General features: G+C 44.2%; 4 protein-coding genes across 5 annotated transcripts in view; 1 reads left to right on the top strand and 3 right to left on the bottom strand.

Moving 5' to 3' along the window:
• lekr1 (leucine, glutamate and lysine rich 1) overlaps positions 1–26947 on the bottom strand; it is a 51722-nt gene extending 24775 nt beyond the window's left edge. The window contains exons 1-6 of the mRNA XM_061218093.1: positions 26873–26947; positions 22926–23140; positions 13771–13890; positions 10334–10497; positions 5971–6156; positions 2301–2382 (exon numbers count right to left, since the gene is read on the bottom strand). Of these exons, the coding sequence (XP_061074077.1) occupies positions 2301–2382; positions 5971–6156; positions 10334–10497; positions 13771–13890; positions 22926–23140; positions 26873–26887 (782 nt within the window). The 5' untranslated portion in view covers positions 26888–26947. The remainder of the gene's footprint in view (positions 1–2300; positions 2383–5970; positions 6157–10333; positions 10498–13770; positions 13891–22925; positions 23141–26872) is intronic.
• A 13012-nt stretch (positions 26948–39959) lies between these two features.
• On the bottom strand, positions 39960–55927 carry tiparp (TCDD-inducible poly(ADP-ribose) polymerase). 2 transcript variants are annotated; one of them, XM_061218135.1, is made up of 7 exons: positions 55786–55927; positions 55424–55674; positions 53654–54604; positions 45653–45839; positions 44525–44712; positions 42143–42400; positions 39960–40849 (listed from the first exon to the last, which is right to left on the bottom strand). In XM_061218135.1, the coding sequence occupies exons 3-7, from the start codon at positions 54574–54576 to the stop codon at positions 40402–40404; spliced, it is 2004 nt and encodes a 667-aa protein (XP_061074119.1). In that variant the 5' UTR covers positions 54577–54604; positions 55424–55674; positions 55786–55927; the 3' UTR covers positions 39960–40401. The 2 variants fall into 2 exon arrangements, with proteins under 2 accessions (XP_061074119.1, XP_061074120.1); XM_061218136.1 differs by lacking the exon at positions 55786–55927 and having other exon boundaries at positions 55424–55737.
• Positions 55928–68140: 12213 nt separating this feature from the next.
• ssr3 (signal sequence receptor, gamma) lies at positions 68141–71096 on the top strand. Its single transcript, XM_061216845.1, has 5 exons — positions 68141–68386; positions 69128–69254; positions 69568–69666; positions 70454–70585; positions 70875–71096. The coding sequence occupies exons 1-5, from the start codon at positions 68254–68256 to the stop codon at positions 70939–70941; spliced, it is 558 nt and encodes a 185-aa protein (XP_061072829.1). The 5' UTR covers positions 68141–68253; the 3' UTR covers positions 70942–71096.
• A 292-nt stretch (positions 71097–71388) lies between these two features.
• kcnab1a (potassium voltage-gated channel subfamily A regulatory beta subunit 1a) lies at positions 71389–121162 on the bottom strand. The gene is made up of 14 exons (XM_061216844.1): positions 119797–121162; positions 98935–98978; positions 91786–91823; positions 89733–89812; positions 89262–89306; positions 87334–87378; positions 84345–84388; positions 82463–82549; positions 78781–78866; positions 76592–76712; positions 76334–76428; positions 75939–76059; positions 73465–73553; positions 71389–73374 (listed from the first exon to the last, which is right to left on the bottom strand). Exons 1-14 carry the CDS (start codon positions 120006–120008, stop codon positions 73285–73287), a joined length of 1197 nt encoding a protein of 398 aa, XP_061072828.1. The 5' UTR covers positions 120009–121162; the 3' UTR covers positions 71389–73284.
• Between the last annotated feature and the right edge of the window lie 21883 nt (positions 121163–143045).

Genomic DNA, 143045 nt, shown 5'->3' on the forward strand with positions numbered 1-143045 from the left:
ACAAACCATCCAATGGCAACGAGTCTGATGACCTCTGACCTTAAAACTATGTTTTTGTGGGGGGCTGTTCCCGGCTAAAAGGCTCTTAGTTCAGTGATGCGCCCGTCTCAAATGAAATCCTGCCCGAGTCAGTGTCCCAAATGGTGCCGCATAACTGAAGATAGTGTCACACAGGGAAGATAGTGACACACAGGGAAGATAGTGACACACAGGGTGGAACACAGCCGGTGAAAAAACAGCACAGCCGGTGAAAAAACAGCACACATCCTGATGATTGTTTTTCCTAATCTCTGACAATTTTCCAAATGCGATTTTTCTGCAAGGCTCACTTCTCAAATATGTCTGGGTTTCCACAGACACAAGCAGGCTACCCAGCCAATACAACACGGATGGGAGACTGATGCTACAGATACTCAATTTATTGAAGAGATGTACAGCTCTACAGACCTTTGTAATCCATCATCCCATGTATAACAGTTTTTGGTTCTTTGATTTTAGTTATCAGAACATCTGTGCTGTTTTATATGAGCTTATGACCCAGCTGTGAGAGCAGCACTGTGGCACAAATGCTAACACTGTAAATCCCATCATTGCTGAATAATAAAGCTTTGGCACAAAGGTTTTATTACCTGCTCCTTGCATTTATTACTTACGGTAAAAAGAAGTCCAATCCTTAACAAGGCCAATCAGCCTGGTACATAAACCTGACCTTTTATGAGGATTATGATTCTACACTGACAATAAAAAATAAACCCAATTTGTGAAGTGCCAGAATGTACCCAAGACACAGTGGAACAGTACTCTCAAACACACAGGCGTCGTTCTGAGGCCTTGGTCCTCAGTTCCAGGACACGCAGTTCACCCAGCTAGCCTCCTTAGCGTGTACAGACACAACGCATGCCCCCTGTCACCTCTCCCCGTCTTTATTTTTCTGGCATGCGGAGAGACGCATGTTTTATTGAGGGATTTTCTCATCTTTTTAACATGCAGGGAGCGTCAGAGTTTATTCAGGTCAGGGCTCTTCATGAACGTGCGTCAGGTGATAGAGGAGGGTATGAAGGCACGCAACTACAGGACGCCCACCGCATCACTCACATCAGAGAGACAGGCGGCCATTTTCTGACAGGTTGCCACGGCAGCCCTGTCACTTCACATATCCCAGCACTATGGCACAGCCAATCAGACTCTGACAGCTCAGAGCTCACCAATCACACATACATGAATTATATATAATTTATTATAATTATTATGTTTACACTTCTAAAAAAACTTGTCAGTTTTCCAAAGATTTTAAGTGGGAAGTAGTTAATAAAATCACTTTGGTGAATTACGAACTGAACATATTCTTTCTCTGTTTCTCTCCCCCACACACAGATTTATCTGTAATAATGAATATTTACACAGAGCAGTGTTTAAACTCTCACCATCTGAAAATTACCAGCAGTTTGTCTCAGTTTGGCAGTTTAACATTCAAAACTTCTGGCATATCTCCACCAAGTTATTTAAACTTCCAACAGCTTGTGTCTCAGTGATGTAACTAACAACTGCCATGAAAAATAAGAATAAATACGAATTTGGAGCGCTATACTGTTTCAGTCAAAGCGTTTGTGTAATTTAGCTTTAAAGACATATGAAGCCAGCTCCAACAGTCAATGTCTTCAAGTGTGTTTTATGTAATTTGTCAACTATGACAAGGTGGCATGAACTCCAATATTTCCTCATACTTATTCAGTAGCAAATCCAACGAGAGTGGAAAAGCTAGAAAAAACACATCTGCACACCATCTATTTTTGTTTTATTTACACAATGGTTATGCAATTATTAACAGTAATTGGATACATGCAAGAAGCATTATACCACTGAAGTTGGCTTGGATGAGAATAGGTATTGCTTTGGCCCGCTTGGGAGAGGCTGGGTTTCCCTGCCGTTCACATGGTGATGGCGTGTGTCCCTGTGACTCAGTTCGGTGACGCTGTACTTCCCTATAGCTCAAAGGTGAGGTTGGGTATCACTGTCTTACAAAACTCAAAGGATTCTGAAGATTCCATATTTGGAATTCCACAAGACCTGCGGAGCAGCAGCTTAAATGTCAGCATGAATTTGCTGGCTCTGTGACAAACGCCGAAACTCAGGCCAAATGGCCGACTGTCTCTCGCGTCTCAGACTGCATTCCACGCGGATGCGAGGTTCACATAAGAGCAAGCGTGTAAGCGAGAGCGCGTGCGAGTGTGTTTGTGTACGGACGTTTGGAGCGCTAGGCCCGCGTGTCGTGCCGCGTATGTGCGTTCGTGTGGACTCACAGGAGCAGGGTTTCCATATGTTCTTTCGCAGACTGGCTGTCCTGGAGATTGACATGCAAGGATTTCACCTTCTCTTTCAGCTCTGAAAAAAAGGGGAAAAAGAATGTCACTGCTTTTTAAATTTAAACTGTCGGAAAGGAGGCTGCGGGCAGAAGCGACAGAATCGCTGAAGTGCTAGTGTCCTGGTGATTTTAATTTGAGCCTTCCATTGTTAAAAAAAACAGCAGGGCTTCGGAACAATGAATCCACAGTGCTTCAAAACGCTGAAAATGTCTAAAACTCTGGACGGACATTAGGGAGTCTTTCCAACCTTTACTCTGCTACCGCTTCCCACACACAGATTCATCTGTAACACCTACAGTACCATCACCCTGAAAACCATCAGCGGGCTTGTCTCTTCTTTGATAGTTTTACATTCTAGACTCAGTCACAGAATAATATTGCACAGTGTCGCGTCATTTTTCACTTCAGCGCACTGACACCCGACACTGCGCATCATGGCTGAAACAGAACTGTCTGTCTGGCTAATGGCACAGGAACACAAAATGCTGAAACCTGAGTGAAAAGAGAAGGATGCAGTGAAGTGACGTGCTATTGAGAGAGATGTGCTATTGTTGCAGCCCGCCCCCTACCCAGTTAAAGCAGCAAAGAAAAAAAGGAAAAAAAACTTCAACAACCTTGAGGCAATGTGGCCTGTAGGACCATGTGTCTGCTGACTACTGCAAAAAAAACTGTGTGTAAAAACACCTTTCAAAAACTGGAACATTAAAAGGTTTTAAAAAAAAATTTGCATAAGTGGGAGATGTTCCTTTCCACTGAGTTGGGTGCAAAGTACTGTGGACGTTTTGTCGTCATAGCGACACATTTATTTGTGCAGCTGACATGTATGCGCTCGGCCTTCCCTACCGATATTCTCATCTGCTCAGCTGCATAATTACGCCTTTCACGTTCAAGCAATTTCATCTCCCACCTTATCTATCCGCTCAGCGTGCAACTAAAACACAGCAGAAAATAACACAGGGCCTGCTCCAGGTGCAGCCCATTGACTAACTCGGGGGCAAAACTTTGCGCGCAGAACACCAACAAGGAAAGACCGTGACTGTGCTTTTCAAATACTAGTAATATGCAAATATGAAAAAGAAATTTCCAGTGACGGACATAAACGGCACGGCTTTCTTAAGAAAGAAGAGATGGATGAGAAATTCAGTGGTTTCGTATGAGACTGAACTATGGAACGCAAAAGAATCCAAAGATGCAGAGATTACATGCTATGAGAGCACGCTCTTAATGAAGTGTACACACAATGAAAGCACGACCTGCGGTGAAGTGGACCTGCTTAGTGAACCTTGGCTGCTGCCATCCACGGGAATTGTTGAGAAATATAGAGCGAGACGCCCTGACCTTTTAGCTCTATTATGATCTGCAGGATAATGAGAAAAGAAGGAGATGTAGATAGGCAGAGAGTGAGAGAGGGAGAGGGAGAGAGATTTAATTGTTGTAGCTGGTCTTGGCTATCCAGGCATTAGTGGACAAATTATGTCCAAGAAGGCCTTTGCTGAAACCTGTTCTTCACAGAGGTTATCACAAGGCATGCTGGGAAGTGGTTACTCATGTTCCAATTGCTCATAATACCTCATCAACACTATGAATGCATACAGATTAAATCTTATGGGGAACTAACCCATTTAGTCAAATGACAAAATTGCGCCTGATTTAGTTTTCACGGTACTTCATGGCAGTTTCTTTTTCAGATGTTCCGTTGTGCTGAGATGGCACAGAGCAGCCGACAGCGTGTGGGAAAACACTAAACATGGAGAAAATCTCTCAGCCTGCGGGAGCTCCAGTACAGAACTTTATCTTCCTGCTTTCTTCGCTGTTTTTCGGCTTTTGTCCCCAAACACGCTGAATGCCCTCCCCCTGGGCGTTTGTTCTGAGCTGTGAGGTGCAGGCGAGCCGCAGTCAGCCAGCACCTGGCTCAGCGACACTCTGGTGGAAGCCCTCTTGGCAGAGGCACCGGTGTCAGGCTGACATTTCTGTCCTGAGGAAAGAGGCACACTTGAGTGTGTTTTTTTATGCGGCGATAGGCTGATAATTGCTTTCTGGTCGCCGTGACCGCCCGCGCCAGGCAACACGAAAAAAAAGAAGATACAGAACAGGAAGAAAAAAAAAAAATCAGAGCGGCAACACATGTACACCAGCATGGAAAATAACCCTACCATCTTGCACAACCTGGCTGTGGTGTGTTTATGCAATGCAAGCAAGCCTTAACTTGTGAAATGAATGTGCGCTCTCCATGAGCGGCAATGAAGCAGCGCTTTCCCTCGTTCTCCTCTCCCACCTTGTTCCTTCTCTTTGCTTCTTTATTTTCACAGAAAGAGACGGGTGGTACAGAGACAGCTTCCCAAACAAGGGCTCGGAGAAAACGTCCTGCTGGACGGGTCAGGGGAGAAATGTTTCATGCTGTCTGCCTCAGCAGGAAGTTAAATGAGAGGGCCTGAAGGTGGAGGAGGGGGTTCGATGGAAGGGGGGCGGGGGGCATGAGTCAGTGCCCAGCCCTGCTCTCAACGGCAGCCGATTGAGAGAAAGTGTCAGCATGCAGACCTCCTAAAGCCCGGCGCGGCTCATCGATCCACCAATAAGAGGACAAATCCCAGCCCAGGGCATTGTGGGACTTTTAACGTTATGTAAATGTCAATGCAAATGAGCTCAGTCGCTAACTTGCGCGCTAACTGGTACAAACTGAACATTTGACATGGTCCCTGTCAAACAAATAAATAAAAAAGTAAATCAAAGCGGTGACTCACACTGCAGTGTTCCACACACGCCAGCCCGCAGGCTCTAATGAACTGACCATCCCGTATTGATTAGTCCATTCAGGAGAGTGGTGGGGCTCTGGTGAATGGGCGAGGTTTTTCCCCACACAAAAGGCAGTCGTGCAGGGTAGACGGCTCTGATGTGTTCTCTTTGTGCTGGTCCAGGAAGCCTCAGTGGGACTCAAAGAGGGCCAGGGGGTCATCAGCTGTGGAGATGCTCCGTGTCCTCTCTGTCTTATTGGGTCAAGACGCCCCGACTTTGGATTGATTAGTCACCGAATGTAAGCTTTTAAGAATGTGATAATAGCGTGTGATAGATGAGGAAGGAGCCCATGAGTAAGTGCACCAGAAAAGATAAACTGCTGATAATCAAATCATATTAATGTGGGAGAGCCTCTGTTTCTCAGTTAGAGACATGCTAAACAACAGTCAAAGTGTGAACTCGGATTATGCCTGTATCAAACCGACAGATTAGCATAAGAAACAGAGAAGAAAGAGAACTATCCTGACCTTGTCTGTTCATTATACTCATCTAATTTGAGAATGATTTCAAAAGGCCAACTTCTGCTCGTCACAACCAAAGAATTTCAGTACAGGAACAGTGTTTAAAACCTTTTTTAACAGCAACTTCATCCCTTTGTTCCCCATTGTGAAATACCGCACCATAACAGAAAAACACATATCACAGGTTTGGACACTCTGTGCCTGCACATGCCTACGTCTGTTGGTAAATGAGCGTGGTTGTGTGTGTGTGGGTGTGTGTGGCTAAATGACTCCAATCATGACCAGTGTGCAGCATATTGAGATACTCTGAGTCCCTGTTAATGATCAAGATGAATCAGATGCTCTCGGCCTACCCAGCAGCTGTGTCTGGACCTCCCGGAGCTGGGTTTGCAGCTCTCCCTGGTTCTGGGCCTGCTTTTCCAGCTCCTGGGCCCGGACCTCAGAGGAGGCCAGCCGGTCGTTCAGCTCTCTCAGCTCCTCCCTCAGACACGTCACTTCTGCCTGAGCCCCGCCCGCTGCTCGCTGTAGCTCCGCCCTCTCTGTGCACCACACAGGATGACAGAAACACAACACAACTCCAAATAACTTGAATCACAGGTGCATGCCTATTGATTATGGGAAGGAGGGCATGGTACTAAAAGTATCTGCAGAGTACAGAGCACCTGGCTCACACCCTGAAACACTTCAGCACGGCTCTACAGGGAAGCATATCATGCGTGCTCACATTCATCTCACATGACTGAGTCTGACATTTAGTGTTCCGTCAATGCACATAACCACCAGGCTGAATCCATTTTACTTGGTCTTGGTCAGTTCAGGGAGCAGCAGGTTAAATGCATATAAAAAGGGGCCAGATTCTGGCCGGGATGAGGGTTCGAAAACCCAGTAGGATGGAGGCCCTAAAGAGAAGGGTCAGAGGGGAAGGGGCCCTGAATAAATGGCCCGCCCAGATTTTGCCCGATCAAAGCGTCTCCCTCGTTTACTCTGGGCTCTGAGGCCACCTGCCGCACCTCGCGCAAGGGATGCTGGGAACTCTCAACTGAATACATCACCATTGCTTCAAATGGCAAGTTAAACGAAAGCACATTTTTGAATTTATTTGGCACAGACTCTGAGAGCTGTGGCTTTTATGTTTTCCCCAGAAGAGGATAAACATTATTTCAAATTCCAAGCTCATATTTGACACCTTTAAGACATGAGCCGTTTTAATGATTCACCAGATACCATGTGCTGAAGTGCTGAAGTGCATCTCCACACATGAATCATTGGAATTGCCCTGTGTATTTGGGGGTTGGTGAGAGGCTTATACCTTTTATGTGCCATTGAATGTTCCGGAATCCAGCTACACCCATATTCCACATAACAGGAAATTCTAATCGAGTCCTTTCGCACCCAACAGTCCTTTTGCACCCGACAGTCCTTCCACACTGGACAGTGCTTTCACACCGGACAGTCCTTTCACACCGGACAGAGACAGGGAATGGGGACAGCAGGGCCTAGCGACATGGCTGCAGTAAATAAACAACACAGATAAAGAAAAGCAGAAAAACAGCCCTGCTCAGAGCTGTTTGAGAACATACTGCAGATTTACTCCCTTGCTCACAGGCCTGCCACGCTGTGTCACGAGGCATCACAAGAAAAACAAAAAGAGGGAGATGTGGGTAAGCCACCGCCGGAGTTCACCGCAGGGTCATGGCCTTTCAGATGCTCCGCGACAACATCAGGACGGTGTGCCTCAGGTTTATGCTTCGGGGAGAGGCGAGGTCCCACAAACTCATTTAACAACCCCCTCCACCGGTGGGATGTCCTCTCTGCCCAGGCTCCGCCCTCAATGGCAGCAAGCTCCACCCTCGAATGCCGAAGGAGAGCAAAGGGTGAGTTGCTATTAGGTGAGACGTGTCTCCTGTGTATAGAATATGTGAGGAGATGTGTCTACTGTGTAGAAAACCTGAGGGGAGATGTGTCTACTGTGTAGAAAACCTGTGGGGAGACGTGTCTACTGTGTATAAAACCTGAGGGGAGACATGTCTACTGTGTAGAAAACCTGAGGGGAGACATGTCTACTGTGTATAAAACCTGAGGGGAGACGTGTCTACTGTGTATAAAACCTGTGGGGAGACGTGTCTACTGTGTAGAAAACCTGTGGGGAGACATGTCTACTGTGTAGAAAACCTGAGGGGATTCTCCCAGGAGCTTCACCGCACCTCGCCCTGCCCCCCCCCCCCCCCCTCTCTCTCTCTCTGGTGTCGGGTTTCGCGCTCGCTGGCACCACGCCCCGAAAGAGAGGTCTAAACTTGTCTCTCAGCGGCTCTGATTAAGAAGTGAGCATAATTAATGTGGAGAGAGGTGCAGCTGCACTGAAACACTCCTTTCTCTCTCTCTCTCTCTCTCTCTCCTGACATCACACCTTCCCTCTCCCTGTTACTGCACTCTCTCTCTGCCCCTTTATCCATCCTTCTCGTGTCACCCTCCCTCTCTCTATCTTTGTTCTGTCTCCGTCTGTTCCTCCCTACCTCGCCACTGATTTGTTTTCGTCTCCCTCCGTCACCGTGAGCGCAGAAAGCCGACAGACAGGTATCAGCGTATAATAGGCGGCCCACGCCCGTCAGATGGGCCCGGGCTGAGCGAGGGAGTCACGCTGCGGTGACGTGGGAGAGAGCAGCTGTGTGCCGACCCGACGCCGGAACGCCGGGAAGAGCCCAGGCGGGAGGAGGAGATTTATCAGAGCCCACACGCTCTGCGGGGACTAAATAAATACCTGGATGCCATTCAGAAATGTCGAGCAACTGTGTACACACACACGCGAGCAAGCGAATACACGCACGGACGCATGCACCCACACACACGAATGCGAGCGAACACACACACGCAGTCACGCACCCACACACACACGCAGACGGCAGTTCACAGGCACCCTTGGCAGGGAAAGCACGCACGCCCAATGTGAGGTGAGCCCAAGGTTAACTTTGAAGCTTTCATCTGCGGCAATGGCAGCGTCAGCTTCTCAAACTAACGTGAATATAGCTGATTACCACATGCACAAGCACATGAACACACGAACACACACGCACACGCACTCACACTATCTATCTGACTCTCAGACAAAGACAGACATATCTACACACACTTGCCCTTACAGACACAAGTACACACACCCTTGCTCTGTCTCACACAGACTGAGCACCTATACAGTATTTATGCAAAACAACTGTGCTTACAGACATACACTGTTTCTCTAAAACATACACACACAATGACATAATTTCCCTCTCACGCTCTCTCTCTCTCACACACACACACGCACGCACGCTCAAAAGAACCCATCAAACACACATAATTCCGCCCCCTTATCCTCTCAGAAATGCATGTGCGCTGGCTGAGCGGAGGGCTGTTTGACCTGGCTCCCTCCCACTCACTTCATTTTCAATCCCATTAGGCAGTCATATCAGCCCATTATCTTCACATGGCAATTATCTGAGAACAGTGGGTCCTCAGCCCGACGGTACGGGAGCAGAGCAGACAGTGTTCCGGCTCTGCGGGGATCTTACGGTCATCTAAATAGTCCGGCTTCTTATTGACAGGTCCTGCATTAGTGTTTGGATTACATATCCAGGTTTCTGCGTAGGTACTCACAATGCAAAACAACACCACATTCAGGACCATTACCCCCTCTCCCCTCTCTCTATCTCTGCAATGAGGTCAGAGGTAACAGGAGTCCGTATTTACTGCATCCCGGCTGGAGAATTAGGACCCTGCTGGAGAATTAGGACCCTGCGACCTTCCGGTGCAGGGGAGATAGGGCAGCACCAGGGGGCCCATTATCTGTGAAATGGATATGGAGCCAGAGCAGACTCTCTGATATAATCGTTTGCGCTCACTGTGCGAGTCAGCTTCCCGCAGGACCCGCCACCTCCCGCCCCCGCTGCAACCCACCCCGAGCTACAGTGTGGCCCTATCACTGAGTCACGAGCCCGCCAGAGCCACTGAGGGAGAGGAGCACAAATAACATCTGACACAGAAGGAGTGACAGACAGAGAGAAACAGTGTGAGAGCGGAGAAAGAGAGAAATAATCAATGGGGAGGGAACGAGAGAACAAGAACCAGAGGACAAGCAGGAGACAGAGAGAGAGAGAAAAAAAGAGAGACAGAGAGAGTGAGAGAGAGAGAGAGAGAGAGAGAGAGAGAGAGAGAAAGAGAGAGAGAGGGAAAGAGAGAGAGAGTACAAAGCACTGCCCACACAACTGAGTGGGACAAAGGGTTGGATCAATAGACGGGGAGTGTGTACATTTCCTTGCATGTGTATGTGAGCATGAGCACACGTGCTTGTTCTTTGTTCTTGTTTCTGTGTATGCGTGTGTGAGCCTTTAGTGAGTCTGTGTGTGTGTGTGTGTGTGTGTGTGTGTGTGTGTGTGAGAGAGAGTGTGTGTGCCTTTAGTTTTTCTGTGTGAGTGTGTGTGCGTTTAGTTTTCTGTGTGAGTGTGTGTGTGTGCGTTTAGTTTTTCAGTGTGGGTCTGCGAGTGTGTGTGCCTTCAGTTTTTCTGTGCGAGTGTATGTGTGTCACCTGTAAACCCTCATACGTGTTTGTACGTGCACGTGTGTGCGCGAACCTGTACAACATGTCCCTGGGTGTCAGTATATATGTAACAGAATGTACTCGTGTGCGTGTGCATCTCTAACAGCTCACGCCCACGCGTCTGAGCACCTGTCAGTCTGTACCTGCGTCTGCATCCCGGCTCGTCTGCAGCAGCCGGACGCTCCACCCCTCCCAGTGCGAGAGAAGCTGTGTGTGGTTTCTCTGGACCTCCTGCAATTCCTGGAGACAGGTGTGAAGCAGCGACTGAGACTTCCTCAGGGCCTCTACCTGTAGCTGCCTCCTCCCCCTGCAAAACACACACGGGATTGGTAGCGACTGTGTGTGTGTGTCTTTATACGTACAGTCTTGGTACATCAAACAAGAATAATGAACCAACTGAACAGGTAAAGTAGTCTTCTCTATCACATTACCAGTATTCATTCTCCTTAACAGCTGAAATTGAAACCATCACGTTACTTTTTTTCAAATGCAGTTTGAATAATTCAAACCCACTCTGGCCCCTGATTTCTATCTGTCGATATGCAAAATGTCATGGTTATTTCATAGAAAATGTAGTCATAGCACACTGTCACTCATGGCACCACAAATTCAAAGTGGAACTGTGGCAGCCTATAAATACCCTCATACAAATCATGCCTGGAGCTTTAGAGAGACACTGATGAAATAAGAGCAGCAGGCGCTGAGAAACTCAATGTCCCATGCTGCTCCCATTAGGAGAGGAGCTGTGGCAGACCTGAGAACCACGTGTCAGAGTCGCTGCTGGGGCGGTCCCCCACTGATACCCTCCGGTTCTCTTCCCTCCCACTTCCTGCCCGCTTCCAGCCTGCATCAGGCCCCGCTTGTAGACCCCACTGTGTTTCCAGCCTGAATCAGGCCCCGCTTGTAGACCCCACTGTGTTTCCAGTCTGAATCAGGCCCCGCTTGTAGACCCCACTGTGTTTCCAGCCTGAATCAGGCCCAGCTTGTAGACCCCACTGTGTTTCCAGCCTGAATCAGGCCCAGCTTGTAGACCCCACTGTGTTTCCAGCCTGCATCAGGCCCCTCTTGTAGACCCCACTGTGTTTCCAGTCTGAATCAGGCCCCTCTTGTAGACCCCACTGTGTTTCCAGTCCGAATCAGGCCCCTCTTGTAGACCCCACTGTGTTTCCAGCCTGCATCAGGCCCAGCTTGTAGACCCCACTGTGTTTCCAGTCTGAATCAGGCCCCTCTTGTAGACCCCACTGTGTTTTCAGCCTGCATCAGGCCCAGCTTGTAGACCCCACTGTGTTTCCAGCTGACTAGAAGCCAACTCTTGGCAGTCTTTTTCTAGCCCAATTCTGAACCACATTTCTACTGCATTTCAGGGTACATTCCGGTGTTTTATTTTGGTCCTCATATCCATAAGAAGACATTTGAGCGGTTTACTGACATTAAGTACAAAAAACATTTCAACTTTATCCAATTTTACATAACCATTCTCCAGCACCTCTCATAAGCTTTACTAAGAATAGGCTATTTCAGAACTACTTACTGGTGACACACGACACAACAGCACTACCAAATATGCAGAGGAAATAGTGCCACCGTCACCATCGTAATCATCAGCGACGTCATCATTAATCACCGCCATAGTCATCTTCTTTGTTGTAATTTCACTTGGGGAAATTCAGATACTGTAGCACTAACCCACTCTGCAGTCACAGAGTGAGGTCACTACCTGAGCACTGGCATCAGGGAGAAAGGAAACGAAAGTCACCACCCCCGTGCTGAACGGTGATGGGTTCCAAAATAACGGGGTGGCGTGCAGCTGCTCCTCCAGCCTGCGGACAGCTCAGCCTGAGGCTGGGTCAGCCGGGGAGAGGAAAAGGACGCCCGTTTTAGCTCCTGACTTTCCAGGTGACCCACAGAAGTTAACAGGGAGCAGATGAACATCATGTATGAAAGTGTTGATGGGCAGAGGGCTGGGAGGTCGGATTTACAGTTGAAGGGGGAAAGAATATGCTTTTTGACTATGCTCAGTAACAACAAATAATGTATTTCGGACAGGTGTTCAGGGTTTTCTTTCATGATAGAGAGAAATATTTGTTCAGGAACTGTAGAGGTCTTCCGTGGTCAACCAGCCCGTTTGAAACCAGCCAGTTTGACACCGACTGGAAAAATAGTTTTGACCTCCTTAACAACAACAAAAAAATCTTGGTGCACTAGAATATTGTCTGAACCAGAAGCCCTAATGTGCTTCTTTTTTTTTTTTCAAATGTAGCCTAATGCCCTCAGCCAAGGTCATTGGCTGCCATTGTGTCCCCACAAGTCAGGGTGTACATGTAGACAGAGACTAAAGGAAGATATCTAGGTCGGGAAGGAGCGTGTTCGCATCAGGGGAGCTTTTCTTAATATTAAAACACATCAATCTCCCGATTGACACAGAAATGTGCAACCATGAAAAATCTGAAATCAGAGTTATGTGATTATGAAGACAATGATTCAGTGGTAAACAATGGTGTTGACTATCCCAGGTGATGCGGTGTGCAGAAACACATTTTTGGCGCGGGTGTGCAGTGATGAAGCGGGGATCGTTTTTCTAGCCAGGCGTCTCAGAGAGCTTGGAGGGCGTGGTGCCAGTACTGAAACTAACACAGGTCCTCCACCCAGAAGCAGCTCGGCCCACTCAAAACACACGTCTGAAGACAACCGGGAAGTGTGAAAAAAGAGTGAACAATCTGAAGAGTTCTGACGAAGTCCTCCTCACACCCTGTCCCAAGGCTAGGAGAAGATTTAACACACACACACACACGCACACACGCACGCACATGCATCCCTGCTTGCAAAGTGACACACAAACACAGGTACCCTGAGGCCTTCACAAAAGCACACACACACACACACACGCACACATGCAGACACATACACACAAACTGAGGCACACGCACATACGTACACACATACACACACACACATACAGACAAAGGCACATAAGACAGATACATTTAAATTTGTCAGCCTCTCCCGGATAGATTGATAGGAAGGAAGGGGGTAGACGAGCCCTTGAAACGGGCTTATATTGGTACACAGAAAGTGCTAGATAAAAGCTGTTCCTGATATCTATTGATTTCACAAAGCAGCAGCAACTCATTTGATTCTGAAGGGCAAGAAGAGAGGCCTTCAGATGCCCACATCTCACATGTAACGGCGAAAGGATTTGAGCCATCTTCACAGAGATCTCTCTTTGAACCGAAGTTCTGAAATTCTCCGGCTTCCTTTCCGTTTGATCCAAAGAAAAACGTCTGCAGGCTCTGCATCGCTGGGTCGCAACCACCCCTCTCTTTTATTTTCTTCTCTCTTTATTCCAAGCCCAGCACACAGTTGTTCCCCATCTGCTGTTTCCTTCCTGTCGTGCCGTCGGTCGTTGTTTTTTCTCGCGAGCGCGGCTACTGTGGATCCCACACGCCACCAGGACACAGCTTCGCAGGAAGGCATTAGGAGAGATGGCGGCCCTCCCCTCCTCTATTCTATTCTTCCTTCCTCGCCCTGCACTCCACTTCCACGTGTTGCTGTCGGCCGTATTGTTGTGCGGTTTCCGTACCTGAGCAGTTGGCAGCGGCCGCGAGCTTTTCCCAGCTCCTGCTGCGTGACGTCTCTCTCCGCACTCACGCTCTCCAGCCGGGCCCCGTTCTGTGCCAGCTGCAGGTCAAGGCACCTCGCCCTGCCGGAGCGGACAAAGGGAGAGAGAGAGAGAGAGCGCATCGGCGCAAAGGCAACAATAAAGAGGGAGATGAAAGAAGAGAACATTTAGACAAAGAACGGAGAAAGAAATAAAATGGTGAAGGAGCCAGAATGATACAGCAGTGAAAACTCAACACCTCATCACATTTTATAGTATATGTAAATACTGCAATGCTACTGCTAAAAATGGCAAACCATTACCTTACAATATCACACCGATCTGAACATGTACAAAGGTGATAAAGTGATTTGCACTTTAACACAAATGCTAGAAACAACTTGAAAAAGCCATAGATCAGGACTATTATGTACCTGACTGGTATCAATCGTACTTGTATTGTACTTTTTGTACTTTTACTGAAGTTTTATCAAAGAGAATTAGATACTGCCAAAGTAAGTAAGCTCCATAGGGAAAATAGAAACGTGTGACACCAGGAATAAGGATCTCCGATGAGAAGAGGCCCCCCCCTTTCCCCTCACGGGCTGGTACTGCAGACTGACCCCTCCCCTACAGAGAGGTAGATTATTCCCGCACGCTATCCGGCTGCAGTGCATCTATATTAATGGCAGATAACACACAATGCCACAGGAAAAGACTCCCAGCATTCACGAGAGCGCCGTGCCACTGCTCGTCTGCGTGGAGACAGACATTTCTCATCCACGTCAAAATTCAGGAAGCTAAACGCCACTGTGCTTCCACGTCAACAAAACAACAAAGGAAAGCCGCACAATCGTTGCGTAATTACAAATATAAATAAATGAACGTCTGCTCCAGTTGAGATCCCGATAAATCATTTATGTAACGTGTGTTGCATGTGTTCCTGCTCAGCAGACAGAGACATGGTCCTGGCTGGGGCAATGGCAGGTCACACTAATGTGACTCCGTTGTAAGAGTCCTCTACGATTCTCATCCAGATTTGGCCAAATGCCAAGTTTTTTTTCATGATTCATGATGAGATTGATTTCTTAGGACTTGGTGTACTGAACAAAGATATTACATTTCGTAAAAAGATAATGCAAAACCACACCAGTTTTGCATTGTGCCTGTCATCTGTCCCTGTGAATTGTGTCATGGGAGAAAAAGGAAGTCATTAAAAATGTGTCAATACTGCGCAATTAAAGACAATAGATAGATAGACGGATAAATACTGTTTCTCTATCTCATCCTGACTCAGAACACTGTGTTCCCCTAAAAACACACCCTGTTGGGAGTTATGAAAATCATCTCTGTTGCAGTGTCACGCCTCACGTACCATCAGACGCCAGCACATTTGCTTAGCTATTGCGGTTGTCGTCAATGATATGGGGAGTGCAATGCGGTGGCCAGTCGATGACGCAGGTTTTTACCCACTCAAGCTGCAGCTAGAAAAAAGTACACACACTAAGCCAGCTCGTGCCTGCACGCCGATATCCAGCGAGAAGAGCGTAATACCCCTCGTCATTTCACTTCAAGTCGGGTTGACAATGTCGGACGCCACAAGAGGATCATCAAGCCGGCATCGCAATGTGAGACACTAAGAGGGTTTCACCGTCTGCGTGGCTGTTAGACGACGCGAAAGAAGCTAAGAACGAATAAGAGCGGGCTGCACTGTGAGCTGCACTGCGCTACCCTGCCATCACAGCCAACCCACAGCCTCCAGAGCTGCTCCGCATTTCACCGCTGACGACACGGCTGACGACAGTTGCCAAGACCCACGGGGTACGCATAGGGTACGCATAGGGTAAAAACGGCACCCGGCTACGACGCAGCACCACGTCCAGGCCGTTAGTGTATGGAAATGGAGCGAGGAGTTTTCATTTTAGACTAAGACAGCACTGGTAGAATGCCTTCTGCTTCTCATGTCATTCAGATGCACCTGACACAAAATAGATACAAAGAAAGAGATACACAACCTCTATATATTCACAACATATATATTATATATACAGTATACACTCACTGAGCACTTTATTAGGTATTTATTAGATTAACTGGTCTTCTGCTGCTGTACCCTATGCACTTACACGTTTGCCACGTTGTGTATTCAGAGATGCTCTTATGCATACAACTGTTGTAATGTGTGGTTATTTGCATGAATGTCACATTCCTGTCAGTTTCGACCAGTCTGGCCCTTCTCCTCTGACCTCTCTCATTAAGGCGTTTCTGTCTGTAGACCTGCTGCTCACTGTATTTTTTTGTTTTTTTGCACCATTCTCTGCAAACTCAAGAGACTGTGGTGCATGTCCCAGGAGATCAGCAGCTTCTGAGATACTCAAACCACCCTGTCTGGCACCAACAATCATTCCACGGTCAAAGTCAATTAGATCACATTTCTTCCCTATTCTGATATTTGTTTGAAAAACAGCTGAACCTCTTGACCATGTCTGCATGCTTTTGTGCATATAGTTGCTGCAACATGATTGGCTGATTAAATATTTGTAGTAACAAGCTGGTGTACAGGTCTACCTAATAAAGTGCTCACTGAGTGTATATAAATAATATTCAATCTGAAATATTACATTACTTTTGGGAAACACCCCTCATCTAAAGGTGACATATTTATTTCTTAAATTATCCATAAATACAATATATCACTCAGCCAGTTTAGCACAATCAGGGTAGAACAGTACCATGCATCTACAAGGCAGCCTAAAAACTGAGGCTTACAAGCCCTGTTTGCCTAGCCTCCAGAGCCCGAGGAGAAAAAAGTATTTGACCTTTTATTTTTTATTTTTTAAACATATTATTTTCCAAAATATATCTATTATTTAATTTCATGTGAATGTCCCTCATGTGAAGAGAAATACTGTAGAGCTAAGGGAAGCCAAAATGTAATCTGCTTGGCAGTGTCTTAGGAGGCTAACCGGAATCCTCACTCCTTACAAAAAGTGTGTGCCTCTGCATTGTTCTGCTAGACCTGGCAGTTGGGATTATTTTTCAAACTGATAGGATCTTTTGGGCTTTATTGGTCACGGTGTTATACTGTTAAAGGGGCTTGCTGCATGCGACACCCTGACATAAAAGGGAAGGTTAATGTCAGATGTGCAGGTGATACGCTGTACCTGCTGGCACAGCCAGAGCCAGACAGTGTCTAGGGTGCGTCTGCCCGTGAGTCACGTCAGACGGCGGGCCCTCGGGCAGAACCCGACCACAGCGCAGACCGGAGAATTACTCACAGTGGTGCGACACCAAATTCTCGCCCTCGCCTGTTGTCTTTCTTATCTGATTAATCCTGTGCTGTCAGCAGAAAGCTGCATCGCAGGGCTCGAAGCAGAAGTGAGCAGCAATGGCAGGGGTGCTGTATCAGCGGGGGCACTTAGGAGAAATCACCCCTTTGGGCTAATGCTAATTCTAACGCTAATGCTAACATCTAGTTTTAAAAGTAAAATGCACATTTCTGTGAGGTGAATGGTGATTTATGTTTTGGAGGGGGTAACAGAAGCACAATGCTGTTAGTGCACTACTAGAGACTTCACTGCAATTGATACAATACACTCTGTCTCACTTCCTGACATTCCAGCATTTGAGGATTTCTGGTGACATTGGGTGGCAGGTAACTGGGTTTCTCAGTGCATAGTATAGTTTTATATCTTGCAGGTATACAGAGTCGTTATTTTTCTTCATATTTTTCAGTGAAGTGTTGCATTTTGTGATAGCAGGCTTTTAGCCTCCAGGTTATGACACAAGGTTGTGGCTGATTGACACAGTGTGATAAGAGAAGTTCCAGGCAGCAGGAGGAAGTGGGAGGTAGGAAGAAGTGCTGATCGTAAGGAAGGGCCCATATCAACAGACAATGACTTCACAGAATTACCTCAGGAGTAAAACCCACACTCCACCAGTGAAAAATTAGCTACAGCATCAAAGCCTACAAATATTATTGGACATGGAGAAAATAATTGAGAGAATTTGGTTTAAAAAGAAACATATGCTTACCCTTTGAGGACTTATATATCCATAGCAACCAATACATTGTGTGCGGTTTCGATTCACCTCTGTCAGTAAGAAGTAACAAATGACTCAGCAGCAATATTTCCAGATGACTATAACTGAGCCTCTTCGGGTTAAAGAGATGAATGTCTGAAATGAACGATGTAATATCTGTGACACTTGTTTTGATTGTGAATTATATGTGACTTATTTCTGAAATCCGTGATTTATTTATGCTATAATGGTGTCTCTCTGTGAATACTGTAGTTGCTGTAACTGATATGATCTACTCCAGTTTATAGTGTTTCTGGGGTCTAGCAGGCTGATACTGTACATGCAGATTAAGCGTTCACACAGTAAATTACCTATGGAAACTTAAATATTGATATGATTTTCTTTTTACTTCCCCAATCCATTGCCTATCATTGTGCCTGTAACATCATGCATACATCCATTATCAGACGTTTTTCAGTCATTTTGAGAAGTTCCCTAGCCACAACCTAATATTTTCATGAAGAAATACATTCTGTGCTATTTTCACTGTTCCTTTCCCAGTAGGGAACCATGAACAGAACGACAGGGGTAAAACCCAGCTTTGATAACGATGTGCGTGTGGCACGAATCATCCAAACTGGCCACTTCCACTTCCACATAGCGTGCATGCACCGTGTGCTGAAGGAGCATGTGTCTCACACGCAGACGGTCCCGCCCACTCACACGCCATCACGCACCGCCAATCAAACGAGAAGCGGAAAATCTTTTGCACAGTCATAAAAACATAAAAAGCCCTTCCAGTATATGTGCATGGACTAAGAACTCATGACAGCGCCTTTTTATGTTTCAAAGCTTCGGTGACTTGTTTTACATAAAAATTCTCCTAAATGTTTAAATGCTCACGCATACCCATACATACAAACACGCAACCGTGCACACACACTCGCGCGCGCACACACACACCAGCATGCACAGATACCCACATACACACAATGAGAAAAAAACATGCACATTCACACTCACCCACACGCATACTCACACACACGCACCCTCACACACACGCACCCTCACACACACACACACGCACCCTCACACACACACACGCACATGCACCCTCACACACACACACACACGCACCCTCACACACACACACACACACACCCTCACACACACACGCACATGCACCCTCACACACACACACACACGCACACGCACCCTCACACACACACACACACACACACACATCTGCAGGTGGTGCGGCTGGCACTGCGTACCTCAGTGCTGAGCAGCAGACTTTCCCAGCGTTGTGTGCTGATGGTGCGGATGTGAGAAACCGCCGAGGTACCTCAGTAACCATCAGCTTCCTGTTCCACCAGTTCACATACACGCACAAAACACACACACACTCACTCTCTCTTCTGTTTCTCTCACACTCTTTCAGTTTCTCAGTATCTTTCTGACTCAATTTCATCAAGCCCAAAAGTTCATCCGACGGTTGAAAAACAACTTGACTTGACTGGGGCCAAGACCTATTCTTTATTCACACGTTGATACTCGGAAACTCCTTCATGACGGTAACTGATAAGTTCACACTTGAAGCCCAGAGGGTCTGGAATTGGTTGATGCTGTTGTTATGTTTTTTTTTTTTATCCGACCTATTGTATACAGCCCACAATCCATCACTCGGTTGTACACAAACGTGGAAACTGCTGTCAAAATAAATTAATTTACAGGGATTCATCTGAAAGTGTAATTACCATCTTGTTTTTCAGTAGGATTATATACCCCATTTGGACGTTATTATTAGAAGCGGTAGGCGTGCTATAACAAGAGCTACAATTACAGCCATTTTTGAACATTAAATATCAAAGGCATTTGCACTGAGAGGTTTATATTTGATTGAGATTTTAAAGGTATAATTATCCAGAACATTTGCGTCACTACAGTAGAAATAGTGTGTACAGTATGTATAGTTTTACACTGACTCACAGTTCAGCTGTCAGTATAAAAGCTTGTATCCTCACACTACTCCTTCTTAGGGCAGGTAAACAGGTTGTTATATATATGTAAAAAGACCTAAAAAACTCACACAGTACTGACAGACACACACACAATTTATTTTCAGATACATTACAAAGATACACACACAGAGACACACACCCACACATGCACGCATGCAAGCGCACACACACACACAAGCACACACTCATGCACACACGCACGCACACATACATGCGCACACACACGCGCACACACTCACAAAGCCATGCTCATACATGGACGAATGCGCTGACTGACTCAGAAATACTCACACACACACACACACACACACAGCACACTCACACATTCAGACCAAGGGCTGTCAGACACACACTCACACACACTCACACACACACACACACTCACACACTCACACACAGCACACTCATGCATTCAGACAGAGGGCTGTCAGGCACACACACACACACACACACACACACTCTCACACACACACACAGCACGCTCACGCATTCAGACAGAGGGCTGTCAGACACACACTCACACACACTCACACACACACACACACACACTCACACACTCACACAGCACGCTCACGCATTCAGAGGGCTGTCAGACACACACACACACACACACACTCACACAATCACACTCACACACACACACACAGCACGCTCACGCATTCAGACAGAGGGCTGTCAGACACATGCGCTGCTCAGAAGGGAAGTACAGCAGTAAATCATTTCCACCCCGCTGTTCCTCCAGTCTCTGTCACGTTTCTGCACCGGCCGTGTGCGCTGTGCTCAGACACAGTGAAGGGGGAAGCTCTGTTCTACATGCGCCCCCAAAAAACAGCAGATACGCTCCGCAGCAGCCTTTGTAGAAGCCCCCCAGGTCCCTGCGCCGACTTCTGCAACCAGAGCGTCGGCCCAGCATGGCTCCCAGGGGTCAGCAAGGCGTGGCCCCAGCCCACCTCCCCAGCCGCCCCTCTCCCGTCCGCCACGCCTCTGCGTGGGTGCATGTCAGAGGGGAGGGAGCGACGGTGGGGAATTCTGGAAAGGAATCACGCAGCATGTACTGTCAGCTAGCACAGCACACAGCCCCGTTGTTTCCAACACTGCAGAGAGTGCAGCGGACAGCCTGTGCTAATTCACATTTTTATTGTTTTCATTTCTATTCACCGAGCCTCCGCAGAGCGCCGGGTGACGTCACGCACAAACGCATTCAGACCGAGACAGAAAAAGAGCCGTCTTTCGGCGAGACGAGCCGCACTTTAGCTGGGGAGACGCGTCGTGCGGAACAACAACCCTTCTCGCATTTACCACACTGCAATACGGAGCTGAGCACCTGCACATCAAAGTCATGGCCGCCATCACGGACATTCATTACTCCTCAATTCTGGATGCGGTCACTGTCTTTCCTAAGGGATACAATGCTGAGCTGACCCTTTGAATCTACATCTAGCGTTCTTTGCTCTCATGTAGTGCCTGTTTCAGCCAGTGGCGTTTAAAATGTCTCAAGTAGCAGCATCCGTATGGCAGCTATCTCAAACAGAGCAGAGAGCAAATGTGCAAATTCATGCAGAGCCACCGAGAAGCGACTGCATTATCCTCTCAGAATAGCAGAGAGAAAAGAATGCATTTGTGTCCATTAAATATCAGCATATCCATGGGCGAGACGCAGGCATTGACTGGCAATGCACTAAATGAACAATGAAAGATCAATATACAAACAGTTTCCAGAGATAGCATCAGAGTGGATATTGAGTGAAGCCACAAAAACTCATGAAGGATGTGGAAGAGATTCTCCTCTGAGTGCAATATTTATCCAGTTTCAAAAATGTCATCATACCTTTCTGCAAAAGAGAGTCCACCAAGCACATGCCTACTTGTGTGTGCTACTTCAGAACAGCTGCACTGTGGCACTTAAAGAGGAGGGGAGTGCCCACACTACCAGATGACTGTGAGGGTGAGGCAACTTGGACTCCAGAATGGGTGGAGTTATCATGTTCTTTCAGTGACTCACTTATTTCTCCCAATCAAAAGGTTTTAGAGCAGAGAGAACAATATTTAGTATGTGTAAATAAGTTGCTAACCAACAGCATACGCTACCTCATCGCAGTCTGGGGCTCATGAAGTATTCTTCCCCCAATGCTGTGGCTCACCACCGTTAATGTCAGTGATTCCAGAGAGCAGGATGATGGAACAATGAACTACTGAGTGACCCTGAGATGTGGGGGAAAAACTGCCTGTACAGCAGGGCTATCAATCTCAATGCCTTAAGGACCAACGTGTACGCCGGCGTCTGCTCCAACCAATAACCTTGACTTCAATCAACACTTATGTACTGCAGCTACTCAATACCAACGTTAGCGAACCTGTGTAGCAGCATGTTTCAAACCAACAGCGCCCTTATGGGTGATGTGCCTATTCCAGTGAGCTCATTTTTAGGCTGTGTTTACTTTACTATGATGCACGTACATTTCCCCAAGGATAAGTGTCAGGCCTATTTTTAGTTTTGTATATTTTTATATTGTGGAGTTGTTTTACAGTTTGATCCCTGTTGCTACTGTAATGTGTGTTAAATGCATTACGCTATGTTAGCCTCAGTCGCTCTTGAGTGTTAGGCAAATTAATGAATAAAAATAATAAAATATAGCTTTTTTTATAACTAAAAAGATTACTTACAAAAATAGTTTTCCATGAAAATGTGCAAATATTAAACAGTATGCAAAGTTTAATTAATTTATTCCGCACTTGCCCATATTTAAAATTCAACACTTCCTGGCACAAGACTGTATTTCCAATGGTCCAGATGTCCAAGCCTTTATTGTATTCATTGTATTCATAGCTGATAACCTAATAAACAAGCCAGTAAGTCGACTAACAAGACTAAAAACAAAGAATACAATTATCTGAAACATTCATCAAAATTCAATTTCATTGCTTGTTTCACCTAAAATCTATATTAAGTGAGCATTAAAGCTAGCAGTACATGAACGTTCCAGATTAAATTCAGTGAGAATCAGAATATTGATTTCTAAGTTAAAGCGGTGTAAAACTCTTCATAAGAAAATCAAGATGGCGGAAAAGAAGAGCTCTGATGTGGGGCCTCACCTCTGGGCCTGCTCCAGGTTTGAGGCCTGGAGCTCGGCCAGACGAGAGCCAGCCTCCTGCAGCTCCTCCCGGAGGGTCCTCTCCCGCTCCGCTGCCCCCCGGCAGGCCTCCAGCTCACGCTCGCCGGCCTGCAGCCTCTCCTGGAGCCTCTGGATCTCGTGTAGGATGAGGTAGCTGACCCCGCAGTACCGGCACACCGTCTCCGACCGCTCCATCTGCAAACCCGTGAGCCGTCAACAACAGCCAACTCAACGCCCGGTGCCATGACTATTATGGAAAGAGAGGAGGAGGTTTTAACAGCTGCTTCTTGTTTTGGAAAACTCTGGGGTAAAAGAGTTAGCTGAATTTAGAGAGGATAAGGCCCTCTGACCTGCCCCCACCCCCACAGCAGGGTATCTCCCACAACCCCCTCCTGTGTCAATGTCAATTGTGAGCTGCATCCTGTAAATCAAGTGTGCTTCTCAAACCATTCCTCTAGGACTACGCAATGTGTTTTCCTGCCCCAGAAACCCAAAATGTCTTCTGAACACATACAGAGCCTTTTTTATTTTTTTTAGCTCAAGTACAGCATTTTTTAGGGTTGTTGACTTAATAAACTGGCTAAAAACCAGTGCATTCAGGCCCCACTACCCTGCGGTGTCAGAGGGAGTGAGTCTTATGTGTTGTGAGGTAGTGGGACAGAAAATAGGGAATAGGATGAGTGTGACCTGCTCTTGCCCACAAGCTACTGAAAGACTGACAATGAATAGAGGGCGTAAATCTATCTCTCTCTCTGTCTCTCCCTCCCTCTCTCCTTCTCAATGGCTCTATCTTTTTATCCGTGTTTGTCAATGTGTCAGTCTGTATATGTCTGTGCATATGTGTGTGTGTGTGTGTGTGCGTGTATGTATCTTGTTTGTGAGTGTCTACATTGTGCGTGTGTGTGAGCCTGCGTGCGCGAGTGCTTGAGGATGTTTGTGTGTATGTGCGTGAGTCTGCGCATGCGCGTGTCTGTGTGTTTACGAGTGCGCTTGTGTGCGTGTCTGTCTCAGAGCAGGCATGCGCGACCCGAGGCACGCATGAGTGTGTGAAGGTATGCGTGAATGTGCCATAAATAAAGAAGCAGGGACACACGCCCGGGGTGACCTGAGGGCTCGACCGTGTCTCGACCGTGGCCTGACTGCACACCAACCCACCCGTCCCCTCCCAATCCCTGATCCCCAGCCTCCTGGAGCCATGCGTACGGTCGCACGGAAAGCCAAATCCCCCTGCCCCGTACGCACGCTCCGTTTCAGCCCCGCAGGGGGAGAGAGGTCTGTCACCAGTACGGGCAGCCTGCCTGTGACAGAGCCCGCCCCTAAGACCCTCGCCCTGAGCCCTGAGCCCTGACACAGCCGCTCAGCGCTCAAAACCCCAAAACCGTCACAGGGAACCGAGACTGGAGGAAAAGGAGAAACGTGAAGAACAGATCGCCTGTGCGTGACACCCTGCTATTTTGTCCTGCTCATTTCGTACCACCAGCAGTACACTCACGCCCTCCTGGCTAGTGGAGTAACCAAACCATGTTCAGGCACATTTAAAAGTAAACACTTCCATGGTCCTTGTGTACTAAACTGCAGTATTATATGAGTACCATGGCCTAACCTGACCCTTTCTCTGCTTTCTCACTGATTTTGCCACCTGAGTATAAGAGGTGAGGAAGACTACCATTTTTACAGTCACTATGAACAGCACCGTAAGATGCTCGAGACCATGGTTGCATGTTTCACAGCACAGCGGGTTCATTTAACCCCATCCAGCCCAAAGATTCGCACAGATTGAACACACGGCAGCCCAGCTGAAATAACATAAGGGCGACAGATTTGGGAGGGCTGGAGGAGGCACTGAGTGGCAGATCATGAAAGGTAATTCGTTTAAAGAAGCTCTGGCGGTGCCAGCGTCTCGTGCGATGGGGCACAGACACAGCTCTTCACAGACAACGCGCCATTGGCAGCTGCCTCCTCTGCCCATCGGTCTGTGGCAGAATTGGGTCACTGTCACAAACACGCACCCCCTTAAGTTAAACCCCCTGGTTAGAGAATCTGTGTAGGGGCTCAATAACATTAAAGCTTTTTAGCCGCCTGCAGGTTTACTGTGAGATCCATGAAATTGCCTTTGTGGTTTATTGAACTAATATTATTGCCTGGGATTTATAACGCAAAAATAATCCCCCGAAAAATGGTCTTCCGACTGTCTTCGGATTCCTCTCTCTTCCTCTCCCTCTGTCTATTGCAAAGCACATCAGACACAGCAGAACACGCAAACCCTTAAGAAGGGATTAAGAAGTTAAAGGACTTATTCCTCATTTGCCTCCTCCCCCACCTCCTAATTTACCCAAATTGTTTGTGTGAGAGCGCTTCGTGACTCCAGCCCTGTACTTTGACGGAGATAAAGACCTCCTGTGGTGCTCAGTCTGCCGTGAGATTCTGCACATCGGGACCCCACGGCACCGCGCACGGCACGAGAGCACTCGCTCTGGGCTGGGGGGGGACGGGGGCCGTGCGCTGGGATTTGGGAAGCGGGAAGGGGTGGGGCAGGGGAATGCGAGGCTAAGGACCGGGAGGGGAGGGGGGTAGACTGTAACGCCTGGCTGAGCCTTCCTCCTTCACACGGAAGAGGGGGAAGGTAGAGGCTGGGAAGAGTCACCTCTGACCGTGGAGTGTAATGGTGCGTCTCCTACCGTGGTCCGTAATTATGCACCCTCACCATTAACTCTGCTTGGAGTGACATACACCTGTCTGTTATCGCAGGAGCTGCTGACTGAACTCCAGAATGCTCCAATTAAACAGCTTAAACATGGAACCTACAGAGAGCATACAACTAGGGGAAGCTGCTTTGGTATGGAGGGCATTTGGAACTAAACTTATGGATGACCAGGGTGGGGGAGAGAGGGAACTCCATTGTCCTTCTCCTCTCTGTGGAGGTGCTTGCCATGCTCTTATGAAAAATGGAGGCCCTCCGCCGGCTGGTCACAAATGGCACGGAAAGGAGTGAGAGATGAGTCATTCAGAGTTCAGCTGGAGTTCAGAGAGAGAGAAAGAGGAGGAAGGGGAAAGGGAGCTTCTAATGGCCACTGATATTTGCATGACAGATACCACTATTCAGTCTAACTTAATACAACTGTTTTTACGTGAGGCTTACTTCTGGACTCTATTTCAACAGCTGAGGTTTTCATTCCTTCTGTGATAATTCAAGCAAAGTTATTTGCATCGAAGACAATCTATGACATCTAAGACAGTGGGACAAACCCATCCAGTATGCAAATCCCCAGCCATCAGGCTAACAGACAACTAGCGCTAAAAATATCCAGCTGTGTTCTATGGTGTTCTGTCCAGAGAACCAGCCGGCAGTCTACTGGCCTATGAATGGCTCCAGGACACAACCTATGAAGGCATAATTTATCATGGTTCAGTCATATTCAGTACTAAATATCAAACAAAATGTCACAATAAGTTTTAGATTGATATTATCCTGATTGTCTCATAGACTACCTTTTGAGACTGTGAAAGATGATGCATGGACACCTACAATATAGTCCATGAAAACAGGAACACAGCTAAATTACAGCTTATTTATTTGACAGGCTCATGTATTTTCAGCAAACAGTACTGATGCTTCTACCACAGGTGTTAATGGCATTCAGTACAGAACATCCAGTATTTTCAGGCTGATTGGTATCTGTGATTGTGGACTGTGGTGGGGGGAATGGGCCTGATGTTGCTTGTGATGGTATCTCTTTGTCCCTGTGTCCCTGTATTTCAGCAGTTGGAACTGTTGCCGATAATCCTCAACAAATACCCATACTCATGCTAAAACACTGTCATCAAGTACCCTGAACTGGACATTTGTGTTTGATAAAAAATAGTGGGTACCCTCTTCAGCACAATCTGATACAATACTGGGGAGCTTTTGGAAGAGATTCAATTTACCTGTTGGATTTCCATTGGTAGGGGGTAAACAGGTGTGTGTCTGTCAATTTCCTTGATGTCTGAAGCCTCTCTTGATCGTTCTCCTGGGGGGAAAATATGCACACTGTAGATAATCACTCAGAGAATAGAGAAGATATTGATCATGTCATTTTGACAGCTGAGCATGTATGGCAATATCCTGCAGGCAACATTTTTTTATTTTATTTTTTATTATTCAAACAAATTAGGGTGAATTAAAAACGAAGCTACAAAATTTGGAGCAAAAAACCTTTATGGGTTGACACTTAGGTCGACTGAGGGAAAAGCTTCCGTTACGCGTACTCGGCCCGCTGGAAATGGTGTGACCCTGCGTGCAACGCGACGTATGCCCTTCCAGATGCACTGGGTTAAATGGAGTGAAAGGGCACGCGGGGAATCTCACGAGCAAAAACGCGACAAATCCTGGGCCAATGAATTACGTGCGGTATCCTAATGTATCATGAGTTTTTACCGCATCTCAAATGTAAGACGTATTTTGCATGATTACTCTAGTACTCTAGTGTATGAAATGCTAGCTATTAACCCTAGCAGCATTAATCACTAGCGTATATATTTGTAGCCAAGTGACAAGCTTATAAACGCATTCCTTCCGCATGAAACCTCACACACGCAGATAGATACCCTTCCCCCTAGCCTGCAGACACAGCCGCATCCTCCCTGGGCAAGTAAGACACGCAAATATTATGGATATTTCGCTTTAATATTTGGGAGGATTATGGTTATCCAGACTATTTACAAGTGCACTGCAAAGGGTTCCTTTTTTTGCAGTCAAATCAATTCTGTTTTGTCTACCCGTCAGAGACTATATACGTGCTGTTAGCCAGTGATCTACTATTTTTCCTCCCTTCACATGAACATAATTTACAATCACCTTACATTTCATTAAAAAGTATTCACATACCCATATTGAAACTTTCCTGGGGGGAAAGGCTAATAAAGAATCACACGTAATCCCCGCACGTCTCTGTATGCTTGGCAAAGAAATCCAAGCGTTCACCGTCACTATGGATACAGCGCTGGTAACGCACAGTAAGCCGTGAGTATGGCTGTGTCGAAACCGCATACTTAACATACTACGCGTACTACATTTCAATGAAAATCAACCTGAAATTTAGTACGATTAGTATATAAGTATGCTGGTTCGAACACAGCCCATGTGTGCGCGTCTGGCGTCCCTTGCCTGACCTGCTGCGACTAGTGTGAAATGAGAGTCATTTTGCTGCAGACAACAAGCCTGACATGAAAATCATTTGAGCCTGGGAATCTGTGCGCTGTTTTGTCTGGGAATTTATTGCAAGCTATAGTCTCAGTCGTGAAATTACGGTCTACAAAATCTTGCACAAAAAGTGCAATTTTATTTAAGAAGACGTGTGCTGTCGAATCTGATATTATTGTTCTAATTTTACACTTTACCCACCCCCGTCTGTGAAGATGTGGGTTGGCGTGATCTGCTGTGCGTGTCTTGTTCTTCCCCCGTCAATGAATCGTGCGGACCTTGTCCTTATTACAGATTGCACCGCCCACTGATTCGAAGGCTACTGTTCATCCGTGCGGGTTTATCCGCTTTTGCAGGAAAAAAGGAGAATATGGTAAAACGACGTAAAGGGTGGTTCGGAAGAGAAAATCCTCGAAGCTTCGACCTTCCGTGCATTTCTATGCTAAAACCAACCCCTGTACGCGAAGAAAGGCAGTTCTGTCTGATTGCTCAGTGAGTGAGCAATTACTCACTCAGTGAGATTTTAAAAACCTGTCTCCACGCTTTCTCTCACACACTCGCGTATTATCCTTGAATAACCACGAACATATGTAAACAAATTGGTAGCCTACAAAGTAGCATAGGTTATATACATGTAGTCACATATAAACTGTCAAATGTAAAAAGCAACTGTATAAAGTCAACTAATAATTATTGTTGTTATTATTTGTAGTAGTAGTAGGTCTGGCAGTATCATCATCATCACTACCCATTGATTTAGTGACATGGCCAGACCTTCTTTGTGTTATAATAGCATGTTCCATATTGAGCGTAATTAATAAACTGCAGTCACTGTTTGAGGGTAATTTCCCATATGGGATTTTGAGGCTTTTATTGAGTCCGTTTCGGGATGTTGTGTGTGAAAGTGTATAATGTAAACATATGAGTTAGGGAGGTGGAGTGGGGATAGCTTAAACGTGCAAATAAGTAGATGTTATAAAACGAACCGTCCTTGGTGACCTGCGTACAGTCATGAAATAAGACCTAGGTACACTTCCCGTTTTACTGTCAACTTCAGAGGAAGGTGGTAAATCTTGCTCATGCTACCCGACAGTGCGTTTATAACCGTGCGCTTGCGTGCATTTGTTTGTGTTTCATATAGTTCTTAAATATGTGTGCGTGAGCTGCTTTTATTGCTGTTACTCAGTACTGATTTCTCGACAACCACGCAAACCGCCCCAAAGGATTTCTACCTCCCTGGGAACCTCAACACCAAATGGCCCTTTCTCTGTCTGCACGCGAGTGTTTCCGTGACATTCCTGTTAGCCCCGCCACACAAATCAATCAGACATGATGGGTAGAAGATCGCATCTCACGTTTGACCCCTTCCCCTTTAAACCAGTAAATGTCAATTGCGTGACTACCTCTTGCCCTTACCTTGTCTGTTTCGTGAAAATTGCTTAATACATTCACTTAACCCTGTATAAAGCATCTAACATTAATACCGCAACTCTCATGACACATGACGCGGTTACGTCAACGATTTTAAGGTTAAACATTAAGGCGAACGTTAGGGTAGCCTACTTGTCAGAAATAGTTCTATTCAGAACGTACGTGCATTACAAACGATGAAGAATATGCTGTCTTGAACAGAGAGAAACAAATACAGAAAATAGTCGTGTAGCCAATACACCAGCTCTGTGTTTGCCGGTCGTTGGCGAAACTCCTTTGTGATTTACTGGTAGAAACCAGATGCCTCGCTTATTTGGGCTCAAGAAGGTTACACCGCAGTGACTTATAATAGTGAATATAATCTATTCGTCAGGAAGGGACGTTCTCTCGTTTCCATATGTGCGCATGCGCGAAAGGCTCATATGACTCGATTTGCACGAGAAACCGTGGAGCGTTCCAACCCCTCTCACGCCATGGTTCTGTATTACAAATTTGAGTTGCGGATGTCGTGACAGCACTCTGCCAGATCAGTTCAAATAACCGCAGTGTGACGGAGGAACGGCAGTCACGCAGCAACTAGGCAGGGTCGGGAGTCCAGATAAACGATATTAAACAGTTGCATAAGCATATGCATAGTCTAATCAGTTAGTGTTATCAATTCTAAGCGAAGGAAATATTTGAGAGAGGATATTGGGGAATCACAGATGAAACCAACAGTTCCTAGCTGTAAACTAAATTTAGAAAAGGAAACCACCCACGCACTCACGCACACAACTTTAGCAGTGTGTTTTGGGTCATGGTACACAGTAGCCCAATACTAAACAAATCTGTTCATAAGCGTTTGTAACAGAACTTCCCAGTATTTTAAGGTAACCTACTTTTTGGCAAACTCTGACCTTTGTGTTCTGTTCCAGTGATTTGCATCTTGCAGTAAAGCCTCTGAGGTTATGGTGGTATAGTCTTCTCTTTATTTTAGTCTGTTTGTCACATCTGAGCCTACATCCTGGAGGGTGTTTTTGATATGTTTGACAGTTGAAAGGGGGTTTTCTTCACAACATAGTTCTTAACAATGTCTCTGATCGATGTATTTTTATTTTTCCAACCCGTGATGCTTTACTGGCAAGCTTTACTGACTCCAAGTTTAAATTCCACACCTAGAATCAACTCTAGACATGATTTTGTTAGCTTTCTTCTGCATGAACTAATAATGCAACAGCTTGCCAAGAAACAGCTGGGTAGCCAATAGTCCAAATACAGTCCCCTCCAAAAGAATTGGAACAGCAAGGCAAATTCCTTTGTTTTTGCAATTCACTGAATACATTTGGGGTTGAGGTAAAAAGATTAACACGAGACAAGAGTTCAGCATTTCAGCTTTTATTTCCTGGTATTTACACCTAGATGTGTTAAACTACTTAGAACATAGCAGATACCCTTGGTATCAGACCACCAAAAAAGTATTGGAACAGAGAGCATTTATGTAAATGACAGTAAATAACGCTTAATATTTGGTAGCATATCCCTTGCTTGCAAAAACTGCATCAAGCCTGTGACCCATTGACATCACCAAACTGTTGCATTCTTCATTTGTGATGCTTTTCAAGGTTTTTACTGCAGCCTCTTTTCAGTTTGTTTTGGGGGGTTTTCCCCTTCAATCTCCTCTTCAGGAGGTGAAATGCATGCTCATTTGGGTTAAAGTCTGGTGATAGACTTGGCCAGTCTAAAACTTTTTCTCCCTAATGAAGTCCTTTGTTGTGTTGGCAGTGTGTTTTGAGTCATTGTTTTGCTGCATGATGAAGTTCCGCCCAATTAGTTTAGACACATTTCTCTGCACGTTGGCAGACATAATGTTTTTATGGACCTCTGAATTCATCCTGCTGTTACCATCATGAGTTACATCATTAATAAAGATTAGTGAGCCCACTCCAGAAGCAGCCATGCAAGCTCAAGCCATCACACTTCCTTCACCGCACTTCTTGGATCATGAGGAAAAAAAGACTTCTCCTTCTTTCTCCACACTTTGGCCTTTCCATCACTTTGGTAGAGGTTAATCTTGGTCTCATCAGTCCATAAAACTTTGTTCCAGAACTTTTGTGGCTCATCTCTATACTTCTTTGTAATCTCGCCTTCTGATTCTTACTACTGATGAGTGGTTTGCATTTTGTGGTATATCCTCTCTATTGCTGCTCTCTAAGTCTTTTTTGAACGGTTGATTGAGATACCTTCACCCCTGCCCTGTTGACATTGTCTGTGATGTTACTGACTGGTGTTTTGGGGTTTCTTTCTTTTTCAGGACATTCCAAGTTTTCAAACAAGCTATTCCCCCCTTTTCTACGCTTCAAAATGGCTTGCTCTCTGGCCTTCATGTTGGTTTATCGACAAATGCAGTCTTCACAGGCAAAACCCAAGGCTAAAACCAAGAGTACATATTCAGAACTATTTATTGTTTAACCAATCAATGTAACAACAAGACAACAAGAAACACCTGTCAGTCACATGTTCCAATACGTTTTCTCACGTAAATAATGGGTGGTCTGATATAAAAGATGATACGTTCTAAGTTGTTTAACAAATCTAAATAAAAATACCAGGAAATAAAAGCTGAAAAGCTGACCTCAAACTCAATTATCTTCTGTGTATAGCAAAAACAAAGGAATTGACCTTGCGGTTCCAATACTTTTGGAGGGGACTGTACTTTGGTCTCCCAAAATGAGGGGAATATAAATAAAAAAGATCTGCATACCACTGTTATGGTTATTTGCGTTACTGTCTCCGTCCTGTCAGCTTTGACCAGTCTGGCCATTCTCCTCTGACGTCTCTCAATAAGAAGGCGTTTCTGTCTGCAGGACTGCTGCTCATTGGATTTTTTTGTTTTTTGCACCATTCTTTGCAAACTCTTGAGACTAGTGTGTGTGAAAATCCCAGGAGATCAGCAGTTTCTGAGATACTCAAACCACCCTGTCTGCCACTAACAATCATTGCATGGTCAAAGTCACTTAGATCACATTTTTTCCCCATTCTGATGGTTTATGTGAGCATTAACTGAAGCTCCTGACCCATATCTACATGATTGTATGCATAGCACTGCTGCCACACAATTGGCTGATTAGATAACCGCATGAATATGTAGGTGTAATAAAGTAAAACTGTTCCATGTCTGGCACGAGGATGAATCCAAAAAATATTTTGGATTCTGGGTTTTCTGAGGTTGTGGAGCCTAATGTGAGATTTTTTCATTTGATCCAACATACCTGGCGGCGCCCCTGGTTGATTACATTCATTGTCTGTAGGCTACTCGCAAATTCTCTTTATTCTTTCTCAGTCTCTGTTTATCTGAAGTGAAAATGGCTTTATTATTTTAGCTATTACCTTCTTTTAGACACATGACAGACTGGAGCTTCCTGTCTGGTTCCTGGCACTACAGCTTTTGCCATTTTCACTAAAGATCTTTGTTTCCCCATAAATAATGATGGTTCCCCTTTTTGAGACACCGTTACAGGCTCACACCACCACACCACTGTCTACTAATTGCAGGTAGATTTTCATGTTTTTCAGGTGAGAATTGTTTCAGGGTACACTAGATCTTGTTTTAGTCATCACACTATGTCCCACCAGCAATGAAAATCTTTAACATGGGGATGGGTATGGGAGTAGAATATTGAGGCCTGTTTCATACTTTAGTCATTCTTCAGTTAGTAGTAGGACCTAAGGGTGGAGCTTTGCACAGTTTCCCTCTAATTTCCATTGTGTTTTTGCAGGCTGTACTCCAGAAAGTCATCCCAATCTGATTGGTATCAAATACACTTTCCTGGGTTATCTTCATCAGGACCACCCTTGGTGAAAACAAAACCTACAGCTAAAAGAGGACAACAATTTTATCCTGCCACCAGGCATGCTTGCCCTCACACCAGCTTTTAGCAAATGTTTTTCATAATTGCTAGATAAACTGTTGGTCAGACAGTTTGGAGTGAACGTATAATTAGGCACTTTGAGGAACAAAACAAGCAATGAATGACGAGAACTCGGCAGAAGATCTTTTTATGATTGTGATATGGCCTGATGGTAACACAAGCAGCTAGTTTGTCAGTTTTTTATTGCTCTGGTAAATATTCAAACCATTTTTCTTTGAAATATTGTTGGCTAACTACATCTAAACATGCGTAGTAAACAACAAAAACCTCACATTCAGCCGTAGGGCACTTACCCATCAGCCAAGGACACTTATCTAGTAAACAAGCAGAGTGACCTGCAGTGATAATGATGTTTTTGGCAGCATGGTCTTACACATAGTTTTTGGTTATGAGTTCTGTGTCCTTGTTTCGTGTTTATGAAACAACATAGACACACACACACATTTCGGAGCCTATTAGGGAGCAGAAATTTTGTTTCCATGTTTTGTTGGTTTCATTTTTCATTCTTAACTGAGCTTATTTCTTTTGAATCTGCTTTGCTATAGCACATTAGCATAACATCCATCCATCCATCCATTATCTGAACCCGCTTATCCTGAACAGGGTCGCAGGGGGGCTGGAGCCTATCCCAGCATACATTGGGCGAAAGGCAGGAATACACCCTGGACAGGTCGCCAGTCCATCGCAGGGCACACACACCATTCACTCACACACTCATACCTACGGGCAATTTAGACTCTCCAATCAGCCTAACCTGCATGTCTTTGGACTGTGAGAGGAAACCGGAGTACCCGGAGGAAACCCACGCAGACACGGGGAGAACATGCAAACTCCGCACAGAGAGGCCCCGGCCGACGGGGATTCAAACCCAGGACCTCCTTGCTGTGAGGCGGCAGTGCTACCCACTGCGCCATCCGTGCCGCCTAGCATAACATTAGCATAGTTAATGTGGGTTCCCAGGCCTGATGTTGATCTGTGTAACAGGACATCACCAGTGTGGACATTTGTGAGTTGTGATGTGTTAAAGATACAGTATTGAGAAGGCCTGTGTCCTGCGAATGAACCGTGGAGCAAGGCAGATGCTTGAAATCCCTAAAGATGAAGCATAAAATAAGCAGTTTTAGTTAATGTACTTTATACCATTTCACTGTATATACTTAACATTTCACCTTTTTTCTGGTTCATGTGAGTGTGAAATTACATTTGTAACTGTGGTCAGCTGTTCCTTTCTTCGTTTGGTCACAGCAGTTAGTAAAAGCTTTGGAATGCTGTGATACTGTGTCACACTGTGTCACTGAAACTTTATATGAGCACTGTTCTGTAAAATGTAGCATGGAAGTTGTGGCTGATAATTGCTGACATTTTTGTCTCATAATAGCCTCAGGCCTTTATCTGAATCTTTGTAGTACATAAGAAATTCCACAGACACAGGTAAGTGGATGCCTTTCATGCTTGTCACCATGACAACACAGTCTTCCTCATCTCATGAAACCACGATTCTCTGACATGATAGCAGCCCTGATGGAGGTATGGGAAATAACAAATTATCTCCTATTTCATTTCCCTCTCTTCTTTCCATCTCTGTAATGACACTCACAAGTCTCCCACCAAGTATCAACTTACATTATATAACATTTCATTCACTTAGTAAAGGGTCTTACCCAAGGAAGAAACCTTTTATGTAAACCTTTAGGGAAATATGGGCTTAAAGTTGTATTCCTGAATTTCTCCTTATCAGATACTGGTAGTTAAGTCAGTGTTTTCTGCCTTTCAATAGATGCTCATGGTGGCATGACTAGCCTTTATAGGGGAAAGGTTGGGACAGAATCTACAGAGGGATGGAGGATCAGTAATACAGGTTATGATGGGTTTCCCCACTATGGAACATTTGAGTCAACATGATTCACATGGAATTAATGGTTTACAGTGATTGCTGATGTTCAGTCCAATATCCAATGTCTTGGGGCTGTTTCTAATACACTGCCCTTGGGAATGTTTCCAAGTAAACAGTTGCACCAAGTGACACACTTTCTTCTGACCAACTGCGCCACAAAGCCATTTCACTGACCGCACTTCCCTGAAACCCAAAAACCAGAGGCACACACCCCTAAGACCAGCTGACTGACTGATCACACACCTGTGGAATTCCCGGCGGATGCAGTGAATCTGCACGCCCACGGAAATATGATGGGCTGTGTTCAGTTAGCAAAGCCTCATAGCCGTGCTGAACTGATTTGGGGAAAGCGTATTGGGAACAGCTGTTTTTGTGTAGACCCTGCGCGTGGTTGTGTACATCTCTGCACGTGTACACGCGCGTGTCTGCGCGTCTGAGGTACATGATGAAATGGCCGTGCCTTGGCTTTGTCTATCTTTCAGAAACTATTACTTCCTCAACATTTGTCAACCATGACAACACACCTTGTGTGTTGTGGCTCCTGATAACCTGTACTAGGTGTGTTATAGCGTCTTCACTTAAGCTGTTTACACCTTGTTCTTTTTTGGACAGAAATAGCTTGTTTCTTGAGCAGATTCACTTATGACCTTATTCATATGAGTTATGAAATTATTTTAATTTCATATGCCCACTGGTGTAATATATATAATACAGTGTTTATGATGATTACAATTATTAGGAGATGGCTTCAGATGGATAGATTTGCCACCCTCCCCCCTACAGGCACTGAAATAAAAAGCAGTGTGAATGCACCCTCCTCCTTGGTGATGAATTCTCTGAAATTTGGGTGGGTGGGAAAGTGCTGCAGGGCTCCTCCACTCCCTGCTCCTTCTCTCTCCCTGCTTGTGTAATAGCTGGACTGGGTGGGAGGGATGGGATTTGCAGACACTTCGCTAGGCGTACACATTCCTCAGGGCTGAATATCCTGTTGCCTTTCTCCACCTCGACAAAGGGCCTGGCAGGAGCTCACAGCGAGTGGCACGTACACACGCCGGCCCCCTCCCGGGCACCCGGCAGCCCTGCGCCTCCCATCTCTTTAAACAGGAAATGGGTGCCATTTCTCAAACCCAGCGTACAACACTTCTGCGTACACTGTGGCGAGACAGACTTCCTGGGGAGTTTCACCCCCCCTCCCCTCATTGCTTATTGGTTCCAGCGGAGGAGTGCGAATTGTTTTTGATATGCTTTGGGCCGTATTTCTTTTTCCCATAATTTGTGTTGAATTCAACCAAAAAAAAGGAAAAGCTGCAGAGAGAAACAATTTGGGGGTCGGTCCGTATTATGGGGCCCTTTCCTTTGGGAAGTAAAGAAGGTTTTTATTTCAGGATAAATCTGATACTAATCTGGCCTTTCCCATTCCTAAACCAGGACCTAGACAAGGCTTTCTTTTTCTTCTCTAATTTATGAAATATTTTTGCTCCTAGTTTTTTCACCTCATTCTTGATGTAAAATTTAAAAAATATGTAAATACTGAATACACATTACTTGTCATTTTTGTATATGCAGTTGTGTAAGTTGATATTATTACATATATATTGATATTATAATACATATTTCAGTCCATATGTCAGTTCAATTGCATGTACATAACGATGGAGAATGTTTTGCATGTGTGAGAGGAGCGTGTAAGGAATTGTAATCTATCAGGATTTTGGGAGGTGCACAGACAGAGCCCCTCACTGTCATTTCCCATTAATTCCACCTGTACACAGCAGGAATGAGTCCTGCCCTTCCTCTCCCTTCCTGTGTGCTCAGCCACCCTGCCCCTCCCACAGCTTCAAAACACACCAGCTTCAGGCCTCAGGCACCAGCTTTTAGTACAGAAGGTTCCGGAACCCTAAACTCTTATCAAAACTAATCAAGTATCAGTTCTGTCAGCTTCATTGGAACCCTCGGCTCCAAGCTCCCTCAGCTCCCTCAAAGAATGACTACATCCGTGTTTTCAAAACACAAAAGTAAGAACTGAAACATCCTTCCTTTTATTACTATGGATCTTCTCATTCCAAAATAAGGCAGTTGGAAATAAATGCTCCTCATCCCCATCCAAAAGCCCCCCACACAACAGCTGATTAACAGGCCAGGAAAGACCAGGTCTTGGGCCAAGATCCATCAGTGAAAAGTGAACTGAACAAAATGGCTACAAAGTCCAAGTCAGAAAGGGGTTGTAGGGGGGTGGGTTATCGGTTGAAAAAAACCTTGGACAAAGGAGACTGGCAAGCTGCCTTGCTGCTCTCAGAAAAGCCGGCCTTAAACCCCTTCCTCAGGGCGAAGACTGAAGGTCATATGGTGTAGGCGGCTTTAAAGGTTACTCAAAGTTCACGGTACAATCCTGCCCATATTTGGCCGGCTGTGCTCTTAAAGGCTTATGGTAGAAATTTGAAATGATGGAAACTGAACTGGAATGTTCATTGGTTGCAGCTGGGCGTCACGCACACAATATGGACCAGAGCAAGAGCGGGAAGTCTGGGCGTTCTGTGGATACAGGGCGCCCTCGTTTCCTTTCCACTTTGACGTTGCCGCCCCCCAAAAATAATTAAAAAGAATTTCAGGCCTGATGAATAATTAAGAATGGAAGTTTTAATAAGCTATAATGTGCAGTCTTTACTCATCGTGTGCTTGTACTGCCCATCCAGCCATGAAGTATGCATTCATTCAAGCACCCAGAATACTGAATTATTAAACGGGTGAGATTAGCAGCGTCATACGGGAGGGTTCTGCTGAATGGCGGGTCTGGGCCTTCTCTGCAGTGGCTTCAGCTCACTGACTGCGCCTCTGAACCGTTTAGGTCCTTGACAGACAAGCGGGGGCTGGGGGGAGGAGGACTCCCCGATCCGTGCTCGGGAGTTTAGAATTGGATAAATTATTCATAAGGGTCCCGTATCTAGTTCACACCCCAGCGAGCCCGGATCGATGGCTCTTCCCCGCGTTTGAACTGGGCCCTCCTCCCCGCCGTCCTCCCAGCGGTTCGTTCCCACCCCGAGCCAGCGAGCAATTCCAGGCAGGCAGTCAGGCGGCAAATGGAGCTCCTGCTAGGTTTCCAGCTATGTCTACGAGGAGACCGCGCTGACAGAAGGAGAGAGAGAGAGACGGAGAGAGACGGAGAGCGATAGAATGAGACAGACGAGAGAGAGGGGTCAGCCTGCACGTCTTGCATGCGCACAGGAAGCGCAGGCAGACACGAACGCCAAGGCGGGGGGAAGCTGCAGTGAGCTCATCTCCCCTGGTGGGAGGCTTACTCTCTCACGACTGCAGCACGCTCTCCCCCCCCCCCCCCCCTCTCGCCTGATGAAGGCGTCTCGGCAACTGGAAGCAGGTCACGTGGGGGCTGATGAAGGGTCGCCGCTGCTCAGACCGCAGAGCTAGCGCGATCTGATGCCTGATTGGTGTTGCAGGGATTAAACGGTCCTATTGCAGATGAGTGAGGGCAGCCAGGGGCCAACAAGGGTCACGCACTCCATTATTTATATTACAGCTGAGAATGTAGTGTCTTCACAGAACTGCTTTACTTATCATTTTTATTATTATTTTTTATAATAATACTTGATTGTACTTGATTTTTAATTTCTGGTGTATGTTCTCTGTTATATATTTAAAGTCTGCAAACTATTCTTTAGTTTCTTCTTGTCTTTTTATTTATTTTTGTTTAATCTCTGAAAGCACTACTTCACCATACAAAAAATGTATTTATTATGAAACAATATATATATATATATATATATATATATATATATATATATATAGTTTATTTAGGGTCCAACTTTTCACCGGTCTCCACAGGTCTCCTGCCTTACTGAATATTCTTGAATGGCTCTTTGCATTCAAACCCCCACTCAAGTCAAACACCTTTGCATATTATTCTGCTTCATTAGCAACTGCTGCGATTCGAACACCTCAGGTTTCACAATGTGTCCAATTAGTGTCAAAAACGCATGACAATTCCATGCCAATTTTCCAGTTAAAATATAAAATATTCTGCCAAAACCTCTACAAATTTGTTCTTTTTTTTCCGAATAGAAGAGAGTTTTAAAAACACATCACAAATGAAATGATCATTTGCTAAAAAACTGAATCTGGTCTCTCTTGGGGGAGGGGGAGTACAGAGTGGCGACAGCCAGCACATACGCTCAGCTCGGCCAGTAAGGCAGTCGGGGAAACGTTCTGTTACCGTGGTGATCAGGACTATTTTTCCACCAGGAGTCGTAAACATAAAAGAACAATGAAGACCTGGGATACTCCACAGCAGCCAGTGCCTGATAGCAGGCTCCAAGGGAAAGCTAGGTGGGAGGGGCTTCTTTATTGGATCCGGAGTTTGAAGAGCCCACCCACAAAGGACTCTTGTTCTCTTGTTGTCACAGCGATAAGTAAGGCACAAATGACATTAACCATGTCGAGCAAGGACGGTGTAGGGCAGAGGCACACATACACGGACATGGACACAACCGCACACACAAGCGCTGCCATGAAAATATACTGATACTTTCATCCCAAAATAGGTGGACACGACTATAATCATAAATGAGTCGCCTCAAATGTCATCCATTTTTTTCAATAAAACATTTTATTCATTTCAACGTTACATTTACTAACATAAATAAACATTTTTTATGAACAAAAGGCACACAGTTCAAATATAAACAATGAAAACATATGTACACCTTCTCACAAAATCTAAACTGGAGAGGGAACAGCAAAAATAACAAACAGAAAAAAAACAAAAACAAAGGGGGCGGGGGGTGTTGGGCGGCGCCATCGCAGGCGGGCGGGACAGAGCTGGAGCGCAGCTGTCTGCCCCCGGGATGGGCCCGGCCGGCCCAACCGGCACGAAGAACAGCCCCGCGCTGGCTCCGAGCCCCTCGGGCGTGCGGGGTACAGAACGCCGGGCCGGGGGAAGGGGGGGGGACAAGAGCTACTGAAACGGGGCCTCGCAGTGGAGGGGCAGCCGCTGGAAGAGAGGGGGCGGGCGAGGACAGCCCTTCGGCCCTCAGACGGGCACAGTGTTCGACACCTCCTCGTACTGGATGATGAAGTAGGGGTAGCTCTGGTCGTCGTTGAAGATGACGAATATCTGCGGGTCCACCCAGTTGTCCACGCAGGAGTCGAAGAGGTCGCTGGAGGGGTTGCCCGGGTGCAGGGGCGGGGGGCGGCGCATGGAGGGGTTGCCCACCGTGAACTTGCCCGTCAGGACCTTGGCCAGGAACATGCAGTGCACTCCCTTGGACGAGCGCTTGGAGAAGTTGTGCGAGTACACGGCCTTGCGGGCGAAGTAGCTGCCCTGGCCGAACATGGTGGCGTGTTTTCCGCACACGCGCGGGTCGAAGTTGTGCTTGCTGATGCCCTCCACCACGTCCTGCGAGGTGCCGTGGAACAGGTGGCGTTCGTTCAGCATGCGGTCCATCTCCGACATCTTCCGCGACATGTACTCCTTCTTCCTGTAGAAGGAAAGGGGAGAGGAAGAGAGACGCGTTAAACCTCGACAATACTCCGTGCTGGCGGACATTCGGGGAAACTGCCGGAAGGTTCCAGCTCGAGTGCTGGGAAAAGGGGCCGGAGAATGAGAGCGGAGCGCAGCGGGAGATCGCCGTGGGAACGCCAGCAGGAAACACACAAGCTCCCAGTTCCCGTGACCGTCCTTTTGGGAATGCAGACAGCCGAAAAAGGGCTACCCCCTTTGTGCTCTGACGAGAGATCGGCTGCTGCTCCTTTCAGCGGTGCTGAGGCATGTGGAGCAACCTGCCCTGCGACTGCAAGCCTGTGGTCAGCCCCTGCTCAACCGCCACTCGCGGGTGGAGACCAGGCGCCTCACGCACACACTGCCGAGATTCTCATTTCTCAGCCTCACTTACTTCCCCAACACCTCTCTCTCTCTGTGCCTCCCTCCCTCTTTCTTGCTTAAGTCTTCACAGCACATCCACCTGCCTGGTTCTCATCGCTCACTTTCATGATATTTAGAAGAAGAGTCAGAGGAAAAGAGGACGGGGAGAACAGGAAGCAGGAAGGGCGATCCTGTCTACTCATGGTCGTGAGTTCAGACGCGTACGCAGGGCTGTGAGCGAGGTACAAAGTGACTCATCTGCCTCCCACTCCCCAGCCCTGACGCACTAGCTGCCTCCTCTGCGCCGCTCCCCACCCCTTTCCACTGCCATCAGAAATGACAGCCCCTTCGCCCTCCCGTACGCTGTCACTCAGAGCCGAGCTCCAGCTGAAAAACAGCGCCCACCTCCCCCCTTTGCATATCCTGTCGTGGAACAGTCAAATTGCTCCCTCTCGCAGCACGCAAAACTCTGCCCTCATCTTCCATTTCTGTTGAAACGCCACAACCCCCCCCCCCCTCCTCCCACCCAGCTCCATTCACCCTGTAACCCAAAACACCTGCTCTCCCCCTCCCGCAAAGGAACTTTCCCGCTGCACCGAATCTCCCTTCCCACATTCCCGAACCCACAACTGGAACCAGGCGGGCGTCTGCGGCCGTGACTGTAATCAATATCGACGGCCATACGAAATCCCGGGAGGACGGTGCAGCCGTACCCTTGAGCCCGGTACTTATCCCTATATGCTTCAGTGAATATCCATATAAATCAATATTAACTAAAAATGCCTGGCATGAGAGCACCTGCTAAGCAGACAAGCGACGTAACGTCAACAACACGAGCGCTGCAGGTAACATGACCCCGGTGAGCGTGACCGCACCGCTAATCCCATTTAGGTGCCAGCGCCCGTCTCACCTCTTGTACTTCTCCCAGAGGAAGGGGTTCTGCACACGCAGGATCTTCAGGATGCGGAATCGGGTTTCCGACACGGTCTTGTGGAAAAGGCTGTAGACGGTGCGGTAGCTCCGGTCCTCTTTGGACACGGGCACTTGGAGGAAGTCCTGGCAGGAGCCCATGTTGAGCCACGTCTCGGGGTAGGCCTTGGGCGAGGCGTGCGAGGTAGGAGACAGAGGCAGGGGCCCGGGGCTCTGAGAGCCCAAACCGCCCAGAGTCCTGCAGGCGGGGGTGGAGAATGCGGGTGTTAGGAGGAGAATCTTTCACAAGAAAACCAGTAACAACATATCAATACGGACAGAATGGCCTCATGCGTAAGTGGTGACATTCAGTAAAATAAACTTTCACCTTCATGACATGTTGCACGCAAAGCGTGCACCTAACAGGAGTATGCAAACTGAATGAGGTTTAAAGGGGATCCGCCTGCACACTGCACTCAATACGGAGTATGCAATTATCTGATATACACGTACAGGGAATGGACTGTGTACATATGCAATTAAGGGTGATTCAGCATGACAGTCTATCACAGAGCCATTACCCACAATCCATCTCTTTAAAACCAACTGACAAGCAGAGGCAATGAGTGCCAATTCTGTAGTCTCTGGCAAAATGTAGCTGGGGACAGACCATCTGGGGTCAGTACACAGTACATGTATATGCTGAGGTATACACATGTATACATGTAAAAACCACTGAACACTTAATTTCAAAGTACTTATAATAGCCTCACACAAACCGGATCGACACGCCAACACCCCAGAAAGAAGAAGGTGTCTGCCTTCTCCGTGTCTTTTCCAAACGTGAAGCATATTAATCCTTCTAATGCCAGGAAGATTGTTCCACATGGTGTATAAACTGAATAAAGTTGATAAACAAGATGATTCAGGTGCTCGTCACCCTTACTAGAGAATTCAGGCCAGAGTAGCAACAACTAACTGAAGTGAGGGAGAGAAGGGTAGAGAGGTGGAGAGAGAGAAAGGGAGAGAGAGAGAGAGCAGTAGAGACAGACAGAGACAGAGAACAAGAGGGAGGGAGGGAAGGAGACCGAGAGAGAGAATGAGAGAGAGAGACAGAGAGAGAGTGTTGCTGAGCATTTGGAGGGGAGGGCAGGATTTATTTGGCAGAGCGAGAACGAATTCTGCAAGCTGCAGTGGAGCCAAAACTGCCAATCAAGCTAATGACTTCCACTCCTGAGCTCAGGACAATGTGTTCCTGAGAACAGAGCTTCCAGCTGGGAGGCCGGGCTGAGCGCTGGCCCGTCCTCTGGAACAGGAGCCGCATGTCAATGGCGGGGCCAGACTCTTACCCCCCAACCTACACCCTCCCCACCGGCAACAACAGCCCCGCTCCCCCCTCACCACGCTGTAAGAGCACACCCTCCCCTGATCCCCGCTTAAACTCTGCCCAGATAAGGGGGGCCGGGCACGACAAGCTTTCGGATATCCGCTGGGCCGGAGGAACACTGGTGCTGCACGGACACACACGCGCGCGGCCCCCCCAACGCACACACACGTCCTCTCTCCCACGCGGCATAGGAATGAATAGAACTCACTGCAAGTTCAGCATAACAGAACACTGGATTACAGGGGGGCGCTTGGCAGAGAAGAACAAACAGAGGAAAAGAGTACTGAGCACAGGAAGTGAAGCCTGAGAACGGCACAGACCTGCCTGCTCCTCTCAGTTTGCCGCAGAGTTAACTGTACAGAGCGCGTCGACCTCCCCAAAGACTTCACAAACAAGGGGAACAGAGAGTGCTCCGGGTTCACTACACCAGACACCTGCGCTTGCCTGCCCTCCGCTACCGAACTCAGCCAGTCAAATAACCCTCCCCCTTAGTTTGCATACGGCTCTTTGGGCCTGTGGCATAACGACATCCTTGTCACCGGGAGCGCTGGTGGCCAGCATGCAAACCAGGATACAGGCGGAACGTCATCGACGCTCTCCCGACAGAAGAGCTTCGGGGCTGAGAGTTCCCCCTACCCCCCACCCCCCTTTGGGCTACCACATTCCTGCTCCCACTTGCTTTAACTGTCCCATTCATGCAGCTCATTCTGTCTGTAACCTTTTTTTTTTTTTTTTTTCTCCAGAGCAATTCCATTTGTGAGCTGAAGGGGAGAGCACAAAGGAAACGTGTTCTGGAGGTACAGGCAGCGCTGGTTGTTGTTTTTCCCACGGGTAATGGCCTGTGTTTCATGAAGGTTACTGGGGGAATGGCCCGTGTTCGAGCAGGTTTTTGGGTGTGGTCGCTGCTCGAGAGGTTTTCTGGGCTGGTTTGACTTGGTTTTGGAGGAGTGGCCTGGGTTTGAGAAAGGCTTGGGGCGTGGTGTCGGAGATACTTACTGCAGGTAAGGCATGAGCATCACGGTGGAGAGGAAGAGCGGCCTTTTCTTGATCTGCCGGCGGAAGCCGAAGACGGCGTTCTGCTGAAAGCCCTCCCAGATGTTCAGGATATACTGGTTCTGGAGGGTGATGAAGCGGACTTCTTTCAGGCCACGCCCGCTGGCTTCTTCAATGAGTCGAACCACCGGCTGGACAACCGAGACAGAAACGCTCAGTCCAGTCCGCAGGCCGCGGTCGCATGTGCTAAACACAGTTTGGCTAATCCCTCAATTGTCACAATAGATTTCTTTCAATAAAGGCACTTTCTGTTCCAAGAAAAAAAAGATTGGGCAGGTCTCAAGACCAGTATAGCCAGAACTGAAATTCTTGGATGTCTTATTTTCCCTGGAGTAGAACACTGATCAGTGATCGGGAGTCTTATTCTCTGGGAATTACAATACTGATCACTCATCAGCAGGAATTAGTGAACCTCAACTAGGGAACTAAGGGCTGTACTTAAAGATGTCCTTACAGGCTGCTCTCTCTGCGGTCTATTCTCAACAAACACTCATCTTTCTGCCCTGACTTCATAGACTGCTGTAAATGTAGTATTTATTTCACCGGAAATAATGCAGGAAGTTAAATGTCAAAAGGGAACCCATCTATTGTGAAAGCACTGTGCAAATCTGATTAAGGCACAGCCAAATGGATGAAACCACTGGCTTAAGGCTTCTATGGAACTGAGGAACTACTCGTTCCAAAAAAGGTTTGTGTCACTTGACACTTTGCAACATTTGCTGGCCGCTTCTCGACTGACAGGGTGGAAGGACTCTGGGCAGGGTTAGTGACAAAATGGAAGAGCAAGGCAACATTTTGCAAGTGAGCATCACACTCCCTTTACCGAGTACATGCCTCAATAACACCAGCTGTAAAGCAATGGGTAATGATTTCTACATTTCTACTGACTGAGGCACGCAACATCCTCGCACAGTGTTCAGGATAACATGGTGTCAGTGCCTTTTTAAGGCTGTGCTTTGTGAGTAGAGTTTATAGCCTGATAAAGAATATGGCTTTATGGTACAGTGCGTGCATGTGTGTGTGTGTGTGTGTGTGTGTGTGTGTGTGTTTGTCCACACGCTCAAGCCCTACCTCAGAGTACTCCCTCCAGCCAAAGTTGTCTCTGCAGTAGTACTTCCAGAGTGTCTGGCAGTTGGGGGTGGGGTTAGATAACGTGGGCGTGGTCACTGAGCTGGGGGGCGTGGACAGTCGGCGGACCTGGTCGAAATGCAGGTCGCACACCCGCATGGAGCTGAAATCCAAGGTGAACACACGGCCCCTGCAGGGAAGATAACAGCAGAAAACAGTCAGTCCCACAGACCTGGGCTCCGTACACAATGGATCTTTCACATGGACTTTATCAGTTAGAGCACACTGTGCGGGAGGAACAAGATATTCAACTAGGGTGGCGTAAAAACCAGAACACCTGCCCATTATGTTTAGCCGCTGTACAGAGACTTCATGTTTTACCCAGGTGGCTCAACACACATATGCAAACACGAGTTTGGGGACAGGGGTCAGGTGGCCGTCAATTGTTAATAAATCTCCCACAGGCTGTGCTGTACCATCTAGTAACAGTCTCTCCCCACCGGAGTGCCACTGCGAGTGTTTACCTTTCATATGCGCCTAAACCCAGCGGAGATGCAGGGGAAACATAATGCCATGGTGCGATATTTCATGGGTAGAGACAAGCGGTGGTGTGTGGGAGAGCAGCGGGAGGAGAAGCTGAACCGTCTGACCAGCACGCTACTCGCTACTCAGCGCCACGGCAACGGGGACGGAGGGAGAAAGACTGCAGAAACAGCCTCTCAACGGCCTTTAGAAACAACACAACGCCACGAGAGCTCTCCGGATAGAAGTTCAAATGTAGGCTAATCCCCCTCGCTAAACAAGCACACACATTCACAAAATAAATCAAAAGTGTTGCAAAACACATGGTCTGTGGATGTTTTTGACAGGGGTCACTCCAAACACTGCTTACACGAGCACACGTGACACAGCGAAACACACACACACAAACACACACTAAAGGGATCGTTTCTGATATTTCATGGCTGCGATATTACTCAGCCCAGCTCTAAATTCCATCACATGCCTGCATGACTAGCAAAAAAAAAAAACACATAAAAAATCTGGTCGTTTCGCCCAGGCTCACAACATCCCCCCACGTCCGTTCACCCGCGCCCCCGGCAACGGACCCCGACAGTAGAGTTCTGCACGGTCTGTGCCTGAATAAGCTAGGCTCAGCAGCTCCCAGCCCTCAGTGTCCAGAACAGCCTGTGACCGGCCTCCGTGAGCCTGAGAAAGCACCGCTGCCTGGAATGCTGTTAACAGCAGAGAAGTGGGCCGGAGCACGTCTAAGCGGGCTAGCGGGAGGTGAAGGCCCGAACAGCCATTTTCTCAGAATGTCACACCTTACGCCTTTTGAAGAACACACACACACAAACACACACACACACACACACTTACAGCTCATAGTACCGAAAACTGCGCCTGTACGGTAGGGCAGGCCCAAAGGGACCGCTCCCTCCAGTCTCATACAGAAACTGCCCTTGGGGCGAGGACCGCTTCCCTTGCCTGAAAAGCACTGGCTCATCAGTTTCGCTCCGAAGCGGAGCTGAGTAATGCACTGTCACCTCACAGCCCTCCCTCGTCATCATTGGCGTCCGTTACCAGCTGCCCCCCCCCCCCCACACACGCCATGGCCCTCTCACGCAGAGGAACCGAAATACACGTCTATTCTTGGAGCGGCCAGTAAAGCCACAGGGTGAAAAAATAAAACGGCTCGTATGCGGCTTTTTACAGAAAACTACGCAAAAGCAGGGGTGAACTGTGCAGCGAACAGAACTTTTATCTCTGAGGCAGTGACAGGGACAGAGAGAGGGAGAAAGGAACATCGCAGCCCTGTATAGAAGGCCGTGTTCCCTCTGTGGCGTCTCTCAGAGCGAAACCGTCCCCGCCCGTCGAAAGGCCCGGTGACAGCAGACAACACGCGTGTCACAGCGGGCAGTGCGGTGATGAAGCGACTCCACAGAGACCAGCACAGTGAGAGCCTACCTATGGCCAAAGGCTGTGTGTGTGTGTGTGTGTGTGTGTGTTTAAATAGGAGCAGGGACATGGATCGGGTGGTCTGGGGGAAGGGGCAGTGAGCAGCAGTGAGATTTGGAAAGGTCTGAGGGCAGTGGGGGGGTGGGAGGGGGGGTCACTCGATCACTCCCCTACTGGAATGCTTTCTGCACTGCACTGAGTGCACATGAAGGGATAGAGACCAGACAAAGAGCTCTGTCAACACCTGCACCAGCACAAGGGCCAGCAGAGAGACTTTGTGTGCGTGTGTGCATGTCTGTGTGAGTGCGTGTGTGTATTTGCATATCTTTCTGGTTGGGGCTACCAAGTTCCCCATCACACATGTGCAGGTCACACACACACACACACACACACACACACACACACACACACACACACACACACACACACACACACACACACACACACACACACACACACACACACACACACACACACACACACACACACACACACACACACCTTTTCAAACTGTACCTTAGTCCTCCCTCCTGATTTCCCAGCCCCCCTTTCTGATATCCCTATCCTTCTTGTCTAACCCCCAAAAAAAATAAAAATAATAATAATAATAATTGCACTATATGTTTAGAACAACACTTCATGTGTATCTTACTAGTTATGGATGTGATGCTTTAACTTGTGGAAGAACCTATGCACTTGTAAATCGCTTTGGATTAAAAGCATCTGCCAAATGACAAAAATGTCAATGTAAACACACACACACACACACACACACACACAGTGTGGAACACCTGACCACATCACACACGGACCTATTCGTAAACACTTACCCAGGCACCAGAACCTTTTGAACTTAAGTCACATGAGAGCCTTATGATGGGAGAGCTGACGCACACTGGCAGCAGGACACACACACACACACACACACACACACACACACAGATTACCCTCTGACACAGCAGCCTCGAGGGGAACCTATCCACAGTGACCAGGCATCCACGGTGACCATTCGCCATAATACCGAGTCGGTGGGGGGGGGTGGTTTTCAGTACGGGTCACAAATGGGGGCACGGTGGGCCAAGCCATGTGAGAAAGTGACCTCTGCCCTTGTGAATTCCCTCCAGATGAACTGCACCCTGACCTTTGATAGCCCTGTCCACCCCCACCCCCGCCCCACAGACATGCCAAACTCTTCTACGGCTAACTAGCTCCCCTCTAAAAATAAAATTCCGGCTGTTAAATTAAGTGCGAGGAGCGATTCTCTCTGTTCATTAGCGCGTCGTTTACACCAGTGTCTGCAGCGAACGGTATTTTCCTTCTGCCCGGGAAGGTTCCGGGCTATCGAGCAAACTCGTGCCCTCACTCCCAACTCTACTTTCACTCAAACTCTAAACAAACAACAACCATAAAAACCAATGTCATCACAACACGGCAGTGGAGGAGAGGAGACAGCAGGAGAGAAAGAAAGAGGGAGAGCATATGACCTGGAGGCAGAGTGGGTAAGCCACTGTGAAGAAAGGAGAACAGGGAGGGGGGGTTCCTTCAAAGAAGCTGTTATCCCCCACCAGTACCCCCCCCCCCCCCACCCCACCCCACCCCACCCCAATGCCAAACAACACCTGGGGAGTGCGTTTCAAGTCCCACTGACGTAGCCCACCGCTAGGTCGCCGTGGTGACTTAGCCCTGTGCTGCCTGGCGATGACACGGTCATATCGCATCTACCTATCACTCGGCCACATCTCCAGAGCCACCAGCGAGGGGCACGGCTCCTACAGTATGTGTTCACCGCTGGAATCAGGAAGTGTCCAATTACACATAAGAAAGGCTTATCTTTCATGTTTAAGTAACAGCTCAACCACACAGAGGTTGAGAGGGGGGGTGCAAAAAACACTTTAATTTATTGTGCTTGGAAAGGAGTTGGATTTAACATGTGAATGCACCCAATAAGCAATACAATGGTCTCCTGGAGATCTGGGTCCATTGGGCCACAGTGAAGCTGAGACTGTACCCCCCAACTGACAGAGACACAATCCCCTCCAACGAAGCCCACACACATTTTCTAAACCCAACACTATTACACCGATTATATGCTTTCTAGAATTTTTGGTGCAGAAAAAGTCAGAGAGAGCGTGTGATAGTGTAAGAGAGGGAGAGAGCGTGAGAGACAGACACTGACAAAAACAAGAAGAGAATACAAAAAGAGAGGGGGAAGACAGAATGGCGACAGGTTTCTGGCAACCACAGCAGCATACGGCACATAGAGTCCCTTCCACACACTGCAGTTAACGTAACCTCACTGTCCCAATAGAGCACGGGGAAGCGGCTGCTTCCACCAGAAGTTAACGTCCGTTCAATGGCAGTTTTTCCACAGGAATGTGGTTAATGATTAAGGTTGCTTAATGACTATCTCAGACACTAAAACACCTTTATTCATGTGAATTGGACAAATGACTATAGAGAAAACAACAAACAACTGCACAACGTCCCTGTGTTCGGAAGACCAGGTTAGCTTACAATGGTCCAAACCCCGCCGTATAAACCTGGCCGGTTCGTAGTCTCTCGTTAGCAACAGCTTGTCCACCACAATGTCACAGTGGAGCACTATTACCGTGTCACTGTATGCTGAAATGGATCACATATGTGACTCGCACCAAGTTTGTATGAAAACGGAAGGAAATATACTTTACACACACACAAACCAAAGCTGATCTTGAAGTTTTTTTTTGGTTATTCTTCATGAAAGTTGCTGTTCGGAACATGGTGAGCTAACTATGTGTCCAGAAAATGGTACGTTTACGTTACCCTCCTTACAATATTGAAAAAATACTGGGAGAGAATAGTTTTAGTCCTCTGGGAGCAGATCTCCCCTTACACTGGCAGAGACAGGTACAGGCTGAAACAGCCTGGCACACTGGGGAGCTGCAGTATTAGAGTGCAGGTCCACACTGGCAGAGACGGGTACAGGCTGAAACAGCCTGGCACATTGTATTAGAGTGCAGGTCCACACTGGCAGACGGGTACAGGCTGAAACAGCCTGGCACACTGTATTAGAGTGCAGGTCCACACTGGCAGACGGGTACAGGCTGAAACAGCCTGGCACACTGTATTAGAGTGCAGGTCCACACTGGCAGAGACGGGTACAGACTAAAGCAGCCTGACACACTGGGGATTGACAGCCTGATGCAGGACCAGGGAGTAGTCTGCAGTCAGGCCTGTCATGCTCCACAGAGGAACAGACAGCAAACAGACTGAGAGACATGCTCCAGCACGCACGCACACACACACACACACACACAGTCACCTTGAGTGACCAGGCTGAATCAGTCCTTCCTGCCCTTCGGACTTCCGCGCTTCCCCCTGACAAATTTCCAAGAATAAAACGAGAGGCTGACCGACGCTTCACATTTCACCCCCGTCCAACGCCATGGGCCACTACGGCCTCACCTTTGGTCACCTGGCCTCCACCGCTCCCCAGCCCCACCTCACAGGGTTGGGGACATGAAGCACCCGCTCCACTGCAGCCTGTTCCCTACTCTACCCGCATTCCTCCATAGCACCGGAGGACAGGATGGAGGAAGCCAATGAGAGGAACTGGCTTCGGTAAAAGAAGTGCCCACAGAATGGAATGATCTGTTCAGTTAGGAGGAACTGGAACACGTTTTCCCCCATAAGGTTCAGTCCAGACAAGAAGGGAAGTTAAACGGTAAAAAAAACAACACTAAGGAAAAAAGCAGGCGGCCTCACCCGGTGACTCATCTCGCCGGCCGAGTCACACGCTCCTTCACACACACACACCTGTTTCGGGTCAGTGTGCCCTTTGCATTCAGCCGTCAGTGTCACTCACTGACAAGTGAATGCGTTTATCATTCTTCCAACGTCATAAAACAACTATGGTAGGAGGAACAGAAAAAGAGAAAAGGCCAGGAGAACACACACACACATGCGCACACACACACACACACACACACACACACACAGGTGTGTGGGTTAACCTGTGCCCCATGCCTGCACTTTGGGAGAGGGGGGGGATGAGAAGCTGTTCACACATTAGTCCCACTGCTTCCCAGAGGGAGCAGAGGTGCTGAGTACACACTTTCCTCCTATCGCCGCCATCTTCACCCACCAGCTGGCCGCCGGCGAAGCTCCAGCCGCCCGTTTAACGGCAGCGGCCAAAATAACGCCGTCGCCATGCCGACGGCACAGCGTGACCTCTTGTTTGTCATCTGCCGTACTTAGGCACCGAGGTGCTGTTATCGGCATCTCGTTGCCATGGGAAAGCAACATTGCTGCGAGCAAGGCAAGGTGCGAGGGCAGGGACACGCGAGTCAACAGCGCTACGCGAGGCCGCGTTCTTGGGACTCACCGCGCCTTTTCAGAGCGATACAGAACAGAACAGTCAACATTCAGTACTGCTACTGCTATTGCTATTGCTATTGAACAAGCATTCACACCGACACTGTCACAGGACTTAGGTATGTGAGCCGGGCAAGAGAGTGTGCAATGCAGCTGCATCCAACATGGCTGTAGTTGCTCAAAAAGCCAGACTGCACAAGGGTGTGATGTCAGTGAAACAACTCATCGTGCTCTGAAACCTTGCAATGAATGCAGGGATACACTGCAGCTGAACCCCACTGAAAGAAGAGCATAAGTAGCAGTCGTATAGGGTCGCGGTTTGAGTAGGGCTGACCGTGGGAGTTTCGTTTGTGGGCCGAGGATGACACTAACCGGAGGTTAGGAAGGAATCATAAAAAAGGTAATTACTTTGTTCCAGTCATGCAACCTCCTAGTTCTCTGAGTGTTTAACACTTATTTGGCACAGGCAGTGCATCTGCTATAGAAAAAAATGTGTATGCGAGAGAGTGAGAGAGAGCACAGGACTGCAGCAAGTGTTGTAAGCGTGGGGAGTTAAAACCATGTTGACAGTACATTTTGAAGTATGAGCAGACCCACAGTGTGTAAGGAAGCCATGGCCTCAGCTTGTCTACAGCAGGGTCCACAACAAAATACTGACATGTTACAGATACAGGCTAAGCATCTCAAAACAAGTGTACCATGGACACATACATTATAAACTATACATGGTTACATTCTGAGCTAGTCTTTAAACTTTACTGAAGCCAACGACCAAGCAGGTTTTTTCATGACTGTGTTGATCAATGTTCTGAAACTTTGGTAGGTGTGTGCATTTCCTGTTTATCACTGTAAAAAAACTCTGAGTTAATCATTTTAAACCCAATTTCCCAACCCATTTATCAAATAATTGTAAAATGCAATTGCCAGAACTAACCTTCATCCACACTCTAAAAAGCCACTTCAGGTGTTCATGTGATGTTGAGCATTGGTAAATGTGTGTGCACACTTAAGATCACACTGATGCCATGTTTGTCCAGACAAGTGCTTGCGTGAGTCTGTCTGCGAGGGAGCGCATGAATGTGTGTGTGAGCTCATCGACTGAAGATGCGCGTCTCAGAGTGCATGTGTGTAAGCATCCGTGCGTGAGGCAGCTGTGTGTCTGCTAGCGTCCGGGTGTCTGAGGTCATGCGTGTGAGCGCCTGTGTGTGTGTGTGTGTGTGTATCTGGGAGACAGTGCATGTGAGTGTCTGTGCAAGAGTACAGCCTGCTTTTTGGTGCCCGTGCTAGGCAATAGTGGGTCATGCAAGTTCATGATTAAGCCAACGGTACTTCCTCTTAGTAACAGCACTGTGAGCGTGAGGGCACAGTCAGAAGAGCCACAGTGGGAAATACAGAAACAAACTGCACTAGATACACCCATGATGCTTCAGTATTTGTGGGAACCAAAAGTCCTGTGACTATCATTCATCACATTGTCAATAGAGCATATGCAACTCTGAGCTTGTTTACAAGTTGTGCAACAGTTTATTTGTCAGACAGATAATTGTGTAGGCAACCAAAGAGTTGTGCTCCGACCTATATATGACTGTGATATTACTGTAAAAGATATGCACGTTGCCAAAATTTGACAAACAACTGCAAGGGAGTGGATTCAAAGCAAGAAATAAGATAATAAAATAAAAAGGTACTTACTGAAACTTCAGTCTGGCTTGTTCATTGTCAGGATTGCAATAGAGCCTTTCCAATTGTTCTTGCGAGTCATCTGACATGCTTTGCCAAGTCTGAGTGTCGGCTCTTCGGATTTGCCAGTGGTAGGGTAGGACAGTGTGGTGCCGCCCGCAGTCGCTCCCATACACGCAGACCCCCTGGAGAAAATCCACGCAGATCGATACAGCGTCGCCTTGATGTGTATGGTACTGTAGCTGGGTCAGAAGTTCAAACACGAGATCCAAAGAGGCTTCTTCGCTTTTATCCTGAAAGATTTCTCCTTTCAGCGGTCCGTCTTTGATGGCAAGGCAATTTGCACCCTGCAAAGGCTCAGAGCTGTACATGTCATTCATCTTTTCCCCCTCACCAGGGGGAACGACCGCAGTGGGCGCCGCCACGTCGCAGGCCTGGGGCTGAAAGCGGTGCTCATTAGTAGCTATTGTCACCCGTTGAATATCAGTCACTTTTTGTCTCTGTTGCCCGAGCTCAGTAGAGGGATCCGATATTTCTCCGCCTTCCTCGCCGGCAATCATACCAGGAACAGCACTCTCATCCTTCAAGCATACTTGGTTGATTCTGGACTGCTTTTCCACCACTGCTGCGCACAGGTTCCGTTGGGTCCCGGGCTGGTTCCGAGGCACAAACACCCCATCACTCGCTACAAGTGCATCTGAGTTTAATAACGTAGTCAGAATAGGATCATCCAGCGCCCGGAGACATTTTGCATCCAACTTCCTCTGTGCGTGTTTCTTTTTAAAATAAGGCTTCACTAAAGGTATTTTGTCAGGGAGTCCCATCTGTTGATTCGTAAATTCTCCGTTTCTCATGGCCAGACCAAGCTGGGGTTCCTCCAGAACTTTGTCAGTAGTGTCTGCAGGCTTCTGCAGTCGATGCAAAGTTTTCTCCATTATCCAAACGGAGGGACGCTCCTAAAACCTAATTAGTTGTGTAATGAGAGAGAGAGAGAGAGAGAGAGATATGCGTTAAAATCGTAAAGGCAACACTTACAAACAGACGTCAATGTGACCCTGCTTGTGCACCTCGGGACTAAGTACTCCGCTCGTCAGTGCGCCTCCGTTTCTTGACAGCATAATATATAGGCTAGGCTACACATCTAAAAGTACGCTAAAAATCCATAATTTCCCTGAAACGGATATCAAGTGCCATTTCTATCAGACAGCAAGCGCAATAGTCTAGTTACAAAATACTGCCGGAGAGATACATTTCAAATGGGGTGATAGTCGGGTGATTTCGAAGCAACTTTTTCTCACGAGAGATTTAATGTGACCAAAAGTATACCGATTCTTTGGTATTCTCGTTGATTTTACATATGCCCAGATCCTTGGAGTATGTTTGATCTCTTTGATAAAATGCGTTGAGCTTGAAGGATACGTGCCAGCACCAAATTGCTGCTCGAGCAAGTTTGCACGTAGGGTCTCTTTGTTAAAGCGATCCTGCGTTCTGGCCAGCAGGGCTCTGCGGTGCTTCTCAAGGTAGCCTACTTTGAGATAGTGACTATTCTAGACACGTTTCTATTTGGCAAGCTAAATCAACACCATATCACAAAAAATATAACACATGGTTGTATTATTGTTCAGTTAGCTAGCTATTAAACTATACATGTATATGCAACGTAACCAAGTGTGTAGGCTATATACCGAAATATTTTAGCAAAGAATCGAGGTTATTTAGCTAGCTAACCAACGAGTTGATTTCTAAAATTCAGCGAAAAGGCTATGTTGAAACCAAGCCTACCTTAAGATCAGTTCGGTTTCCCTCCGTCTTTCCTTATCTTTGTGGTTATGATCCCGGTCGTTCATGAGTGTTCTGTGTGCCTGTGTATCCGTGTTAACTTCTGTTCAACCGGGCGGTGCGTGACAAATCTCTCATCCACAGTGCGCAGCTACGCAGACTCCTGTGGTGGAAGCGGCTCGCAGCTGTTGTAGGGCACTTTCTGTCCGTTCTCTTCATCCATTCACGGCACAGGAACTCCGATTGGAGGCGGGCTTTGGCATTAAATAGGAGAGAAGAAAAAAAGAAAAGAAAAAAGAAACTGGTTATCGGTACCAGGAAGTTGACCTCTGTCGGGCGCTTGTTTTGTGAGTGCATTGACTCACCTCGCTGGTCTCCAGTTACAAGAAGTCACGATTAGCAAAGGGAGGGACTGCGGCCGTTTAGTGCGTTTGCATTTTAAAGATTATATTCAAACATGAGCGTTTCCAGTACAGGAAATGTGAACTGTGAATAAAAAGAAAGTTGCTTGCTGCGTCAGATTGAGTGGCAAGTCTGAAGGAGACAGATCGTCTAATAATTTGCATATACTAGCCTAATATAGCAATTATATCAAATGGACTACACCTTGGCGTGTTCTGGGAAATAATATGAGTAAATAAAATATGGAACAGTCGCGTGCACTTCCTTAGATATTTCAGGGAGACACCTACTGGAAAATAATGAAATGAGGCGAAAGGTTATTCGCTGTGCTAATGATGTCGTGCGTGCTAGAGCATTTTACATGCAAACCTTGTTTACGCTAAAATGACACGCCACGGCTTAACCCGCCTACAACGCTGTATCGACCTTGCAATAATCAGACAGTAAAGCCGGCGCAATTAATAAAGATGGAGTAAACTTGGCATCTCAGACAAGCAATGCCGTCAATCATAATAGCTAACCTACATACATTATAACGTCTGAAGTCCCACCTGCTCCAAAACGAGCTGACGTAAATGGGTAATTACTTGGTTAGCCTACCCCTGAATGCGTTACAAACATTCCTCTTAAACCCAAATACGTAACGTCCCATTGTTCCTGTTGCAACATGTCAGTGTGCGCATTTTGGAAATGGAAAGCCTGCTCTCTGAGCTTCATATGGAAACTTGGCCACAATACGATAGTCCTCACGGCACCGCGTCGGCCTTCAGAATCATAAACAATTATCACAGAACATAGCAGAAGGTAGAATTTATGGCAGCACTTGATCCATATGGTAGTGTAGATCACTAGCTAGAAACACCTTGCTGTATGAGTCCCAAGTTTAATTGTCAATCTCTCGTTTACAGTGAAGCACACAGCGTCATATCCCTCCATACTTCAAAATTCATAATCATGCACTTCTATTTCCATTCTATAATTTTATTTGCTTTATCACACATGCCTGTGCTTTTCCCCAGTACAGATCCCTTTTATTACTTGAAGCAAATAGTCCCAATTCCAGGGTCATTGACTGTACCAATCGATGTAATAGGGTAAAGATTGTAGAATCTCCACACTCTTTGGGTATCTATGAGCCAATTAGAGATGGCAAAGACACATGTACATTCTTGACTGTTAATTTTACAGACACTAATGGATATCGAGGGAGGATTCCTTCATGTTTCCTGAATGATAACAAATGCTTTTTAAATTTATTGACAGGCAAGTGCCCATGAGCATAGCATCGTTATTAAAGTAAATTGGGTTTTTTTTTTTTTTCAACAGAAAAAAAAGATCCACACATTTCTCAGTAAAGCAAAGATATATCCAGACTGGTCAGTTTGCAGAAGGACAAAAAGTTAATAGATGCAGTAAAGTCTGTTTTTGTTTTGCTTCCGTGTCCTTTCATTTCTAGATATAACGTCCATCTCGAAGGTGTGAGCAAATAACATTCTGCAGGGGAGATCTTTTCTGTAGGGGTTCTGTGTTGGCACTTTGAGGCAGATGTAAGTACAGATTTGTGATGGTGCAGTTTAGGTATGGTGGGGAGGGCACAGCGACATGCCTGTTGGCCCTCTTTCTGTTTGAGGGCAGGAAGTGGAAAACAATGCCCAAGTCTAGCCCCCTTTCTCCCCTGTACACGGGTGGCTAACTTCGAGCTACTTCATAACGTCCTGATCAAAGTCACTCTCAACCCCCCACCTACCCGCCTCAGCCCCCTCGGGGTGATGTGGGTGTCACCAGACACATCTTCAAAGCCGGGCACTGTTTTTTTCTTCTCATCCCTGATTTTCTTTCTTTTTCTAATGGTCAAGGGCACTCCACGGTCGAGAGGGCAGTGAGGGAAGCCAAACACTAGACACCCGGGTCAGCGGTAAACATAGCATAGAAAGTGGGGCTTTTTATTTTGTCATTGTCTGTAATTCTAATAAAACGTGTGTGGTACGGGCAGATTCAAAGCAGAAGAGAGAGAGAGGAGAACGAGAGGAGATGCACGTGAGCCGACATGTTGGACTAAGCAGTAGAGGAGAGAGAAGTGGAATTTTAATGATCCTGAAACTCACCCAGCAGGCTGACAGATACCTCACATATTTCACTCTCAGATGGGGAAAGACCAAATAGATCTCTCTCTCTCTCTTTCTCATGCTCACTCTTTTCTCTTCTGTCTCTTCCACCACCAGTACCCCATCCCATCATACTCTAAGGCAAATGTTTCAGCAACTTTTTTACTCATGTAGAGACAGAGACACTCAACTCCCCCCTCCTCCTTCATTGGCAGAGATTTCCCTTTGATGAGTCAAGTCCCTTAACCCTTGATCCCAGACGTGTAAGAAATAAAAAGTTACTCAGATACAGGATAGGTTAAGGGGGAGCAGCATTTAAGTTTCGGTTTTGCCTGAAGCGGGAAGGGTGGACACCCTTAACTTTCTTTTTTCTGTGTCTATGAGTGTTTTGTTGGGGGAAGGCGGGTCATACCTTCAGCTTTCCTTTCTGCAACTGTGATTCCACAGTCATCTCCCAGGAATGCCTCTTATGACACAGACGGCCAGAATACGCACCATAGCTTCATCACAGATCAGGGCTTGTTCTCGTCCTGGGCTGGTAAACTCCCATTACTGTGAAAGCCCTGCTCATAAGGCTCTTTGAAGCTTGTCTCTGTGTTTTTCTTCTTATTAACATTTGTCAATATTGAAGCATGAACTGGAAAATAAGTTTCTGCATATCTTCCATTGCTTGACTGACAAGCTATAGGCAACCATTTGAAAGATGGAGAACCTTTCCCCAAGTCTCGGAAAGACATTTTACATTTACATTTTAGTCATTTGGCAGACGCTTTTAATCCAAAGCGATTTACAAGTGCATAGGTTCTTCCACAAGTTCAGCATCACATCCATAAATACACATGAAGTGCTGTTCTAAACAAGAAATACAGTCACCGTAAGTGAAATAATTATTTTATTAGTTTTTTTATTTAGACAATTTTTTTTGGGGTTAGACAAGAGGGATATCAGGGGAGGGGGTAGACAAACAAACAATATGAGTGGTTGGCAATAGCAGCCTGGTTTCCAATAAAACAAATTAAATTTTACAGAAATAGATATAATAGATTAATATTACCTATCACCATAAAGTGTATGTCATTATGTTATTTAGCAATGAGAAAGTGAGCAATTGCACCCCCTGGTGGCTTCACTGTGTCAGAGATTATTATGAAAATCTGTCCCCAAACTTTACACTTTTAAGTCTAGCACAGGCCTACCCAATCTTGTTCCTGGAGATCTATCCTCCTGTAAGTTTTCCCTGCAACTCTAACAAAACACACTTAATTCTCAATGCACTAATTAGTAGAATCAGGTACACAAAATTATGGTTAAAATGAAAACCTACAGAACGCTAGATATCTAGTAACTGCATCCCTGGCCTAACAGGTTATTTTATAAAAGTGTCATGTGTAAAACATCCATTGTAAAATAATGATTAAGGCTTAATTATACCAAATATTTTGGTAGGCTAGTTGATGTAAGCTCATACAAGTAAATGCCCCGTAAAGAAATAGATAGTGGGCCTGTGCTGGAGATGCACAGTAGCCTATCGCATGTCCCGACTTCCGAAATTAACTCATCTGGACTGCAGATGCGACTGTGTTAAGTCTCGCCTGTGTTAGTCATTCTCTACCAAATTGTCATCGGAGGAATTTCCGGAATCTCCGTGGAAACCATTCATCGTGATTGATTTATTTCGATTCTTTGAGTAGGCTATTATGTGTTAGTCGACGTGCAACCCTCGCACGCATAACCACGCAAGTTATTCTTTCCGGTTCGTTAAATGATTCTTTTATGTTTCGTTATGATTCACCCTTCCTGTCGCATGGAACCATGGACCCCCCCCCCCCCAACCATAAACTCTGTTCTTGTTTGTGAAGCAATCTAATGTGTGAAACGTCTAAACGAAAATACCACAATAAAGATTGTCAAGTTGGCGTGTGCGTGCTGGCGTGCGAACTATGCTTGTCTGCTCCGTCTGTGCGCCCCTCCTCGCCTCCCCTGGCCGTCCGACCCACTGTCCCTATTATCCAGTTCTCATGCAACCGGGAAGTCTGCCCACCCCCACTCCCCGAGCCGCAGGAAAGCCTGTCCCTTGACTCTCAGATTCCCTCCGGATTTGTCAGAGGGCTCACAGCTGCGCAGCCACAGTAGCACCAAAACCGTGTAAAAGAGTCTGCATGAGTGTGCCTCCACCGTTCTTCCTACTTTAGAACTTATCCGCACTGCTCGCACGCGCAAAAGGGGAGACAAAACTGAACATCCGATTCGTGCCACGCGACCTGCTCCCCCTCTCTCAAACACACGCACGCACGCACACTTTCACTTCTGGTGGTTAACTGCGTGTCCTTCCCTATATCAGATGCTCATCCTTGTTTACTTTAATCAGCTCTAACGTGGAAATAAAAATGACATCAGTTTTTGATCATGTTCAATGATGCTCAAAAAGATTAACAGCCCTGTCATTTGATTCACAGCTTGGCTCCACAACTATAATTATTCCAAAGTGATGTTGTTCCGCACCTCTCCTAGCCCAACGCTCCCTTCTAGACAAACCATAAATCTTTCAGACACTCCTTGCTGAGCCGCGTTGATGAAACCAGAGCGATAGCAGCAGGAGATGAGGCTCCACAGCGTGCTCTGGTTCAATATCCCATCATTCTTTCAGGCACAAAAGAAACCAGGTGCCACTCACCAAGTGATTTCTTGAACAAGAAAACATGCCCTCATCTACTGAGACAAGCCCAAACTGCTGCGGATCAGGGAAACGTTAAGCACACAAATCCTGTGCTAACCAAAGAAGTGACCTCGTCTGGAGGTAAAGTGCATGCATAAAGTGCCCAAGAGCGAGAGAGAGCGAGAAAGAGAGAGAGTGATGAAGTTGTAAGTAAATTATAAAAATGATATTTGCCTTTCATCATATTCATGTTATTTAATGTTTTGACCATATAAATACTGAGTACATATTTTGTAAAAAAATTGTGTGTGCGCATGACAGAGACAGAGTGAGAGACAGACAGAAAGAGAGAGAGGTAGACAGAGAATGAGAGAGCGTGAGAGAGAGACAGAGAGAGAGAGAGAGAGAGAGAGGGAGGGAGGGAGAGAGAGAGAGAGCGTGCACAGCTGAAAGTCAGGTCACTCTGTCTGTGCTGGCCATGCCTGAGTCATCGGCCAGCCGTGGCACGCTGACCTTGGACCGATATGACTCCCGTTCCTCCATGGTTACGAGAGTAACAAGATGTGGGATGGAAATCTATAGCACTGCCTTTCTCAGCCTGCCACTCTCCTCAGAGCTTTTGCAAGCTCGCATGGCCTGTGCATGTGCGCGGGCGGAAGATTATGTGTTGTCTGTGTCCTACAATACCTCTTTCAGCCTCCTACAGTTCACTTATAAAAGGCCTCAGACCAAAAGGGTGTACTTCGTACTATGAATGCATTTTCAAGAGAGGAAGTCTGTCTAACAATACCCTACACAGCTCAGGCAGAGTGGGACACTGAGTCATGGAAAATCAGAAAAAAACAGGGAAAAGGGATTCTGATCCATCCGTGACTTGCCTTGTGTAATATATTATGGCTAGCTTATTGTTTATTGTACAAATTTGAACTGCTGCGCCATCTGAAGCAAAAATAGAGTTTACTCTTGCAGTCTGCCAGTAGGAAAATGTTTGGGAAGGGAAAGTTGTGGAACGAGTGCAAGAGACTGTCACATGTCAGTGTGTCACCTACTGTATGTATGTGAAGATGCACAAACTGCATTTTGGTACGATCACATTTTTACACCGCGGGACCAAATCAAGTGGAAAATCTACTTTTTAACAAGAAGCAGAAGAAGAAGCAGATTCTGTGCAGCAAGTCAGTGACGTGTGAAAGCAACCTTTGAGTGGTTGTTCTGTGTGCAACACCCACACAAGTAGTTCACAGGCTGTTCTTATTTTTGTGAGCTATTACACAATCCAGTTATGTCTTGTATGTTCCTCAGTTAGAAATACACAATCTACACAAACAAGTTTTGAAACTGTGGTCCTGTATTTCTCCATGGTATCTCACTTCACAGATGTTTCTCCATCCTTTTTTTGTACCTTCGCACCCGGGACACAGAGACCTTCCTCCTCTCTGTTTCCATGAATACTGTGTCTCTTTACTGAAATCCCTGTAAGCCCACACAGGCGCTGTTTCTGCGTCAACTAGCCTGTGCATGAGAAACGCACGCAATCCGTGAATTCGCTGACCTGTGGGACTGAGGTCTTTTTTAAACTCCCTGTGGGAGGTTGGTGGTGGTACTTTAGTGCGCAAGCTGATCTTACTCCCTCACAAATGTGTTCATGGCAATTTTGCGATCATTCTGTGCAGAACATTATTGTTTGAACTTGTGAATGCCGTGCTATTTCCAAGTGTTAACTTTTTCACTGAGGGACTTCCTGATGGTTGTATTTAGCTTTTGAGGGACAAGAGGTCTCTGTTTTCAGGCTCAGCATCACCCTTCACACAGAAACACATCAAAGATGAGACCTGCCACATTTTGTTGGAGACAGGCGAGCAAACCCCACTTTGCTGCCAAAAAAGTCAGACGCTTATGTTTTCTTAAAGATAACTGCCTCCTGATGTCTTGTTGTCCTTGTACAGAGTGAAAAGCGCGTGTGACCGTATGTTGCATTTTATTATTCCACCCCTTACCCTAAATGTTCAAACACTGGTCAGGACTCAATGGTACATTATGTGCCAGCCAGTCAGTTTGCCTCTGAATGTGAGATATTCTGGGCCCATTGAAAGATTCTGTGCTTTTTTATAAGCAAGCTTGATTACAGATTTACAGTAACTTTATTTTTGTGCTACATGATGTTCCATAGACTAGATGAAGTAATTTATTGCATACATACAGTTTCTTTTGATTAAGCAGCCATAAGCCAGCAGTCACACTCATTGACATGCTGTATGATTTCTCCATAAGAGACCACAGGATTTTCACAATAGGTAGAGCAAAGCTAGATTTTCTACCTCTACCACTAGGTTGAATATCCTTATGAACAAAGAGATCCACCAAAGTACCCTGAACTGTACACGCTCATGCTACTGATTTGATAATTACAGCACTCTCTGTTCCAGCTCAATTCTCAATTGAATACTCAATTGGATAAGATGCTCAGTTGGTATTTGTGCATTTTCCATTTTTATGGGCCTTTAGGACAGGGTATGTGTTAAATATGAGAACATTTAACGTCACAGCCTATGCTAAAGTATAAAAAGCAACAATTGCTTGTGTGACATTAAGTGCAGTGCATCATTGCATTTTCATCAATAAGGGAAGTGTTGCTGGTAGGAGAGAGGCATTTCACAAATGCTTCCTCCAGGAAATCCCAGTAAGGACCAGAACACAATAACCATGACGATGAGCGGTTCAGCTCCATGTGACCAAACCAAAAAAGGAAAGAAAAAAGGACTGAGGCAGGGAATTCTGGGTAATGAATGTTCCTGGGAAAAAGGCCGGTGAGAAATCACCCAGATTGTGTGCAGAACAGATGGGGGTGTCAAGTCTCCAGTCCCTTTCAGACAGGCATGGGGGAGGCACTGTGAGAGCAGAGATACATGTCTCAAGATACAGACCTAACCCAGCACACACATACACACAAATCTGTGTTTAAAGTGTAAACATATGTCTGGCAATATTTGAAAAACAGAGTATTTACCACACCCACTGATTTCCCATATTTCCTGTTTCTATGTATTTTTTCCACATAATCTTCTCTGTGTAGTCCTGCATGCAAGTGGTGCTGAGTGTGAGGTGACAGGACAGATACTGCTAGCACGGTCACCCCAGCATGAGCCACTGGGCACTGACAAGCAGGTCCGCCATCTGTGTGCATCCTAAAACCCAGAGAGAAACATGAAAGGTGAAGGTTGGAGACATAAGGCCTGTCTGAGCCAAGGGGCCCTGTACCAATACCATGCATTTACTGAACCCCCCCCTCCCCCCCCGCTTCTCATTCCTGAGGACATATCCCCCCTGTCCTCCCCAAGTTTGTGATCAGGACTGCAGTCTCCATGTCCTTCTTCAGTAGGATAAATAACAAAAACAGATCCAGTGCTGATACATGCGATGGTGGCAGTGTCCTTTTTTCCACATCTCAAAATCCTGCCGTGGGAATGTAATTCAAGCCCACTCATGCACAAGGAAATGTAGCAATTTTCAAACAGCTATAACCTGCAGTAATAATATAATGGATAGTGAAAACCCTGAAGGATGCAATGATCATAACATTATTTGAATATGTTCAGACGCTTCAATTGGAGAGGCCACCTCAACGCCGTGCTGCGTATACATTTTACATCATTATGCAAATGCGCAATGCAAATCTATTCAGAGCTCTAGACTCAGAGATGATTCATTTGTTTATTCTGGCAAAAGACAAATGCAGGTCTTTTCACCAGCAACCCAAAATCTTAAGTGAAAAACCAGACAGGGCCGGTAAGTTGATGAACAGGGGGGAAGGTTACCCGTGCGTGAACTCTAGCCTCAGAAAGCCTGAGGGTTTTGGGAGCACAGACTGTTAACAACTCATGGAAACAGGTCAGACAATCCTGTTTTCCCCACGCAGACTGTGTGAGGCTGCCGTGCCCTGTTTAATCATTTATTGGGCATTACGAGCTGCCACACGCAGTGGGTCATGGGAAAGGCAAAGCAAAGGTCTGAGCACGGGAGGAATATGGACTGATTTTCAAAACAAGACCCAAGACTCAGGTACCGTACTCCCTAATTTACAAAGGCAGTGGAGGTACTACAAAATTCACAAAGTGAGCTTTAGGCACAAAGATGCAATACAATAAAGTAAAATGTCATTATTAAAAGGTAATGCCGTTTTAACAAATCTTAGTGGATCTCGGTTGTCCACTAAGATGGGTGTTGCCAAATCAGGTGTCAGGTGTTGCCAAATCCCTCCACCCAAGTCCCACTGAGGACCTGCTGTGACACTATTGTAGTGAGGCCATGGTGACTAGTCACACTAAAACAAAGGGAGAAAGAGAGCACGCTCAGTGTTCGCACATTATTGTCTTGGCAGGCCTTTTGGCACTGTGACCTTCCTCCTCTTCTGCTGGAGTGCATGTTTAATCCCTAAGCCCCGGCCATTAGGAGACACAATCACGCTAGCTCACGTTTTTTTGCAGAACAGCCACCCGACGGGGGGTAGCCCCTGCGTGGCTTGAGGTCTGTTTGTTCCGAGGCAGACATGCGATGGCCAGAAATGACTCCCCTTACAGATTTACCAATGATGCCATGGGCTACCGTGACACCATTTCATTTAAGCGCTATCAACCCGAAAATTACATCCTAGTGATTGCTCCAGAGACAAATGCTTTTCATCTGAAAGAAGGTTTAAGTCTACACATACGGGGTTTGTCGAAAATTATGTCTGCAGCCTGGTTGTGTTAAAATGCCACTTAATCCATGCAAACCAGTTTAATCGGTTTGGACAGGTACTTTCGTGCACCGACAGCTAATCCAAATACTAATTCTCCACCTAGTAGAGGAATTAAACTATGAATGCATGATTGATGTCGACATGGAAAACGCTGGCAGGCTCAAAGCGAGCTGCCCTTGAAAATGATAATCACCCATCGCCTACAATGACAGAACTAGTGCAATGTTCAAAACGTTCAATTCACTCAAATTCAATATGGCATTCTGAGAAAGTTTAAACTGGGAACAAAATCCAAGGGCACACCTTTTTCCAAGGGCACACCTTTTGGAAAGACATTATAGAGCAAAATATTGTTGCTAAATAACGACAAAAGAAAAAAGACAAAATTGCATTGCTTATTTAATTACCTGGCCACTCAGTTAAACCTTTTGGCAAGCAGTTTATGTTTGTCTTTTTTCCAAGGTGAAATCCACCAACATGCTAATGTACATTATGCACAGCTATAAACATTCAGTCTTGTGAAAATGCATCAGCAGTAGGATGAACAGAACAACCTTGCAATGAAAAATCACATCACAGCCTGGAGTCTGGATGAGAATGTAAAGATGGCCCTCTAGTGGAAATATATAATATCACATTCAAAGTTTCCAATACAGTGTGTTAAATCACAACAGGAAAAGCTCCTGAGATAACTGAAAACACAATGTCAGTTTTCTGAGTTTTAATCTGTAGCCTAAAACATGTTGTATGTGTATGCATGTATGTGTGTGTGTGTGTGTGTGTGTGTGTGTGTGTGTGTGTGTGTGTGCACCTGCATATGTATGTGCATGCATACACGTGAGAAAGGATGTGTGGTACTGATCAAGCTGGTGTGTGGATAAGGGGTGGGAGGTAAGAGTAAATCAAACAAGACAGCCATCAGCTAAGCATCACTCAATCTCACTAACGTCGCCTTCACAAAGCTGCCAAGAACACCCACTAGGTGGAACAGCCTCAAGGTTTGCCAGTCCAGACACTTAATATGCTCTGGAATCACCACTATATCATGAGAAAGTTTACGGGCCAGTGCTATATTCCTGTCTGTCTGTCAGCATGAACCATCTCCGAAAAAACATTTGTACAGTTGAGGTGTTTTATGTTTCTACAAATGTAGCATGCAAATACTGTATCCTGTAATACACTGCAATTGCCCTACCTTCAGCATGTACAAGTCCACTTTTTAAACACAATGAGCTTCCTTTCAGTCCTGAAGCATCCTGCCAAAAAGCAGTCTCGGCTTTCACTGTACTCTCAGTGAAGTCAACAGTGGTCAGTACAGATTGTTTAACCAAGTTTCAATGTAAAATTGAGCAATAATTGTATCTGATTGCTTGAATTAAAAAAGATATCTTCAGTCCAAACTGAGTATGGTACAGGTCATTGTCTTTGGTTTAATAACAGGTTCTAATATCCCAATTTCATAAGATTAAAATGTTAAATGTTAATAGAGATGCCTACTGTAGGCGATTAATGGCATATGGATTAATTTGGACACAAGTATTATGTCACACACTTTGGATTATTCGAAAACTACCAACTATTTTAGAGCAGGATTATTTAGCATATAGGCTAAATTAATTGAAAACTAAAATAATAGACAGAGAAGCACAGAGAAGTGACAATGCGGTGTGGCAGCATATTAAAATGGACTGAGGCCCACATGCATATTATTCGTGTTTTTGAGCTTTTCCATAATGGTTCAATAAATAGAATTGCTATTTTGTTCGAAGTAATCATATTGTTTAACAGCTATTTTTCCGAACAGTTTGTAAAACAATTTCCAACATGACATGACGTATGAAGTCCTGTTTTGCGTTTTTAGATCAAGGATTTAGTTTTAGATCAAGGCTAAAACTCCGTCCCCCATAATGCTATCCCTTTCTTAATGACGACATTTCCTCAATTTGATCGTTCTAATGCTTGTCTGTCTGGACGGCAACATTATCGTTTTATATATATACACTCACCGAGCATTTACTTTATTACACCTACTTCATACGACAATCTAATCAGCCAATTGTGTGGCAGCAGTGCAATGCATACAATCATGTAGATACTGGTCAGGAGCTTCAGTTAATGTTCACATCAACCGTCAGAATGTGGGGGAAATGTGATTTAAGTTACTTTGACAGTGGAATGATTGTAGGTGGCAGACAGGGTGGTTTGAGTATCTCAGAACGGCTGATCTCCTGGGATTTTCACGCACACTAGTCTCTAGAGTTTGCAAAGAATGGTGCAAAAAATAATAATCCAGTGAGCAGCAGTTCTGCAGACAGAAACGCCTTGTTAATGAGAGACGTCAGAGGCGAATGGCCAGACTGGTCAAAGCTGGCAGGAAGGTGTTAGTAACGCAAATAACCACACATTAGAACAGTGGTATGCAGAAGAGCATCTCTGGACATACCATAACTCTAAATGGATAGGCTACAGCAGTAGCAGTCTAAAGAATAAGTCTAATAAGTACCTAATAAGGTACTCACTGAGTGTATATCTCGATGAGCATTATATTCTAAAATCAGGAAGATAACAATAATGCGTGTGGTGCTTTAGTCATTACATCAGGCCGGCAATGATATTTCCTGGACATAAATCCCACTTTATAAATATGCACAAGAAACAATGCTATACACCGGGGCTAATGCCGTGTAACAAGTTTAGTTATTGCAGTTCTGTCTACAGTTCTGTAGCCTATGGATCTGCTCTACAGAACTACTCTGACTTATTTGAGGAGCAAGTTTCATGAACACCATCCGGTCTACGGCCTTCCACTTCCGTTTTTGTGCTGACGAGGCGTAAGGGACTACCTTTTCAAGCAAACGGAGCTGATACGTGTCAGTCCTTTTACTCGTTGGAAGCGGAGGAGAGTAGGCAGTTACGTGGACGAGTTCTAATCATGGCACCAAAAAGCACCAGCAAACAGCAGTCTGAAGAGGACCTTTTACTCCAAGATTTCAGTCGAAATCTTTCTGCCAAATCCTCGGCACTGTTCTACGGAAATGCGCTTATTGTGTCTGCAATTCCCATCTGTAAGTAACTGTTAGCTAACGATAGACATTTCCATAAACTAACGTACGGTTTGTGTTAGTCTGCTGTTGAAACAGGAGACTTTGAGTTCAAGCTACCACTTAGATAACATGTTAAGTCCTATTTAATCAGCGTGAAATATAATTCTGCGCCCTGGTAAATAATATAGCTACGTTAACAATGAGCTACCGTTGGCTAGCTTTTACCTAGCATAGACTTGCGAACATCATTGAGTTGGCACTAGCTAGCACACTCGCAACTAAGCCAGGAAACCCCTAGCCGGGGGAAAGCATGTAGCTAAGTTAATAACGCTTGTATTGTCGCTTTTGTTGGTGGTGATTTGACATTTACTTTCGGCAACTAGCTAAGCAAGTTGTTTGAGGGCTTAATTTGGTTACTGTTTTCTATAGCTTAACATAACGTTACTAAGTTGCTGAACTAGCTAATTGGTTCAGCTAAGTTAGCATGGCTGTAAATTGCTAACGAGCCTAAAATCTATTGCCAAAAAGTTTATTTTTATATTACCACTTTATCTAAAGATTGTATTGCAACAGTATAATTTGGTAACATTCTGAGAATCGACCGGTTTAAATTGATTGTCATGCAGGGATCACGATCACGGTCCTCGAGGGCTGAGAACTGCTGGTTTTCTATCCTCTGTTTACCTTGATCCCTGCTGTCATGTTTTTTGTTTTGTAAGGAAGAACTCACCCGGTGTGTTTTGTCTGCTTTCATCTATGCAGGGCTGTTCTGGAGGATCTGGCACATGGATCTGGTGCAGTCAGCTGTCCTCTATGGCGTCATGACCCTTGTCAGCACGTATTTGGTTGCATTCGCCTACAAAAATGTCAAATTCGTCCTAAAACACAAGTAAACAAATTTTCTTTTCCATTTGTGGTGGTGGTATTCCATATTGGTTGGGGGTGTAGAATTTCAATCTTTGCAACTTAATTAATTGTGTAGTATAAATGCTCTATTGTTGTAACAAAAAGTACATTGTGTGTTCCGCTCATATCCAGGCAGCTGTAGATATGCCAGCATTTCTGCATGGATTACCAGCCTCTGAACCCAATATACGGTTTTATAGACGGCACTTTCCTAAAGATAACACTTGTGAGCTTGTGAGGAAACTTGAAACACACCGGGGGCATCAGTAGTGAGGGGTTATCTGTTGTCCCCTCAGAGTTGCTCAGAAACGTGAGGATGCAGTCTCCAAGGAGGTGACCCGGAAGCTGTCCGAGGCTGACAACAGGAAGATGTCTCGCAAAGAGAAGGATGAAAGGTTTGCTATTGCGCATTATTGTTAACCGCTCACCATTACACATTTCCAGGGCTTATAACGATGTTTGAACGTGGTCCTGTGTCAGATTACAGAATGTTATTCCTAGCTGTATGTTTTTTTTGTTTTTTTTCTGGCAATACTCATCTCTGTGAATAATTGATTCAAGAAAGAAGGTAAAAAAATGTAAGCTTAAGGTGGAACCATTTTCATTGTGTGTAGGCTGCTTTCTGCCTGCTCAACTATGAATGCATGTTAAGGTGGTGGAAACTCAAATCATTGCTTTGTAGAAATAGGCCAGTGCAGTAATTAACACCATTTTTGTTGCTTTAAGTGAAATGTTTTTCATGATTATGGGCAAATATTGCTAAGAGGGTATTGGGATATCCCAAGTTTAATTATTGCCTTCTCTCTCTCAAATGTTTAGGATTTACCATGTATAGTAGCTAAGTTTTTGATTGTTTTACAATGTTCTGTTTTTCCTGACTTACATTGTACTTGAGTCACACAAGTACAACACACTCAAGTACACAAAACCTGAATAATGAAAATGTACTCATTTAAACAGTTATGAGGATTTTAACTGCTCAAATCTGGTCTGATCCAATGTCTTGCCAATGCAATTATTGAATGTTTTCCTGGAAGTTTGTCAGATTGTCTAGTTGTGGAACATTTAAAGGAGTACTATGTTTCCGGTTAGGTTTTGCATGAAAAGCATTCAACATTAAATGCAGTTATTTGTACAGGATATTTGGGAAAAGCTAATGCATTCTTTTTTGCATGTTAACAGGATCCTGTGGAAGAAAAACGAGGTTGCTGATTATGAAGCAACAACCTTCTCCATTTTCTACAACAACACCCTCTTCCTGGTTCTTGTCATCATTGCCTCCTTCTTCCTGCTCAAGAACTTCAACCCTACAGTGTATCCTTTCTTCCATGAATTGTAGCTTTTAGTGAGTTTCCTTCACGTGTAGTTTCCTCAACATAAAGTTATCAATGGGTTGGGGGAAGGGTCAACCACCTTATGAAGAAATAGCCAATTTCCATTTTCCTTGTATGCTACTCTTTTTTTCATTAGTGGGGCATTTAGCCAATGCGGATGATGTTGTGTGATTATTAGACTCCTTTAATCAAGTGCATGGTGCATAAGTGCATGCTGAACTACATTATTTTGCCAAATTGAATGTTTGTCCTTGACAAATTCCACCCAGGAACTACATCCTGTCAATCAGTGCGTCCTCTGGCCTCATCGCCTTGCTGTCGACTGGATCCAAGTGAGCGCCCGGAGAAGTGTGGGAGAGAGGGGTGGGCCATTAAACTATGTACAAATAAGGATCATGAACAAAGGAGTAAATTTGGACAACAATCACAGACCTTGTGGCCATTTCAAGAAATTCTCTACTTTTTTTTTTTCAATAAAATGATAAACTCCAGTATGGTGTAAGGTATTATGTGCTCTTAAGCTTCGATGCCACATTTATGGATTTGACATGATGCGTACAGGTGGATTCGAGTGCTGTTATGGTGCACATTCCTTTAATTGGTTGCATGTTTGTGATGGTGTGGGGAAGTTCCTGAAGCTCCAACGACTTCAAGTTATGAGAATAACAAAAAGGTGAAGGTTTTTGCATTTGTAAGAGTAGCTTTCAGCACCATATATACAGATATACTGATGACAATTCTGCTAAAAGCAGGATCTTTAAAAATAAAAAATACAAACGCAGGTTTATCTGCATTATGCATTTATTTAATCAAGCTGAATATGTAGCCTATATTTACAAAATTAAAGCAAAGAACACATGACATGATAAAAGACCCTGATGTTTGAGATTAAACAGCCTGAAAAGTCGACATTTCTCTTTCCATCACAATTTTACAAATTGTAGAAAACATAGAGGATTCCTTTCATTTATTTGTATTTATTTTTTTCAAGAGTAATTTACACAGTCATTTGAACTGCAGGAGTTCAGGTGACTTAGCCCATAGCCACAGCCCCTGCTGTGGGCCCCAGAGTGACCTGTGGCCTTCCGCAGGGCTTACTCAAGGCACTGTAAACAGTGGAGATTGATGTACCAACACGCGGATGAATCTTCAGCTCTTTAGAGCTTCCCATTGGTCGTCCTCAGGACACCGTATATGCTGAATTTCACTCCAACTGGGATCAACTCTATTAGGGTTATCTGTGATGTGCTACAGTACCAGCTTAGCACTGATCTAGACTTGTGCATCTGATCTGGACATTTCTGGACATTTTCAGTTGGCACCTGCACAGTCCAGATTTACAGGATCATACAGATGAACCACTCTGAATAAACTGCCTAGAGACAGGCCGTAGAAATATTAGATGGCAAATATCCCTAAAACATTTACATGTAATTTTTTAATATGAGTTCAAATCACACATTTACAGGCAAACTGAACTGTGAAATCCAGATTGGTATTCACCCGTTTCTTAAATTCCCCCATTTAAACAAATGGCTAATTTGGTGATGTTTGAATGAAAACAAGGATATACGGTGTCCCCAGAGGACCAAAAAATGGAGAAACACTGATCCTAACAATGAGCACATAAAATCAAAAAATCTTGAGCTTCAGTATATATGTATATATAAAAGGAGTGTTTTTGAGGACCAGGCAAACAAGGTCTAATGAACGCAATTATAAATACATAACCATTCTATTACTGTTCACCACACCCAACTATCGCCCATCTCTCTCCTGCTGCTTCCTGCTTGCAGTCCTGGACTGCATTGTGCTTTGTGGGTCGGACTGCCTTGGCTAAGGTGTGAAAGCTGAGGTTGGTTAATAAAACTGAAAAGGACTAGAGACGATGAGGAATGGCTTATTTGTGCTGCTGAAAAGTCAAACTATGTACAATTTACATATGTATTATGTGTTATTTGCATGTTGGGAGTTTAGAATTATTTAAATTACTTAAATGGTTTATTCTAAAGTGGTTTGCTCTTATTTGCACTCGCTACAGAGTATATTTCTTTTGGATAATGTCAGTTGTACCCACCCGCCCCCTTGGTAAGCAAGCGTTATAGTAATGAACCCTTCGTCTTCAGGATTCTCATGTATCTGCAAGTACATTCGCATCATTACATCAGCAGTTGACAATGCAAGATTGATACACAGGCAAGGGTAGAGGCAGGGTTTTCTTCCATAGATGCAAATGAAGACGTTAGTTTCATGATGCGTCCCTCACTATGCATACATGTGCAGTTCCTCCTCTGGACAGAAGAGGCAGCATTTCTTTTGCTGTCTAGTTTCCTTTAGTAGACCAAGTAGGGGTCCCAAACGGTTGTTGGTGAAATTGGAGGTGGCTTAAGAGGTAATATATTGCCTCAGAACAGAATGCAGGAGTATGCTGCCTGGATTTTTTTTCATATCCTCATACTTTTTCTTTTGTTTCTCCATTTTATGTGCTTTAGTATCTTTAGGCACATATCATTCCCAGTGGAGGCATGCACTTATTTGAATAGAGCTCATGTTGTTATACTGGATATTTCCATCTTGAGCAGAACTGCAGATAGACAGGTTGGTGCATGGAACAAGTACCACAGTGCTGTTCCAGAACTTTCTTTCCTTCCCAGTCAAACAGCATGGAAGGCTCTAAGCCTATGAGCGGTAGTCTTTCTTACTGTAGGGCCTGTTCCCCAGTATGTGATCAATATCCGATACTATGTGGGATGTCATCTTTGGCAGTACCTGGATAAGAGAAAAAAAAAGTCAAAACGTGATATCGATTGCTTTAGATATTTGGGTTTTGGAGTATGTTGTAATATTTGTCTAACTTGCCTGAATGGCGCCCAGATTCTCTGTCAGCTGTTCTGGGTTTGAGGTTCCCAGGAGGACAGAGCTCACGCCTTCATTACGGAGGCACCAGGCTGTAGGCAAGGGAAAGAACTCAGTCATTACCTACAATTCCCTGCAAGGCACCATGAAACTGGAACATTTTAAACAACTTAATGTTATGTTGATTATGGTGAAAGAATACAAGTACTGTACATTTTCAGGATGAAGTAACATTTTTCCAATACAGATTAATTCAGATAAACCATCTGACATTGATGAGCCAAAATATGACCACTTGCAAAATGTGCTGTTTGTCCTCTGCATGTGGCCAAAACATCTCTGACCTGCCGAGGCATGGACTCTACAAGACCTCTGTAGGTGTCCTGTGGTATCTGGCACCAAGACAGTAGCAGCAGATCCTTTATGCCCTGTAAGCTGCAAGGTGGAGCTGCCATGGATCTGACTTGTTGCAGCACATCCCACAGATGCTTGATCAGATTGAGATCTGCAGAATCTGGAGGCCAGGGCAACACCAAAGTGTAGCTATGTTCCTCAGACCATTCCCAAACAAATTGTGCAGTGTGGCAGGGTGCATTATCCTGCTGAAAGAGGCCACTGCCATCAGGGAATACCGTTGCCATGAAGGGGTGTACCTGGTCCGCAACCATGTTTAGGTAGGTGGCACGAGTCAAATTAACATCCGCATGCATGCCCGGATCCAGGACTTCCCAGCAGAACATTGCCCAGAGCATCACACTCCCTCCACCAGCTTGTCTTCTTCCCATAGTGCATTGTGGTGCGATCTCTTCCCCAGGTAAACGTCAAACACGTACCGGCCATCAACAGGATGTAAAAGAAACCATCGGACCATGCAACCTTTTTCCCAGCTCCGATGCTCGCGTGTCCATTGTAAGAGCTTTCGACAGTAAACAGGGGTTAGCATGGGCACTCTGACCGGTCTGGGGATACCCAGCACCATACACAGCAGGGTGACATGCACTGTGTGTTGTGACACATTCTTCCTGTAAGCATAATTAACATTTTCTGCGATTAGTGCCAAAGTAGCCCTTCTGTCAGTTCAGAGCAGATGCGATAGCCTTTGTTGCCCTCGCATATCGCTGAGACTAGGGTGCCAAACACCCTGCCACTGGTTCATTGTCTCTCCCTCCTCAGACCACTGTCTGAAAGTACTTGTCACTGCTAACAGGGAGTACCCTACAAGCCTTGTCATTTCAGAGATGCTCCGACCCAGTTGTCTAGCCATAACGATTTGGCCCTTGTCAAATTCGCTCAGGTCTTTACGCCTGCACATTTCTCCCACATCCAACACGTCGACTACCAGAACCAACTGTTCGCTTACTGTCTAATATATCCTAGATCTTGAAACAATGTTCCTTGTCAAAAGCTGCCTCCAAAAAGTAAATGAACTGAAAATGTGCAGCTCTAAGGAAGAAAAAACAAGGCACTCTGTCTCCAGGTGAAAAATGGGAAAAAAATTATTAGGATTGGCATGAACAACTTGTAGCGACACTTGGCCTTCATCTGTGTCATAAAAACAATAGGTAGCACAGTGTATATCTAGGCCGCAACTAATGCATTCCCCGTGTCCAATTAGTAAAAGCACACTAGAAGTAATGGAGGGAGCATAGTCCCACAGACAAATACAAATAAATGTCATACAATAAGGAAGTATATCTGGAGCAACATTACACACAGCCAGGGAGACCCCACTTATCATAAATTTAAGAAATGGCAAATAGTCCATTTAATCCTTTAGTCCAGGGAAAGTGGTGCCATCCAATAAGTCTCTCATTGAAGGGTTTTTTCTAATCTGTCTCCACCCCTATATAACTAGGTATAACAGGCTACTGTCACGGCTTTCAAAGATGAACAGATGGACTCCCATGCTCCACTTGCTCATATTGAGGGGCCATTGAGTCAATCAGATATTTGTTCGAATTGGAGTCTTGTACTCCCCAAGCTTATATCCCAGACCTTGACATGCGCTGCTATTACAACATAATGTTATTCGCTTCATCTGTAAGTGGTCATAATGTTTTGGCTCATCTATGTATGCATGTGTGAAAACATCTTGAGCCTACACAAAGGGTTCCCTCCATAAGTTCTCATTTTATTTATTATTCTGATAACTTTACTTGGGGGGTGACTTTAAATGCTGGTCTGATAAGGGCTCAGTCAGACACAAGATCTGTCTGAAGGGCAGAACAGTAGCACAAATGCTTGTGATCTGAGTGCCTTGACTTCACCTGCAAACCCGGTAAGGATGAGCAAACCTCGTTCAGACCTTGTATCTCAGCTGAGATGCCGCTAGTGTCCAGCAGAGGGGAGCATGTCCACTGTAACAGGAACCACGCTCTCACAGTGCCTGTCTTACTCATAATTGCGTGAGGGGAACTGATGTGTGGATGATGAGGAAATGGAGGGGCTTGAGGAAGAGCCACCTTCCCTGGCCTTACCCACGGCCAGCTGGGGAAGGGTGCAGCCTAGCTTCTCAGCGATGTGGCCCAGCTCCTTCAGCTTGGCCTGCTGCTTCCTGCCGTCATCACTCACGATCTTGTCCTTCAGCCACTGGTATGACTGGGACAGAGAGAAGGAGGCGTTCAACAAATTTCATACTCAAAATCCAAAACTGCAATACACTCAAACAGTAACAAAGGTGGCTATACACGCTTCCTCAGGCTGTACTGGTGGACAGAATGAGCCCTGTACCAGGATTAGCACATACTCGCAATGTAATTGTTCAGAGGTTTCAGTGAAATGAGCTGCAAGGGCAGACAGTCAAATGGACATCTAAACCTTGTGACACTTGTAAGACAGAAAAGCGGTGAGCTGGGCAGACAGCCTGTCATACCTTCATGGAGGCCCTGGAGGTTTCTGGGATTCCATTCTCATACTTCCCAGTGATAATGCCACAAGCCAGCGGTGACCAGGTCATAGCACCCACACCTGCGCCCCACATAACACACACAGGTCAGTAGTAAACACCTGCATTGACAGACAGGACAGCTGCGGACACAACAGCCTGTGCTGTTTTAGTTGGCTGAGCGTTAGGGGGAGGAGAAGTGCATGGGGAGTCAAGGCATTAAGCTTTTCACTGGCTGACACTTGCCTATCTTGTGGTAGAGTTCTGGGAGCTGCACCTCCACCTTCTCTCTCTGGAAGAGGTGATACTCAGCCTGCTCGCACACTGGAGGAATCATGTTAAACTGCCGAGCTACGGAGTATGCTTCCTACAGGGAGGGAGAGGAGGCAGTCAGGAAAACACACACACACACACACAGCCATTCACAATTTCAAACATTTTAAACATTAAACATTGTAATTTATCTAAAAAAATCTACAACTTTCTTTTAACACTTCATGTTCCACACCATTTCTTCTTGCTGCAAGACAGATTTTTCTTCATATATTATTTTTATATTTCTATATGTATTTCTTTATATGTATTCTTCCATTCACTGTGCCTGTATCTAATTACAGCCACACATTTTCTTAATTGGGCCATACACCAAACTGAATTAATATATTCTATGAATGCTATAAATATTTTAGACACTGAAGTAGTACTGAATGTATTATTTATTCTTTTTTAATTTATTATCCAACTGTGCATTTAAAACTAAATATAAAAGAAGCAGGCTTATCTCCCTCATCTCAATCTTACTTACCAAGCTTAACTATGTGATCATAGCGTGCTCTGATTTCAGCGGAAAAGCAGTACAGCACCGCGATTACATAACTATTCAATCACTTGACTTAAAATCAATTAACTGTCATTATGTTTGTATTATGTTGTGTTTGTTTACATGTGATTTTCCCTAGCTCACAGTAATGGCACTTGCCTGCAGTGGCAAACTAAAATGCAATAGATTTTGAGTGTCACTGGGTCTGTCAGCAGGAAGATTAATTCACTCTAATACACTCACTGCTACAGCAAAGAGGATCTACTCTGCTAATTATTTGGCTCTGAAATAATGATGCAATGATTCTCAGCTTCAATCCCTTGGTACCACAACTGGGCATGAAATTCATGTGAAGTTTGGTATTGCAAGCAGGGGGTTGGCCCAAATATCATCCATGCCTTGTCTGCAAATGCCAGCATTTATAAAATGAGTATTCTGAACAAAAATAAAATGCTTTAATATGCAGGTAAGGTGTGATACGGTAGGTTTAAAATGTTATGGTTACATTTGCCTGCCCTGGGTGTCTTTCTGTCTGATATACTGTACAGGGTTATAGTCTCCCTGCAGTGTTCATCCAACCTGTAATTTTAGCCACCACAGGCATTTCCACGTTGCCTGCAGTGTGAGTGTGGGAGTGTGGGAGAGTGTGGAAGTGGCACTCTCTATTCTGACACCAGGATGCAACCCTGATCTAAATTACAGCCCAAAGCAGGATCTCCGCTCCTCTCCTGGCCTTTGCTTCCAACTCCCTCTGCCGTTCGATTGACAAGCCCCATTTATAACCATGAATTATTCATGCAGTTTAAATTACAGTGCTTTCATCTGCACTAATACTCACAAAGCATTTTCTTCAGATTCCTTTTTTTAATTAAATGGCACAGAATTAGCATACACTGGGATTTGACAAACTGCCACAATGAAGAAAAACAAAACAAAAGCAACAACAGAGAGAGCAGAGCGTCTGAAGACGTTCCAATATTCCCCCAAACTGGGAATTATCCGCAGTTTTTACAATTAAACCAACCTCCACTCCCCTCCCCCTTCGCGAAACAGCTAAGCAGAAATGTCCAAGGTTTACTCAAAGATGAAAGCGCATATATGTGAACATTCTGTGCAAACTCCACAGGAAATTAATTCTTCATCCTATTTCCAATGACTAATATAGTGGAAATGAAGAGTTTCTGACTGTTTTTTTAAATATGGACAAGTAAGTATAAGACGAAAAAATCCCAGTGGTTCTGGAGGACTCAGTCCAAGGCTGTTCCTCATCCAAAATGACTTCCAGCTCTCCATAAGTCTGCATGTCACTGCTGCCCTGCACATCGACACAGGCAGGCTGATTGCTCGGATGAGGTTGTCAGGAAAGGCGAACCCCTCAGACTCAAGAGACTCGGATGACCCCCAAATAGCACATGCAGCCAAAATGCCCTTAGTGCAGTGACAGTAGCCTGTGCCTAAAGTGGAGTGAAGTGCAGAGAAATGTGTGCAACTCTGATGCAGGAGAGCAGTGGGTTTACTATGACTGAGAGAGAAGTGCTTTATGTGAGGTGTAGAATGGTAAGGGAGAGTATAGAGGGTATAGAACGGTGGGTGTGGGGTCTGTGTATTCACTCACCATTATCTCCATCGCGCTCCAGCGGGATGTGCCCCAGTACATGGCCATGCCCTGGTTTATCACATATGTCATCGCTCTCACAATCTCTGGGGAGACACAAGTCAATCAGTTGAGCAACTAAACAAACTGACTTCAAGTGAGAAGTGAGTGTGTAACTTAAAATAAAAGAGTTCTGGGTGTGTGTGTGTGTGTGTGTGTGTGTGTGTGTGTGTGCGCGAGCATGCACTTGCGTGTTCATGCTTATGCGTGTGTTTGTGTGTCTGTGTTAGTCTACATGTGTGTGTGATTAATACAAAATCTGTAATCAGGAGGAAAGGGATGCAAGTAAAAAAATAGAGAGACAGAGAGACAGCGGCATAGGGCACGAGTAGGTGGTACATGTGGGAAGCAAAGAAGAACCACCGTCTTGCAAATTTGCATTTATTCGCTGCAAGGGCAAATCTTCCCGGCACGGTTGCTTTTCTCATTCTAAACAGGCTTAACAGTCAATCTCCTGTTGAACATAACGCCCACTCCCTTTGTCCTGCAAGGCAGGAGGCCACAACTCTGAATGGACACATATGCAGTGATGTGACAGGTTCCAATCCCATTTTCAAAGGTTTTTAAAGAACTATTTATGCAAATAGGTAAAAATAAAATGTCACAAACCCATTAGGCTTTCTATAGTTCAGATGTGTGCTCAGAATCTCTATAGCACCTTTAATATGCATGACACGCAAGCAGCAAGGTATCAGAGAGAAATGCAATATTGCTGACAGCTCACCACTTTAGGGAGTTCGAAAACTACATACCTGCCTATAAAGTCAGTGCCTGACACATGGTAGTCTGTGTGTGCGTGTGTGTGAGAGAGAAAGAGAGAGAGCGTGCATATGTGCATATGTGTGTGCACAAGCTTGTTTGCATGCATGTGTCTGCCTGTGCATACAAAATCAGAAACATTAGAATCATCAGAGACAATTATATATTGCATGCAATGTTCCCTCACATACAGTACATTTGGACAAACAGCATTTAAAGTAAAATACTGTAATCACACATGAATGCACACATACAATTTTAGTATGCAGACCTTACAATGTACAGTGGCTTCAGAAAATATTCAGACCCCTTCACTTTTTGCAGAGATTTAATTTTATTTTAAATTGATACAAATTGCCATTTTGCCCATTAATCTACACTTAGTAATCCATAATCACAAACTTTTGCAAATTTCTTAAAAATCTAAAACTGAAATCCACTGTATGTGCAAGAGTGTCAATGTATGTGGTTTGATATCCATTTAATTCAGTGTCTGCTCCATGGAGTGCCTACTACATCAAATCCACAGTGTGCTCTCTTTCTTACCTGCAGTTAATCAGAGACTGTTACTGTTTCTAGGAGTGCTTCACCAAAACCCATACAATTCCATTCCTTGCTATTCCATTGTTTGCTTACATGACCGATGCCCTTATCAGTGGTGATCTATATAAAGATCTTACATTTTGCCATGCTGTTCGTTCATACTGCAGTGCAATAACCAACTAGGGTTATTTGCCTCAGTCAAGGGCATGACAGGGATATAGCATCTAGGACACAAACCTTCAGTTTTCATTAACTGTGGTGAATGGAGCATTCCCTATACCCTGGAATCAACCCTGGCAATGGGGGTAGCAGTGTCTACAGGCATGTCAGTCAAGAGCTGAAACTAATTCATTCTGAGTGGGCTGGTGGTTTACAGGGAAGCAGAAAGTAGACCTCACTTTACTTATTAGCATTTATCAACTTGAGGTTTCAGGATACGTAATTACATCCAGGAACATTTTTGACAGGAAACTGCTTAGAGACGGGTACCACCCTGTGCTTTTGTATTTTGGCCATTTGATCCTCCAAACCAGCTAATTTCAGACATTTCAGGGACAAGCCCCTGGTGGTGCCAGCGACTTGGGAAAAGTGAAGCTGGGAATGAGACAAGCAGAACCAAGGAGATGAAGAGCCCTTCCTGTCTGTGGGCAGCAGCTGAGATCTCACACTAGAGCTGTTTTCTAAACGCTATTGACGGAATCAAAAGAGGTAGGAAGCCCGATCACTCTGTGAGTGTGTGGGCGAAGTGCAGGGGGGCGAGGGGGATGTCAAAAGCAGATTCAAGAGAAAAAAAACAATAATGGAAAAAAGTGTTTTTTTATCCTCTATATCAGCCCTGCAGCCCTTGGGGGGGTAGATTCACATACTGAATGTGTGTGTGTGTGTGTGTGTTCATGCGGGTGATGTTGTCATGGAGATGATAAGTGATCATAAATATCACTGCCTGATGACATTGATTTGTCATCAGGGAAGGCGACGTCAGGCTGGCCGCATACGTAATTGGCACTTCTGTCTAAAGCATGAAATAGAGAAAAAATAGAAGATGTGCTTGTTACGGTATTAGACAGGAAGAATGGTGGAAAGACAGAAACATGCTGTCGCACCGGAGAGTAATTGTTCTGTGTACGTCTGCGGAGGCGGGAATCTCACATTTTTATTTTCTAATAGTACAAATCCTCGATAAATATGCACTGGGCATTCATAACCACTGGACTATACTCCATCAAAATTGGTAAGACCCTCCCAACCCCATCCCACACAAACTTTTCAACCTCAACTGCCACAGTAGGAGAGGACAGAGGGAAGCCCTTGGGGAAAGGACTATAGCTGGGAGAAGCAGCCCTAAAACCAGCAATAAGTACATCACCGCTAATTACAGCACATGTGACAGCACCGTGGCAGCAATGACTGCGATTCCAGCTTCTTTGATGATAATTGCTATTTTAGATTTAGATTATTGTTGTAATCACAGTAATCACAGTGCCCATCACTTGAGCACTGGGATCTTCATCGTGGTGATGGTGGTATCAAGCTGCTCGCCACTCCTGACGGTGAGAAACAGGAGCAAGGGGAGCGCATGGAGACGGCAGCAGCAAAGCAGTGATAGGACATGCTGATAAGAACTGTGGCACAAAAGCATAATCTGCTTTGCTGCTTTTGTTTTAGTAATTTGTTCTAACCCTTTTCATTCAATTTCTAAATGACTAAAATCCACTTAACTCATAATTATTTAATGGAGCACTGTTCTCTGGACCTTTCAGGGATTGGAGAGCTATGAGTGAATGAAGCTTTCACACAGCTGGGGTTTTTGTATTTTTCCATTTTCTGCAGTGTACAGCTGCAGCTCGTAGGGGGGGTCAACTAGCATCCTCAACTCAAGTGTGTGAGTGAGGTTAAAGATTTACAGAGAACAGAATATGCAATGTGTGAGTCATTCACAGACATCATACAAACTGTTACTTTTTCATTTTTTCTGAGCGAAGTTATGCCAGGTGATACAGTCAGAATGTACGCAGTGTTGGACTGTTGGATCAGAGTGCTCCAAAGCCGAGTTACTGCCAGAAATTATGCTGCAAAGACAAGAAGATCACTTCCACTTTGACATGTCAGGGATACCACTATGGAGGGTGTTCCTTTTGGAGTAAACCTTAAATCAGATACTGCCTCACTGTGGACACACTTTCATTGTGTTTTTGTGTTGTTATTTGTGTAGTTCTGGTCATACAAAAAACTAAAAATAGGCCATAATTGGGAGTGGGGTAAGATATACTCAGGGGGGAGCTCCACTAGGCTTGATCTTCTGACTGCAGAAATACCTGTGACCTCATCAAGTCAAACTCACCCTCCATAGGTGTGTTGCTGTCAGGACGGTTGGCGAAGACCACGTCGACATATTCCAACTGCATCCTCTGGAGGGAGCCCTTCAGTCCTGAGAGTGTGTAGATACGGAAGTCCATTAGTTTTACAGGTTAGTTAGCGCTTCATTCACACTCACACAGGTCTGTGGGTATCTAAGCTGTTCTACCATGAACCTGGAGGGCTACACTGCAGAGGAACACAACAGAGCTTGGTAACCATCAAGTCGGGTGAAAATGTAACCTCTGCCCTGGAGCTCTGTGTAAACAGTATTTACTTTCCTCACTCCTCTCTCTAATAGTATCAGTGACTCAATCATCTCAGATTGATCTATGTGAAACAGAGCTAGCTTCTTTATCTAATACATGTGTTTGCTTCTCGTGAGTCAAATGGAGGGAAACTATGCTCCAAAGTCAATATCACCCCCACGCAGTATGTTATGTCACTGAGCCATTTCAGTTACACAACAACAGGAATGTTTAATTACTATTAAGCTAACTTACTATGTTTACTAGCTGTTGCTGAAGTCATACAGCTTTCAGATAGTTTTGCAGCCTTAGTACACCTCTCTCACTGTATAATTCCCGCATCTCCAATCCAGATTCACTCACACAGATAGATTTTTTTGACTGGTTTTCAGATGTGGACCTGTCATATTGAGCCAGTGAAGTCTGCCCATAATTGCCAGACCTTGTCCGTGCACATGAAAACACTACCACAAGCTCTGTCTGACTTGACAGGCTCTGGGCAGTATACAAATATAACCACAACCCAGAGAGTGCACCAGTATTTCATAAACTGTGGAGGACAGGAAACCACTGGCCATGCAAGAGCACGGCTTCTCTCTGAAGAAGGTTAGCCTTGGGTTGGAGGTGGTGGCAGCGGAGGAGTGGAAACATATGTTCTGGATTTCAAAGAGCAGATAAGACCAGAATTCATTACTTCTTTAGGCTTCTGGGATCTAGATACCCAATGTAGCAGGCAGGAAGCCTGTTTATAGGACTAAAGAGTCCCTGGATGCTGGTCCCAGGATCATACTTCCAGACCTGAGCTCCTACAGGAGGATGGAAGGATTCTCCACCAATCAGGGAGCAGGCAGGCCTCTTTTTCCCATACTACAGTTGAGTCTAGTACTTCTTTTCACATGGTTTCTTTAAGCACAGTATTCTTTTCTGAAGTACTACTGAACTTTTTTTCTCATAAATGGAAGTGCTTATGTACTTCAGCTGCTCTGAGAAAGACAGCTTGCTAAATGACTGTAAAGAGAGGTAACATAGCAGCATGTAGGCAGTAAGCAGGGTGTAGATAACAGTATGGGGGAGAAGCAGGCCACTGATATGTGAGGTAAGTAGTTTGGTTGAAGCATGGGGAGCCGGCAGGTCTCTTCAGCAGTGTGTTATTTGTGAGGGCAGAGCAGTGGGCAGCAGAAGGTGTGGTCAGAGTGTGGGCAGGGCGATGGACTGTGTGATTAATCATGCAGGGGATTTTTTGGAAAGCAGTGAGTGTGTTAAAGACGTGAGGTGAGTTATATGATTCCCTGATATGTGGTGTGCTGTCCAGGAAAATTCTCCATTTTGTGAGCACCAGAGAATCAGTGTGCTAAAGGTGTGACACAGGCATACTTTTGGACCCCAAGCAGTAGTCTAGAGTGTGCGCAGCCTACATTTCTACACTGCAGAAATGTCTTGCACTGAATATTAAATGCCTTTCCATATATGCTTCAACAGAATGTAATGGGGGTGAAAGATATAAAGTAGAGAAATGTGGCAGAGGTGTGGGAGGTGACAGAACATGAGTGGAGGAGTGCAGTGGAGAGGGACCAGTGACAGTGGAATGGGCTGGGACAGCAGAGCCACTGTATATCTCACCTTCGATAATGTGCTTCCTCGAGAGGCCTCTTTCTGTTTCCGCTCTACAGGAACACACACACACACCACACATGCACGCGCGCACACACACACACACACACACACACACACACACGTACACACACATACATCATTAGAATGCTGAAACAGGAATGCTCTGAAGTAGAAAACGGCAGAATGTTGATCTGTCTGGGATAGTGCCAACCAACCTCTGCATGACAATTCAGGCACAAGATAAACTTGTTCGGCATTTCCTGTACATTTCCATTAGCAAATCATAGGTTTAGCCTGTCAATCTATTTCTATAATCTGCAAGGCCATTGTCACCAGGTGCTGTGTGCTACAGCATGTGAGTTTGTTCTTTGTAATGTATTCCTCTCACTCAGAGGAAAGGATTAATATTCATGAGGAAAGGGGAACAGAGAGAAAGAATCTGCCACTTTAGCCTTATCACTTCTGCCAGCTGTGTTGCTAACAACAATGCACTGTGGAGTTAAATAATTAAATAAAAAGTCTCAGATCGAAGTAGGTTTCATATCTGGTAAGAACAATGCACACTCCACAGCGACAGAAAGGTTATGAATATGACACAGTAGGTAAGTTATGTGTATCACACAAAGGTATAGCAGTGACCAGATATACAGTGCACTCCATAAGTGCCCTCCATTAACATGTGGTTAAAGTGTACATTCTCAGATTTTATTAAAGGGTATTTTTATGCAGACCTTCACAGCTGATGACAGAAGAATCCCTAAACACCTGTCAGATAGATCTGAAACACACTTCAGGAGTCAGGTGTGGATTTGTCAATGGTCACCATCCACAGAAGACTTCATGAACATGAAATACAGAGGCTACACTCCAAGATGGAAACCACTGGCTAGCCACAAAAACAGGATGGCCTGGTTACAGTTTGTCAAGAAGTACTTAAAAGAGTAGTTCTGGAAAAATGTCTTATGGACAGATGAGATGAAGAATAACTTATATCAGAGTGATGACAAGAGCAAAGTTTGGAGGACAGAAGGAACTGCCCAAGATCCAAAGCATACCACCTCATCTGTGATGTGGGGTGTTGGGGGTGTTATGGCCTGGGCATGTACGGCTGCGGAAGGTGCCGTGCCCACTTATCTTCATTGATGATAGAACTTTTGATGATAGTAGCAACATTAATTGCATTACATAATGCATTACATAATGGCAAGAGCATTGCAGATGCTCTTATCCAGAGCAACGTATAGTTGATTAGACTAAGCAGGAGACAATCCTCCCCTGGAGAAATGCAAGGTTGAGGGCCTTCCTCAGGGGCCCAATGGCTGTGTGGATCTTATTGTGGCTACAGGTCGGGGATCGAACCACCGACCTTGCGGGTCCCAGTCATGTACCTTAACCACTACGTCTGCTGAAGAAAATGATCCATAGAGTTTTTCAAAGCTAATAAATGGTAATTTCTTCAGTGGCCAAGTCAATCACCCGAACGGAACCCAACTTAGCATGCCATATGGTGAAAAGAAAACTTAAGGGGACTTGCCCCTGAAATAAGCGTGAGCTAAAGATGACTGCAATACAGGCCTGGCAGAGCATCACCAGAGAAGACACCCAACAATTGGTGATGTCCCTGAATCACAGGCTTCAAGCATGCAAAGCAAAATAGAAAACATGACTACTTTCATTTACATAATATTGTTGTGTCCCTAACACTAAACACTGCTGTAATTTCTACATGGTGAAACCAAAATATATAAAACCGCCCTTTATTAAAATCTGTCAATGTGCACTTTAACCACATGTGATTGTTTTATTACAAATCTCAAATTGTGGAGTACAGAGGCAAATAAATTATGGGTCTTTGTCCCAAACATTATGAAGGCCACTATAAGTGATGAGTGTATTACAGGAAATATTGCTATGATTAGATTAGATAGCTAAGATATGATATGAAGAGTAATAAAAATACTAATACATACACATCCGAAAAGATGTAGGTGCGGGATAGAATAAGCACTGTCGTTAAGGACAACAGAGTTTGTACACCACATTAATTCATTTTAAAATACACCATAACATTTCAGCATCACATCAGCATTTCTACCTATATTGGGATCTGCTTATCCAGATGAAGACCCAGTGTACACATTGTTTTGGTGTAATTTATTCATTCTTGGTTTAAAATTCTACTAATATGGTGTGTGGGTAAGATGAAGCCACAATGGAAACTTCTTGGTAATTTCATTAGGTGCACTGAATTTGCAAGCGTCATGTTATGAGAGTCACCTGGCACAAATGTGTGTGTGTGGGTGTGTGTGTGTATTTGTATGTGCGTGTGCGTGTGTGTTTCACAGGGGAAAACCTCAGGTAATATAACCTGTTAAACTAAATATTTTTAGTTTACATTTCTCAGTGCCTTGTAATCTGGACGTGTAAGCATTTTCTGACATTTTCTGACGTTTCCTACTGCACAATTGCGAATTAATGTGTTTCATTTATTAAACTGCATAATTAGTAACAGACTTAGTGAATTGGTTGTTAATTTGTTGGTAACAATAGAGTGCAATAGAGTGAATGTATTTCCGCTGCAAAAATCTTAGTAAATCTGGCCCAATGTGTTTCTGGTTGCCTTAGTAACTAAACATCCATGTTTCATATATCAGAGATGGTTGCACATGACTGCAGGTCTACTCTTTATCAACTGATAGACCGAAGTGGTTATATACGTGGCACTCCTTTGTATAAATCATGGAGAGGAGACAGAATGAGTGCTGTATTTGTGATGCTTTAACAGCAACTTTGAGCACTTCTAAAGTTTATAAAAATACACAGTTTCCTAACGCATCTCTTCCAATACAGACAATAGAGACAAAAATTGCAATAAGATAAATACATATTTTATAAATATTTATTTATTGTTGTGGCTTCATTTCACAGGGTAAGTCAGAGCTTTGCTTAGGTCCCTGGATACCAAAACATCTGAGTTTATGAAGAGCACACTTACTTTCCACCCCAGTAGAGCTTTGTGGTGATGACCAAACTGGAACGCCTGATAGGAAGATGGAAGGAGACAATAGCTATTAGAATCAGAGATATTATATACGTATGAACACATTCAACAACAGTCCCATCAGTGGCTCAAACTCTAACACGAGAATACAAAGAGGAAATGAGACCCTTGTCCAGATATGACTCATTCCATTGCTCTCCAAAGCCCTGCCTAACAGGCTTTATTTTAAAACATAAGATATGTAAAACCAATATGAGAGTCTTATCCATTAGTTACTTTTGCAAACAAGTATTACCACACTGAAATGGCAGTGCAATAATGTCACTGTAAACATGCACTAAATACCTGTACATCCATCCATCCATCCATTATCTGAACCTGCTTATCCTGATCAGGGTCGCAGGGGGGCTGGAGCCTATCCCAGCATGCATTGGGCGAAAGGCAGGAATACACCCTGGACAGGTCGCCAGTCCATCACAGGGCACACGCACCATTCACTCACACACTCATGCCTACGGGCAATTTAGACTCTCCAATCGGCCTAACCTGCATGTCTTTGGACTGTGGGAGGAAACCGGAGTACCCGGAGGAAACCCACGCAGACACGGGGAGAACATGCAAACTCCGCACAGAGAGGCCCCGGCCGACGGGGATTCGCACCCAGGACCTCCTTGCTGTGAGGCGGCAGTGCTACCCACTGCACCATCCGTGCCGCCAATACCTGTACATATAAGCTGAAAAGTATTTTTTACTATGATTGCTGAATATTTTATCTCCTGCTGTGGTTTAGCATATTGGCCATCCTTTAGGACTCAGATTAATATGCATGGCAAATGAGCTGGCTGTGTGGACCACCTGATGTCCCACGCTCAGCATTACCAGAGAGCTGCAAGGCTACCATTAGCATATTTTATATAACCGTTTAATGAAATATGGAAACAAGGAAAACACTACAGCTGTAACGAACTTGGATGAGTGCCACAGAATTGTGTATGTGTGTGTGTGTGTATGTGTGTGAGAGAGCGAGAGAGAGAGAGAGAGAGAGAGAGAGAGAGAGAGAGAGAGAGCCTGAGGTTTTGGAATAAAGGACATTTTAGGCTGCAGGAAAATGATCAGAACAATACATTTTAAAAGAAAAAGAAAAAGGAAATTATGTGTATGATCTGTATCAGACAGGGTTATACTCAGTTACCACTTTATTAGGTAAAACAAAAAACATCCAGTAGGCAGCAGTTCTGCGCGCAAAAACGCGTTGTTAATGAGACAGGTCAGAGGAGAAGGGCCAGACTGATTAAAGCTGACAGGAAGGTGACAGTAATGCAAATAACCACGCATTACAACAGTGGTATACAGAAGAGCATTGCTGAACACACAATGTGTCAAACCTCTAAGTGGATAGGCTATAGCAGCAGAAGTCCCATAAGTCTAAAAAATAAGTCTAATAAATACCCAATAAAGTGTTCACTGAGTGTATATATAACAGAGCAGTTTTCTGCTTTTTTTCCCTCATCATATCTTTCCTTATCCCCTTCAGGCAGTAGATTGGACAGCCATTCAGCTTTCAACAAAGATAGCAAACTTGTAAAAAATGCTAAGTCTTTAATAATGAAATTCCAGGAAAAATAAAAAAGAATTTTTAAAAATGTGAGAGATCACAGCTGCTTCTCAAAGTCTCAGGACAGCTCAGAAGCCCATCAAACTATCGGTTGCCATGGTTTCACTGACAGAACTACTTAATGGAGTGTTATCAGTACTGGTAGCATTGAGACAGAACAACCAACTCTCATGCTGTAAAAAAGAAGTGCTGACCAGTGGAAATATGTTTTATTTGCACACAGGTAGCTATGTATGCCCAAGTTCCCCATGCATGCACCCACACACAAACACCCACACACATTTAGGTAGTAGATAATTACATTTACCTCCAGCATTTCTTCTTGATGATGTTTCCCAGTATGATTTCAGCTCTGAAACAAGAATTATGGAAATGAAACACTTTTACTGTTGTACCTCAGGGGCCCCATTCACATCACTTCAAGCTTCAAAGCACCCTGCCTTGACTGAACTTCATAGCTATTATGGAGAATACAAACAGCCTGAAAAAAGGGATTAGAAAACACAAAATGGAGACTTTTGATCACATAATTTTATCATCACCCCAAAGTGCACAGACACCCTGACCTGTCAGCACACTCTGACCTGATGACGGAAACTCTGTGTGCCCTGCTTTTAAACTGTTATTTCAAAAGACTGTGTGAATAGACAAAGTAGACTACCCTTCATGCTTGGTTCTGCCAGATATGCATTATGTGTGTCAAAGTAATTGCATATTGGGGACTGGTCATTATTTGAGGAGTTGTGGGAGATGTGTGGTTGGTTTGGGTCTCACTCACTTCCCGGCAGCGTAGACTTCGGCAGTGTCGAAGAGGTTCACTCCGCTCTCATAGGCAATGGTCATGAGCTGCTCCGCAATCTACCCAACACCCGACCACAGTTACAACGTTACACTGCACACATCGCTGCATGCACCACACATATGTTAGAGCAGCTTTAATTTGTTAATTAATAATGAGTAACAACAAAAGTCAGCACTCTCCAGGACCAGGACCCCTCCAGGACCAGGAGTGAGGACCAGTGTGTTATACACATATTCAATTAAATTACATGTGTGTGACAAGTGTTACATGCATATCACAGACATTATGCACATTATAATTCCCAAACTTGCATTTGGATTTTCACACATACTTATGAGCACACATGGCCTCTACAAGCCTATGGCCTACTGACTTTGCTAGACCCACTCCATTCTCCGCGCACCATTCCTAACCCTTCCCAGTTTCAACATGTTTTTTTCACCATTTTGTTTTATTGTGATGCTTCAGCATCTTCCACATTCCTCCATAAGGTCTGCTGAATAGCCTCCTCCTGCTAATAACCCTATCCATTATATAGTAACACGGTAGCCTATTATCCCAGACTCCACTTTGTGAGACCCATAAATCAGCGAAAATGCTCCTGAAAAGTATGCTTTCATTACAGGTTATATTGCACAGGCTGTAAGAGAATTTAGCTTTCCTCATTTTGCACTAAAGTAAAATGAGTGAATAAGGTAATGTCTTTGAAATTGTCATTTAAACAGCAAGACCCAATCAAATATTGTTCCCCCGTTGTCTGCATTATGCACATTTCCAATCATTTGACTGCAGCAAGAAGCTGGGCAGTGATCCAGAGAACCAGAGGGGTGGAAGCGTGAACATAAAATGCATGAACTGCTCCAATTGGGTAATGATAAACCAAAACCATTCCAAGGCCATAAAAACCATTAAAAATATGTGGGTACAGACAATCGGACAGTGAAAATGATAGATGGCCGTTATCACTTGGCGGTGGAAGAGATTTGAAATTTTACAGTCCTGAACATCTCGGGAACATTAACTCAGAGCGATGGTATAACTCACAGAGCCTCACAAAAAGAATAACTGAGTGGTCCCTCATTACAACTGCTTTTCAGGTCTTCCAAGATAAATATTCTACTGGCCACCAACTACTCTGTTACGTCCTGTATCTTCACTATTGACCCCCGCAGGACACAAGGTTTTCTGATGCACACTATTATCTCCAAATCAATTGATACAATACCTTGTGAGTGTGTGAGTGAGTGAGTGAGTGCGTGAAACAAAAATATTGTGGCTGCTTCCTCTGGGCACATATAAATCAACAATCAACTTTGCAGCAAGACAACTTTTGCCTCTGGCATACATCTGCCCCAGAGAACAACAGCAATTCCCAGTGTGGTTCAGAGTGGGCCTCTCGAGCGAAGAGGCCGTCAGCCAAGCTCTGCCTTTACATGAATGAAAATCCATTCCAAGAGAGAACAAATGACTGGCGGATATATCATTCACTGTTCCATAAAGCTGTTCCTAACCTCTGGTGACAAACTACTGGCAGATACAGTGGGTGCATGTTCCCTTCATGCCATCCAATGAGGGTGGGGAGCTGGCCTTGGGTGCCAGTCCAAAGAGGTCAAGGATAAGCCCAAGGGCAAGGCCATCTCCATTCATACATAATCCTCAGCCCCACATTTTCCCTTTGGCTCTCGACACTCACAAGGACAACCACACGGAGGTTCTTCACTAAATCCACTCATGTCACATTCATTGTAATCAGCTATTCCCACAGCAACTGGTCCTGAACTGAATCCTCTAATGATTCTAATCCCAAATTATTCACTAAACTCTTCATGAATCAGAACAGCAATGCACAGTAATGAAGTGGTATTGTCATTCTAAACAGAGCTCATGAGTGATTCTAAATTAGTTCCATAATTATCTATGCCTGAAAACAAATGATACTTCAATGATCCACTCATTATCTGAATTCAATGTGAATTAAGGTGGCTGGACATAATGGTGTTTACTGAATGGAAAATAATTAATTTCATACCTCATCTGTAACCTGGCCTCCAAAAGTCACCCAAGTTCCTGAGAGAGAAATAAAGAGACGTTACAAGCTTTTGACATCTGAATGAGACTTATTTCTTATCAAACCTCACACTTATAGTTTTGGGACAGTTCATTTAAAATATTTATAAGCAATGCATTTCATCTGAAAATGGTAAACATGTAAGTCTCCTTTTCTCAGGGGCATTCTGGGAAAGATCAGTGAAGTGCTGTCCAAATGGCTATTTCAGATGTGCTGATCCCCAGTAGCTGCACTGCCTACACCTACAGCCAATACAGATTTATGAGGCAAACATCTTTTCAACAGTTTTGAATGTGTTTATGTGCGTTTATGCATGTGTATACTCTATATGTTTGTGAGTGTACATTTGTATGTATTGTACATTAGTGTGCATGTTCTGCACATATGACTGTGCGTGTTTGCCTGAGTGTGTGTGTGTGTGTGTGTGTGTGTGTGTGTGTGTGTGCTGACATATGGGATTCCCAGCTCTAACTGGATTTACACATTCGACCTCCTGCAGATGGCCTGTGATCGCAGCCACAACCTCCTGCAGCTGTGTGCAGTCCAATGATTGCAGTCGTTCATGCAGGTGTGTGTATGTGTCTCCAAGATGTATGGTTTCCAGTACATAAACAGCCACATTCTTTCATCAGAAGTGAAACTATCTTGATACTGAAATTCAGGTGGTAAAAATGAGAAGATTGAATAAGATTTTGTTTTTAACTGAGAGGAATGGAAAAATCACTGCTTGCAGGAGCACAGACCTGATACCAGGTTTACTGTAGCCTGAAGCTGAGGACACCTTAGACTTCTCATCTTCAGCTTCAAAGACAGAGGGATAAACAGTAGTACAGTATGTTTTTGCTGGAATATTCTTTTCCCTGACTGCTGCTGACACAAAAGTACAGATGAGTTTAGAAAAATGCAAAAGTCTGCTATGGGAGGTGACATCACTGCCTAGAGCAGGTACAGGAATATGAGTGGTTGCTTTGGCTGGGCACTTGGACCTGAAGTCATGGAGACGATTATAGCTATGTTTGTGCTATGCCAGAAAGCAGGGCTGTAGTTTGAAACCTTTCTCATGTTAACTATTCAACCATGCTCAGTTGGTGCTTCACACTCAAATGCAGTGTTCAACATATCAGATACAATTGTTCCACAGCAGGAAATAAGAGAATAACCAAATCCGGTGCATTTTTTGGATTAAAATGATACAAATACTGTATGTGTGGCAAAGAAAGAAACATTTACTCAGCTATAAACCGTGGGCTTCTCTGCTGGGACGTCCCCAAATGCTCACCTCAAGTTTTATGATACAGTACTGCAAGTATAAATAATTTCCCCTCATTATTTATAAAATATTTTTTCTCAGTCATGATCATCTTCAAAAGTTCTCTGCAGCTCAGTCAGAGAGCATCTTTGAACTGAAAATGAGCTGCTTTTGCTCTTCTCCTCCCAGGAGGGGAGTGAATCTCGGCTGGATCTCGGCATGCAGGCAGGAGGCGTCACATCATCGTTCGTTGGCAGGACCTCCAGCTCGTATGTAGTCACAGTGTGTTTGAGGTAATGAGGAACAGCCGATTTTAAAGTTTGGAACCTGCCTATGAAAGGGTGTCCCTCAGGCCTTCACTTCAGAGCAGGGTAAAAACCCAAACCCAAGTTGTATGATCCAAAGACCACGTATCGCGGAGGACGCATGGGTCCGAGGCCCGGCCAAGGAGTGAGTATCTGTGGGTCACTGTTGTTGTCGGTCTGCTCATATGGTAGAGCAGCGAATGAGCCAAAACACTTCCCCGTGGAGGGATAATGCAGACAGAAGGAGAAAATGACTTAGCAGATATCTACAGCCCACAGCAAGATGCTGATGCCGGGCATATGACTGAAATGAGTCAAAGACAAACTACAATGCCTCAGACAGGCAGCTGGCCTCATACTGCATCATTCTGTTATTTCTCTTTTTCCACCTTTGTTGTAGCTAACCATCATACCGTAGATCAACAGCCTGCTAAGATTTCATGCTAAAACATTACTGTGCTGTACATGAATGTTACTGCAGGCAATGTGTTCTTCCTAGGCTCTAAGCCCTGTTTTTCATTAGCTTTGGAGCCTTGGCAAATGGGGACACAATCGATCCCACACACACATTAACTATTTAAATCACTCAGAAGCTGACCAAAACAAGTAGCTATTTAGCCTCTCAGTGTTCGGTGGGGCTAATTCAGGAGTAAGGGCTCCATTACCATCATACCAACTCCTATGAGATTGATGCGCAGAGTGCAGTAAGTGCAAAACTTAAAAATCAAACAGAATAAATCATGAAAAAAGACACAATTCCTAACATTGATTCTAATTTTAAGAGACTTCCACTCTGTGGTTAGATTCAATTGGCCCTTTACTGCATTGCTCTTGAGTCAATTTATTGCAAATGTTGTCACCAAGATTTATCACATGAACTGCAGAACAGAATGAACGTTTCCGATGAAGTCAAAAGAGTGTCAAATTCAAAGGAATTATTACTATTATTTATATATATATTTTTTTTCATACTGTGTGTCCAGACTGGTTCCATAGCTGTCCAACAGACCGTCTGCAGATAGTGTTACGGTAATGTTTCTGCCTCCAGTGTGAGCAAAACTTTTGACACTGTTTTGTCATTTGGCTGACTTAATCCAAAGCAATTTACAGTTGATTAGACTGAGACAATCCTCCCCTGGAGCAATGCAGGGTTAAGGGCCTGGGTTAAGGGCCCAACAGCTGTTTGGATCTTGTTGTGGCTACACCTGAGATCGAACCACCGACCTTGCAGGTCCCAGTCATGTACCTTAACCACTACATTACAGGCCACTACGCTGCACTATGACAATCCTGATGAATCCCACCCAATTCCCCTCTATCCACATGCGCTGCTTTTGAAAAGTACGATCATGATGTGAGGAATATAGCAATGCGGTATGTCCATAGCAATGCAGTAGGCTCAGTAACCACTAGTATTTTTTTCCAAGTAACCATTATTAACACAGGTCTAGGAGCAGAAGAAAGCACCTGAGGGGAATTGTGAAAAAAAGAGGATTATTAAAAACTGTAGGTTAGACGATTTGAGTGATTGATCACTCTCTTTTTCCAATTCTGCAATGTTGCTCATTTTTTCTGCAATCCAATTATAAGTGGAGCGGGACCTGAAGTGGCTCAGCTAACCAACTGAACAAAAATCACTACAGCACTGATCCCAGAGTGACAACGGAGAAAAGGAAAGATGTCAATTGACCATTTATTACTAATCCTTAAGAGGGAAATTATATTAATACAAATTAAATGTGTGCCAAATGTAACAGGCAAATTGTTGACTCAGGGGGTTTGATCATTATTGGTTTATTGGTTTTACCGTAGTCACATGAGAAAGGGCACCTTAATTGCCCTTCCACAGGAGTGCTGATGCACCTCTACTATGTGTTAAGGTCTTATGGTCAAACCCATTCTTTTAGCATGACAATTGTGTTCTCTATGATACATGCCTCTAGGCTGGTTTAGATCTGTTCCCAGCAGAGTAGTGGTTGGGATATATTGACTGTAGATCTTTAAGGGGTTAATGGCTAGACAAAGAATGTTCCTAGGTTCATAGGGCAGTATCTGAATTTTACCGTCAACTAGACAGCTATTTAAACTCTCTAAACATTATGTGATTCAAAAGTTCATTAATGTCCTGCAGCCATTCCTTGTTCTGACCTCTTCCATACTATATCTCCTCGATCTGGATCATCAGCCTAGAAGGGTCAATGCTGGAGCACCAGCTACTGTTTAATATGTCCACCATTTGGCCATTACCATCAATCAGTGCCCACCGATTGTAAGTAGAACCTGTTTTCTAATGTCAGCTAAATTAATGTACCTGCTATCCCTTTCAATTTCCCTGTGATCAATGGCCACTCACATCAGCCAGGGACAGCTGAGACTTGACCTGTCAGCACTGAATCGATTTTCCTGCTCATCACAAGACCATCTACCATCGTGTTTTTCACACATTCTGAGATGCTGGTGAACCAGTCATTCACTGGCTCTGGTCCTTACCTTAATCTTACGAAATTAAGTCTAAGACACATGGTGCCAAAGTCCCTTGATGAAACATAATGAACCATTATCAATAATGGACAGGGGCTACAGAAGAAGGTTCACCCATCTTGTGCTACACATCTCAAGCCTGGAATAAAAGGCTGTGTACCTGCTGTGGGGAACCAGAAGGCAGAGCATGGAGGGGCAATTTGTGCTGCTCTGTGCTTCAGGAACCAATAGATTAATGAAATGAGAAAACATTGATGTAATGAGGCAAAAGCCATTTCAGGGAGCAGTATTCACTCTGCATTCACCCGAGTGAAACGGGTTAGTTATTTGCTGGAACATTTGAGCCGAGACCTGCATGCGAAATGTACACACAGAACAGAAGAGATATGCGCAAAATACTACAGCATCACCCTCTGAGACGGTGTTGGTTTAAGGGAGACATACAGGGGGGAGTGCTCAGTGCTTTTCTGTTTGAATTGTTCCCTTGGGCGATATGTCCAGTGACCCAGAGAGACAGCTGAGCCATGACTGTTTGGCTCTTATAGCCAGCACTTTCCCCACTCTCTTCTCCACTGTGTTCAGGAGCTGTTAACACCATACAGGCAGCTCTGTGCTCTAAATCACAGTGTTCAGGCATGGGGAGTAATCATAGAGAATATGAGTGCTTCAGTTTATTAGCTGGAGCTAATCACTGTACACTGTACACAAGATTTTATCAAAAAATATACTTGAGGGAAGTCAGTCTCTGCAGTCTGCACCTTGGTTAAATCAGTTGGAAAAATGGATTTCACTGCAGTATCTGCAGTGATACCCTGTTATACAGAGAAATCTATTGCGAAAGGTTTTTGTGGCATCAAGGGCTAGCTCCTGGTCTTTTTCTTACTTTTATTAGAATTTGTGTGATGTAACTCCCACTGTTGTCACGATGGCATTGACCTGCCTAGTCCACTCCTTCAAACCTATGCAACAGCCTCAGATATGCTGCTGGAGTGTGATTAGGGCTCTCCATCTGCTGTACAGTAGACAATTGGTAGCAGAAAAAGAAAACCTTTCTTTTTAGAAATATATCTGTGTGTGTGTGTGTGTGTGTGTGTGTGTGTGTGTGTGTGTGTGTGTGTGTGCGTGTGTGTGTGTGTGTGCACGCGTGTATGGGTTTTGTGTGTATGCATCTACATCTGTCTGTATGCTTGAGTGTGTTTGTATATGCACATTTTTTGTTTTTGTATGCTTGTTCTTGTGTGTATGTTCACATTTGCCTGAGTGTGCGTACGTGCCTGGTTTAGGCAAACCTCTGATGTTTGAATCGAGGAGAAGATCCAATGCCATGGCAACATAGAGAGGCCCCCACTGACTGACTTGATGGTCTGTGTGATAGTGAGATTTTCTAAACAGCAGGATGAAAACATGGCTGTTACATAACTTCATAAGAGCCTGAACCAATAACCCTTTCCTTTCCTCCTCATATTTATAACCTTCCTGCCAATCATTAATTTACCCTTTTTCTTCTGTGAGAGCATCACCTTCTTAAATCTTAAATAATCCTCTTAGTGCGTTAATAATAAACAGTATTCCTATACATATATAATATCTGCTTGAAAAGTTAAAAACTGGGTGGTAGACACCAAAGTGGGTTTTTATGGTGGCTTAACATTAACAACTAACATTAGAACTTTACAGAAACAGGGAAGAAGCCTGACATTAGGTTTGTATTAAAGAACCATTTCCTTGGTCATTAATTTACTTTTGGGTTGTTCTATATACTAGTGCGTCACAGGGCCCTGATGGTATTTTGGTCCTGAAATATATTTGCTGACTCTGCCTCTGATTCTCTTTCAGGGCATGCATGATGGCAAACAGCCTGCATGCCCTGGTTTGGGGGTTAGCTAACTGTAAATTAAAATTTTTGTTATTAATACCTGTCAATGGTAGTGCAGGAAATGAGAGTAATAGGTACAAAGTCAAATAGTATGTGTTTGTGGGTCAGCAGCCAAGGTGTTCTACATAATGCACACCTGGTTAATTGCTTTCTAGGTGACGCCAACATACCCAAATTATTTCTGACTGAGCATAACACACCTCGAAAAATGTGCACTGCTAGTGGAACAATGCTTTAAAATGTGGCACCTTTTTTCAGGATACTATGTGATAAACATACTGCTATGGTGCTATGATAGTTAGACCAAAGGTTGTCCACCTAACTTAGAAAATGTTGTGGGTTCAATCCCCATGTGTTATACAAAAGAGTTACACAAGCAGTAAGCCTGCATGTTCATTCTCTCTGCTTGGCACTAATAAGAGAGCCTGATATCAGGTAATGTTTCTGTGATATACTAGTATTACTGTAAGTGGCTCTGTGTCAAACATATCAGGATGAGCTCTAATACGACAAGCTGGGCTCTGTTATGGCTCACTCACGCGTAGCAGGAAGGGTGAGGAGTTCCCCCCCAGCGACATGGCCAGTCTGTGGCAGGTGTATCCATTTCACAGATTATTAACAAAAGGGATACAGAGAATCAGCACACCAACACGGTCTGTTCAGCTGTTCAACACAGTGATTCTCCCAAAGAACACAAAAAAGGAGAATTTTAAAGCAGTCGAGTCGACACTGCTGAAGCATTTGCATCTTCGGAATGGGAGGCCCAACTCTTGGCTTCAGCGGGATGCTGTGCTACTTTACTGGGCCCCTTCATTCTATCCTACAGTTTCTGTCACCCTGTGCATGGAGAATGATGACATCAGAATGAGCCCCACAATGTTGTGCTCTATTATTCCACTCTCCTATTCCACTATTGTCACAGTAATTCCACTCATCTAATGATTTATGCCATTTGTAATATGAAAGTAACAAAGCCATATTTGTAAAGGAAGAAAACAGTGCCATTGCCTGTTCCTCTTAGTTATGTCACCGTAAATAATGCAATCTTTGCAGATATTGAGCTTTATAACACCCCTTAATTTGGACTATCAGTGATCAGAAAACAGTAACAGCAGATGTCGGCCCACTGTGAGGCAGAAAACAATAACTGGACTCCCTGGCAGTCTCTTGTGAAAAGGTATTAAACCAGAGGCACTCACCAAGTCCTAAACATGACACCCGCAGTCCTGATTTCCCAAGGTTCCTAGGGAGAAGCAAGAGCCAGGTTATTAAAAAATATATATCAGAAAAATGGAAGCAAACCCAGGGTCAATACAGCCAACAGTCAATACGAATTCTGAGCAAACAGTAGTGGGATTAACTAGAGGATGTCAGGGTACACAACCATGAAAAATATCTATTGTAAATACCTATTATTAAAGTATAATGAGAACATGCATAATTTTTGTTTTGCTTTCTTATATAGACATGAATGAAATCTTAGTGGACTTAATACATTCTGCCCTTGTACATTTTCAACTCCAAAGTTTGTCAAGCATTCTGACATCATTGTATTTTCTGTGAATATAAAAGAAAATTGATTCAAACTGGCCTTGTGAATACTTAAAGGCTCACTTTTGTATAACATCATTAGGGTTCTGATTCAATAAAAATGAAAATCCATCTGAGTATAAAATATCAGATTTTTCTTTATGAATCTCAGTTTTGGAGAGTAAAACGAATAAACCACCAACAGCACCTAGCCTCAAATTTGGCCTAATGTCTAATTTGGTTTTCTCCTCATGCCATAATAGGCTATTATGCAGGGATTTGATACACTGTTCTTGATGCCTGCATCTCTTAGGACTTTGAGTATTCTGGAGATATGTCCCAAACCCTACGTAATTATTGTGGTACTGTGATAAATATGTATAAGTTTAACGCTATACACTCAGTGACCACTTTATTAGGTAGACCTGTACACCAGCTTGTTAATGCAAATATTTCATCAGCCAATTACATGACAGCAACTAAATGTATAAAAGCATGCATACATGGTCAAGAGGTTCACATGTTTTTAAGACCAAATGTCAGAATGGGAATAAGATGTGATCTTAGTAACTTTGACCGTGGAATGATTGTTGGTGGCAGACAGGGTTGTTTGATCTCCTGGGATTTTCATGCACACTAGCCTCTAGAGTTTGCAAAGAATGGTGCAAACATTTTTTAATTTAAAAGAAGAAGAAAAAAAGAAATGATGTGTATGATATGTATCAGACAGGGTTATACTCAGTGACCACTTTATTAGGTTAAAAAAAAACATCCAGTGAGCAGCAGTTCTGCGCGCAAAAACGCATTGTTAATGAGAGAGGCCACAGGAGAAGGGCCAGACTGATCAAAGCTGACAGTAACAGCAAATAACCACGCATTGCAACAGTGGTATGTAGAAGATGATAAGAGTTCATAAGGCTGCAGCAGTAGAAGACTAATAAATAAGTCTAATAAATACCTAAAAAAGTGCTTGGTGAGTGTATGTATGCATACTTCATCACTATGTTTTTTATAGAAACTCTTAATGTACTGAAGATATTCTATGGTTTTACTATAGCATAGTAATTTTATGGTTATCATTGGTTTGCACAGCTAATAATGGTTTATTCCAAGGTTTGTGTACCACTCCTATATACTATTAGGGTTATACGTAATGCAGGAGACCAAATGAATTCCCATTCCCGTCAGCCAATTATTTGCATGCATGATACCCATTCAGAGTTCATTCTTAGTTTCATTAATAACTTTGTTCTAACATGCTGTTTAATGCAATAAAAAAACTCAGTTTCATCAAAACATTTTAATAATTACCAAACAGGTTTAAAGAGCAAATATACACACATTTAAAAAAAGATTTTTGGAGACAATCCATGTAATAAATACTGCCCACACATGTGAAAAAGAGGATGCACAATGTATGATTTAGCTACAATTCATTTTGCTGGATTTGGGAGCCACTTCTGAATCCAAACCATCTTTGACTCAGCTCTGTGTCACTACTATATTGAGAATATGTGAGAATATCTGCCTCTCTTAAAGCAGATCTAGGAAACAGTTGTAATTTCCACATTTGTGACCATAGTAACAGATGACACATCAATTTATTGTCAAAAATTTGAAGGTGGAGTTCCCTTTAAGCATGCAAAAATAACCAGGATATTTTTTGTAAGGGCAAATCCCCTACTAATGAATCTTAAAGCCTCAATCAAATCGCCCATGTCTCCTTTTACTATTAGAACATTTAAAACTTTTTTTTATTGTTTTATTTATAGCATTTAAGGTATTACAGACTGTTTCTTCGACACATTCTCTTCTGTTCGCTCACTCCCTGCTGTCCCAAGCCACCCTTAGTAAAATGTTACTTTAAAAATATTTTATTATGTTTGCTTTAAAACATAAAGAAGTCTAGCACAAACCAGCAGATAGTAAATCTCTTACAGTCCTCTCATTGAAAAAAGAATGAACTGAAACACAATGCAGTTTTCTGTATGGCACTGGTCTTTCCCAGAGAGAGATGGCATTTAGCTACCTTTCCATAAAGTTCACAATATGGTTATATTTGTATCAGCACATTCAGTGATCCTGGTAATGTCATTTTGACGTTTCACTGCATGTGTTAGTTATAACATGCTGCACTTTAAATGTCCCATTTGACTGAACCCAGAAGAAAAGCTATTTATCATTTCCTCCAGAAAGGGTAGTGTTGGAGTTGCGCCAGAGAATTAAATAAAATGGGAGATAGAACTCGGTGTCTTTGTGAAGATGGTGTAGTTCATCCCAGCGGGAACAACAGACCGTATCAAGTACAGATTAATCTCAGATGCCAAACTGTGACATTTGTATGCTACAGTGTACCATAATCCAGGCTAATGAAAACACAAGAGATATGAGTGTTTGTATGTTTGTTTGTGTTTAAATGGCCCATTGACTTGCCAATTACACCATTAAATATACCATTAACAGTGTCTTTAGCTGGCTGCATCAGAGAAGGACACAGCCACTGCTGATACACCTGTCCCTTGTTGTTGCAGGCATGCCCAGACACGCGTAGTGGGCCTCACTGTGCTCTCTAATTGGATAATTATTGAGTCAGGTTCACAGCTTGATTAGTCTTCCCATGTGACAGTAATATTTTCAGCACAGAAAGCTAAGCAACTGTCTGTTGTTTGAGCCTCTTTTGAAAGAGACCGAACATCAATATTTAAACAGGTAATTTTACTAAGTTGTATATCTATGCTAAGTTGTATATCTATGCTATGTTTAATGCTCATAATTTCTTGGTTTTTATTTCATTAAACACATAAATCTCCTTATGTAGTTATGCCAGGAATGCAATCAATCTGTAGAACGGACTTTCTGTAGAACTGAATTGGTGTGATAAACCCCATGAATCTTGGCAGTCTTACTTCCTATGTTTTGATAGCAGCTCATGTCGAAAAGTCAATTTTCCATCCTGTTTACTTTTACCATCAGAAAAACATACCATATGTAAATGTACACTTTGTATTGCATTGCTTCACATTACATATAACTGATATAACTGGGCCAATGCTCTAAAGGTTTTGCTGAGCACAATGATAATTCTGTTCTGCTTGCGACCTGTAAACAAAACTTTTGAGCCCTCAGAGTTACTCAAGAAAGTTTTGAGGATTAACGATTCAGGGACAAGACCATGCTGAGTCAGGGAGCTGAGCAGCAATGGCAGCCTACTTTTCGGCCGGTCCAGCAGCTGGGGAGGAGAATTACTGCCTATATCAGCACTGACTGCCTGCAGTAGGCCTCACTGCACAGTGGCTCAGATTCAGCACAGTCAAAGTCACTTTGACACAAAATTATAACCTGTGCCAGCATATCGTCAACAACTACCGGCACATAAATCAGACCTGTACCGGCACATGGTCAACACCTCTACCAGCACAAAGGCATCACCTGTTACCAGTACATAAATGAGACCTGTACCAGCAGATAGTCAACACCACTACCAGCACAAAGTCATCATGTGTTCCTGTATATTGCACCTTTACCAGCATGCAATCAAAACATATACAGGCACATGATCATTTGCTTGAGCAATTACATCATTATCACTGGTACCAGCCCATCATCATTACCTGTGCAACTTCATCACCTCTACCAGCACTTAATAACATGGCAGAGTGTCATAAAATTTTAAACTGGAAATAGAAATGAATATGGTCTTACATATTTATAAGCTCTTGGCAGACAGTATTATTGATTGCTAGATACGAGCACAAATTAAACTGATCCCTGTTTAAAGCAGCCATCATTTCACAATTCTCCCTGCTCCATTTAAAAAATAATTTACCCCAATACCGCTGCAATATTAAAGGCATTTCTTTCTCTGTATTTCCCAAAGGATAAATCCTGCAACTTAACAGGCCTGAAAGATCCTTGTCGGATTCACCAAAACTATTTTAAGAAAATTGATCCGAGTACTTTTTTCACCTGCCCTCATCAGAACAGGAAATATTCCAAACAACTAGCAGTACATCAAGCCCATGTCATTTACATTACTGCAGACAAAGTGGTGTCCTTAAATTTGAAATGCCATTGTATATTCATTGAAATATCAGGAATATGATCAGAAATATTGGTTACTTCACCTGTAGTCAAATTCAAAACAGTCCTAGCCCAAAACTGGAAGAATACCTGTTTGAACACACATTAAACTGTCCTTTAAACCTTAAAATTATTATTGGATTACAGTTATCAAATTACTTGTGAATTAGAATGGTGCTCTGATTAAATAAAGGGGTCAAATCTGGATAGACCAATATGGAAGCACACCTGCGTCTCAGTTAAAGTAGGTCATGGTGTTAATTAATCCTTAACCAAGGAGACCTTGCCCAGTGTTCCAATGAGTTCATCATCATTTTTCTGTGCACAGCAACATCTGAACTCTCTCTTTACCTACCTCTCTCTCTCTCTCTCTCACACACACACACACACACACACACACACTTTCTCTCTTTTTCTCATTCCTTCTGTATACAATCATTTAAGACTCATTCCATTAACAACTGATAACAAACCTTGCCTGTTTTGTCATGGCTAATCAAAAATTTACCAGAGCACTATAAATGAGTGTTTCTTAGACTATGGGTCCCGTGAAGGTGCAAAATGTAGAATTTGGGTCCTGATATTAAAAGTATTTCTCATTTGGGTAACGATATTAAAAGGTTTAAGAACCAGTGCTATAAATAATCTAGTTCAGAACTGGCCAACCCTGTTCCTGTCCCATCCTGTAGGTTTTCGCAACCCCAAAAAGGACACCGCCCTCAGCAACTATAGATCTTGTAGAACTGCTAGTTAGTAGAATCAGGTGTGAAATTATGGTTGAAATGAAAACATGGCAGATCTCCAGGAACAATGTAGGGCAGCCCTGATCTGGTTGAACAAATATGACTTACAGTGCTTCCATGAGGTTCATTTGCTTTGCTTTGGCATCAAGAAGGAGAGTGGAGGATATGGCTGTATGACTATCTGCTTGGCATTCTTTCAGGGTATCCATTTGCTCACATGCTGGGCAGCAAGTCCCTGACACTTTTAGTCAATGCTACCAGTCCCCAGACCCTTGTCTTCTCAGAGGGAATATGAAAATAAGCCAATGAGCAACATCCTTGCAGCACAGCTATAATTGAGCCACATCCCAAAGCATTATTGTAAAAACGTTTTAATGTGTGAAAACTGGTTCTCACTTCACAAAATAGCAGTACAGCTTATTGAATTTGCTGCCGTTTATTCATTTCAATCAATGTAATAGGCATGCTACAGTTGTTGAGTCTTAAAAATAAATATCTGCTAATGAGCGTTGGAACATGTATTTCAGATACATTCAAGGAAACATGCAAAATTAATTTACTGAACAGAAAAGATTTGACTTCCTTCAAGGGCTTAGAAAACATTAATATGCAATGTGTGTACTGTGTTCCTGCTGAACGTGTAAATTGAATGTGCTGAAAAATGCATAGTTGACAGCTCGGGCTCATACAAATTGCATGTAGTCAGAAGTTGAAATATCAATAAGCGCATGCAAATTAAGAGGCACATATGAGTGTTAAATATTCAGTGTGGTGGGTGTGTGTGTGTGGGGGGGGGGGGTGTATGGCTTCTACTGCTGAAGTTTCAGAGTAACAGCAGTTGCTTCCCTTGCTGCCTGTGGCTGAACCCGGGGGCGCGTGACTCCCCGGAAGCGAAGATCGGATTGCGCTCTTTTCTGCTCTTCTGCATAGCGGTAGATATCCAGCTGTCGGTGACATGGATCACAGCGATGATAAGCGAGACCTTTGTCTGTGGTGGCATGTCTTTAATTAATCACCTTCCTGTGTGAGCAGGACATGTGGGGTATGAAGGTGAGGCTGCACAGGGCTAAAGGAGAAAGGGCTCAGAGCTAATTTGTGGAGAGTGGGGTTGTGTCATTAATGCTGGTCGTCGTTAATTAGACCGTGCTGACCTGGGTGGTCCTTTTGTGCAGCCGCAGAGTTGTCTGGAGTGTTAGGAGCCAGCTGGGCAGTCCACTCCTGAAACAGGGGACCATGACTCAGACTGACATCATAGCCACTACTGTTTAATCAGTGCAGCTGTGGGGGTGTTATGAGAATGTATAATATTGCCAATCATAAGTCAGGTTGTCTCTGGTACAAGTGCATTTTTGGCACAGAACATTGAGGCAAGTAAGAATGCTGCAGTCTGTGGAGCCCAGGAGAGGAATGAATCCAGCTCTGCCATTGGCAGCAACATAAGCAAACTGGTGACTTAAGTAATGAGAATATTCTCCTAGATTCTTGATGGATCCTGCACAGCAGCTGGTGACTGAGAATCATGCTAGATTCAAATCAAAATATTTTGAGAATGAGACATTAGCCCTACTTAAGTGGTTGCACTAAATATCTTTGCTCATCAACAAATAGTAGGTAGCACTGTAGATGTCAGATAAACAAAACTATGAAATATATGGAGCCAAAATGATGAACAGTGAGGGATTAGCTTAAGTTAACAGAAGACTGGCTGTGTTATGACTGGTGAGGCGGCGGGTCAGAACTGGGGGCGTAATTTGGACCCGACTGCTGAGAGGCAGACAGACAGTGCTGGCTGTGCCGATTCCCCGTGTTGCCAAGACGCAGGCGGTCCCACCGAACGCAGAACATTCCTGTGGCGGTTCTTTGACAAAGGTGTGTGTTGGATAGGTTAACTGTCTGCGATACCTGCTCGGAAATGGGTGGCTTGCAGCCCGCTGAGCAGACATTCTGAATTGCTGAGACATACCGGCAGCACATATTCATTGGCTGGAACATTGAGAACAAAATGGCTGGAAAGGCAGCACAGCGTGTGGCTCTTTGTTAGACACACAATATAACTTATCCACAGGCAGCAGGAGTGCAAAAGCTCACACAGGGAGTTCATCTCAAAAGCAGAAAATGTCTGGAGAGAATTCACCTTTGAAGGCGGGAAGCGCTACACACTGTTGCCATAGATCTCCGTCCCTGTGGTATCTTCGGAATTGATTAACTTCATTTCAATTTCAGATTAGAACTGTCCATTCCGGTGCCGGAAATCTTGAAGCGGAACAAACCATTCGGGTGGCTAACTGCGGAATTGGAACTGACTGCGGAGAGCTAAGATTAATTTTGTTCACGGCAGTCAGGTATTCAACAAAAAAAGCAATGATCTCAGCACTTCCAGGTTCTCAGCACTTCCAGAGTCTCGTTCAGGTCGAGTTCCACCTGTCCTTGGCCTGTCGGTGTGTCGACAGTCCTCCCTGAACTCTCCACAGCTCTTCAGACGGGCTACCTTCCCCACTTCTCAGAAGTAGAGCAGAAAGGTTCAGGTAATTTGGGGAGCATCCGGATCCCCTCAGTAGCTACTCAAATGCACAGCTCAGTGACTTGCAATTACTTGGAAAAGCTCATACTAAATAGAAACTGTTACTTTCAGACCCCTGAAGGTGAAGGTTCAGTATTTCCGGTGAGGATGTTATAAAGCGTTAAAGATGCACACACATTGCTAGCAGTAATGAGTGCTCGCAACGCTTGAGTGAACAATCCCCTCAGACTATCAGTGCATCTCTAGCTCTGAAATGTATGGACACAGGAGGCAAAATTACGCTGGAAGCATCTGAATCAGAGACTGCTGAGAGAAGATATGATGGAGCCTCAGCTGCTTTTATCATCTTATGACTGAAATCTGATATTCTGATATAGAGACTTTTTTTTTTTTACTTATTAAGTCTTCTGCTGCAGTAGCCTATCCACTAGGTTTAATGTGTTGTTTAGAGATGCTCTTCTGCATACCACAGTGGTAATGTGTGGTTATTTGCTGCTCACTGAATGTTATTCATTCTCGCATCATTCTCTGCAAACTCTAGAGACTGTTGTGCATGAAAATCCCAGGAGATCAGCAGTTACAGAAATACTAAAACAATCATGCCACAGTCGAAATCACTGAGATCACATTTTTTCCCCATTCTGATGGTTTATGTGAACATTAATTGAAGCTCCTGACCCGTATCCGCATGATTTTATGCATTGCACTACAGCCACACAATTGGCTGATAAGATAATCGCATGAATAAGTACGTGCTCAGTGAGTAAATGAAGAAGGAAGTCATGTAAATAATTTTCTGTGGTGTAAATGGCATGCAGTCACTCTACAATCCCAAAAACACCAACAGTAACACCACAATACATTACATTACAGACATTTAGCAGATGCTCTTATCCAGAGCGATGTACAATGAAGTACAGCCTTCTGTACTGCAACCATCCCAAGGTGATGAAATACCTTGTTATCTAATACTTATTTCCTCTTATTTCCACTCAATTATAACTAGACAAGACATTTACACATAGACTAGATATTCCTTCCGATGATACATGTACAGTACTTGATTCAATGGATCCTGCACAATATCTCTAGTTGTGGGAAAGACTACTATAAAGATACTGTGAAATACATATCGGTATATACATGCACTGTACTTACTGTAAGTGATATGTATACACAATTCCATATGACAAGACTTAACAAATATGATAAAGTAAGCACCTGAAAGCAATACTTCATAGCTCATGCTCCCAGGCTATGAATATCATTCACAGGTGTCAAAATATCAAGGAGATTTAAGCATTTGAGATCTGAGGTGGCAGGAAAAGCAGTACCATGCTGACCAGTGATGAATTACAGCAACTTCCATTCATTGCACATATAGTTTAGTAGTGTTGAGACTTTAGACATAATACTTAACACTTCTCTAAGAGTTCATTAGGCACAATTTGTAAAACTAGACTATACTCCAAGTACTCAGAGCTGATTTTAAACCGAAAATTGTGCTGAGAAAAATGCCCATGGTTTGATAACCATGCAATCTTATACCATGGTATAGACTACAATGAATCCCCAGTTGGGATACATCCTTTAATTAGTTTTTGCTGATGCTGAAACTATTATGTGTTGAGTGTTTAACACTGAGTAATCTTAAAAGTCTTTTCATCCGCAAAACAGATATTCACAGCCATTTTGCATTGACGTAACAACATTAATATATATGCTTACTATTTGCGAAATTTGAAATATATATAGTTCCAGCCTCTCTCTCTCTCCATCATTTCCCACACGACACAATAAATTTAATTTTCAAGTGAAAATGTATTTTCTATTTTTTGCCCGAGCCTTTAGGATTCCAGCTATGTACTAATCCAAGGCACCCTGCAGAATAATTAGGTATTTTATAGCACAATGTGAGCTTTCTTAAAGCGTGACTGATAACCTCAAACCATATATAAGATTATTTGCATGGCAACAGCAGTCAAACTCCAGGCAGTGGGAAAAAGATATGAGTCAGTCCTCATTGGGTTTTAAAGTTTGGGGAGGCTTTCAAGGACAGGTGCATAATTTACTGAACTACCGGGTGTATGGACACAGCTCGCATTCATCCCATATTTACCATTACTTTCTAAACTGAAGGCACCTGATATTATTTCAATATTTTGTGGATTATCTGCATTAGAATATGGGAAGCAATTGAAGTATTGTCTTAGGTAAATTCAACAACCTGTCATGGTAATGTATACTGATTATTTCTATAAAGGTTACAAACACACAGCAGAAATGTCATAAAACATCACAGCAATGTAATGAGTGATGCAACCTCGACCCTGGCAGTCAAGAAAACTAAAATACAATGTCTCTAAGATTAAAAAAGGACATAAAGACAGACCTACATATATAATCCTAATACCCCCAATTATGTAAACTAATCTCAATCTTTAATGAGACAGCTGACATGCAAGATAAAAACTGATGAAGAAAAAGGAATGTGATGCAGCGAGGGCAATTCTCTATTCAGATCAGTGTGATCTCTCCACTTCTGAGTATGCTAGCTAATAAATAAATGCTATTTCTAGTGGATGGCCGCTGTGCTATTGACATAGAAGGTGCAAAACCCTCTTTAATGTCTAACCTCACACAAGTGTACTGAAGTGAGCCTTCGTAACTAGGATTAATGTGCCTTTCTTCAACCATAAGCAAAGCAAGATTGGCATATGGTAACAACCCTCCTGCTATAAACAGCTTTTGGTAGTATCTTGGAGTCTGTAATTATTAGGCTCAGGAATATGTCAGGTCACTTTGGACTTTGGGAGGGATTTGGGGGAGACAGAAACTTCACTATTCAGACAGCATACTGAAGGAATTCAGATGGCTGACCATACAACCTGAGGGATCATTCTGATAAACAGGAGATTAAAAGAAAAGGGGATATGAAGAGACAGGAGAGCCAGAGAAAATTTCCCTTTTTCAACAGTGCTATCCTCAGTAAGACCCTACTACTAATGTCAAGGTTCAAACTCAACATCATAACAAAGTCTGACTATCTTAATGTGATTTCTTACTTGCCATAAAAAATAAAAAATAAAAAAAAAACATACAAAATGTATGTGCCTGAAGGTTATGCCTTTTGGTAATATTTCCTTTTGCCTGTCAGCCATGTCAAAGAGAGCTCTTACTTTGAGCATTACATTACCTCATCCACCAGTAGTGTAAACAATTAAGTGTCAGATCAGAAGTTTCACATCTCCTCAACTGACGACAGTTCTATTCTGTGGGTAGTCAAAGAGTCACAAAGATATGTGCAAGAACAGGACAACAAATGCAATTATTTACCAAGAGAGGTTGTGGTGTTGTGAGTTCAAAACATCAGAGAGCACTATAGGCTAAGTTGTGTGTACATCCAAGGTCTGGCTTGACATATTTATCAGATAGAATTTTGACTGTGGTAATCTGGCAATCCCACAGTGCATCTATTGTTAAAGTCTATTGTAAGACATAATGGTCTTGCTGCCTTGAATAAGTGGTTAGAGTACATTAGCAGTAACATTAGCTCTGCCACAGAACTCACACCAGTGCCCTCAGTGTCCAAACATAACACCTTGATATGTGAATAGCTTGACACGCTAAAGACCAATGAGACCCACAAGGCAATTAATTATATTCTTGTTCTATCTGTGACATAACCCCTGGTGGTGAATGAATAAAAGCAGGCAGAGCCAGCTGCCTAGAATGCCTTTCTGAGTTAGAGTAATCTGAATCCAACTTGTCTCATGTGTCAAAATTCAGCACCATCCCACTTTTCAGCAAACCCTGTTCTTCAGATTGGGTGGAATTAAATTTATGCATTCAAACTGGAGTTTGTACCAGACACCCACCTCTCCCGGAAGGTCCGAGAGTCTCCCGGGTTTCAGCACCTGCTCCCTGATACCCGGGAGCAAGCATAATCCTCTGGGAAATCAGCAATGTGCACCAAAGGTGAAGTAAAGTTTCTAGACAATTGCAAATAAAGGAGACAGAAAGGATGAAGGAAGCCCGGATTGCACAGGACTGATTGAGCACCACCGTCGTCTCTTCGGCTGGTCGGTCAGTCTCCCAGAAATTATTTTTTGCAAGGGTGGGATGTCTGCCAGTTGGTAATAAAATCTGCAGACACATCAATAGGTTCCCATCGGAACACAATGATTGAAAGGTACAGTACATGAAACATAAACAGCATTAATAAACTAATGAGTACAGGAAAAAGTTTCAGCGTGGAAACACTTTAAATCCTGCCAAAGTCCCACACCGTTCAGAGGGATGAGTGCCAAAATTAGACCATGCCCCTAATGGCAGGATTTGCTGACTTTGTTTTGTAAACTATCATTAACTACTGCGAATCACAGAAATAACCATGCATGCGAAACTCAGCAGAATTCTTTCCCTTAATTTCAGAATGGAATAGGCCGCAATCACGTTATCTACAATACGTGATCTGTATTTGCGCTGCAGTGCGGTTTCACAAGGCTTTCCTTGGCTATGCAGCATCATTTTTGCTGCGTGGGTAAATTCAGGCCATGTTCGCTAAAGTGGGAAGTGTGCCCAATTACTGTTACTCACCAAGGGAGTGAAGTGACTGGTTGTGCCTCAGGAAAAACTAAGGGCTTGGTGTGCTCATGTTAATGAAGGTATCGCATTTCTGTTGGTGGAGAAGGGCTAAAGCCCCCATACCTAGCCTAACACTGCCATAGCACAGTGGAATTTCTACTGAAATTGCCCACTAATGAAAGAAATGGCGACAGCACAAGAGGCCCAGACCTTTGTAAGGAGGGATACTGATTAGTGAAAAATGAACACTTGGGATGTGTTGCTAAAGAGAATAGGGGAATGGTCCCATAATAATATGCGATTTATACGATTATTATCTTTGTCTTCCAATTTAATGGTGCTTCTTGGTCTCTACCTCTAGTTCTCACCAGCCATTTTGTATTGGAATTCTTCTCTCTATTCACTCTATTATTAGTTTTATTATTTGCCGACTGATTATTGTATCAAATGAAACACTTGACAGAATGAAGTAAATATTTTACAATGAGATGACAATTTCCTAGTTTAATTTTCTAGTACCACAAATGTGCAAATGCTAATATTTGGCAGGCAGAGCTTCTGGATATTTGCTTTTGTTATTCTGTTAAATTAAATTCAGCAAATCTCTATTCAATAAACCTTTTCCACAGCATGAATTTCTGGACTTGATGGATTTCCTGAATTACAGCTTGATGACATCCTCAAGAAGTGTGAACTATAAAAGTGCTACAAGTGTAAGCAATAGAAAAGACCGATATTTATGGGGCATAGGAGTTTATAATTCTAATTTAAGGATATTGCACACAATTGCCTTTAGCGCTAAGGCGCAAACAAAGCCTTTGTCTCAGGAATTTATGACTGAATTGAAAGTGGCAAACATATGAATTCTTCTCACGAATCACTACTTGGGGTGTTGATTACGAATTTCCGGTGTTCCAATCAATGGCAACGTGCTGCTTAGAAACACTTCGCAGGATATCAGGAATGTCATTACATGTAACCTTCATGACAGACACAACAAGGAACAAAATATTTTCAATTATTCAAGAACCTAGATGCAACTAAAACTGTTAAAGAGACTGTAAAGAGATACCAAAAAACATATACATTTGGCTTTTGGTTCTCATGTTGATCTCTAATTAAAGTGCAATACCATGATACACTTTAAATAATCTTTAAATGGGGCCAAGGTGCGTGAGCTTTCCTCGATAAATCAGACTTCCGGGACATTGTGCCTGGAAGGTAATAAATCAGACGTTTGAAAAACCGCTTACAAAGGAGTACTTTAAATGAGCCTGCAAGGACCTGCCACGGGGTGCCGGTAAGCATTATTCTCCCAAATCAGATCCATGTTGAGAGGAATGGCGCTCTTTTATAATTAAATGTACAGCAAAAACACCACATTAACATATTTCCGCATGCACAGCAAACTTTTTACTTGTCTCCTGCATTCCTTGTGCTATAAGTAAAAAACAATAACAGCTGAAAGCTATGACTAGAAAACAATTAAGAATAACTACAGTTGTTCCACTTCACAAGACAAAGAACAGACTTACATTAATAAGTGGTCATGCTATGCAACAAAGGGCTGTAAATGGAATAGTCCATCCAAAGAGAGGGGTGCTCTCTTTGGACAGACCAATACACCATTCAATACAGCATAATATAGAAATGAATGACAACACCTTGCTGGGCAATTCACAAGTACATGGAGCACGAGAGGTGGAGAGAGAGAGAGCGAGAGAGAGAGATCTTGGATTTCTGTAGGTGCAGTGTAGTCTTGGCTTGGTCAACTGCACCAAATTATTATTTGCTTGATTAGCTGAGGATAACAATCATTAGTCTTTCATCTCCTGACAGTTAATCTGCTGCTTCGGCACATTATTGACTGGGGACCAGGTGTATGTGCGTGCATGCGTATGTGTGTGTGTGCGCAAATATTTGAATTCACTAATATTTGTTTACTGAAAATCAATATCTTGCTGTCACCCCCCACCACTTTGTGCTGCAACGCTGAACATTATTAATTCAGGTGATTTCTCCCTTGTCAGCAGAACTGACAGCTTGTTTCTCCCTCCCCACACGGTTGACAGGAACTCAGTGATGCTTTGACAGGAACTCAGTGATGCTTTGACAGGGTCCACTGTAGGTCATTGAAGGATAAATAGGGCAGGGCTTGGAACATCCATCCCTGCTCTGGAATCTTCACCATGACAAAATTCTGGACATTCATTCACAAATCTTTCCAGACAGTTCCAGCGTTCTGAGGTCCAAGACCATGAGATCCTTCCCTGCCATCAACCTGACTTTGCATTTATTTTATGTGCAATTTCATTTAATTCAGTTGGCATTTTGGCTAAGCCTTCACAGTTCAGACTTGGCTATTATATTGCAGTAAATATTTAATGATGCAATTTTAACACCCTGTCCCTGGGTGAGGATGTAACTGATGATCATAGGCATGTGATGGGACCTTAGCAACTGCACTGCAATCTTTAAAACTGGTCCATGGTTATACAGCCACTGTAAGATGATGTCCTGACATCCAGTCACACCAGAGAGGCCTACAGTTGCCAACCCTGGATCCAGATCCTGGACATCTAGTGTCATTTCAACCATAATTTGGCACACAATATTCTACTAATTAGCAGCTCAACAACATCTCTAGCAGTTGAATGAGTCTGCTTTGTTAGGGCTGGAGTGAAAATGTTCAGGGTCTTAGGTCTCCCGGACCAGGTTTGGGGACCACCGGCCTAAACTCCACCCCAGCGAGGAGCTGAATCAGAATGCTTTTGTTTCTAAGTTCAGTTCCTTATCCACTGCACCACACTGTCAGTTTCTTCCATTGGCTCATACCCCAGTGGCTGTTTCACCAGCATGAGGGAGTGAGGGAGACAAGCTGACGGGTCATAAAGGGTTGTATATGTATCGTAATGTTACTTTCTGGCAATCCCAAGACTCACATTCATGTTTTTCTTCATAAATCTTGATAGCAGTGTCTGCTAATTTTTTGCAATGAAGGCTGAGAATGGCATTTCAAGAGAAAGGCCCAGAAGGATGCGGGAGTGTGCGGGGAGGAAGCAGACAGTGAAGAGGTGGTTTGTCCACCCCAGGGAGACGGGCCTGTTGGATCACTGAAGAGTCGACAGCCGTTAATTCATCTTTCATCCAGCTGCTGACAAGTGAGGAGCTTGACAAGATTGACAGGGCATGTACCCGGGAGAGATGCATCAGCTGACCACAGCACCATTCTGGCACTTTCAATTAAAACAGACAATAGCATGGATTCTTTCTGCTGCGTCTGGTCATCGGTGTATTCGTATTCTACCGAGTAAAGGCGTAAAACCGGTAAGCAAGTCAAATCCATGATTGTAATAATGCTAATGCTAATTATGATTTGTATGCAGGGCTCAGATTAACAGAGAAGTAGCAGCAGATGTAATATGTAGTACACAATGATTTATGAATGTGACTGAGCCTTTCACCCAAAGACATGATGACCAGGGGCACAGTGGCACGGAAGGAACTAGATGAAGAAGAGCAGAATAATGAGCAGAACCCCCTCTTTCCTGCCAACCCCCTGCAGGCCCACCATTATAACTACCCCGCACTATGGTTAGAATACCCTATTAACCATAACGCTTTGGGTTAAAACGCAGTTCATTAACATAAATCTGCATAAACCATGATCTGTTCAAGCTACCGGGCATCAGGGGGTCTGACACGGAAATAATAAGAGGTCCTTGAACCTAAACTGACAGCCTGGCTGTGCCCTGTCTCTAGCCGCTAGGAGCCTGGGGCCATGTTGCATCCCGGTATTCGGTCGATTGGCAGCAGGGCCGCTGCGTTTACCACCGGTACATTTACTCTCCAACGAGCAGCAGCGCAAATCGTGTGTGTTCAGGGAGGAGTGAGAAAATAGAGACACTGATTATTTCACACGTTGTCATGGAAACAGGAAGAGATACCGCGAACGCTGGCGTGGACTTGGGAACTGTTGGGCTCAGAGACGGCCAGGCCACTCGGCCAGTCTTTGTCACAGCTTTTTTTTTTGCTTTAGAGCGTGTGTTTGTTGTTGGTTTTGGGTGTTTGTTTTTCTTCCCTCTATAAATTGTAAGGACTTAACAAACAGCTGCCCGCTTCAAACCCCAGATACAAACCCGATGTCCTTCTGAGCCTCTGTTCCCATCGCGCGCACGCCGGCCTACTTCTGACATCGTGTACATGTTAGCATGTAGCTCCAGTGCCGTGTGTACATTGGCGCTCACGTAGCACTGATGCAATCTGGGAATACTGTAAGATTTATGATAGGATTTACATGGCTTTGGCGTTCCACACTATATCGCTGCTCGTGAGCCAATCAGGGCTTGGTGCTGTGTGCACATTATTGAGTTTGCTGGCTTTATCAAGCTTTGGTGCTTAAGGCACAAGAATGCATAATATCAGTTTGTCTGAGACTGAGGCATTTGAGCTTTGTGTATAATTAACTGCATGCATTCACTCAAGGCTTTGGACGAAGACTTTATGTAGTGTTGACGCAGTATTACTTGTGTCAGTTCTTGTGTTCATGTTATGAGCTTCTCTGGGCCACTTTGTGTTATACTAGTGGCTTACTGCTTTTTATCACATCTGTGATGTTTTGTGTGGCATTCTTGGGTTTTGTGTAAAGCATCTTTGCTTTTTCTGAGGTTACCATCCTTTAGATGGTTTGTACTAGTGCTTTCAGTAGCTCATTGACACACTAGAATTACTAGAAAGCTAAAGCACTTTCAGGCTGTCCCATGCTCTCACGCTACCCTAAGACTTCTCGCAGCAACAACAAAAAACAAAGCCTCTCCCTGATTAAATAAACTATATACCAGCTCGTAGGACAAAGTGGTTCATAAACATTGCAGAGACAGAGACAGACAGTCAATTTGCTACCTCACCAGCTCACCAGCTCACCAAGTGGGCAGCTCACCAAGTGGGGGGGAGGTCATCCAAAATGCAAGAGGAGGGCATTAGATGCGCAACTAAACTGTGGCCAGATTACTGAGACTCTTTCAGAGGAGCAGACCTACATAGACACAGGCAATAAAAGTACAATTAAATGAATGACTGTGAGTGTGTGTGAGCGAGAGAGAGAGAGAGAGAGAGAGAGCTGTCCCTGTTGGTTTGCACCCGTGGTTTTGATTGTGTATTCATGGACTTGTGCATGTGGGTGGGCACTGCAGCACTGGGGGGGGGGGGTCAGGTAGCCTGAGGATCTCATGCAGGTGAAAGCCTTTACTCATGGTCAGCTCCTCCTCGCTACAGAAGGAGAACACATGAAAGATGAACACTGGACAGCACTGGACTCAGAGGAAGAGCGGAGAGTGGGAGCGAATACTGTGTGGGAGTGAAAGTGAATGAGGACCACACATACTTTGCAAGTTTGTAAGTGTGTGTGTGGGTGTGTGTGTGTGTGTGTGTGTAGGGGGTAGGGGTTGCATGTGTATTCTCTTCCTGTCATGCTGTATGATCCTTATTCCTCTTACATTGTGCAGTGGAAGGTGAGCTGTTTTATTAATAGACTACACTGAGTACAGCAGTGTTTTCTTTCCTCCCCTGCACTGGTACAGAGGTCAGACTCGGACCACGGAGCCTGGCCGCTGGCAGCACACGGAAGGGGGACGGATGAGATGTTATTCGTCATCTCAGCTCCCTTCTCGTCATCATTGGTTGAGCATGAAAATCAATGACCTTGTTTTTCTGATCAGATCCCGCGCCGCTGATCTGATTTCACCATTCCTACATCCTGCCTGCGGCTGAAGCAAAGCATCCCTCTCGACCAATCACAGCTCACTCTGAACCAATTTCACTTTAAAGAGTTGAAAATCTGGTTCCTGCTCCCTGTGAATTTTGTATTAACTGAAGAAGCAGTAAAAAAAGCTCTCAATGAAGCAATATAAATAACATAATTAAAGGAAAATGACCGTGCATTCTAAAAAAAGACATTTACAGGCAATGCACATGCATACTGATTCAGAACAAAGTGTGAGCTTTCTCAAAAGCACATTGACAGGGACAAAGACACGACAGACAGCTATGGTAATGCAGTGCCTGCACAAGTACAGCTTGTAACACGTTTCAACTTTCAACCATCAGATAGACATCACGGTCAGAATTAGTTTTACACTGCTCTAAATTCAGTACATGCAAAATATTTGTTTGCACACGTTCACTCTCCCTTTTCACTTAACTTGATGACATTTTGTTTTAAAAAGTTTTAAAGAACTTTGTTAATTTGTTTGGTTTTAAAACATAGCCATGTCCCCATGTCCCTACACACAGTCCCCAAGCAAACACTGCCACACCAGCAAGTACGGTATGTCCTTTTGTCCTTCATTGAAACATTTCAATGAAACAACCATTTTGAACAACCTGTCCACCCTGACATCAAACTTCTTCATAGCCTGCTTTACTGTAAATTGCATGTTCTCTCCCAGCACATTCTATTTTCTCCTTGGCAGCGTTGCTATGCGCTAACTCTCCTATTAAAGCAAGGCCAACCTGGAACAGTGATCTCCGTGTACCCCACTGACAGTGGGAGCAGGCGTGGGAGTCTCAGAATGGATAGGAGTCAGAGCTGCCTGTTTCTATTTCAGAGGGATATAACATACCAGTGCCCTCAAAGGACAGAATTATCTACATCTATGTCAGCTAGATTGCATTTAATTTACCAGCTAAAGCCTTTATCCAGGACAAAAGCACATTCTATACCTAAAATCTTCTGTAACCTATTTCCACAGGTGCAGGTTCTTAGTGGAGCAGTTGTGGTTTTCCCCATTGCTCACGGGCCTGACAGCAGTGAGAGGCCTGAGAATTGGAGAGAGAACGCCTCGGTCCACATCCCTCAGGCCCAGGCAGTATTGACTGGTTACAGGAAATTACATATTTTGTTTGACAGGTTTTGTGGCAGTTGATATCACCATCAGTAACAAACAGTTACTTGCCTGGGGGCATTCCATGTTTTCCAAAATGTTAACTTGTGTGACAGGATAGTTCCATAGGGATTATGGTGTACAACTCTGGTGTCTTGTTGCCACTTCCACAATAATTAAATATGAAAATGTTGAGCTACCATTTCCCTCACTCTAATTTCATCAGCTTGAGCCGTCTGCAAATACTGCTTGCATGTGTACAAACAACAAAGGGCAGGTTTTGATGTATTGTGTGTGAGTATATAATGAACCGATCAATCACTGTGGAGTCTGAACAGAAACAGATACTTAATGACCACTCTGCTTAGTTCATGAATCAGGAACAAGGTCTTCTGACCGATGAGGAACAGGTCTGTCGATTCAGAGAGAGACAGGGTACAAGAGTTGCCCCTACAGTGTCCCCTTCATCCCCTCTTCTGACAGAGAGCCAGCTGCCCCATTTCATCCAAAACACAGGAGGAGAGTATCAGAGGAGAGAGACTGTGACCAGTGTACTGAGAGTCTTTCAGAGGGACACACACTGGCACTGTGTGTTTGTGTGTGTGTGCGCGTGGGTGCAAGCGTGTGGGTGTGTGTGTGTGTGTGTGTGTGTGTGTGTGTGTCAGAGAGAGAAAAAGGAGGAGAGAAACAGCCCAGAGGAAGATCAGGTCTCCACAGCACCGTGACTCATCCCCCACACTGCACTCCAGGACATGGAGCATATTCTCATCATATAATCCACGTATCTGCAGTATGCAGGTGATGAGACACACTACTGCACCACGATGCCACCCGTCTCACACAATATACACACTCAGGGTACTCACTGGTTCTGGAAAATTGCCTTTAAAAATGTACTTGTTGAGGGCTTTATTGTCTGTGTGCCCACATTAGAGTGACTTCACCACAGTGTTTAATCATTGGGGAAGGATCTGCAATCCACAACTGCAATTCGCTCTCCCTTTCTTTATCTCTCTCTCTTTCTGTCCCTAGCACCCACACACACACACACACACGCAGGCACACACACGTGTATTCAGCCATTGTATTTTCCTGGGTTGTCGGCCTCAGAGTATATAAAGAAACATAACTTTTTAATGACGGCATTGGTGATGAATTGTTTCTTCAGCACATCGTTTGCAGCACGCGCTCACTGCTCCACACGCTCTCAGACCGGCAGCGCAGATCAGCAGATTGAGAATATGTAGGACGGGAGAAACTTCCGAGTGAGGAGCAATAGAGAAGTGCATTCATACGCGCACACTAGCTGAAGAGGCTCGTGTGACAGGGCACCGATCTGAGGGACTGCTGATCATCACACCTACTCTGGCAGCGGATCACTCATTACAGACTGACGGACAACCTTCTGAAAACAGCATGAGGGCTACGGTATGATGCAACTGCAACATTATGGCAACTGCTGTGAAAATGTCTCACCCACTTAAGCCGGACTAGACCCATTACACTTTTAGTTTGCAAACAGGTGAGCTAGTCATAGCTGAAAAGGGATTCTAACCACTCAGCTGAGCAACAGGATCTGCGACAGAACTACAGTAAATAGTTGCAATTGTGGTAAAATAGAGAGCTTGTGCCAACAGGTCAACTAATGCACGGGGAGCTCAAAACGTCACAGAAAACTACAAAGACAAATGAGTGAGAGGTAGGAAGTTGGACACATACCGATACTTCATGCCGGTTAGTTTGCCTGTGGACTCTTTGAGGGAGATATGGTGTCGCGGGGTGAAGGAGCCAAAACTTCGTGCGATGATGGCCACTGTGCGGAACTTGGCTCTGGCGGCATTGACCACATTGGGGCTGGTGGTGTTCTGCTTGCTGTGGTCACCATTGCGACCCTTCAGGTTGTGGTCGGTACAAGCGATGGAGACCTGCATGCTTGTGGGCGGCGTTCGTCCAGCAGATGATGTCAAAACAGTTTCTTATTTTGCTGTATCAAGTATTGTCCCTGTAGCTTGAAAAAAGTAAAAAAAAAAAAAAACAAGTTTTCTGCTTCACAAAGTGCCTCCGCTTCCTTCCGTATCCACGTGTGAGAGAGAGAGAGAGAGAGAGAGAGAGAGAGAAAGGCAGAGAGCTGCGTAACACTGGAGCCAGAATGTTGCAGAATGTTCCGGAGCTTCTGGAGAGAGTCCAGTATGGTGTGAAAGAGTCTTTGGTGAGGTCCAGGATCTGACTCTCTATGGTGGAAGCGAATGGTTGACAGGAACAGGAAGTGGGGGGGTTGGGGGGGGGGGGTCTCAAGACTGAGTGGGGAGCTTTCTCATCCTCAGGACATCAGGGCATTCCTATAGTCTGCTCAGACCTCCCCTCTCTCTCTCCCTCTCTCTCAGCGCTGGAAGCCCTCACGTGCTCACGCTTCAGTTATTATATGCCATTAATGCAATTCTGTCCCAGTTTTATTTTTAGCGCTTTTTATTATAGTTCTTCCTCCCTTCTCTTCTTCCTTCTTCTTTTCTTTTCCAGGGAATCAGAGATGAGGCTCCATCCCTGCTGGCAAACCTTGGATGCTGTAAGACCAGGTACAGTCCACTTCAGCAAGGAATCTCTCTCGCTGTCTCTGACTGTCTCTCTCTCACCCTCTCTCTGTCTCTCTCTCTCTCTCTCTGTTTCTCTCTTGCTCTCTCCCTCTCTCTCTCTCTCTCTCTCTCTCTCTCTCTGCTGCACTAAGTGCTAATTTATCTGTGATTCAGTGTTGCGCGGGCAGCAGATGAAGTCTCAGGAGCAGCGCAGCACGCTTACAGAACAAGATCTCTGTGGCGCTCGGCCAGTAACAAAGCAGCATTCCTCAGGTCATTGAAGATAAGACAAAAAAAAACTGCACAGGTTGACCTCTACATCAGGGAGGTGGAGTCCAGTGCGCAGGTCCTCCTCAGGTCTTCTGTTCCCCCTGTTAAAATCCGGGAATCTGGAATGTCTCAAAAAGCTCCTCCATCCAGAACAGAGAAAGGGGGTTGCCACGCCTGAGGGCACCAGAATTTAGGTGAATTTAAGAAACAAAAGCGTCAGAGTGAAAGAAGTACTGAGCGCAGGACCGTTTGAGATACTGAGAGACTAAAAGGAAAGAGAGGATTTGTCTCTGTGTAAGTGGCCAGGACAAGGGAAAAGCGATCTGAGAAAAAAGAGGCGGGCGGTACAGATGGGAGCGAGAGAGTGAGCGAGTGAGTGAGAGAGAGGGAACGAGAGTGAGTGGCGTACAGCTCTTAACACAATGCAAGAGGGCAAAGTATAAAAGAGCTGAGTCTGACTGAGTCTGTGTGTGTGTGCGTGTGTGTGTGTGCGTGCATGTGTGTGTGTAGGGGGGGAGGGGGTGTAAAGTAGGACGGGAGGAGTTGGATTGAAGGCTCGTTGTCTACTTAATGTTGAGCGATCACAGTGCAACACACACACATGTGCCAGTTTGTATGTGCGTCCGCAATTGTCTACACTCAGTGGTGAGTAATTGTGTATGTGTGCTTATCTGTATGTGTGCATGTGTTTGCTTGCATGGGTGACTGTTTGTGTCCGTATGTTTTGTTTTTTTTGTTCACATACTAATCACTAATAACAGTTTTAGGACTGAGTAGCCTTTTTCCCACACTGCGCGTATGTGTCACATAAATGCAAAAGCTGCACTGATGAATGGCCCAGTTAAGAGGTGACCTGTATAATTGCATCTGCCCCCAGCACTGGGACCCCTCCTACTCAAACATCAATCCACCCCCGCAATACCATCCAAACTGCCCGTCTCAGCTCCGTGGCAGGTCTTCAGTCCTGGCAGGCAGTGGGGAGAGGCCACAGAGAGGAGGCGAGAGGTCGTACGCTAATGAATGTTTGTGATTAGTCAGAAAGTCAAGGTGATGACCCGTGAAATGGAGAGAGATGCTCCTCAGGCATGCAAAGACTAATGTCTGATTGTAGAAAAAGATCCATACACGCACATGCATGCATTCAAGCATGCACACACAGACAGACACACACACACACACATGCAGACACATGAGTGTGTGTTTGTGTGCTTGTGTGTATTGAAAAACAGTGCATGAGAGAGGTGTGCTACAGGCATTGTTGAAATCCATGGGTATCAGCTTGACAGGCAAACTGTTGATTGACTCCCTGAAACAGTCCGATAATGATAAAACCATAGACTATGTGGGTCATGGATTCCAATGAAATCAGGTGCTGCACAAAAGGAAAGCTCTGTGACAGTAACCTCTTGAACCCCCTTACCCCTCCCCCTCTAAAAGCAATAAGCTCAAGTATCCTCTCCAGGATGTATTGAGGTGTTGACAACCCCTGCCTGACTACTCCTTTCTACTCCAATGTGACAAAGACCAATCATGCGCATCACTGAGAATTATCTGCACCAGAGAACACCATATGCTCATCCCATCAAGGCGTACTGTATATTGCATGTGATGTGTTTGGGTTTGTGAATGTGTGTGTTTCAGCTCGTGTGTTCATTCAATTAAAAAAATAATTACAGGCATGCATTTCAGGTGAGCATAAGAGACTCGGTTTGAAGGTAGAAATCAGATTCTCAAGTCGACCGCAAATTATATGCGTGCACTCAGTTAAAATTCGCAATGAAGTGCAGGCTCCTTTAAGTGTGTGCATATGCAAACATGTATTTTAGCGTGTGGTTATAGTTAAATATTCAGTGCCTTTGTTGTAATCAAGATTCACCCACAAAGAGACAGCAGCACTCCGATGTTCCTGTTACTGTCCTGATGGATAGCTTCTGAATCTCACATCTGCTCTCTCCCCTGTCTCATTCTGGGGTAGAGGCTGATGAAAGAAACCATCAGAAAAAGGGACAGAGCTGGCAGACTGTCCAACCACATGTCACACTCTTAATTTGCTAAACCTAATCATCTTGGTCCCAGACCTCACACTGAGGTTTAAACCAGCAGTGGGGGAGCCATGGTTTCATTGAAGACACATTTTGAAGAAAGGCAATAAACTACAACAGATCGGCTGTGTATCATGATATAGGCTATGATATGCCTTAAGAATAGCCAGCTTTCCGTTAACAAAGCATCCTTATGTTCTGGGAATTTAATCACCTTTTAAAATCATCTTTGTGACAGCTGAAATGAGTTTCTCCTCTATCTGCCTTAATAAGCTGGTGCTGTTTGAATTACAATGTAAAAACAGGTGATACGTCTTGAGACATTTCCATTCCTTTGGACTGAATGTACCCCGTACCCTTTTTCCACTAGAAGCTATAGCAATAAACATTTTGATAAAAATTCAAGCAGAGCCAGATGAGTGCGTGGACACAAAAACAATACAGAACAATAGAAACGTTATCGTGATTGATGATACTTTTCATCGTTCACAATTAATCGCCCACTCAGAGCACAATGCAGATCAATGGCTGGCACCAGGCTGGTGCTTGTGCGTGTGCTCAGCTGTGCAGCAGCGCTGCAGGAACGGAGGCAGAGCTCCTCCAGTGTGGATAAGTCAGAGGATTCAGCACACGGAGCTCTGACGTACGGTGTGGGTGTGCAGGGTTGCACTCTCTACCGCAGGGCTTGAACATTCAAGCAAGGCACTTAGGGCTCAAGAACACAAATCAGTCCTTGTAGTGTTTCCCTACATAGAACTCCGGTTCAGCATCTCACCTGCCGTTCTAGCTTTCCGATGCATATGCTTGAAAGGATAGCGGTTAAATAGCAAGCTGAAAAAGAACAAAAGATCAGTGTCGCGCTGCATGCACTGCAATGAATTTAAAAGAGCCAAAGATGAACGATTCAGTCCTCTTATTGGGTATGGGGTACACTTTCGAGTAAATATATGACCGTTTTTCACGGGCGTGACCGCAGGAGAGTCCCCGCTGTGCTATAATACAGGGGCGAATATCAAATAAAGTAAATCTGGGGCGGCAGATAGATAGCGAGAGAGGGAAAACTCGACAGCGCAACGTGGAGTAATCTATTTCCCATTGAGCTGGGCTTTCGCAATGTTCCTGAAGCACCTTAGCGAAGCGAGTCACATTAGCCCTGGGAGCAGAGCGCCAGGGGCTGGGGGGACATCACAGAGACCTGCTGGGCCGCGGGAGGCACGGAGTGGCCCCTCCAATCCCGTCACACAGCTCCCTGATGTCACGCATCTCTGATCCTTCCAGAATGCTCCGCTGGCACAGCAATCAACAGCAACTGAGCTAAAACCCAGGGCGCTCGCCTCCGCCTCCCTCTCAAGACTCAAGGCTTTTCACTGCCTCGCTGTTACATAACGGCCACGGCAATTAGTTTGCATCCTAATCGACTCCAGACTCAGATAGCCAGCTGTTCTGCTTCGTGGGGAAGATTTTAATGTGTGGCTCAAGGTCTCTGCTGTAGTAGGTCCACACACTGCCCTGCGCATTCGCGCTGGCACTTTTCCGGGGGATGTGAGATCTACCTGCCACTCCAGGTCCTTGGGTCGTACAAGAGTCTTTCATCAAATGACTGCACTGCATAAAGAACCTGGCTCATGACTGAAATGGCCCCCAGCATTACAGAATGATGCACCTCCCCCCACCACCAGCAACTCTGCCGATCGATAGGGCAGGTAGAGTGGCTATTTGTTTGTCCTCTGTCTTCAATTCTATCTGTCAAAGAAGATCAGCTGAAATACGCATCAACCCTCTCTCACCTCCATTACTTCCATTCAAGTCTACCCATATCCAACTGGGGTAATTAAGAGGATCCTTCTCCAGGGAAAAAGAGCCACACGTTTATCACTTCACACAGCAGAAGTATCTCACACCTCAATCACAGAAAGTAGATTCCACCCTTTCCAGTGCTGAGGAGGTCATAGTTATTTCCTTTCGTATCTTAGTGAGTGATGAGGAGTGCTACACCCTTCACAGCATGTGGTGCCACCATTTAATAAACACGTTTATTGTATTCAGCAGGCACCTTTAAAAACAATTATCCAGCCTCCCTGCCTTCAAGAGCAGATATCATCCACAGCTTAATTATACAATGACTGCACTTACATTAGCAAGCCCGTCGCAAGGTTATATTTAAGCCTGGTGTATTAATGACTGATTGTGCTGCAGCTGGGGCTTAAGTCTAGTTGATGATTGATTGTTGACTCTCAGGCCTGCCTTAATTAAAATCACAGGGACGGATGACGGGCCTAATCATTGGAGCTCTGTGTGAACAGCAAATAATGCGGGATGGTTAAGAGATTGTGTGAATTGCATTTTATCACCCATTAAATTAAAACATTTTCCAGCATGAGAGACATATTTACAAACTAAATATTTCCAAATCCTCTCGGTTCAGAAGGCTACAATATATACAACAAAAAGTCACAAAAGCTGAAATATGGAATAACAAATATGAATATATATGTTATTCTATAAGAATATATAGATTTAGAGATCTACCTCATATATTACAGATATCATTAGTGTCATTATATATAATTGAAGGCAATAATACAGTACTAATAAAATAATTTTCAAATGACAAATGCAAAGTGGTCAGTATTGTAATGAAGAGCCTGTTGACATGAAGTGACCAGACATGGTTATTCATAAGGTGTCAGGTCCCTGGAAGCATGATTGAGGTGTAACATGTAAAAACCTCAGTAAAAAGCTCATTGACTTATTGAGAAACCTGAGCAATTTCAAAAAAACAATCTAATGCTCTAAAGCCAATCTAATGCTTACCTGTAATACCAAACTTTATTACCAATGACAGACAACTACATTTTATATTTCCATAGATTAGCTGCACCATTAAAGCATTATATGTAAACTTTATTTCCCTCTCTTGTGGAAAAATCCATCCTCTGTTGCCATGCCACCTCTATGAAGATATTACAGGCGCTCCTGGGCGCTGTATCCTGCACTCAGGACCGTTTGTCTCAAGCTCATTCATCAGACACTATGGCCTTCTCCTTTCTGTTGTCAGCTTCAGCCATATACCTATTAAGTCACACCAATGTTTCATATGCAAAAATATATTATTTGTTTCCAGGGCATAGGCATCTACCAGGTACTTCTGACTTGCTCTGTTGGCATATAATATCTGTTTAACTGAATTGAACGGAAACATCTGGCTCTACTTAATTGCTATATCCATGCTCTAATTATTTGCTCCAATTACTTTCTAATTACATTTGATGAAGGTTTCTACGTCTGAAGGCTAGGTGGATTATACAGCCCTGGATTGTTCTAGATTTATTAAAACTATGCAGACAAAGGTTCAAAACTGATCGGTGTTTCATTAAAATTCATTTCAGCCTGTTCTATTGGCATTTGTGGCCAGGATTTATTTCTAATCTCTCAAAATAGTCGAAAATAATGTATGTGTGTGTGTGTGTGTTGTACCCCATTAGGTATAGTTTGTATCCTGTTGTAGTTTTTATCCTTTGGCTAACTCTAATTGTATGTTTTGAAATCGCTGAGCATTTGAGGTGGTCAGATCTCTGCCCTCCCTCTCTCTTTTTCACACCTCTCACTCTCTCCCACACACAGGCAAGTATTCCTCTTGAATTTTTGGTTGTGCTGGAAAATGGATATCAGTATTGGAGATAAAAGCAGTCAATTGGCAGTGAAGGTTTTTGTTTACAAATGAACCAATAGTGAAAAGAAAACAAAATGTATATGTGAAGGAATAAGACAACACAATCTACATTGGGTATTGGATTTACTTCTGGCCTGTCCGCACTCTGTGAACCATAGAAACATGTCCGCACACGCATACACACACACTTTCAGAAATAAAGTCGCAGCGGAGGTACATTTTTGTTCTTCAAAGATCACAACGTTCCCTGAAAATACAGTAATATTGTCTTTGGGTACAAATTAATTACATATTGCTGTATTTACCTTTATTTGTGAGAGTGCTCACACACACACACAATCCAGATTGTATACCATGTGACCAGACACAGCAGCAGTGCAGAAGGAATGGAACTGGACACTGGAGAGACACCACATTACAGTAAAAATCCCATCTACCGCCAACACCCCCCAGTCATGGCTGAACAAGCTCAGATTTGATGAGAGAGTAGATATTTTTCTGGTTCTCTGGAATGTGTGAACCAGTTAACCATTTCACAATTTTAAAAAAAGGTCATGCCCCCACTTGGGGTCGGTTGTCAGGTGACCGATTGAAAGTAGTTAGCCAACTGCTAATACCCAGAATCCTCTTATGGGACCAACAAATTCTCATCTGACAGAGCAGTTTAATGGTTGTGATGTGACAGAAGGAACAGAGGCGTCAGGGAGAGACTAGTTTTTCCTAGCACCCACTTACTATAAATCAGAGATATATCTAAATGGACATTATTGATCCAAAGAAGGACATAAGTCCTGTCACAATGCAAATGTCAGCCATATGTCTTCAGTGTGAAATATCTGAGGTGTGACGGAGAGTCTATCTGTGCATTACTCCTGGTTTCTCTGCCTCATTGGCAACTTCTTATTAAATCACATTATCTATTTTGCACAGCAGACACCCACATCCTGAGCAAATTGTATTATATCTACTTGCACAGCTGTGGAAAAGAATTCAGGTCACTGCTCAGATACCTCCTCTAATTCAAACTTGCTACCATATGGCAGCCAGCCAAGCTCTACAACCAATATGTCATACACATCACTTCCCTCCCACTGCAGCTCACTCCCACCGGACTCCACAAACCCAAAATTCAGTGTATTACAGTGCTGAGTGCTTACTTCACTGCTAAATGTACAGAACCTTCACCTTCATCCCCACTGTGAGTGATCCTTTGCCTCAGTGGGAGAGAACTCGATTGGTACATTTTACAGCTCCGCACCTTTCCCCCAAATTGAATCCCATCTCTAGAGTGAATGGGGCCAACCCTACCCCTGGGCGACATGGCTCAGGCAGTAAGAGCAGTCTTCTGGCAGTCGGACGGTTGCCGGTTCGATCCCCCGCCCAGGCTGTGTCGAAGTGTCCCTGAGCAAGACACCTAACCCCCAAATGCTCCTAACGAGCTGGTTGGTGCCTTGCATGGCAGCCAATCGTCGTTGGTGTGTGAGTGTATGTATGAATGGGTGAATGAGAAGCATCAATTGTACAGCGCTTTGGATAAAGGCACTACATAAATGCCAACCATTTACCATTACCCCTAGAGTGCAATCAGAGCAGGAAGTGAGACTATGAAATGAAATGACGCATGAGTGCACACGCACTCACACACACACATGCACACACACACACACACACACATACACACATCATCCTGTCCCGTGATTATGGCTGAATGTAAAGTCATTTCCACCTGCTGGTGTTTTAACCTTTTTCTCCTTTTTATCTGGAGATGGCTAAGTTAATCACCCAAGCACCAAATGAAACAGGAGGCGAGAAGCCCAGGGTTCAATTAAGTGGCCAATTAGGGCCTTGTCTCCACAGGGTTCCTGACTTAGAGCTCCCAGCATGCCACTGAGTGAAGCCTTCCAGTGAGTGTGTCTCTGCACAGCTCCTGCGGCTTTCAGGACCAGCTGTAACTTGTATCTGCTGCGTCCTTAATTGTAGAGTGTCTGTGTAGGCATGCTTGACTGCATGTTCATCAGTACGTGTGTGAATACAGTGCTGTGAAAAAGGATTTGCTCCCTTCCTGATTTCCTCTATTATTACATATTTCGTCACACTGAATGGTTTCTAATCTTTAGGAACATGTAATATCAGACAAAGAGTAATATTACATGAGTAAACACAAAACACACTTTTAAATAATACAATAATGATTTAATTTCTTATAAAAGGTTCTGAAACCTATTTGCCCCAAGAAGTAATTGCCCCCTAAAACTGAATAACTTAATTATTAAGATGTGTATGCATGTGCCACATGTGAATGTGTACTTAAAGTGGGAATTACCTCCCAGCCTTCCTCCATGCGTGAGTGCGTGCGTGTTTGAGAGAGACAGCGTGTGCATCGGTGTGGTCAAAGTGTATGCATATGAATGTGCATGTGTATTGCACAAGGGCACATCATCCACCCCCACAGGTCACTGCAAAGTTCACTGCACACTGTACACTTGAGTGAAAACCAGAAGAACCACATCCAGGTGCATGGGGCCCTTACAGCCTGTTGTGATTAGAATTCATCACTGTGCTGAAATGCACGTAGCCGGTAGCTCCAGAACCAGGGCACTGAACCACTAATTAAACTGGGTACGAAATCCTGTTTGTGTGTGACGCCTGTCCAGGCTTGGCAGAACTTCTTATTGTTTGCAGAGTTCAAGGAATTAGAGGTGGTGCTGAGAGTTGAACCACCTGACAGGACGAAGCACGTTGCTGTAATGAAAAAAGATTGCCCAGGACTACTTGATAATGTGTGCACTGCATTGCCTGGTGCCACACACACATAAATCAACCGCAATGAAGGAAGTGCTGATAACGACAACATCAACACATACTCCATCTGAGTTATATCCACTGTGTGCGCTCACAACGGAAATGAAAAGATAGATCGTGAACGATGGGAAAAAAGCTGAAAAACATTTTTGGCCAGAAGAAAACAATGGACAGAATCCCTCCACGTATATACAAACAGAAAAAAAGAATAAATAAATATATCTGGCACCAGATAAGAATAATGACAGGCCTATATCCTACAGTATAACTTTAATCAAAAAGACTTTGATAAAGGGAGGGCTCTCCAGAGGGAAATATTGGATATCTACACCTCAAAGCAAGTGGGACTAGCTTGATAGCCATGCTTTCAGGTTGACTCACAACACATAAATACTTCAAGCATTTTTAAAGGCAATATTCCCAGTAATGGTCCCACAGGCAAGCACTGATCTTAATAGCTGATAGAAGCAGATGTGTTCCACAGGCGCTGTTGTAATTGATCAGGACACCATACTTTGGGAATACCATCTCTTATCCATTCCCTGGATGGCTATCATTGCCCTGTGGCATACCACACTCAGTCTGGTCTGTATCCACACAAACACACACACATATACATACACATACACATACACACACATGCACAAACACATAAACATACACATACACATGCACAAACACATACACACACACGTACACATACAAACGCATACATACACACACTCGCACACAACCACACTCACAGTTATCTACCTGCATTGCAGGATTCAGTGCCGGGCCTTTTATCTCCAAGACGAACCTCAGGAGCCCTCAAACTAACAGAAACAGGAGGAAAGGCTGCTGGAAATATTCTACACTGGGACTGAGCAGATGCTGCCACTCAAAGGGACCATTCATCAGGACATTATTAACAGCTGGGCTCCCCCTAATGGCCATATCCGGCACTGCTTTCAAATATGCAGGTGTCTGCCTCTCCTACCTCGTTTCACAGCGGTTCATATTTTGCACCTGCAGATGGGGCAGATGCCCACTCAAGTTACCCAGGACGCACTGCGTGGGATTCGACAACCATACATCCATACTTACCACCCTACGCTTCTTATGAATCATCTTTAACTAGCACATGCTGCAGTGCTTTTCTCTGGTCAGAGGTTGGGAGTTTGGGGGATAACAGTGAGAATAGCCCTCTGCTGTGGATAGTCAGGAAGATCTATGAAGTCCCCTCGGCATTAAACTCAGATAGGAAATCTGGTGTGGAGGATAGTGCATAAATGAAGAAGCAGGACTGCCATCTCTTCAGCACTTACTTGTCACTCTGAAGTGACCTCACATAATAACCCTGACCCTGCAATCCCTGTGTGCTGAGCTAAGTATACGCGTGCATGCGCACACACACACACACACATAAATCTGCACAAGGCACACAAATGAGTGTATTCAGCTAGTGACACTATGAAGTAAAACCAACATAATAAACCTGATACAAACATCCCATGGGTCGTCACTCGGAAAATAATGGCGAGGGAATAGCAATCAGCTGTTTATCCAATCAGCAGCGCAGAGCAGCGGCCAGAGCAGCCGTGTTGGGCACAGGGTGCTTTACTTTGATTGCTTCACTAACTGCCAGACTACATGATTACGTCTCTTAAATATACTTTTATAAGCTACACCTTCATAAATAATTCAAAACCCTGCAGGCAGAGGCAAGCTGGAAAGAGCTCAGGATGAGTAAAGGGAGAGAAGAGAAAGTATAAAGTTGACAGACAGTGTGAAAGAAGGTGGAGGAAGAGTGGATGTGAAAAGCTGAATTTGATATGTGTATGATAGATAAAGGCAGTGACAGAGGGAAATGACTAAACAGCAGAGGACCGCAGTACTGAACCCACTTCACTGAACCCAATGTACCGAGCACAGAATACAGCTTAGCTGCTGTTCTGCACCTTCAAGTGAATGTGCATCTCCACGCACATACTGAACTCAAACTGCAAAAACAAATACATGAGTCAATCTTATGTACTTCAGTCTGATATGTAGAATTAAAACCTTACTTCTCTTACTTTGTGAAATAAGAATATTTCACTTGTAAGTAGTAATTTCAAACAAACAAAAATGTTATACTTGAAGAAATTAGATCTCAAGTCTTATTCTAAGACTAGAAAACTTGTTAAGAAAATGCTGTTTTGCAGTGCATATCAGAAAACAATTGCATCTAAAGCTCCTTGGTACCTATGTACCAGTTTATTCTAAAGATTAAAGGTAAGCTGGCAGATTTCCATCCATCCATCCATCCATTATCTGAACCCGCTTATCCTGATCAGGGTCGCAGGGGGGCTGGAGCCTATCCCAGCATACATTGGGCGAAAGGCAGGAATACACCCTGGACAGGTCGCCAGTCCATCGCAGGGCACACGCACCATTCACTCACACACTCATGCCTACGGGCAATTTAGACTCTCCAATCGGCCTAACCTGCATGTCTTTGGACTGTGGGAGGAAACCGGAGTACCCGGAGGAAACCCACGCAGACACAGGGAGAACATGCAAACTCCACACAGAGAGGCCCCGGCCGACAGGGATTCGAACCCAGGACCTCCTTGCTGTGAGGCGGCAGTGCTACCCACTGCACCATCCGTGCCGCCGCTGGCAGATTTGCAAAGTCAGTCAGTATGCAATGTACCTATAGAACTTTGGTTTAATCCACCATGGACGAAAATGCATCTGAATATTGCTAATGCGTCAATATTTTACTGCCTTTCTTACCATTAACAGCATTGTTTTATTGTTTCACGCTGAAGAACACTTCATAATTAGTACCCAATTGGATAATTATTCAGGGCTTATTACAAAACAAACTCAGAGGAACTCAAAGGCCCTACAGGGACACCTGGTGTATAACCCAGATGGGGGATGCTCAAAATTAACTGTAGGCCCTAGTGGTAAAGTCTCAGCACACTTAGTGGACTTCAAAGTTAGTCCACATGCTTTCAAGCTTCACTTGTGGTCATTTTCATGATTGATGATGATTAATCTACTGTAATGGGATGGTTGTTTAATACAAGGCTTGAGGAGACACTATAGATATTATTTGCAAAATAGGGAAGTAGTGAACTGCCGCCATTTTGTTGACATAGAACAAACATGTGCTGTTATTAGCCACAGTCATTGAATGGCCACAGTCAATATATGTTTTTCCAATAACATCTAACTAGTAAATACTGCAAATATAACAGGGGCAGCATAGAGAAGATGCAAAGAAAATATAAATCTTACTGGCCCCTACAACATGGATAAATCAATATTCAGCAAAGATGAGTCTTACATTAAACACTGCAAAATTAGAATGTCTTCAGTGAATTTACTCATTAGATTAATGTGTGGGTGGAGACCATATAGCCAAAAAGAACAAAAATAACTTCAACTCCAAACCACACCTCTTCCCATTATATATTGTAAACACACAGTCATGTGCTTTAAACAAGCTATGGTACAGAGCTAATGTTAGAGAAAAATTATCCAGGATATAAAAAGTGCATCAGCTATTTGTAAGGACATGAACATTATTTTTGCTACAGAGGTAAGGTAGTACATTTTATCAACCTCACTTTCTGGTGGTTAGTTAGTATAATTAGTTATTCTAATAACCCTCTTCATGAGAAATCATGTCCTTCAGAACTTTGATGGACCTGTATTGGAATCTATGTACTTCGATTCTAATTAACGAGTTAATACAAGTACCAATGAATTCATCTCAGCAATGCTGATTTACTAATGAAATTTTTTATATTGGAATCTATTAACAATCCATCAAGCACATTATACACTCAGTGACCGCTTTATTTGGTACACCTGTACACCAGCTGGTAAATGCAAATATCTAATCAGCCTATCATGTGGCACCAACCAAATTGAATGTGCAATAGCTTTTCCCACAGTTACAGACTACTAAAATAAGGAGGGATGAGTAAGAAAGAAAAAGACAGGCCTTCTTGTCTCTTTTTGATAATAGATCTGTGCAAGATGCGCCCCTCTTTTTTTTTTACCTACTGTAGCACAAGTCAGTTAAGTTGAACCAGTTATTTGAAAATAATTAATTTTTCAGATTCACAATGTTGTGACGTTTGTGTAATTTGTCTAATTTTTGAAATATTTTTTTGGATGTACTTGAATTGTAGAGAAAAGTACGAATGATTTAGAAATGTGTGGAGATTACATATAAGCCGGGTAAGAGTGATAGAGGGTGGTTAAACTCCCCCTCCATGGTGAAGTCTCAAAGTCTTCATAATTGCATGCATGTGAAAAAGCAAATGGGAAGGCAGTGCAGTATAATGGATAGAGAACAGGGCTTGTAACGCCCTCAAAGGTAGTGGGTTTTAATTTGCAGCTTGGGAACTGCTGAAGTACCAGTGAGCAAAGTACTTCAGTAAAAGTAAAATATATGTATAAATCATCTGTATGTACAAATATAATGTGTACATTGCTGCTAAAGTCTGCTAAAGGGTACATGTAGTATAAATACTGATATAAATCAATTTTTTCCTCAACATTTAGCCGTAGTCTCGAGTGATACTGTTAGTATGTCATATATTGTCTTGAAAAATGCCAGAATTGATCATTCCATGAAAAAGTCTGTAAAGCTTGTTCAATATGCTCCTGGAGAATTGTGGAGTGCGATATTTCTTTTTGACTTATTTCCACTATGCTGCTGACATAACTTGGCTTGAAATAGCTTCTGCGGTCCAAATTATTAATCCATTTTAAGATTTTAAATACTTCAATCATATCCCCTGAGTGTCTCTGCACATTCTGGGTCTCTTAAGTCCTTCTGGTCTGCCAACATCCAGATCTACAACAATGAGACAGAAAACACTGCCAAATATGTTACATCACGCACTGTGCATTTCAGACACTCAAATTAATCAAGTCGGGGATTCCTGAACCGGAGCCTTATTTAAGTGTGTCAGGCAGGGGGAGGGAGGGTGATATCAAAATGACTGGGTGAATTATTAATAAAGTAAGTTGCCTGTAATTAATGTAAGTGGACTGAAGCAAAACCACACATTACTCAGACGAGAAGACGAGCTAAGAGGCTGTTGCCGATTTTAACAGAAGAGGGAGAGTACTGGATGTTTCTAAGGGCACTAAAGGCTCTCAGATATCAGTGGTATGTTCATGATCAGTCAACGAATTGTACAAATAGGTTAGTAAGCATACATTTCCTTTTTTATCATACATGAAGTTAGATTAATATTACAGTTATACAGGATAATATGGATATTGTGTTTTCAGAGCTTCAGGCCAAGCAAGCCAATATATTTATGATACAGCATACTGAGCTAAAAAGGAGATTTATTTCAGTTGATACAGCTGAAACATAAGATGAAAATACATGAACAACTCGGCATCGGCATCGGAGCCAGGTAATTACAGCACAATGTTGATATTGGAGATGGATTTGTTTATGAGTCTAGATCTGAGGAACATTAAGCACTGCTCAGCCACCCCCAGGGACTTGACTGAATGGTGTGATGAAACCTTGCGTGTTAATTCCTTTTTCAGTCCTGCAAGGGCAATTAAGTATTTAGAGGGGACACCTGCCGATCCACGTTAAATATTAATCATTTTTCCAGGATTAATAAATGATGGGCAATTGGCATGCTGATGCCCCGCTCTCTGCATTTACCTGACAGTTTGCTGGGGATTCACACTTAATGTACAGCCACTTCATGTAGAGATTGTATATACATGTATTATGTAAATGTAGAGGCTCAGCCTCCAGGCTACACAACACTGGACCTGGACCCATTTGTGCATTTTGGGTAATGCAGTTTTTTTCTCAGTTTGTATGCTTTGGCATAGGATGAAGAAACCTTCACTCAATCTCAAGGAAAATATATATATGTCTCATCCATTTTTATATTCAATAGCATTGTGATTGATCATATGACAATATCGCCAAATTCTGCATTGTCACTTGGAGAGACACTTCATGATTTCAGAGCTATGATCTACAGTAAAAAAATAATCGCTTTTCAGAAGTGAGGTTAGGTTTTGAGAAGTAATTATGCATATTACAATTATCCAAAGACATGCAGGTTAGGTTAATTGGAGAGTCTAAATTGTCCCTTGTTGTACTCCCGCCATTGCCCTGGAGCAAGGCAGTGCAGAGTTTCATTGCCTTAGAATTACAATAAAGTTGAATTGAATCTAATCTAATCTAATAATCAAATCTAATATTTAAAAATCTTTCATTTGCATGTCCTGGTTGCCACACCAGATTCACATTCAAAGTAGATAATGGTTGTTAAATTTCTCACTCAGGTTTCTACACTGGATATTTGCACTCATTCATAATTCATCAGATGTACGGCGACACCTGTACTGACATGAGCACAGCTAAGGCTGTCTAAGCATCGCCAGTGGAGGGAAACCGACTCCATTGAAAAGAGTCGTGTTAGCCTGCAATGATACTGGAAAACATGAATTGGACTGATGCGCAAGCTAAACAGTATCACATAATCAGTTCACATGCATTGCGTAAAGTGGGTCATGGAAAAAGCATTTGCAGAAGCACCATACAGGAATCCCGATGTCCTGATTCCCAAAACAGTCGACAGAAGAGCACAACAAAACAAAATTGAGCAAATTACATTCTTGTTCACACCCAGTTTTCACACCGGCCTGTGAATTCAGCCTTTCCCTGAACCGAAGTATGTTCCAGGAACATCACAGATACCCTCCGTACAATCAAAGGCCAGAGCTAATCATTAACATAGTTCATTGGACTAGATTAGTGTCGATTGGTTCTCTGAAACTGTTGTCTGTAGTAGACTTTTTTTACTTAAAATCGATTATGATTCCAAAACTTTCACACCCTCATGTATACTTTTTGAAAATAAAGCAGGGTGTGGATTAGTCGGTAAGAAAGAACACACAACAACAAGTGGATAGGCTACAGCAGCAGAAGACTTAATAAGTGTAAAATATAAGTCTAATAAACATGTAATAAAGTATACTCACTGAGTATATGTTTATGCTATGAATTCAAATATGCACACACACTGTCCTGCCCGACATTGATGAAAACAATCAATGTAATGGACAAAGCAGGGGGGAAAGTAATCATTTCAAATAACAATGCTGAGGTAGCATCCCAGCACTCTTTAATCAAAAAGATTTAAAACTAAAAGATTATAGATACATTAACTTGAGCAGTAATATACTGAGCTACCTCTCAACACAATGGCTGCATTTAGAACAAATCTGTGCCATCTGTGTCTTAACTGCATGAATTGTCTGACCTCCAGAAATGGGCTTTGGCAGGGTTTTATGTTACGAAAATACCTTTCTCCCTCTAAGCTCTGTTCAATGACATTCAAAGCTGGAAAATGCCAAGCAATAAAACACTAATAATACTGTAAATAAAAGTACATTTGTACTAACCTGCTTTCTGGTGTAACTAACAGATCAATTAAGACTAAGACTAATTAAGAGTAGAATCATAATGCACTATTTTCTGTGAAAGCGGAATATAAGGATTGATGACCAAGTAGGTCTTTTTATCATTGGTCTGGCCAGGGTCAGCATGCAGCAGAAATATTTAATCAAAGTAAATAAATCTTCAGAGCCAATCCAAAAAAAAGCAAAAATGTTAGTTATTAAATCAAAATGATAACATTCCCATAACTTTCCTTTTATGGATAACCACTGAATAGAAATGTGTCTTAAAATACACCCTATTGGTGATAACTTGAACTGTACAAAAATGATCTTTCATTTTTTAATTCCAGCTCACATCACTTGAGTTATTCAATACTCAGTAGGACAGGATGACAAGTCAGTGCCAATGAATTGTGCAACTGAAAGCCCCTATCAAGAGGGGCTAATTGACCCTGAAAGGATGGTGATGGAATCTTCCTGCCTGCAAGTATGTTCTCACAGAGTATGATGAGGTCACTTATCACCCTGTTGGTCACATGATTTATGATAACTGGAGGTCCAATGATTTTAGTTTAAAGTCACATGATGTGCTGACCTTGTGAGCCACATAATGCATGGGACTTTCAGATTCAGATTCAGATTCAGTTTTATTGTTGCATCTTCATCATATGCACATATAAAAAAAGAACCAAAATCTTAAGTCTTGCCCCCCTCGACCTGCAGCAGAACAATACAATATGCAATAAAACAATACAATAAACAATTAAAAACACAATAAAATCGACATGATAATGATGCTGAAGAGAACCAAGTGCTGAATATAATACATATGTATCGTGCTAAATAAAAAACAGTAGTGCAGCATAAAACCAATCTAAAAATACTTAAAATACTTAAAATACTAGTCATTAAAATCAGAATTATTATTCAGTGTTCATGAACCTGATGGCCTGGTGGTAGAAGGAGTCCTTGAGTCTGCTGGACCTGGCTCTGAGGCTGTCCAGGCTGTTGTTGGGGTGGCTGGGGTCTTTGACCATTTTTTGGGCCTTGCTGATGCACCGACTGTTATAAATGTCCTGTATGCAGGGGAGCTCACAGCCGCGGATCTTCTGAGCTGTCTTTACAACTCTGCGGCTGTGAGCATCCATCAGCAAAGCAGTTTGCTTGCATATTGCAAGTGCAAGGGGTCGGTCCGTCAGCATCCTATATCTCAGATCAGAGCATTTCCTAAAGACTAGCTTCACACTTTCAAAAGCATTTTCCTCACTGTGATGCACTAAATGCAAAATCCATCCAGTCCAGAAAAGCCCCAATGACCCCAAGGCCCATCTGTGTTGGGTGAGCAGACCAGAAATAGAGGGAGGTGTGTCAGCCATGCGGGGGTTAAAGCCGGGGACATGTACAGTGCTAGTCCTGGCAGTAAATTATAAACGGGGGTGGGCAGTCACATGACCACACGGTTACACTATTGCTGCTCTAAAAACAACACCGCGCACAGTGTCCAAAATCACCAGCGAGAAAGAGACAGAGTAAAGCTGATATTGAGGCACAGAGGAGAGCAAAAGCTTTGTCTGACACCTTCAGATTAATTTGACAGATTAATCTTTTTTATCTCTAGTTCAGTCCAATTTTCGCAGGCCCTGTTGCCATCTGCTGCTCCCTGACATTGACTCAGTTTTACCCAGCCTATGATATGGTTGTTGACATTTTTCTGAAACGCTGAGCAGAGGCTGTGGTTAGGGGCTGCCCCAGGGTAGAGCTGGGGAACATCAGGCTGACCTGGTAAAGCAGATCAACAGATGTTCAATACGGTTTCCGTGGAGATGAGCAGCATACAGAACACTCCCCCCCTCCCATATCCCCACTGGCAGCCTTTGACAATATTAACCTCATTGTAAATTAAAACTGGAAATATCCACACCTGATGGACAATATTCACATTCAAGATTCCAACAATTCCAATATCCATTCAATCTATAAACAATGTGCCAGCCAGAAAATTAGGCAATCAAAAAAGACATATTTCTCCAAATTGAGCCCAAAAAGACTTTAAAAGTAACCAAACTGGTGCAGAGTATGCTGGTAACAAATGCTAAATGATTTCCAATTGAAAAAGCAGTACTTCTGCTCCCCACTAATTAACACAGCCGCACACAGAACTTTACAACCCACAGGCAACAAAAAACAAGTAATCTACTCAAACTTGAATACTCTTAGAAAAGTTGATCATGCCCGGACCTCCCACCACTAATAAGAGCCCAAATTCCAGAGCTGAGCCGGCCCCCGCTGCCCCCTCCCTGTGTACCTGTATGCCATCCCGGTCCTGGCCCGGGTGGAGTCCTGCAGGGACAGCGTGTGCACGTTGAGGAACTCCTCCAGGTGCTTCAGCTCCAGAGGGTTGCTGGGTTTCAGCCCGCCCCAGCAGCGGGGGTGGTACGCCCTCACCCCGGAGCTCTGCCTGCGGTACCGAGAGGCGGCTCTCTCCAGCTTCTGAGCCCCTTTCTGTTTGGGGTTGGGGATGTCGGAGCATGGGGCTTTGTACAGGTACATCTCTCCGTTTATCTCCGGCTCTCCACAATCCTGCCAGGGTCTCAGCCGTCGACCGGCATGTGTGGAGGGTTATCCTGTTTCTGCGGGTCACGCACGGGGGTTACGCCAAATAAATAAATAAATAATTAAATAGCACTCCGCCCAACATAAACAAGTTTTTTTAAATAAGCCCAGAGTTTTAGAGGTTCAGTAAAAAAAAACCTGGTGTTGTAACTGATGTTCCTAGGTGAAGAACAGCTCCTTTTCCATCACAGATCCCGATGCACATTGCCGATCAGATTAACTTTGTTTCGATGTCTAATAAATACCATGGGAATCTGGGACATTTTCCCTCGCTCTCTCTCCCCAGCTCTCTCTCTCCCCCTCACTCTCTCTCTCATTCTCTCCCTCTCTCATTCTCTCTCGCTCCACTTCTTTCTCCCCTTGCTCTGTCTCTTTCCTGCCGCCCGCTTTTGCAGACTGTTGCCTACACAGATGGACCAGGGCCAGCTTTTTTTGACCTTTGGCTCTGCGTGTCTGATTGTGACGTAATGTGTTGTCCTGGGGGTTGTGGGAACAAAGGGGAATGCCACTTTCCCACATGCAGAGTTTTCAGCAGGCACATGCACCACTCTGGGGCAACTCTGCGGGCTGCCCCTCTGTTCCTGCATTCCATGGAGCTGGGCCAAGAATGAGACACACGCACACACACACGTGTGCATACACACAGGCATGCAGAGAGAGCAGCACACAAACTCACATTCGCACAAATATGCACACGCAAACACACACACACACACACACACATACAAATACAACATGTACACACTCGAGAACACAAGGGACAGGAAGCAGAAGGGTAGAAAATATGGGAGCTATGTCGATTGTTCACAAGATCTGGAAACTCTGACCCTGAACATTAACATGGACGCCAATTGCTTTATGCAACACAGCCAGATATTTTTAGATGATGATGATGACAAAACTAAATAGCTGACAAAATGAGTTTTTACCCTTGGGATCCATTCCCTGGACCATGCAAGCAACCAAACAAGGGAATATTTCAGGTTAACTTGGGCAAAGCTGAAAAAGGCCACTGACAAATAAGATGCATCCACAGATGGACACTTTCAAAGATGAAAATGACAGAATGTTCATGGTCTCAAATTGTCTAACATTGTTTATCCATAGATATTGTTTAAAATCCTGTCCTTTATATTCAAAGTACCCTATTTATAAATAAGAAACTAAAGACTAAACACATTTTTGTGGGGTCATTTTGTAGATTATGTAGACTACAGTAGAAAACAACCTACCTCACCCTAGATGTAACCACATAATACCGAAAGTTTTCGGTGTGAGTCATGAGCAGGAATCAGCACGTGGGGGCTCCCATCGACGGTGGAATTCCCCACCGCGCGAGGCGTCGCACACTCAAGCTCCCCGCGCTAACGCAGGAGTCAGGGGACACAGCCCATCCTGCTCGCTCCTTTCTGTCTCCGCCAATTATTTTCCATTAAAGATAATAATCTCTCACAGCATCGCTAATTGGATCAACGAAAAAGGCTCTGGAGACGGCTGATATTTTAAGAACTACGCTGACCTACATGGGTGATATCTCACAGCCATCGCAACCCCTGATTATTGTTCTGATAATGATTTACATTATTGTAATGTATTTTCATGTAGTAATAGAGACACTGTCTGAATAATAACATTGAAATCAGAAGTGCAACTTTTTTTAAATGAATAATATTCCTTGTTCTATTTTCACTTTTTCAAATGATGGTTATTGGATGGCCCTGAATGAATACGCAGATATCAACATCCTGATATTCAACGAATCTATCATTCTATGAATTTATCAATAGATACGATTACAAACACCATGTGGAGTAATGACAAATGTTGACTTCCCATACCAGGAGAAATGTAATCTGACCAAGCGGGCCCTAGGTGAATAGCATCTCAGCTCATTCTCACAACGTAGCACTACCGCTGTGAGAGGTTTGCATTCGGACCTGGGGATGAAGACCACAGGGAGGCAGTGCAGTTTGGAGTGTGTGCATTTCCACATTACCCTCCTGGCTGTGCTACGTTTCCCTGCTGTACACACTAATCAAGGCCCTAGTGTTGGCATTTCAGGCTGCTAAGGGGACTGCCCCACCTTACATACAATCCTTGATCACTCCCTACTCCCCAGCTAGACCACTCCGGTCTGCCAGCTCTGGTCGCCTTATGGTTCCCTCTCTAAGTGCACCTGGTGGTCGAGCTGCACGTTCACGCCTGTTTTCCATTCTGGTTCCTCAGTGGTGGAATGGGCCTATTGCCCCTATTTCGACGCAGACTAAAAACACACCTTTTCAAACTCTACCTTAGTCCACCCTCCTGATTTCCCCCACCCCCCTTTCTGATATCCCTATCCTCCTTGTCTAACCCCAAAAAAAACAAAAAGATTGCACTTATGATGACTATTTGTTTAGAACAGCATTTCATGTGTATTTACCTAGTTATGGATGTGATGCTTTGACTTGAGAAGAGTGCGTTCATGTGAGATACAGCCACTGTCCTTCAGCCTTTGCTGATGTTCCTAGGTGAAGAACAGCTCCTTTTCTATCACAGATCCCGATGCACATTGCCTATCAGATTAACTTTGTTTTTCGATGTCTAATAAATACCATGGGAATCTGGGACATTCCTTGGTGAAGCACTAGTATGTTAGCTGCTGATGCCGACGATATCAGATCTGAACAGTGACCGTGCTCACTATGTCCAGTGTAGTGGTTTGCCATAGTGTCACTCTGGAAGGGGTTTCACTCACTCACACTGACAGTGTATTCAAAATACTGGAGGAAACTAGAACATTTCCACATAAATTACTGAAAGCAAAATGAATTAGACTAATTAAAATAACTTCACTTTTTTAATCCCCATTTCATATGATTTGGTTTATTTCTTATGAAACAAAACTGGATCACTGGAGGAGATCTGGTCCTTTGGACACAGGGAGCCTACAGCAGGGGTAATGATAATAGTACATTAAATACAATTTTTAAAAGAATGAAAAATTAGGGTTATTAGCAATATTGGAACAAAGAGACAACCCAGGGTTGCATGGAAACGGACCAAAAAACCTCCCAATAGACATCTCAATTGATGTATTTTACTGCCACTCACTGGCCACTTCACTCTCCTGCTTTTATTAAAAAACAAACAATCGATACATTATTAATGCAGCAATTTGTAACGGTCTCTAAGCAGCAGTAAAAATAATAAAGGCAATTAGAAACTTTGGGAAAGTAACCTTTTTTCTGATTAGGGCTTGGATTACTATAAAGTGCTGAGAGAAGTATCATAAAAGAAAGACTGGAAGATTATTGTAGCTGGTAGATTCCTCTCAACATTTCAACATTTAATTGTGAATCATAGCACCTGATTTAAACTGGCAAAAGCACAAACACTTTCTTCATCCTCATTTCCTCTTTAATTGACCATTCGAAAACAGCTGTTTGGCCCTTCACCACCCATCTTCTTGTAGCATCTCACTTATGGGGAGAAGAATGGGCTGTAAAATGGATTATTCTGCCTCAAGTGAGAGATATTTCAGCCTTTCCCATAATGCTCCAGACAAGGCTTTGAACCACC

Source organism: Conger conger, chromosome 13 (genome assembly GCF_963514075.1).
Source record: "Conger conger chromosome 13, fConCon1.1, whole genome shotgun sequence".
NCBI classification, from domain to species: Eukaryota; Metazoa; Chordata; class Actinopteri; order Anguilliformes; family Congridae; genus Conger; species Conger conger.

Bases quoted from the DNA above. Each gene is read 5' to 3' on its own strand.
- ssr3 (XM_061216845.1), top strand. From the start codon at position 68,254: ATGGCACCAAAAAGCACCAGCAAACAGCAGTCTGAAGAGGACCTTTTA. The intron at 68,387-69,127 runs GTAAGTAACTGT...TCATCTATGCAG, and splicing joins TGTGTCTGCAATTCCCATCT to GGCTGTTCTGGAGGATCTGG. The intron at 69,255-69,567 runs GTAAACAAATTT...TTGTCCCCTCAG, and splicing joins AAATTCGTCCTAAAACACAA to AGTTGCTCAGAAACGTGAGG.
- kcnab1a (XM_061216844.1), bottom strand. From the start codon at position 120,008: ATGCAGGTCTCCATCGCTTGTACCGACCACAACCTGAAGGGTCGCAAT. The intron at 89,813-91,785 runs GTATGAAATTAA...GGTGTTGGGTAG, and splicing joins GAGGCCAGGTTACAGATGAG to ATTGCGGAGCAGCTCATGAC. The intron at 84,389-87,333 runs GTAAGTGTGCTC...GTGTTCCTGTAG, and splicing joins AAGCTCTACTGGGGTGGAAA to AGCGGAAACAGAAAGAGGCC.
- tiparp (XM_061218135.1), bottom strand. From the start codon at position 54,576: ATGGAGAAAACTTTGCATCGACTGCAGAAGCCTGCAGACACTACTGAC. The intron at 45,840-53,653 runs GTAAGTACCTTT...TCTTCCCTGCAG, and splicing joins CAAGCCAGACTGAAGTTTCA to GGGCCGTGTGTTCACCTTGG. The intron at 44,713-45,652 runs GTAGGGCTTGAG...TCGGTTGTCCAG, and splicing joins GCTGGAGGGAGTACTCTGAG to CCGGTGGTTCGACTCATTGA.